The sequence below is a fragment of the Sminthopsis crassicaudata genome, chromosome 4 (genome assembly GCF_048593235.1).
Source record: "Sminthopsis crassicaudata isolate SCR6 chromosome 4, ASM4859323v1, whole genome shotgun sequence".
Classification (NCBI taxonomy): domain Eukaryota; kingdom Metazoa; phylum Chordata; class Mammalia; order Dasyuromorphia; family Dasyuridae; genus Sminthopsis; species Sminthopsis crassicaudata.
In genome coordinates this window covers 387715179-387859357 of record NC_133620.1, presented here as the reverse complement: position 1 = coordinate 387859357, position 144179 = coordinate 387715179, and the positions used below count along the sequence as shown (strand labels likewise).

Sequence of the window (144179 nt, the reverse complement as noted above, 5' to 3'; positions counted from 1 at the left end):
AGATTAGAATTTAAATCTCATCATTCCTTGTCCAATGTCCACTTCATGTTCCCTAGACTAAAACCCAAGTTCTATTTCTTGGCTTTCCCATTGGCCAGCTTTGTGAACTTGGGTAAATTATTTAATTTATTTTTGCTTCAATCTCTTCACATAAAATGAAAATGTTATCAATTCCTTGCTAAATACAGCTTCCCTGTGATGTGGGGTTTTCAATGAGTTCTGTTGTTAGTCTTTTCTCTTCCTTCTTTGTACAATTTCATTCACATCTAAATCCTCCATGAAGATGATTCCCAACACTATTTCTCCAAGCCTGACATCTCTTCTGAGTTCTAGATCCGAATAAAATTTAATAAAAATGTGTTGTTATAAATACATTGTTGAGAAAGTATGACCATATGAGTTGACATGGATTAGTCAAATTTTGTAGGAAAGATACATATTGATGGGGTCACAAAACCAGTAAATTACTGTGCCTTAAACCATTATCTGAGCTGATAAAGGCAAAAAGTTATAATATTTTAGCAGTTTAGTGCTTGTTACCCACCCCTTTGGATTTTTCTTCACTTCTCCTTTAACGACAATGGTTTGCCCAGGCTTCACTGGAGACTTCAACCGTGCAACATAAGGAAGTATCTGAAAAAAAGAACCATCTTCAGCAGATCTGCATGGGCTAGCAATGGCAGGTTACATGGACAAATTGAACAAGTGATGATGCTACTTTTGGGGAGCACCAGAGGTGCTCCCAGATTATCAGCTCCATGACACAGAATTGACACAAACTGTTGCTTATACTAATTGTCTTGATTCAGTATTCTGTAAGCCAGACACAGGGCAGGTCAAAGACCTGATTGCCTCATCCCTCTTCTATGAAAAATGAGAAAGAGAAGGAAAATGGCAAACCACTCCAGTGTCTTTGCCAAGAAAAAGGGGTCATAAAGAGTTGGACAGACAACTGAACAATATTATTTTGCTAAACACTGCAGGCTTCTCAAGGGGGAGTACATAGGAAATATACATGATTTCGTTCAGTGCTAGTACTACCCTATATGTTTTTTAGAACTTGATGTAATGATAGTTTTGAAGTTTGTATGTCACAGATGAACAGGAAATGGTCTTATTCAGCTTTTGCTACAGTAAGAATCTTATATGATTCATTATAAATAATATAGAATTATTTTTGGCCTTTATTCCATTGAATGAGGATTGGGAAACAGCATTTCAGGGGCACAGAGTTAAACAAATGTATGATAGATATGCAAGTATTATAAATTAGCATTTCACCCTAGAATGTTCAGTGAATATGGCTCTTTTTTTCTTCTTTTTTTGTTTCTGTCACTACTATCATCATCCATTACCTCTCTGGGTTTCATGGGAAAAGATTCTGGAGTAAAATAGTTAAATTAATCTGTCTATTTCATTATTGATTTCTAATCCATTTTGTAATTTTTCCTTTCATTTAGAAGTAAAAAAAAATACTTACAAATTGTGACACCTCAGATGTTTGTGCCTGATACAAGAAAAAGAAATAATGTAAATAAGGATAAGAAGGACTATATTTTATAATCTGGGGAAACTGATCTGATAAACCTTTGTCTCTGAAGTCATGTGGTTTGTGCTCAGAATTCTGCAACTAACATGTGATATAAATTCAACATTCATCCACCATATAAAAAGCTAGTCATTTAAAATGATAATTCAGCATGTCAGAGGATGGCTTTTATTGTTCTTTTATATATCATCATGATATAATATTTTTTCAGAATTGTAAGTGAACTTTATACATTTCTGTCCCTGGCTGATAAGCACTTAATTTTTTAAATTACTATTTCTAACTGACCAAGAGAGTGCTCAGAATCATATCTATATTCATGAAGTATAAATATGCTGAAGGCAACAAGATCTTCATCTTGGCCACATAAACAATCCCAAACTGTCTCCAGCTGTTTGAGTTTATTAAACCTCTTCTGGGATGTTACAGATTTTAAATGAGATAACATTTGTGGAAATGCTAACTCTAACTCAACCTATAAATAAATAAATGTCACTTATTATTATTATTATTATTATTATTATTATTATTATTATTGTAACAGTTAATCTAATAACTAATTTCATCTGGCCAGTGTTCTAACTATAAATTGGTGATGTAATATGTTCCCTAATAGCTGTGAATGAATGATTCTTTTTCATATGAATTATGATTCTTTTCCTAAGCTTTTGTCTGAATCTGGAACTTTAGAAATAGATAGGTGACATAGTGGATAGAACATGGCACTTGACACAAGCTGTGTGATCTTGGGCAAGTCACTTAACCCCAATTACCTTATCAATTAAAAGAAGGAAGACAAAGAAAGAATTAAAAGAAATACAAAGTGTTTCTCTTCATTTTCAAATATTCATCTCTAGTGGTCATATGTTTGAAATACAATTAGAAAAATAAACACCTTGCTTCTTATTTACAAAGTGACCTAAAGAATCTTGATTACCACAATGAGTTTTTCCTACTTACATTACTTGAATTCATATTCACTGTTCCCAAAGAAGTTGCTTGGTTTCCTTCTAAAGACTGAAGAACAAATTAAGAATTCAATTATCTGATACTTCAAAACATTCTTAGTTTTATCTGCTTAAGGAATTTCATATTCTTATAACTATAAATGGAATTCATTAATTGATATTAAACAGTGATTTTCCCCCCTCCCTTTCTTGAAAGGGAACAAAAGATTTTCATTTATCTTTTAATTTAACTTCTAATGAATCATTTAAAAATACATTGTGCTTCCTCCATCTATGAAAGTGAGAGGGAAGTGGGAAAAAAAAGGATTTGGGTTTGGGCCTTCTGATGGCATTCTCCCTGGAATTCATTCCTCACCTTTGGGATAAAGAACTTTTTCCAGAAACTATTAATTTCCCCAGCAATGGCAAGTACTACAGTGATGAAGTTAAAGCAGAAGGCCAAATCCATTAGGCTCTAAGTTGGCTGAGCTTAATAAAAATTCATTAACTGCCTCCTCTATGCAAGACACTGTGCTGAGTTCTGAATATACAAAATGAAAAATTTTACAATACTTTCCCTGAAAGAATTTCCAATCTAGTTAGGGTTGTGAGAGAGAACAGGTTTTAGCATATGCCCAAGGAAGTATAACAAAAAGATTGTGATAAAGGCAAAAGAGGTTCAGAAAGAATAATACATGAGAAATCGAAGGAAGAGCAGACCATTTAGCTAATGGGATCAGGGATGGCTAAGTATATATTATTGAGCTCACTTTAAAAAATATAAAAATTCCAGATCCTATATAGAATACATTATTACAATCCAAATAAAGTCAGGTTTATTAAATAATCCTCTGGGAATCTAAAGAATGTAATTAACTTCCCAGGTCATGAGCAATATACTTACAGACATATATCCTGACTAGTACTATCTCTATCTTACTAGATGAAAGGTTTTTCACCTTATTGTGTCATGGTCCCCCTTGACAGTCTGGTGAACACTATGGATCTCTTCTCAGAATAATGCATGAAATAAAATTAAATGGATTACTAAGAGAATCTGAAATGTAATTATCTAGTTTTGCACTTATTTAACTACCTATCTACCTTAAAAAAGAAACAATAACAATAACAAAAACCAACCCCAAAACTTAGGTTCACGAACACTTCATTAAGAACTCTTGCACTATGAGATTCTCATTTCTAAAGAAAGCTTTAGAAAAGCAATTTAAAAACTACATGAAGCTAGAGAAGAGCTAATCCAATTCCAATTGATCAATGATGGACAGAATCAGCTACATCCAGAAAAGGAACACTGGGAAATGAGTGTAAACTGTGAGCATTGTTTTTTTGTTGTTGTTGTTTTGTTTTGTTTTTCTTCCCAGATTATTTTTACCTTCTGAATACAATCCTTCCTTTGCAACAACAACAGCAATATTCGGTTCTGCACATATATGTACCTAGGATATACCATAATAAGATATTTAATATGTATGGGAATGCCTGCCATCTAGGGGAGGGGATGGAGGAAAGGTGGGGAAAAATTCAGAACAGAAGGGAGTACAAGGGATAATGTTGTAAAAAAAAAAAATTACCTATGCATATGTACTGTCAAAGAAAATGTTATAATTATAAAAATTAATAAAAAATTAAAATAAAAAAAAACCTACATGAAGCTACTTACCATATTATTGGGAAATTCAATTTTCTCAATCTGTACTTTGCCATAAATTCCCAGGGTATCTATTTTATCTGGCTTAATTCTATGTTCGTAGAGCAATAGATGCTTTCCATTCACAGCCACCTATGAAGATAGCAGACAACTAGAACATACTGTATTTAAAGGTTTTACCATTTAATTTTATTTAATTAAATTAAAATTTCAGTTCTAGATAACAGCATTATAGATTTAATCTCTAGTATTTGAATTTATTTTATTACCATATTATGTCTAGAGTTAGAATGGATTTTATAGTTCATTTAGTCCATTCTATCGTTTTACAGATGAGGTCCTGAGACGTTAGGTGACATGCCTAAGGTAGTAAATGGCAAAATCAGGATATGAACTCAACTTTAGTCACACCAAGTCCCATGCTCCAAGTTGAATAGTCTTTCCATTGCACCACACTGTCTCCCAATTCTTTCTTCTTTGAGCTCACAATGTTGGAGTATAATATGACCAAAAATCATACTTCTTCTAAACTGTGTCTACACAGCAGTCAATTAGTTCATATTTATTAAGCTTTTACTATGTGGTGGATAATGCTATATCATGTTATTACATTACAGGTGCCACTGAGGGCAACTGTACCTCTCACAGTCTTTTTTTCTCTTATCTGGAGAATAAGGACATTGGAATAAGGACATTGGACTAGATCCTTTAAGGCTGTTTCCAACTTTACAGCCAGGATGCTATAAAGATCCTCTACTAGGGAATAAATAAATTATTTCTCTTTCCCACAAACTGACCTGGAACTTGTCCTTCAATACCATAAACATGATCTTAAAAGGTTTTCCTTTTTCAAATGGCATGTCATAGGTGATCTCTTCCCATCCCCACTTCTCCCTTGTCAGGGTATTGCATACAATGTGGCCTGATCTTTTGAACCGAGGGTTAAAGTGGAAAGCCACATCAGCTCGGGGCTTCATGCTGTTTCCACACTGGAAATCCACCTGGAACCTATTTGAAGAAGAGCATGTGAGAGAACTCTTTTGTCTTTTAGGAAGAAATAAAGAAAGTTTTCAACCTTGCTTCCTTAACTCCTTCCATCCCTGACTAGTACCTATTTCCACCACAAATCAAAAAGCCATCACTCTCCTAGAAACACTTCTGCAGTCTACACTCATGCCCTAGTTGTCTTATACTTACACCAAGATTCTCATAATGTGTGACAAATTCCTAACAAAAAAATCTGTGCATCTTCACTGGCTTCACTGGAATATCTAATTCCACTTATCTACTGTGTTCTAAAATGAAACTTCCAATATTGTTTATTCTTTTATAGCATATTTGGATTACTGATATTGAGACAAATCAAATCAAGTCAAGTCAACTAGCATTAACCAAGTGCCTACTATGTTCCAGGCAAGAATTCCACCTATAAATAAAATAGAGAAACAATCCAAAAACATCGTTTCAGCTATTGCCCCAAATCTTTGGCCTGAGCTACAAAAGTGAAAGTGAAATTGTGAAAAAAAGAGAAAAGCAAAGAGATCCTCAGCAAATAGCACAATTAATCTAACAACAAAAAGAACAAGCAGAAAAGTGAAAACATTTTAAATGTCATCATACCAGATCCATAGTCTCCAAAATATTCAAAATATAGAGCTTCAAAATAGAGGCTTAGCAGAGGAGATCAAAGTTAGGAGGGGATAGGATAAACAGGCATATTATCATGCTACTGTGATTTCTGTTATTGGAATTGTATAAAGAATAGTCAATTTACTAGAAAATTTCAGAGATCATTTTTATATATCCTGGTGATTTTGAGGGCCAAATGTTAAATACTTGATAATACTCTTTGCTTATTCTCAAGGAGATGTTGAGTTCCGTATTCTCAGGATGGGAATTTTTCTTCTGTTGGTTAAGGAATGATAGAACTCTGTTATATGATTCTAACTGCCATGCTGAGTATTTGGTTCATTATCATCATAGGACATGAACTTATGGAGATTGAGCTTATATCCTAAAACTTCTTTTATTTAACTTCAATAAAAGCAGCTATTTTATCCAACTATGCAATAAGTCTGGGCAGTGGGTTGGTTCAGTGGACAGAGTGTCAGACCTGGAAAGTCTGGAAGAATTATTTTTCTGAGTCCAATACTGGCCTCAGATACTTACTAGCTTTATGCCCCTCGACAAGGCACTTCACCCTACTTCCTTTAGTTTCCTCATCTGGAAAATGAGCTGGAGAAGGAAATGGAAAATCACACCAATATCTTTGCCAAGAAAATCCAAAATGAGGTCACTAAGAATGGAACAGGATTGAAACAACCAAACAACAAAAAGTAGAAAGTCCATAGAAGACTGAATAAAAGTGTAATAGCAGAATCACAACTTGTGCCATGAATGCTTACATCTGAACCCTATTGAAAGTTAAAGTAATTAACATATTTAACATGTATTGGTCAATCTGCCATCTGGGGGTGGGGGCGGGGAAGGAGGGGAAAAATTAGAAAGGTTTGGTAATTGTCAATGTTGTAAAATTTCCCATGCATATATCTGGTAAATAAAAACTATTAAATAAAAAAAAAAGAAAGTTAAAGTAAGAGATGATGATGATAACCATAATAATAACCTACTTATCATAGTGGTTAGAATCATACAATAAAAAGTTCTGTCTTTCATTAGCTGACAAAAAAAATGCCCCCCCCCATGAATACAAGAACTCAAAATCTCCTTGAGAATAAGCAAAGAATATAATATTTGGCCAGGAAAATCACCAGGATATATAAAAATGACCTATGAAATTTTCTGGTAAATTGACTAGCAGTTAAGCAAATGCTGATCTGCAAAATTAGAAGGAGGGCATGGAAATAGTAAGATTTTAAAAAAAAATTTATCTATAAGAAATTTGATGAAAATTGTTATGGTGGCTCATTAAAAATGCTAAAATAAGATTAGAAAAATGCTAAATAAAGATAAAAATAATTGTTTTTGAAGAACTCTACTTTCAAAATTATTTTTTTTCTGGATGATAACATAGGATTAGAAGACCTGAACTTAGGTCCCAAGTCCATAGTCTCCTTTTATGTACAACCTTGGGTAAGTCAATCTATCTGAGCTTCAGTTTCTTCATCTATAAAATGGGTATAATCTAATCAATCATAATTTAACCATTGACTTCATCAAGCTATTGTGAGGAACAAAATGAGCAACAAATTTCCATGAACTTATGAAAGATCAGATAACACCATAATACTTTTATTCAATTCTAAAAAAACAATGAATTAAGTAACAGGTTGTACAAAGCCCTTAAAGTTCTTGAAAAAAATGACAAGGAAATAGAACTCATAGTACTTGTTGTACAATTAATAATTCCATACACCTTAGCTTCTATTTTATTTAGTAACAAAGAGAAGAAAGGAACAATTTCAATAACTTCCCTACTTCTCGGGCAGAGAAGGCAAAGTTCTGCAGTAAGTCCTCTTCTTCTTCTAAAGTTATCCCTGATCAACTATAATGGACTTGAGTCTTCTCGGCAATAAATCAATTCAAGGCAATTTCAGTAGACTTGGGATGGAAAATGCCATCTGAATTCAGAGGGAGCACTATGGACATTGAATGTTGACCAAAGCATAGGATTCTTTATTGTTGTTGTTATGTGTTTGCTTGGTTTTTTCCCCCTTTCTTAGGGAAGGAAGAAAAATTTGAAACACTAAGTCTTACAAGAATGAATGTTAATATTTAACTTATATTGGATTGGCGGGGGAATGAGGGAAAAAAATTTGGAACACAAGGTTTTGCAAAGTGTGAATGTTTAAAACTATCTTTGCATATATTTGGAAAAAATAAAAATTAAAAAATTTTGAAAAAAGAATGAATGTTGAAAACTATCTTTACATGTATTTGGAAAAATAAAACACTATTGAGAAAAAAAAAAACAAAAAACTTATATCCCTGGTGATTTCATCTACTCCTACTGTGATAATGTCCTAATTGGTCTGTCTACCTCTGTCTTCCTTTCTTTAGTCTATCTTTTCACCAAGTTTCTAAAATAATATGTGAAAGTATTTTTTTAATTACAAAGTGGCACAAATATAAAATTGTTACTAATCATATTAATTTCACAAGGAGAAACAGCAAGAAATATAATGGTTTTTACTAATATTTTTTCCTTTTGCTCTTACCCACAAAAATTTCTCTTTTCCCTTCTACCAAAAGCAAGTATACATCAGGCGAGAGGGTTACCTGTCTGCATCATTGGGCACATAACCATGGATAACAACCAATTTCCCAGGTCCCAGCTCCTCAGAAAGTGTACCAACATACGGAATCATCTAAAGAAGAACGAAACAGTTTTTTCTCACTTATGCACTTGTGTAAATATTAAAAGACATTATTTTATTAAATGATATCAGTCAAAAACTTGGACGTTGAGTGAGAAAACTAAACTAAGTACAGACAATATTTAAGGTCTATGTCACTTCTAAAAGCTATGCTCATACCACTGAATATTGGTAGCCAAATTTTTCTAAATTGTTTTGGCTTCTCAAAGTGCTAAACTTAGCCAATTAGCTGTTTCCCCATCTTTTTTATCTTTAAAAATCCCTCTTAACTGATCCCAGGTATGTAAGCCCACTCCCATAGGAAGCAGAGAAATTTGAGGGATAGGCTTTAACCAAGATTCTCTAGTGCTCAGGATCATGGCCAAAGGCTGATAGGGACCACTTCCTCCCTGTAAACTTTTTTGATTCTTGCATCTACATGTGTTCTCTTACTCCTTAAATTTTATTTCAACATTTTTCTCCATTACTCCTTATTTTTGCAATATACTTATCTTGTGGGTATCTCCCGTTAGAGAGGTCTTTAAGGGGAGTGCCATGTTTTTTTAATCTTTCTCATAATTCTCAGAATCTAGCACAATGCCTTATAAAAATGTAGGAGCTTAATAAATGACTGTTAAACAAAAGAAATGTTCAGTAGCTGAAAAGGTAGCAGCATCAAATACAGGGAATTTTTGTTTTTATAAGACAAAGGAGATCTGTGTGCTTTTGGAAGCAAAATTAAAATAAAATGAGAATCTGATTGTGTTCTAGTGGAAGGAAATAAGTTTGGAAAAAATAAGCCTCAGAAATTTTTTAAAATTGTGACTACAGGGCAGGGTGTTTATATTTAGAGGGCTTGGGAACTATCTTAGCATATGAACTCTCTGAGATCTGTGGCCGTGTCATTTTCTCAAAGGCTCCCTTTATACATTTTGTAGTAATTCAATGTACCCTAACAGCAATAGGAGATGTTTGCCGAGTCTGAGATGTAAAGTAACAAATTTGTTATTGCCTTCTGCACCCTTTTCACTAACTCTGAATGGAGAGAAAAAATGAGCCCAATTCATTCCCATTGTAGTGCTGGAAATTCTCTTAAGATGCTACCTATAGAAAAAATGTATAATGAATAAGGAAGGAAAAGCCAGATACACAGTTTATCTTTTGCTTTCTATGATTTTATGATGACTACAATCTGCATTGTCCATCTGCTACAAGGATTACAAGAGTAAAACTTTGAAATTCAACACAAAAGTTAAAAGAGTAAAATTATTTTATCCACTACAGCACCTAGCTAAGCACAGTATAAGTATTCATTGTATTCTGTGTGAGTTGTTTATAGTATATGAAATTATACATTTATGAGAATAGGAGCCACAACTTTCCCAAGTCTATATCATAAATCACTCTAATGGATTATCTGACCTATTCATAGCTTTGCTTTGTCCTTCAGACTTCGACAATCATATGCAAACCAGACAGAGGAAGAACTATAGTGAATTACAGGCATTCAGTATTGTATTTATTTAATAATAAATCAGATTCAAGGTTTTTATTTTAGCCATTCATTTCAAATAGCCCAGCTTATACTGTGAAACAGAGAAATCTCCCAAAGGCTAAGGTAAAGAAAGAAGCAAACGATCTAGATAGACTTTGTATCTAATCTAGATGTTGTCTAGCAAGACCCTGAAAAATAAAGTGTTGATTAAAAAACAGAAATATTATCTTGGGAGTAGAAGTGGAAAGGAGTTGTTTTTGTTAAAGATCTTTTTCCATTGACTTCTACACTGGGCTTTTCTTTGATTATACTGAGTGGTTACAGTATAAAACTCATGATACAACAGACACACAAACACCTCTCAGAATGAAAAACATGACAACCAGTTAATTTTTCAATGGTCTTATCATTACATAAATTCAGAGGTTTTGCTGTTAGACATTCTTTCTCTCTTTTTCTCCATCTATTATATCTTTACCTGTCCTATGTTTCTACTTATCCAGGCTGCTGTTTCTCTCTCTACAAATCATTCTACTCCTCTCTCTATATATATAATTTCCACCTACCTATCCTCCATCTTTGTCTCCACCTATCTCTTTCTATCTACCTATTTCCACTTATCTCTATTTCTACCTATGTGTACCTTTTTCTATCTCTCTGTTTCTATCTATCTACTTCTATCTCCAGCTATCTATCTACCTACCTACTTAAGATGTAGCCAATCCCCAGTAATTTAGGGGATAACTAACTCTACTGTGCCTTGGGAAGACCCTTTATTTATATCCTCTCTTTCCTCCCAACTTTCTTTTTCATTGTGGTACAGTAATGAGACTGTTATATTTGGAAGGAGGTCCTGAACTCAAATCTTTTCTCAACTATTTCTCATATGTGTGACTTTGGATTATGTTTCAATGATTCTCAATTCTCTCTTTTGTAAAATGAGACTAGCTAGTTTCTGATGCTCTAGAGCTATGATTCTATGAATAGATTCTTCCCCTCCCCCCACAGCTATTAACTATATATTTCCATAAAGAAAGGATAAGAGGAGCTGATGCAATTGTTAATTTTGCTTTTTACTAAATGTCTAATGAAAATCAGGACGGAAGTTATATCTCTTGGATAAGATGAACTTTTTGGCATTAGATAATTCCTGATTTCATTCACATGCTCATAAATAAACTAAACATAGGCACATTAAGTAGTACTCTCTCCATAAATAAAAACTAACTTCAGTTACCGGATTGTGGACGACATTTTGTAGATTGTTTGAGACCATCATGTTGCCTTTCCAATTGATTGTTGCCTTTTCTCTTCTACCAGTGACCTATGGATTTAAATATGTTTTGTTTGAAATTACATTGGGTAAAAATTTGGGGAATTTTCCCAGTATAAAATGAAATTTTAAAAAACACAAATAGAGATGAAAATATCCAATCAAACAATTAATCACAAGCATTTATCAAGCCCATCTTTATATGCCAAACCCTATGCTCAGCACTGAAGTTACAAATACAAAGAAAGAAACAATCCCTACTCTCACGGAGCTTACATTATAATGAAGGTAATTCACCACTTTCCTCTTTTTTCATGCAAGATTCTTATTACTAATCATATTTAGAGAACACAGTGCCCTAGGCCTCAAAATAATTAAAGAATTGTTCCAAATCTTTACTTGGTTTATTCGCAAATGAAATTCCTCTACTTAAAATACTAGAAACCAATACACACCATACGACATAGTGTTTAATAAACTTAAAAAACACAGAAATGTAATATCAAACAACAATTAAGCCATAGCCCCTAATAATCTGCAGCATTTATCAGAAGCAGTAACTGGGGAGGTGAAAAATAAGAAAGCCAATCAGGTGAAGCTTTGGCTTTTTGCTTGGTTGTTTTTTTCTATCTCTTTACCAATACAGGCAAGTTCATTTGGCAGGGGAAGTCTGTTCTTGTCAGTGGGATGTGGGATCATAGTCCACATTTGGGCACCAATATGTAATGTTCCAATTGCAGAATAATCACCACTAGAATAGCCAGGGATAAAATCCAAAAGTCTTTATTGTCTCCTTCACCTGGTGCTCAGCTAGCTTTCTACCTTCAGAGGGAACTTGGTCTCAATGGAGAAATGAAGGACAGGCCAGCCGCTACCACAATGGTGGGAGATGGAATGTCTCTCTCCCAGTCTTTGTTGGTTCTTATATACTCTATTATAAGTACATCATCATAGGTGTCAATCTTATAGAATAGGTGGAACTATATTAAGTACTAAATACATGTATTGAACTAGAGAATTATTAATCACCATGCTAAACTAAAAAAACATTGTGTTATCAATTCCACTGAGTTAACACATTGTTTAAATTACTCAAACTGAGCCTTAAGTATATTTCTCCAAAGTTCCTACCTTTTACAAGTTAAGACCTACTTGCATATTTCATAATAAGTATTTCAATATAATGCATTCCTAAATGCATATTTCATAAACTTTTCTTTTGGTGAAAGGCTTATTTTAACTGGATTACTTTGGGAGGACCCAAACACAGTCATTATTTCCACTATATTCCTTCAACACAATGAGAGCCATAAACTAGAGTTTCCTGTAAATCAGGAAAGACTTCCTGACTTTCGCTTTTTTTTATTTATTTATTTTATTTATTTCTTAAATTTTAACCACAAGATGACTCACTGACCGAGGTCAAATGCTTTTGAAAAGAAGGATAATTAACAGGAAGTCTAGGAGGCTGCCATGAAACTAGCTGTAAAGGAGTACTGTTATATTCCAGCAAACACTGGCTTTCTTACAGAAGTTAGGGAGCAGTGGGGGAAAGACACTAGCACTAGAGTTGGGTTCGAATATTAGTTCTGGTGTCACTTGCTTTGTGTACAAGCCACCTGACTTAAGTTTTCTATCTGTATAGAGGGTTGGGGGGTGGGATAGATTGGACTAATTGAATTCTGAGATCTGTGGTCCTTCACCACGCAAGGCCTGGGGAAATGAATACTATTCCCATAGGAGAATAGAGAGAGGAAAGATTGAGATGATGGGGAAGCTGGAGAAAATTTGACATTTAATGATATTTCGATGCAAACTGAATTGAGACGGACTAAGATCAGCCTAAGCAAGATCTTTACTCTTCCCCAGTGTCCACCCCATCCATCACCACTACTCTCTGTTAACAGTTTTTCTTTAAAATGTAAAACTTCCTTCCTAAACAAAAACCACTTTCTGATCCGTAAAAGGAGGAATTGTGGGGAATAGTAAGGGCTGGAAATGTTCCCTCCCATCAGAGGCAAGAAGTCTAATTGCATTACAGGTTACCCACCTTCCCTGTTGAGAAGTAATTCGCTATTAGACCCAGAACGGAGAAAATTCTTCAGCAATGGCAGCCAGACCCCAACAAATAAATAGTGAGTTTAGGTAACGGCGTTTTCCGAACGCTTTTCGTTATCTAGATTTACAGAAGGCGCTGTCCACAGATCTAATCCTGTACTAATTCCCCCCCCCCCCCTTTCCCTCCCCCTCCCCCTCCAATGGCTACAGCAGGTCATCATGGCTGTAGAAAGATCCATTTCTCTCCTTACTTACCCTGCGTTACTCAGCCCTCCAGGAGATCCCAGCACAAGCCTGTTCGTCCAGCAAGTTTGTGACCTTCTGGTAGCATAACTTAGTTATGTACGGGTGGCGAAGGAAAACAAAACAAAACAAAACAAAAATCTGCTTTCAGTTCCTGGTTCACACGTCCCTCCACAGTGATGTCATCATCCAGATGCAGAGCTAAGGAAGTCTACAATCCTCTGCCTTGCCTTCCTTCACTCACCGCCCAATGAGCAGCTGTTACCTAAGCTAAACTTCCTAGAAATCTGACCAGATCTAGTTTCAAAATGAGCAAGGGGACATCAACAGAGAAGTAGAAACATGTTGTTAGAAATAATAATAATAAACAAATCTGTGACATATGAAGGTCTGTTCTCTAACTGGAGGCTGGCGGGGTGGAACGGAGATAGATTTAAAAAGAGTATGACAGGTAGGTAGTTTGCCCCTCCTTCTCAAGCATCCTGGCACTAGCTCATTTGCTTCTCCTGAGAATCCCAGGACAGCTGACCGCTGAGGGCCAAAGGCCCTTTAAACAAGGCAACACCAGCCACTAGCCTGAGTGTATTTTAGCTTAGCCATCCCAAATTGACGGTGCCGGTGGTCAGTTGCTTTAGTAGTGAATGATCCGTCTGTCTGCCTCTCTGTATTTATGGTTTGTATTTCTTTACTTTTTATTGAAGTGACTCTTTTGTCACTACAGCAGAAACAAGAAATCATAATTAATACAATTTAGACTGCTATGTTCCTCCATAATTTGACATTGTGTTAACTGCTGTCACATTCAAGTATTAAGATAAAAAGAAACCTGCAAAAGAAAAATATCTAAAATGCAGATCAATAGGCAAGTAGAAACAAATCATTTTCACCTGGATAGTTGGCTAAGGGAAATCTTTCTGGAGAAGATGGAGAATTAAAAGGAACATCTTTAGGGGAGCAGTGGATCTTGCCAGACTTGCTGTCAGAAACTGGATTCAGATTCAGCCCCAGACATTTACTAGCTATGTGACCTTGGGCCAGCTGTCACTTATCTCTCTGAATCTCAGTTCCCTCATTTATGAAATGAATGTCTAAAATCTTCTTTTTTTTCCCCTAGCTCAAGAGTTATGACCTTAAGACATAGGATTGAATCAAATAATCAGGGAAGGGGCAATTAGGTGGTACAGTGGATAGAGCACCAGCCCTGAAGTCAGGAGGACCTGAGTTCAAATGTGACCTCAGACACTTAACACTAACTAGCTGTGTGACCTTGGGCAAGTCACTTAACCCCACCTGCCTCAGGGGGAAAAAAAAAGATCAGGGTATCTGTACTTTTTTCCTTCCAGAGAACAAATGCTACTAAATATTCCCATTAAGATCTGGACCTTGCTTTATTTTCTAATTCCCCTTTCAAAATGCATATATTTATTGATGATCATTTATGTTCTGGGTGCTGTGAGGCTCCAGAGAAAGACAAAACCTTCGTCCCAGTAGCAACTAACCTTTAGATGGAGAAACAAGTCATGGGACTAGTTAAATGATGGTGAAAAGTTTGAATGAGTCAGATAATAGAAGAGATGTTGCAAGGCTGTACATGACTAATTGTGGAATGAATGTCATTAAAAATAACTCACAAGAATTTAGAGTCGGGAGACATCACCAAAAATCAGATTTTTTTTCTTATCCCCCCCCCCCTCCTCTTTTTCTTTTTCTGTTTCTGTTTCTGCCCCTTCCTTCTTTGGTCAAGTTTACTTGCTAAACCATAACTCTTAACATCTTTTTGGTAATTTCATGTGTCTTACCTCCTTCTCCAGATTAATCTTCTCCAATCTGGCTAGGTTGATTCTCTTTCACTCCATCCATCTTTCCTAAATCAGGTTCAACATACCCCATCTTCTCTACAAGTCTGATGCTGCCAGAGAGGAATCCTTAAGAAGAGAAATTTCTTCAAAGTTCTTTTATTCCTCCCTCTTTCCCTCTTGGGCTTTGGGATGTAGAAAATATACCTCATATGTTCTCCTTGAACCCTCTAGTAGCGCTCAAGACACAAGGTTCTAGAACCTTGGGCTGTATGTCATAGAATTAGAGAATCTCAGAGCTAGACAAGATCTTGAGTGCTACTTCCACTGGACAATATCAGAGAAATGGGGATATGTCTTGTTGGAAAGCAAGGTGCAATTAAAAAAAAAAAATGTTGGGCTGAGAGTTAGACCTAAGATTTGGGTTGACTTAGATCAGCTGTATATCCCCAGCACACACTTCATCTTTCTTTCTGTGCCTCAGTTTTCTCATCTTTAAAATGGGTAATATAATATAATATAATATAATATAATATAATATAATATAATATAATATAATATAATATAATATAATATAATATAATATAATATAATAATGAGTAATAACACTTGTACTACCTAACTCACTGGGTTGCTGCATTAAATGATTTTTTCAGCTCATACAACTAACATAGGACCAGAGGTGAGAGTAGGCCAGTCCTTTATCCTCTATCTCAGTGGGTTAAACTCAAATAGAAACAGCTTTCTGTTGTCCAGATGCTGCCTTAGCAAACCTCAGATTTTCACTGTTTTGTGTATGTCAAAGTATTAAATAAATAATAGGAGCATATGTTCAGATTTGAACCTCAGAAAGTATCTCTAGACTGACCTCAAGGTAATGACTTTTTCTATAACAGCCATTCTTAAAGTTCATCAAAAAAGGAAAGCACGGAATCTCACTTTTGTAAGAATCCATCAAATCTAGACCAAATGAGAAGAGTAATCTCCTCAGTCTATAGCATGCCCACGGATTCATCTAAATACCTCCCCAGCTATCCCATTCTCATTTTTGAAGAACACTGATTGTTAGGAAGTTTTAATTTACATAAAACCTAAATCTAACCCATGCAACTCTCATAGCTACAAAGGCTGAAGTTTACATAAAAGTATTAAAGCATGGAATATTAAAGCATGCATTACTATTAAAGCACAAGTTTCATGAGATAGGGTCTGTCCCCAATGCTGAACACAATCTTCTGAGGCACAACAGACATTTAGTAAATACTTAATTCAATAAATATTTAAATACCTATTATGTAAGACAGTGTGGACAAAGGAAAAAGATAAACTCTCTTTTTTCAAAGAATTTAAGCATTTGTCCTGGGAAAGTATATTGTACCAGATAGGACATAGGGATTATATTTGTGATTTCGTTGGGGTGGAGAACTTACTTGACCCATGCAAATATATACCTTTTCTTCAAATTATAGTTTTAGAGAGTTGTCTAAAGTACTAGGATATTAAATGACTATTTTAGGTCACACAACTAGTATAGGGTCAAAGATGAGAACTGGGCAGTCTTCTATCCCCTAAACCAGTAAACCAAATTAAAAAAAAAAAAAAAAGATTCCTGCTGGCCACATGTTGCCTTAATAAAACTCAAATTAACATTATTTAATGTATTATATATGTACATTATATTACATATATAATAAGCATTACCTTGTGTTTTTGTTTGCATATACATATATAAAAACAATATCTTTGTTGTTATATATCATAAATATTTATGTTGTATTTTTATTTATTTTATTAAATATTTTCTAATTACATTTTAATTTGGTTCAGTCATACAAATATGGGTTTGACATCCCTGCCATTCCTATGTTGGAATAAATACAAGATAAACAAAAGTAATTTTGAAGAGAAAAAAGCTTGGGGAGATGAGGACTGTAATGGGCCAGAACTCTGGAGAATATACTTAAGGCTCAGTATGATTGATTTAATTCCAAGACCTCAAACAAAAAACAGGTGGATGGCAGCTGAGTTTATACCCATAGAGTCTTTTTAGAAGTTCAATATTCTGATATGATCAATCAGCGGAGAAGCAATTAGATGGGAGAAAGGGATTACAATTGGGGAGAATACAGGTTTTATAACCAGACAGAAGGGCAATGTCCAGTGCCAGCAGCTCCAATATAATCACCAGGTGATGAGGAGAGATCCAGAAAGTGGTGAGTGGAAGGGACCAGACAGGTTAACTGCTTGAGGGAGAGGGTTTGCTTGTCTCTCTACAGATGGAGAAGGAATCAGATGAGTGCCAATGAGCCGTATTCACCTTATCCATTGGATAGAGACAGAAAATGTTGGCTCTTATAAACTCTACTATAATTACATCATTGTAGGTGTCAGTCTTGTAGAATAGGTGTCAATCTTGTACAACTATATTAAGTACTAAGTACATGTAACCATTTAACTAATTAATCCTTTAATTAAGGCTCAATTTTGAACTTTGTAGCCTTTTGTATAGTAAGTCCATGTAAAAAGTGGAGGAGAAGAAGGACAATGTTACAGCTTATTCAAGGACACAGAAGGATTTAGTATATTGTGTATGGATGGGAAGAAACCAGTAGGGAAGTTTGGCTGGAATGTATAATTGGTAAGGGAGAGTAGTAATGTGAAATTACTATGGAAAGATGGACTGCAATTACTAGTAATAAGCTTTAAAATTTTATATTGGAAAAAGCCTTCAATGCCAAAGATGAGTTTGCATTTTAACAACAACTGACAATGACAATAATGATAATTAGCATTTATAGAACCCTTTAAGGTTATTGAATCACTTAATGATCATTCTTTTGATCCTACAGTCAATAGGGGGAAAAAATCAAAGTTTCTGATCAGGAAAGTGTTATAGTCATTGTTGGATTGATATGTGCCCATTTAGAAGTACTTGGGTACCACCTGGAAGTCTACTTTTTTCTTTCCCCAAGTTACTCATGGGACAATAAGAAAAGAAAAACAATTATTATTTCAATGAAGTCCACTAGTGTTTCCAGGTTTCCTCAACAGTTGAAGAGACTTTGCAAAGCCTCAGGCTGTGCTGCCTATGACTTTAATTCTTATATTAAATCAGAAGGTGGGGAAGGGAGGGAGAACAGGAAGAAGGGATGAGTTCAGCACTCTTTTCAGTATTCCAGTATCTCCTGTCATCGCTGGCTGACTGTCAGTCAACATCACACTTGTCTATTAAAATCATCTCAGGTTCATTCAGTGCTGACTGTTAATTTGTTGAGCCAATGACATTAGTGGCAACAAGGATATGGAGGGGTCTTCTCTCGAATAAATTCTATTTTGCTCCAGTTTTTATATATTCCATAACTTCCTTCCTCCCTCCCTCCATCCCTCCCTCCCTCTCCCTCCCTCCCTCCCTCCCTCCCTCCCTCTCTCTCTCTCTCTCTCTCTCTCTCTCTCTCTCTCTCTCTCTCTCTCTCTCTCTCTCTCTCTCTTTCTCTCTCTCTCTCTCTCTCTCTCATCTCTCTCTCTCTCTCTCTCTCTCTCTTTCTCTCTCTCTCTCTCTCTCTCTCTCTCTCTCTCTCTCTCTCTCTCTCTCTCTCTCTCTCTCTTCCTTCCTTCCTTCCTTCCTTCCTCTTTCTTTCTTTCTCTTCATAATGTCTCCAATATAAACTTACTACACACAACCCCAGTGAAAACCAACAAATTCTTCAATAATGACAATATGGTAAACCAACATATAGGAATGAATGTAATAACAATTGTTTTACAGGGAATAATAGTAAATAAAGGGTATCCCAAAAGTCTTAGTTTAATTTTAAGACTTAATAGCTTAGAATTGTACTAAGACTTATGGGAAATTCTATACACATTTGTGTTCATAAAAGTCAATTGTTACAAATTCCTTTAAATGGACCCTGAATTGTGCAAAGAAAAATATTGATGTCAAGTCATATTAATTTTAAAGAGGTATTTTTAAATCTCTTATTAAGCATAATGTTTTGTGTGGATATTTAAAAAAAAAAACTCTTATTAAACATAATGTTTGTATACCATGCTACTCCCAAAATCAGTGTGGCTGTTTGGGAAAAACAGATTAGTGAACACATGCCAAGTCCCCATTCAAGGCAAAGTTTCTCTCCCTTGCTATATCCTAAGACAATACTCACATCCAATAGATAAAGGATAATGAGTCCACCAATATTTATTAAGTATTTTGTTATAGTTAGGTTAGTCAATTTTTAGTGATGTCCAATTCTTTGTGACCTCATTTGGGGTTTTCTTGGCAAAAATACTGGAATGATCTTCCATTTCCTTCTTCAGCTCATTTTGCACATGAAGAACTAAGACAAGCAAGATTTTATTAGGTCCTTAATTAAGATGAAAAAAAAAAAGGCAGAGGGAAAAAGACAAGGAAGGGAAATCAAACAATAAATTATTTTCTGCAATATTCTATGTTTCCAGAAAATTTTCAATCTAATTCTTCAATTCCCTATTCTCTACCAAAATGGGAAGACTATCACTTCATCATCATCACCACCACCACCACCACCATGACGATCATTATCACTAACATTTATGTGGCATATCAAGGTTTGCAAAATGCTTCATATATATATATATATATATATATATATATATGATATCATTTGATCTCATAGCTTCAGTGATAAATGTTCAGAGTACAGTCTCATCAGCCTGAGGCAGCTAGGTTAAACAGAAGGAAGGTAGGGTATCTGGAGTTAGGAAGATCCAATCTCAGACAGTTACTAGTGGTGGGACTTAACCTGTCTGCCTCAGTTTCCTCTACCACCTTCCAGGGTTTTTGTGAAAATCAGATAATATAATCATACAGTGCCTAAGACATAGTAGGTATTGTATAAATGTTTATGCCCATTCCCCCTTTTTCAACCATTTCTTGCAGTAGATTTGAAAATTGACTGAAACTTTTTGCCGCAGCTCTTAAGTATGATGGTGCAGCTATAATTTCTGTTCCCAGGGGCACAATAGTTATACTGCTTCATATGGTCTCTGTTAGTTTGTCTCTCCCTTGGTATATTATCTACATCCAATGGATTCCTTTAAAACCTCCAATCTGGGGGTGCAGTTCCCAGCTCTCTACCTAGTAATGTCATCAGACAAGCACATAAACAGCCCATTGGGAAATATATTCTAGAGAATGCAAACCAATAATTGATATTCTTTTAGCCCCAGGCATTATGGGAAATGAAGTTTCATCATGTTGACATTTCCATTATACAGAAAGATTTAACCTTATTGACTAATGCCTCAAAGTACAATTTAGCCCAATTTTTCCCACTAGGAGTTATTCAGTGATTTTTTCACATGAGGTTACAAAGATGATTGTCTCTTTCTAAACATCAGCAGGTAGAGGAGATGATGAATAACTCTCCATATTTGCAAGAGACTAGTTCTTGTTTTCTCTTGGTGCAGCAAATAATTCTCCTGCCCCTGCTCACAGAATTCCAATTTCAGCATTTTTAGGCAAGGATAGAAAAATGATGCATTGGAGAAAAGGAAAATGGAATGTAACATGCTCTCAGAGTTTTATTCAGTTAGTTTCACTCACAAGCTTGGTCTAGCTCTGCCTAGGACCAGAGAGGTAGTCCAGATGTCACTCCCACTGTTAGTCACTCCAGGGATCTCAGGAAGAAGATACCAGACTAGGTGGAGTGAAAGATGTGATTAGCACCACTCCCTGCTCAATAGGTTCAGCCTATTAAAGGAGAAGAAGGACTTCTGAGCTCTTTTAAAAAAGAAACATAGGAAGAGGTTGGGAGTCAAGAGCCTAAATTTACTTAAAATATATCTTGTAGAGCCGAGAAACAATATACCCATTGTATATTGGGTATTATACTTAACAATATAAATGGAAAGAGCAACAATGTTTAAAAAATCAAAAGTGAATCTGGTGAAATTATAAAGAACAAACATGACTCAAAAGAAGAAATATAACAAAGAGAATATTGTACACAGCAACATCAAGACTATGTGATGATGCTTCCAGTTGATCAATGATGGACAGAAATAACTACACCCAGAGAAGGAACACTGGGAAGTGAATGTAAATTGTTAGCACTACTGTCTATCTACCCAGGTTACTTATACCTTCGGAATCTAATACTTAATGTGCAACAATAAAATGGTATTTACACACATATATTGTATCTAGGTTTTATTGTAACACATGTAAAATGTATGGGATTGCCTGTCATCGAGGGGAGGGAATGGAGGGAGGGGGGGGATAATTTGGAAAAATGAATACAAGGGATAATATTATAAAAAAAAATTACTCATGCATATATATTGTGAAAAAATTCTAAATTAAAAAAAGAAATATTTCTAAATATAAAATGGTTTAGAAACTTCCAAAAAACAAAAAAACAAAAAAAACTATGTGATGATCAACTGTGCTGGACTTGTCTCTTTTCAACAATGAGGTACTTCAAGGCAATTCCTATAGACTTGTAATGGAGAGAGCCATCCACATCCAGAAAGAGAACTGTGGAGACTGAATGTGGATAATAGCATTGTATTTTCACTTTTTTGTTGTCATTTGTTTGCTTTTTTTTTTTCTTTCTCATGTTTTTTTAATTTCTTTTCCTTTTGATCTGATTTTGCTTGTGCAAGTTGAGGAATATGGAAATATGTTTAGAAAAATTACACGTTTAACCAGTATTGGATTGCTTGTTGTCTGGGGGAGGGACGTAGGGGGAAAAGTGGAGGGGGGGAATTGGAACACAAAGTTTTGCAAAAGTGAATGTTGAAGACTATCTTTGCATACATTTGGAAGAATTAAATACTTATAAAGAAATAAAAGAAAGCATATAAGAAGATCTTCCCATCACACATACCTCCTTGAGGATATGGGAAGATCTATAAATGTTATACATTGCACATATTCTCAGAGTGTTTTCAATGCAATGATCAGTTATGCTGATTTTTGTCTTTTTTCTTTTATTTTTCTGTCTTTAGAAATATTATTTTTAAATTTAAAATAGATGTTCAGCCTGGGCATTCCTCAATTTATATTAATCTTGACCTTGAATTTGGATTTCTTTCTTTCTTTTTTAACATTTTAATTTATCTTTAAGGCGGGGGAGGGATCCTAAAAAGGGAGGGTTGTGAAAAGCAAGTGGTGTTCACCAGTTTAATACTGGGTAGGAGGGTAAGAGGGAAGGAAAGGGGAAAAGCATAAGCAGGGGTTAAAAGGATGGCAAGCACTATAGAATAAGTCCTTCTAACCATAAATGTGAATGGGGCATACTGCCTCATAAAGAGGAAGCAGTTAGCAGACTGGATTAAAAGTCAGAATCATACTATATGTTGTTTACAGGAAACACACCTGAAACAGGGTGAGACATTCAAACTAAAAGTAAAAGGGTGGAGCAGAATCTATTATGCTTCAGGCAAAACCAAAAAAGCAGGAGTAGCCATCCTCATCTCAGATCAAGCAAAAACAAAAATTGATCTAATTAAAAGAGATAAGGAAGGATATTATATCCTGCTAAAGGGTAGCATAGATAATGAAGCAGTATCAATATTAAACATATATGCACCAAGTGGTGCAGCATCTAAATTCTTAAAAGAGAAATTAAGAGAGCTGCAAGAAGAAATAGACAGCAAAACTATAATAGTGGGAAATCTCAACCTTGCACTCTCAGAATTAGATAAATCAAACCACAAAATAAATAAGAAAGAAGTCAAAGAGGTAAATAGAATACTAGAAAATTTTGATATGATAGATCTTTGGCGAAAGCTAAATGGAGACAGAAAGGAGTATACTTTCTTCTCAGCAGTTCATGGAACCTATACAAAAATTGATCATATACTAGGGCATAAAAACCTCAAAATCAAATGCAGTAAGGCAGAAATAGTAAATGCATCCTTTTCAGACCATAATGCAATCAAAATTACATTTAATAAAAAGCCAGGGGAAAATAGACCAAAAAATAACTGGAAACTAAATAATCTTATATTAAAGAATGATTGGGTAAAACAGCAAATCGTAGACATAATTAATAACTTCACCCAAGAAAATGACAATAATGAGACATCATACCAAAATATGTGGGATACAGCCAAAGCAGTAATAAGGGGAAATTTTATATCTCTACAGGCCTACTTGCATAAAATAGAGAAAGAGAGGGCCAACGAATTGGGCTTACAACTAAAATTGCTAGAAAAGGAACAAATTAAAAACCCCCAGACAAACACAAAACTTGAAATTCAAAAAATAAAAGGTGAGATTAACAAAATTGAAAGTAAAAAAACTATTGAATTAATTAATAAAACAAAGAGTTGGTTCTATGAAAAAAACCAACAAAATAGACAAACCCTTAGTAAACCTGATTTAAAAAAAGGAAAGAGAAAAAGCAAATTGTTAGTCTTGAAAATGAAAAGGGTGAACTCACCACTAATGAAGAGGAAATTAGAACAATAGTTAGGAGCTACTTTGCTCAACTTTATGCCGATAAATTCGATAACTTAAATGAAATGGAAGAATACCTTCAAAAATATAGCTTGCCCAGATTAACAGAGGAAGAAGTAAGTAGTCTAAATAGTCCCATCTCAGAAAAAGAAATAGAACAAGCTATTAACCAACTTCCTAAGAAAAAGTCCCCAGGACCAGATGGATTTACATGTGAATTCTACCAAACATTTAAAGAACAACTAACTCTAATGCTATGTAAACTATTTGAAAAAATAGGGATTGAAGGAGTCCTACCAAATTCCTTCTATGACACAGACATGGTACTGATACCTAAACCAGGTAGATCGAAAACTGAGAAAGAAAACTAGAGACCAATTTCCTTAATGAATATTGATGCTAAAATCTTAAATAAGATATTAGCAAATAGACTTCAGAAAATCATCCCCAGGATAATACATTATGACCAAGTGGGATTTATACCAGGAATGCAGGGTTGGTTTAATATTAGGAAAACTATTAGTATAATTGACCATATTAATAATCAAATTAATAAAAACCATATGATCATCTCAATAGATGCAGAAAAAGCATTTGATAAAATCCAACATCCATTCCTACTAAAAACGCTTGAGAGTATAGAAATAAATGGACTATTCCTTAAAATAATAAGGAGCATATATTTAAAACCTTCAGTAATCACCATTACTTTTCAATATAGTACTAGAAACTCTAGCCTCGGCAATAAGAGCCAAGAAAGAGATTCAAGGAATTAGAGTAGGAAATGAGGAAATCAAATTATCACTTTTTGCAGATGACATGATGGTATACTTAGAGAACCCCAAAGAATCTGCTAAAAAGCTATTAGAAATAATTCAGAATTTTAGCAAAGTTGCAGGATACAAAATAAATCCACATAAATCATCAGCATTTTTATACATTAACAACACAATCCAACAGCAAGAGATACAAAGAGAAATTCCATTCAAAATAACGGTTGATAGTATAAAATATTTGGGAATATATCTACCAAAGGAGAGTCAGGAATTATATGAGCAAAATTACAAAACACTTGCCACAAAAATAAAGTCAGATTTAAATAATTGGAAAGACATTCAGTGCTCTTGGATAGGCCCAGCGAATATAATTAAGATGACAATACTCCCTAAACTAATCTATTTATTTAGTGCTATACCAATCAGACTTCCAAGAAACTATTTAAATAACCTAGAAAAAAATAACAACAGAATTCATATGGAACAACAAAAGGTCAAGAATTTCAAGGGAAGTAATGAAAAAAAAATTAAGTGAAGGTGGTCTAGCTGTACCTGATCTAGAACTATATTATAAAGCAACAGTCACCAAAACCATTTGGTATTGGCTAAGAAATAGACTAGTTGATCAGTGGCATAGGTTAGGTTCACAGGGCAAGATAGTGAATAAAAATAGCAATCTAGTGTTTGACAAACCCAAAGATCCCAAATTTTGGGATAAGAATTCATTATTTGACAAAAACTGCTGGGAAAACTGGAAATTAGTATGGCAGAAACTAGGCATGGACCCACATTTAACACCACATACTAAGATTAGATCAAAATGGGTCCAAGATTTAGGCATAAAAAAACGAAATCATAAATAAATTGGAGGAACATGGGATGGTTTACCTCTCAGACTTGTGGAGGAGGAAGGAGTTTGTGTCCAAGGGAGAACTAGAGAGCATTATTGATCACAAAATAGAACATTTTGATTACACCAAATTAAAAAGTTTCTGCACAAACAAAACTAATGCAAACAAGATTAGAAGGGAAGTAACAAATTGGGAAAACATTTTTACAGTTAAAGGTTCTGATAAAGGCCTCATCTCCAAAATATACAGAGAATTGACTTTAATTTATAAGAAATCAAGCCATTCTCCAATTGATAAATGGTCAAAAGATATGAACAGACAATTTTCAGATGATGAAATTAAAACTATTTCCACTCATATGAAAGAGTGTTCCAAATCACTATTGATCAGAGAAATGCAAATTAAGACAACTCTGAGATATCATTACACACCTGTCAGATTGGCTAAGATGACAGGAACAAATAACGATGAATGTTGGAGGGGCTGTGGGAAAACTGGGACACTGATGCATTGTTGGTGGAGTTGTGAAAGAATCCAACCATTCTGGAGAGCAATCTGGAATTATGCCCAAAAAGTTATCAAAATGTGCATACCCTTTGACCCAGCCATACTACTACTGGGCTTATATCCCAAGAAAATACTAAAGAATGGAAAGGGACCTGTATGTGCCAAAATGTTTGTGGCAGCCCTTTTCATAGTGGCTAGAAGCTGGAAGATGAATGGATGTCCGTCAATTGGAGAATGGTTGGGTAAATTATGGTATATGAAGGTTATGGAATATTATTGTTCTGTAAGAAATGACCAACAGGAGGAATACAGAGAGGCTTGGAGAGACTTACATCAACTGATGCTAAGTGAAAAGAGCAGAACCAGAAGATCATTATACACTTCAACAATGATACTGTACGAGGATGTATGTTGATGGAAGTGGATATCTTCAACATAGAGAAGAGCTAATCCAATTCCAATTGATTAATGGACAGAATCAACTACATCCAGAAAAGGAACAATGGGAAATGAGTGTAAACTGTTATTTTTATCTTCTGAATCCAATTCTTCCTGTGCAACAAGAAATTCGGTTCTACACACATATATTGTATCTAGAATATACTGTAATATATTTAACATGTACAAGACTGCCTGCCATCTGGGGGAGGGGGTTGGGGGAGGAAGTGAAAAAAATCTGAATAGAAGTAAGTGCAAGGGATAATGTTGTAAAAAATTACCCATGCATATGTACTGTCAAAAAAAAAGTTATAATTATAAAATAAAATAAAAAATTTAATTTAATATTTATTTATTTTTGACAGTCTTCTTTTTAAATTTTGAATTCTAAATTCTCTCCTTTCCTCCCACCTCCTTCAATATTTTTTACTGGTCCCATTAGTCAGATCTGTAATTTGAATGATTCTTTTCTTACTCATGAGCGCCTCCTCGTGCTTAGATTGGTAAAGATATTGATTTCATGAAAAAATAAGATTTGCCTAAATGGAGAGAAAAGAGGAGGGGAAATTAAACAGTTATTTTTAACATCATTCTTATTAACTAGAAAATCTTCAAGTTCAAACAATGGTAATGATTGTAATGTGAGTCATCACATCTTCCTTGGAATTGAGGGTGAAAAAAGGTAGTACAGGGGATATAGAATGATGGACTTGAAATCAGGAAGAACTGAATTTGACTCAGATATTTATTACTGCTGTGAATAATACTTCTCTGAACCTCAACTTCTTCATCTGTAAAATGGGGATAATATTTAGATTATGAATATCCTTCAGAGTTGTTAGAGGCTTAAAGAAAATAATGTATACACAGTACTATACAAAATTTCAAGTGCTATGTTTATGTCAGCTGTCATACCATGCACATTCAAATATAGCAGCAAAGGTATAATTTTGGGGGGCAATCATGTTCTGGAAGGATGGCTATGGGACATAGCAAATGGCAATGAATGGGGCACAAGCAAATGAAGATCTAAAGACCAAAAAAGAATGAATGGTGGAAAACTAACAAAAACAACAATAGCAACAATAGCTGCCTACCTTCTTTCCAGTGGAAACTCTCAAAAGTACAGGATGAGAACAAAATATGTGATGGTTTAACAATTTACTCCCATAACTGTGCCTGTGGCTAAACTCTACCTCAACAATATTGAGGTTTAGGATAAGTTTAAAGGATATATGAATTTCAGCATGGTTAAGGAATGAAGTTGGCAATGGAGAGCTAATCATGAAATAGCTAATAATGCAGCTGTTTTGGTTAAAAAGATATATGTGTTTCCCCTTAGTCTTGTTCCAGGGGCTTCCTTTGAACTACCTAAGGTTGTAATGATAAATAAGTTTAATTGAATGTTTTCTTTGGCTCAAAAGAGATGGCTCAATTGAGATGCACTAAGGCAGAATCATGATAATCCTAATGCTCAGATCTTTCAGATTTATGATTTTAGCTGGGAGATATTTAGGGGATGTCATGTTCAAAAGAGTATTATATTCATCTTTCCCACTTGAGGGGTACTATTCAGATTAATGGGTAGTATATATATGCATATATATATGTATATATATATATAAATACACATATAGAGCAAGTGGCACATTTGATAGAGTATTGGGCCTGGAGTGAGGAAGACTCATCATCCAATGTTCAAATTTGGCCTCAAACAATTACCAGTGCTGGGATCCTAATCAAGTCACTTAATCCTGTTTGCCTTGATTTCCTCACCTATAAAGTGAACTGAAGAAAGAAATAGCAAAACACTCCAGCATCTCTGTCAAGAAAACTCCAAATGAAGTCACAAAGAATTGGACAGGATTAAAAAATTAAAAACAATATATATTTATACACATATAAATAATATTTTATATATGTAATAAATAGATTTTATATACATGCATGTGTATGTATACGTACACATAGAAATGTAGCCCCAGTTAATTACTAGCTCTGTTGCTCTGGGTCAATCACTTAATTCTATTTACAGGTATAGCACTTTGCAAACCTTAACTCTCTAATATAAATACTATGTTTATTTTCATATAACTGATGTCATTTTAATCTCCCAACTGCTCCACTGGGTTGGTGCTAGAGGAGTCCTGATCTCCATGTTATGGATCAGAAGTGGGATGAGAACGAGTAATTGATTTGCTCATGGTCTTATAGTGTGTGAGTATCTCAAGCCTTCCTGATTATAAGTTCAACATTGTACTACCCGATGCCCCATGTGCCTATACACACATATATAAGCATATGTGCCTATATATACACACCTAAGTGTTTCTGTGAAGGTCATTCACTTTTCTCATATGAGACTCCTGGAATAGTTATCCCAAATTTAGGGTTTTCTATGTGTCTAGATTTGGTAAAAAAATTATAGTTCCCAAGTCCCCAGTAATGTTTTTTATTTATTTTCTAGTCACCTAGATCACAAAATTATTTCAAAGCAAAGCTATATATAATAAAAGATGGTTTAATAAAAACCCCACTAGAACATTTTTCCTATAAACCTAAGGCATACTGCTCCATAAACACACATACCGTCTATGGGATGAGTTGGCATCCATAGGGATCACAATAAGGAGCTATACATAAGGAACAAGGAATGTGTATGGAGGAACAGCTCATGCCTCTAGTGTTACAGGACCACTGATGATATGTTTGGGAACATCATCAAAATGCTCTCCCTGAGCCTAATCTCCAGATTGGCATCTCTGTAAAACAGATTATTCCACTGGTCTCTGATGGCTCCATGGTAATTATTAGGGATAGAGTATAAACCAAAAGATGTTCTACTGTCTTCTAGAAAAATACAGGAGGAAACATTGAGCATTGATCTGCTGCTCTTGGATGGATGTTGTTCCCTGTTCCCAGCTTCTAGGTTTATCTCTTTAGGACCACTAGCTGATCAATAGAGCTCCAGTCTGCTGAACTAGAGGTGTCAAAATATTGCCAGCACTGCTAACTCTCCCAAGTGCTTCCCAAATCAGATTAAGATAAAATAAAAAAAAAAATTTTCTAAAAATAAATAAAAATATAATAGAATATAAATAATGTTAATATATGATTTTCTAGATCAATGTCCCCATCAGGATCTTTAGGTGGGGTTTATTATTGTTCTGTCATTTTCATTTGTGTTCAACTCTCTATGTCCCCATTTGGGGTTTTCTTGGCAAAGATAATGGAGGGGTTTACCATTTCATTCTCTAGCTTATTTTAGAGATCAGCATGCGGAGGTAAACCTGGTTAAATGACTTGCCCAGTGCTATGGTCCAGTCTAGCTCCTCTGAAGGGCTCAGAATAAGTCCTTGTCAGGATAAGGAAAAGTCCTGGCCCCACGTGTGGACGCCAATTGTAGCGTGCTGTTGTCTCCAGAAGCTGACAATAGCTCTCTGGGAAGAGATCTGCTGTGTCTATTCAAATCTCTCAGACAGATTCTTCTTCCTGTAGAGAACCGTTGTCTCCAGACAGTTGCCGTTAACTCTTGTCCAGAGAAGTGACTTCCCTTCCTGCAGAGAGCCGCGTCAAGCCTGATGTAGAGCAGAGACTTCTTCTATCTCTGGAGTGCTGTCCTCTTTTATCCTCCCAGAGAATGGGCGTGGGATAATGCAAGGGCTTCTGGGAAGAAGTACTCCAACCAATGAGCTTGCTCCTCTTAGAATTCCTAACGTGTAAACTCCCTTTAAAGGCCCAAACCAAAGGTCTGAGCCAGAGAACTGTCAAGTCAACCTGAGTTCTCACCTAGTAATCCTAACAGCCCAGGGTCTTTCTGACTCTCGTTCTGACACTTTATCTGCTGCTCCACCTAACTATCCCTTAGGTAGGGTTTAATGGTCCCTCTTTCTATTTGAGTATGAGACCACTGGGCTATAATATAATGGCTAGAACTTCTTGTTGAATCCAGGTTAACAGGTTTTTTGTTTTGTTTTGTTTTTATCATAGCCAATATACCTAGTTAAGAAAAGTCAAACAGAATAGTCATAGGCTAAGATGAAATCTTCCCTCCTTCCCCCTTGTCTAGGAGGAGAACAAAGTCATTTGTTACAAATAACTCTCTAATTTAGAGTTAGATATTTCTGAAGTTCTCTCTGGCTTAGCACAGAAATTAATTTAATGTACAACAAAAAGTGAACTAAGAAGATAGGTTATGGCTTTCTACTCAACAAATTCAGATTCCTGACTTTATTATAAATGTCAATAGCAAAGTTTATAAGGATGCTGTATTCTGACTAATGAAAAATCTTATTTCTTCTCAATATCTATATCTATGTACATTTACCTATAAATGAATATACATATGTGCAAAATTGATCTTGCCAGAATTAGAACATGTTTTATATGTACAAGATAGATCAGAGGATGACCTTTTGAAATTAATTAAAATAATAATAAATTCCTATATTTGCATGGGCTTATAATGTGCTTTTAAATGTCTTATGCTATTTGATGAAAATAGGTATACCCTTCTTACTTCTATCAAAGTTACTTTGTTGGATAGTTAGATAAAGAAGAGAGACTGAAATCTAATACACAGTCTATCCTGTAGGCTCAAGTATTCCACTCAACAACTGAACCTTATCATTATGGGTACTTCTGCCTACAATGCAGATAGCAATCTATTTGGCCTTCTCAACCTAGAAGACTCTCTTCTATGTCCTTCCATAGGCCTATCATATAGGGTCCAACCAATATATTTGAGGGCCTTTCTAGCAATGGAGGACAAAAGCTATTCATCATTTGTCTCTTACTTTGGATAGATTATGGTCAATGCAGATAGGAAGATTAGAAGACCTGAATCTTTTGCATTTGTTTTTAAATTCTACTCAATTACAGGAAAGGAAATGTGAATGAGAATACTCTCATGTTCAGAAAAAAATAAATGAATTTAGGGCTTGAGATTAAGTATTCTAACTATAGTGTTTAGGATTGTGCCCAGCATTTAGTAAGTACTTAATATACTCTTACTGCCTGACTGATTACTATAAGATTATTGGAAGGAAAATACATTGTAAAGTTTTAAGTGCTCTAAAAATGTTAATTATTTATTATTGATACCACGTTTGACCACATCTCACATTCACTCTTCAATTCACTCAACCACTCATTCATTCATTCAATGTCTTATTAAGCAATTACTTTGTATCTTAGATAAACTAAGATAAACCTATTACTAATGTTAGAACAATTTATTGGCTTTCTAAAGTATTTGATTTGAGGAGGAAAGGACAAGCTTAAAAGAGACACAGATTGGTTAAACTCTATAGCTGATGAGAACAAGGATAGATGACCAATCATAGAAAAACAACCACTTAAGGAGTAGAGTCATTAACTGGAGAAAGTATAGGTGGAAATCATCATCTATTTCGGGCACTGAAAAAGTGCCAGGATATTTCATTTATAAATGTCAGGTTCATAAAGTGCCCTCCATCTCTTAAAATCGTCGTTTGTTTCTCCTGTGACTTACAGTATTTATCATTGAACTATAAACAGAGACTATCCAAGGAGATAAATTTCCAAGCAGTCCATATCTGTCATTCCAGAAAAAGAGTAGGAGGTAAATGGTTTATTTCTCTACTGAGAAGTCCCTCAAGGGAGATACATTCAGAGAAATAGAAAATAATTGTCAATTGTTACTTGTAGCATCCTCCTCCCCACCACATGCAAAGGACTTCATAGCCCCACAATTCAAAGTTAGTGCTTACTCAGGCCTGAAGTCTACAGTTTTCTCTTGAGGCACAGAAAAAAATATAACTATTTTCAGGTAATTGAGGAAAGAGAAGAGGAAACAACAACAACAATAACTGGAAATCAAATGTTTTGATTTGAACAATATTCCTAAGAGGCAAAAGAAGATAATGGTAAACATCTTAGCAGCTAATTAAAGCCATTCTGAATAGGGTTGTTAGGGCCGAGGCAACTCACTTGCAGATTTTTATTAGCCCTTTTCATAACGAACTATTATTTTAATAACAATATAAGAATAATGTCATTACATTTTGTCAAATAGTAACAATTGACATCTATGTAGTATACTATAACTTACAAAACACTCATTGCATTATAAATGTCAGAGAAAGAGGGTAGGCATTATTTCCTCTCATTTTACAAAGGGAAAACTGAGGCTTACAGAGATTATGCACTTTGCCCCAAGGAGTGTGTAAGCAGAACAATTATGTGAGCTGAGCCCCTGGAAGACCTGAATTGGAACAGCATCTGCCATTCCTAGGTTAAGGGAATATGTTCTTTCTGAAAGAGCAGAGAAGTATCCTAGGGGCAATTTTAGTCTAGTGATATGCAAGCCCAATTAAGCCGTATATTCAGCAGAGGCATCCTGCCCGGTGAGGAGCTGTATTGTTGAACCATCTATTCACCTGATATACTGTTCTGCTTGAAGAACAAGTGGATTGACCTATCCACCATACATGTCATGGCTACTAGTGAATTTTAGGAAGATTCTTTGAAGACAGAAAGTACAATTCTGGACAAGAAACTAAGATAACAGAGCTTCTCCACCAGCCAATACTGCCCCATCCATATGTGGAACCATTGCTTTCATTTGATTTATCTTAATTTGATTGTGAAGATCATCTGATAAGATCAAGAGCCAGCTCCTGAGGTTCTTTCTCTACTTAAACTGCCAAGGACTCAAATTCTACTGCTGAGAGCATCACTCTGATGGACTGGCCATGTTGTCCCAATACCAAATGCACATTTCCCTAAAAGATTATCTTATGGTAATCTTATGGAGAACTCACATGAGCCAAGTACTCACATGAAGGTCAGAAGTGATACAAGGACACTTTCAAGATCTCTCTGAGGAATTTTTTTTAGTATCTATTGTGAGACATGGGAGATGCTGGTACTGAACTTCCCAGCATGCCATCCCCACATAAAAGAAGATGCTGTGTGTTCCATAAGCAACGTAGAATTTCAGTAGCTCAAAAGAAACGTGAGATGTACAAATTTTAGGATATTTTCATCCCCAAACTTCATACGGGCTATTTGTGCTCGACCTGTGGCAGAACCTTCTGACTCAAATTGGTTTGGACACACTGTACATTGACCCCAACATAGTGATGTCATTTTGGTCCTCTTCAAATATAAAGGACAACAATCCACATAACCATTAACTGCTATAATACCCAGACATTTGGCAAGCAAAATTAAGTACACACAGTCATTGATTTATTTATTCAGTCTGGCACTAGAGTGCTATATTTTAAAAAAAAAGGAAGTACATATGTATTTCTTCATTCTGGTGTTCCCATGCTCTGTGAGAATGAGGTAAAACTCAGAGCTTTAGAACTGGAAGAATGCTTAGCAGTCATCTAGAATGAGTTAAAAGTAAGAAATGTCAGAAGGACGAGAGCATATCCAAATATTTAAGATCTTTTGGCTCTTTAGTCCTTTGTATCTTGGCACTGTTAACTGAATACCTTGCCAAAGATACATTGCAAGCTTAGCAAAATGATTGGCTTCCTTCCGGACTGCAATATAGAAATTTGGTTGGCATTCCCCCCTATGCCTCCAAATGAACCATATTTCCTTTCTCTTTCTTCTCAGCTTCCTGTGCCAACCTTAAAATGCCTTGATTTTCCATCAAAAGAAAGAACACGATTTGCTTGGAGTGCCTGAAGATTTTAAGTCTTGCTTTTTGTCTGGAGAATGGACCCTCTTCCCCTTTGATTGGCCCTATGAGCCTTAAATCTCTGCCCATCTCATCTCTTTCTTGAATTTGTATTTTCTTACCTGATTATTTGGTAAGGTTCCACTCATACAGAAATGAGTATATTCTGTTGCAATTGACCACATCATTGGACGTCCAACTTATCATTTTGCCCATGTGGAACAGCCAAGCCTTGGGTAATTTCTCATGTTGGGCTGTAGCTGGAGCATTTTAAGAACAACTTACTTGTTTGTATTTTAAGAAGTCACTTTTTGTATTTATGTGGAAAATGCAGTGTCTAATCTGGGTAATCTAGAAAGATTTTATAAGATCACTGAAGTGTTTTTTAAGCTATGATCTAATTGGTGGATTTGTAAAATGATACAAATATTTTGGAAAGTATTTTGGAATTATGTAGATAAAATAACTAAAACATCCATAATCTTTGAACCAGAGACTCCATTAGTGGGCTTGTACCTCAAGGAATTCATCAATAAGAAGAAAGTATCCAAAACAAAAAATTTATAGCAGCACCCTTTATGATGGCTAAAAATTGAAAACAGACTAAAAAACAGACTTAATTGGGATTGACTAAACAAATTGTGTTATATGAATATAATGGAATAGTATTATGTTCTAAGTATAAGCTGACCACTAAGGCAGAAGGTCAAAAGCATAGCTGGAAAGTACACTCTTCATTCACAATGGAACATTCCCAAGGTCCTCCTTTGATGACTTATCATGGTGTTGAGATGACCCTGTGTACTGAAGATTTATGCCAGCAAAACACAGACCTTGGCAGGTCCTGCCATGTTGTAAAGGTTTCACGTAGAAGCATGCTTGTCTGCATTATATCTGTCATTTGAGCGCTAGTCTACTAAGTTCAGAAGCTCATTATCAAGTTGACTGCAGGATAATGAATTTTTCAGCCATAGTATCTCTGCAAAAAGACTGTCCACTTAACTGTAGAGAAATTGCTGCCTTACTCAATATGGAATCTCAGATCCTTGTCATTTAAAAGTATTTTAGTAAAAACAATCATTTCATTAATCAATCAACAAGTATTTATTAAACATCTATTATTTATCAGACATTGTGACAGCTTCTGGGAATATAAAGACAAAACTGAAGAAGTTCTTGCCCTCATTGGGCTTACTTTCTGTCAGAGAGAATGTATAAATGAATAAGTAAATAATAATTATATTAATAGCTAACATTTGCCTACTCCAAGTCTTTTTGAAAATGTTTTTATGTGTTTCCTGAGTTGATGCAGGCAACAAAAAGTTATCAGCTAGTGGAAATTTTTAAAAATGTTTATTATTTTTTATTACAGCTTTTTATTTTTAAAACATATGCATGGATAATTTTTCAACATTGACCCTTGCAAAACCTTGTGTTGCAAATGTTTCCTTTCCTTCCCTCTACCCCCTCTTCTAGATGGCAAATAGTCCAATATATGTTAAATATGTTTTAAAAAGTTATGTGTCAAATCCAATATATGTATACATATTTATATAGTTATGCTACACAAGAAAAATCATATCAAAATAGGGAAAAAATGAGAAAGAAAACAAAATGCAAGCAGTGAAGGCAAGAATAAAAAATGCTATGCTGTGATCTACACTCAGTTCCCACAGTCCTCTCTCTGGGTGTAGATGGCTCTCTTCACCTTAAGATCATTGGAATTGATCTGAATCATCTCATTGTTGGAAAGAGCCACGCCCATCAGAATTTTTTTATATAATCTTTATATAATCTTCTTGTTATCATGTATAATGATTTCCTGGTTCTGCTCACTTCACTTAGCATCAGTTCATGTAAGTCTTTCCAGGCCTCTCTGAAATCATCCTGCTCATCATTTCTTATAGAACAATAATATTCCGTAACATTCATAGACCATAATTTATTCAGACATTCTCCAATCAATGGGCATCCACTCAGTTTCCAGTTTCTTGCCATTACAAAAAGGGCTGCCACAAACATTTTTGTAGTGGCCAATTTTTTAAAGAACTTTGTTCTGAGGTTTTTGTTGTTGTTCAGTCATTTTTCTGACATGTCAAATTCTTCATGACTCCATTTGGGGTTTTCTTGGCTAAGATATTGGAGTGGTTTACTATTTCTTTCTCTAGGTCACTTTATAGGTAAGGAAAGTGAGACAAGCTAATAAGATGAGTCTTTTTGACTCAAGACCCAGAATTCTATCCACTGGGTCATTTCACAGCTGTTTACACTGAATTAGCTTGCTTATAAGGACATGTACATTTTTTTTTTTTAAAAAGGAGAACAAATTATTGTTACTAACCTCTGTTATAATCTTTGTGATATTACTAGAAGTACCTTATATCAAGTATCAGAGGACATTGGAATTGGAACAAGGAAGGCATAAGATTTTGGTCCTTATATTTACTAGCTGAGTGAGCAAAGACAAAATATTTAACCTTTCTGAGCCTCAGTTTACCCTTTATATTAACAAAAGAATAATATTACTTGAACTATCTGCTTTGGAGATTTATTGTAAGCTAGGAGACCTGGGCTTCAATCCTAAGATTCTTACTGGTTGTGTGACCGTGGGGAAAACTATTTAATTTTTTAGAGACTCAGTTTCCTCATCTGTAAAAAGGGTGGCTAATGCTTATATCACCCACCCCACAGGATGTTATGCAAGATATCCCATAAATCATAAAGTGTTACATATGTTAGTCATGATTAACCTACAGTAGGAGAGAGGTGGACTAGGAAGACTGGAATCAATTTGTATCCCATTCACCCAGCCTAGCAGAAGCTTATACAGCATTCATGGAGAGAATATGATGGGGCTAGAAGACAAAACAAAGAATTGCTGTGGATGACAAGTTGGCGGCTTGTGGTTGGGGGTAGCTGGTAAAAGGAAAAGAATAAGGGAGTTGGTAAGACTGGTCTTCAAGTCTTTGGCAACTTCCCAATGAAACCCCAGTTTGGGGAAACAAATAGAAGTTTAAATGTTAGTTTGGAGTGAAACAGCCTCTATACTTGGTTACCAACTTGCCTAAAGCTTCCTTTATTGTTCTTGCCAACACCACTAAGCCACTGTCCATTATGTAGTTTTCTGTTGGATATTGTGTAAAAGGTTTTTTTGTTTCCACGAAAGGAAGTAAAAATAGATCATTCAAAGATCTGAACAGATCCTTGCTTCTGGCCACAGGTGTTTTGTTTGATTTGGATGAAGTTTGGGAAATGCAGTTAGGCTCTGGTGACAATTACAGACTACAATTTATGACTTGAATGAAAACATGAACTTTACTTCCAAAGCCACCCCCTTTTCCCAGTTTTCCTTTATGTAGAGATTCAGCTCAAGTTTTAGGTTACTAACATGGGCTGGCTCTAAATGGCAACTCATATTTAATCCAAAGAAGAATCTTAAAACAGTAAAATGTATTACAATTCCCTTTAAATATATTAAGACATCTTCTCTTTCCTATCATTTAGAATATATCCCTAAATTCTTTTTTTCTCCTCCAAGAATCTTGTCCCAGGCCTGGAATATAATAATTATTATAATTATCATTGATATAGTACTTAAAGCTTTGCAAAGTGCTTTATATTGATTATCTTGTTTGATGTTCATAACAACCCCAAATACAGTTTCTTTTTTGTTTTGTTTTGTTTTTGCTGAGGCAATTGGGGTTAAATGACTTGCCCAGGGTCACGCAGCTAGGAAGTGTTAAGTATCTGAGACCAGATTTGAATTGAGGTCCTCCTGACTTCAGGGTTGGTGCTCTATCCACTGCCCCACCTAGCTGCCTCTTCTTATCTTTTTGAGAAACAGTGTAGAATTATGATTAGAGACCTGGATTTGGATTTTTGCTCTTGTCTCAGATACTTATGAGCTATGTGACCTAAGATGAATCTTAATTGCTCTGAGCATCAATTTCTTATCTGTAAAATGAGGGGACAAAGATGGTGAAGATCAACCTTGAAAAAAGAGCCTTCAGGACTCTTTAATATCTTACAAATCAGTCAGTCATTAACATCATCACCCACCACAAGTCAATGAGTCATACTGGTCAAGCACCCATGGAAAATATTTAGACTTCCTTTTGTTATCTATGACAGCACTGGGTATTTCCCTTCATCATCCAAATGTTCTAATTTCAGGGGATAAAATCCAAGATTGTACTGGAAGCTGGTTGTTAAATTTTCAGTGACAGCATTTACAGCTTAGAAATCTGCAAATTCCACAAGTCCATATTTGATTTATTACTTAGTTGATTGTTTAGATTTAATAAAAATGTGGAGAAAATGTTAATGATGTAGATTAAACTTTATGACTTTTTTAATATTTTATTTTCCCCAGTTATATTTTTTAAAATTTACATTTATTTTTAAGACTTTAGAGTTCCAATTCTCTCCCTTTCTCCCCATCACCCACCCCCCATTGAGAAGGCACATGTGGAGTTATGTAAAACATTTCCATAAAAATCATATTGTGAAAGAAAACAAATCTCATTCCTCCAAAAAAGACCCTCATGAAAAAAAATTATGCTTCAGTCTATATTCAGACACCCAGATTGAACTTTAAAAAGTATGTTTCATGTATAATTTTTTCAGAAAGTTAGTTGTTAAAAATGTACCAGCATACCCCTGACCTAACTATAGAATAATTGAAGCGTTAAAATTTCTGCTTTGTAGGGTTCATCTAATGCATTCCTAAGCCAATTCCTTTATATTTTGCACTAATTGACTTTCATTGACTTAGAGTATATCACTTAGTTAAACAGAACCTCAGTTGTCTCATCAGTAAAATGATATGATATCAGTACTGCAAATCTCACAGGGTTTTTGTGGAGCTTAATGAGATAATGTACATGAAAGTTATTTGCGAATGGTAAAGACAGACAAGTAAGAGTTACTATTGTTATTTCCATCTCTTCTTGATCTGCATGTTTTACTTTATTTGGTAAAAATTGGAGCATACTTGACATTCTGGCTCAACCTCCTAATCTCCTCCCCCAATCTTTGAATAATTTTCCTCTTCACCTCTACCACATGGAACCCCCAGCTCCCTTCAAGGTTCAGCTCAACTGCCATCTTCAGGAGATTTCTCCTGATTTTCTCTAGTTATTAGTCCCTCCTTTCTCAACTTCCATCACTTTGCATTTATTTTGCATATAGATTATATGCTATAACCATTAAGTATGCCCTCAGTAAAGTGTAAGTTTGTTGAGGGCAAGGACTCCCGGGTTTGCATCCCTAGGACCTAGCATAGTGCCTGATACAATAAATATGAGTTGACTGACTGACTGACTGCCATCTATATGATTGATAAATGTGATTGATAAAATTGGTTGCATGGGCTTGTCTCAATTGTCCTTGGCTTCAGCTTCTTTATGTGTAAAATGAGGAGTATTTGAATGATCGTAAGTTTTCCTTCAGCCATAAGTTCTGTGATCCTTTAAAGCTGCTCCCTCTGCAGAGATAAGAAGAGAAAAGCAAGAGCTCTGACAAGTAGACTACTTTTTTCATTGTTGATCACATTTCACCTCTCTGTGCCCTGGAAGGTATAATGCAAGTTTCCCTGTATGTAGGTGGCAGGAAACTACAGTAAATGTCCTATTGATGATAGTGGTTGACATTTATTTGTTATGATAGCATCTATCACTATGTAGATTGGTTTTTTTAAGTCTTTATTTGTAAGAAAAATACAAAATAACAAAGGATATCCATAATGAAGCCTCATATACAACACAAATAAAAAAGTACAGTACAATAACCACCACAGGAGAGTTCCCCAAAAAGGGACCATGCTTTAGAAACTGGACAAATATTCTCCATGGAGTCTCAGAGGGTGCTTGTCAAGTTAAAAGGAGTAAACTGTGGTTCATGGATTGCAATTTTTTTCCTTTTTAAGATGATGACAAAAAATCTGGCTTAGTTCAGAAAGTTGAAATTAAAAAGCCCTTTTTCAAATTTTTAAAATAGTTGATAAAAACTTTGATCTTTGGTTGTAGGGTATGCATTTCCACATCTAGATTCTGTTCTCTTAGATCCAATTATGGCCACTAGGACAGAAGTCATGACCAATAGCAAAAAGTTCTCTTAGCTTTTGCCCAATACATCCAGGAAGGTAGAAGACAGGATCCTGCTGGGGCTGATTTCATCACCAGGGCCATTCAATTCCAGCCAAGAACACCCACAGCAGCCTAAGGATATCCAACATAAATTCTGGCAACAACATTCAAAACATAGGGATACAGTGGGAATGAGATGCACCCATATCCATTTTGCCGCCAGTGGTATGTAGTTTAAAAAGTAGAGTTACAGACAGAATTAATTTCATTGTTGGAATAGAATTGAAGGGTGGTTTTTAGGATTTTGATGCAGGTAGGTACTGATTACAAAAATGGGGGGGAAGTTATGATATTAACAAATCACATGTCCAAAATGACTTTTAATTAAATGAAAAATAGTTCAACAAATACCATCTGTATTCATAAGCTAGCCAAACAGACAATAAAACACCAGCAAGGAAGAAGGTTGTAGTGCATATATAAAATATATTGATGCTTGAAACCAGAGGAAAATTTCAAATGCATATCACCAAGATCAATGAGATGGGGAACTAAGGAGAGGGCAAATAGAAGAAGAATGTAGTCTAAGAAATGTGAAATACTCTTTTCAGCAGAGATGGTAACTTTTAGTAAAAACTGAATAAAGATATGCCTTACGCCTCTAGAAGGAAAAGTGAACAGAAGAATCGGCTATGTATTAGCTATTTATAGCATATATAAATGTAAAAAAAAAATCACATTTTTGTGTAACATCCTAAAGACAGGTCAGAGAGGTTAGTATTACTAACCCACACATTACTTTTGATAGGAAAAGTTACCCTTGTCCTCTGCACCATTTATTATGTGATTTGTGTCAAAGTTTCATTTATCTAAAAGGAGAAACATCGAATAGGGTAAATCCAGGATCTACATAGGAAAAACTAAAGAAATAAAACCCAGAATGAGGGTCCTATTATCAGGGGTCTTTGGGCACTTCCTCCAGGTCAACCACTAGTAGAGCAGATTAGAACCACATGTTGATACTAAGAAAGGTAGGTGACCTGGTCCATGCTCCTTAGATTAGGGGGAACCAAAATTTAGCCGCTGACTCATTTTGAGATGTTCCACAATGCAATTAGGTTCTCTGTGCAACATTTATAAAATTTGGATAGTTAGCATTTTTCTTTTTTATGGGAGTATTACAGAGGTATTCTAGGAGTTAATTTGGTCATATCTGCAAGAATTATAGAAAGCTTTCAAATACATAAATAAAACGTGGCTGGTTGTAGTAACCTCATAGGCAAGTTACTGAACCTGTATGGGTAAACTCCCTTTTCTGTAAAAGAAGGGAATTGGACCTCTAAGACCCCCTTCTGACTCCAAATCTATTGTTACTGTAGAGTTTAAGTAGCAGCAAGTCAAAAATAATGCTTCTAATTCCATAGCTTTTAGATTCCAGCAGAGGGCAGTATCACATTATAATTCATTATTTTACCATTAAAACAGTTTAACACCATCAGCTGTTACTCTATATTGCTACCTTCAACTCACCATTTCTATTTGTTCACTTGAGATATACCAGTTTGATGATCTTTTATAAAACTAATCGGGAAGGGGGATTTGTATATTATAAAATGTACAGTCTTAAAGTGGACTTCAGCAAAATCTCCCTACTTTTTAGGGAGAGAAGGGGAACAATAATCAGACAGATTTCCTCTTTCCTTTTTCCTATGTATTAAATTTATCTAAATGACAACTGACTTTTTGAAATCCTTAAATTAACCAAGAAACAATATATTCCAGTCAAGCAGAAGGCATGTTGCTTACTTACGTATATTTACAAAATGTGCCATGTATTACTGATATTGGAATCTTATAGTACCCGACAAATGAAAATTTAGTGTAAAAGTATCTGTTATGGGTCATATCTAAGGAGTTTAGTTTATTAAGAACCAAAAGGATTTAAAACCAAGACAAGTAAGCCTTCATGGACTGAGAATAGCATTAGAATAAAGCTATGGGGCTTGTACTAGACTATTAAAATTAGAAATACTTTGATTAATATACTATGAAATTATTTCTACTTTCCCAATCTCTTTTTCACTGCACTTTCTCTTTGTCTGAATTTCTCCTAGTTCATAGAACTATATGAATTTCCATAAGCCTATATACTTACAAGGTCTATAATGAATACTGTAAGAAGAATATGAAAAAGCCACACTTAGGCATATTTCTAATATTGTTGTAATTAATGTGAAATGACTATTATTAAGAAGTTTTGGATTAACATACATATTTGACTTGCCTACATCTATTTGAGGTTCAAACTACTTTTTAATCTCATGAATCTATGTGTCCAAAACTCACCCTATATTTAACCGCCCGGTGGCAGTAAACATTTGATAAGCATATTATTTAATGGGTACAATTTCTGTCTTTAGCGAATTATAAACAACACTGCCTCAAAAGTATCAGGGTATGCCAGATTTTAGAATAAATGGTCAGACAAAGATTAATATGGCGATAAATAGATGTCAACTTCTATATATTATACTTAAAACATTTCATAACCATGCTGGTAAAATAAGCAAGTGGAAGATGTAATAGTGAAGTTGTTAGTAGGAAGTTATCTGCCTACTTTGGAAAAAGTGATGCAAATGAGTAGGTTGTGTGCTGTGGTCCATATCTTTTTTAGATTTCAGTGGAAGTCCCCTTAATTACTAATTGAAAAGATAGGGACAACTTTTAGTCTATATCCTGTTCAACTCTCAGCTAAGGTTTCTGGATTTACAAGAAAGGGAAGGTAATCTAAATAAATAAAAATTGGGTCATTTCATGATATGCCTATAAAATGACTTAAAACAGGACATTAATGGGCTGTGTATATTACAAAAGTTCATTTGTAAGTAGATTGTTCAGGACTAAAAACACATTTTCCCATGGAAATGATGTCCCATATGGTAGATTCCCATGTTAGTTTAAAATTACCTATAAATTATCTAAAGAAGAGTATTATATTAATAGTACTATACGATTTGTTATCATACCTAACAATATACCACAGAGTTCCCTTCTGAAGCCCTGACAAGAAAGCAGAGATTCAACCTTTTTCCATCCAGGGTTTAGGGCTCTCCCAGCTCCCAGCAAGGTTGGATTTAGGGAAAGCTGAGGGATGGCAATGAGGGCTTGGGGGAAGTCATTAGCTGAGGATCTACTATACTGATCTATCACAGATCTGGCCAATAGGACAAATTGAGAACCTGTTAATGAGGTTGGTTAAATGGAAGTCTAAGGCAGCATGGAGTCTACAGTAGTAAGGTTAAAAGGAAGAAGGAAATCTCCTGAGATGGTGGAGATGGAAGGGGAATTCCTATATCCATGTATCAAGATTGGCATTTTACAAAAAGAACTGAAGTATGTTGAAGATAGTCTATATTCTGAAAATCCAGTTTTTTTAAAAAGGTAAAAGAGATGATGAGGCAATAAGAATGTGGCTTATGAGTGTTGGTACCTTGATCTATGTTACTATTTATGCACCACTAAATAACCACTGCCTTTTTAGTTTCATATACTTACAAAGTTTATAATGAATACTGTAGGAAGAAGTATGAAAAAGCCACATTTAGGCTAACCAGGCACCCAGAGGAGAACCTTCACTTAAAAGTTCAGCATAGTGCCAACTCCATTGTCAACATTCAATAAAAATTCAATGAATAGTTTATCAGTTCTCTTTAACAACTTATTAAGGCATCCTTTTTTTTTTTAAATAACATTTCATCATAAATTGTTTCAATTACATCTTACAATAATTCTAATAATAAAAAAAGCAAATTGGGAATAATTAAGAATAGATCAGAAATTTTAGCAAACATTTATTGTTTCTTTTATTTTAAAGTTCATCTTGTCCAGGTGAAGTTGATTAAATTAGCAATATTAGGCTCTAAGTGAAAACTGTTAAAAGAATTGCTAGAAAAAGAGTGTGGGTGGCTTAGCAAACAGTCTTATTCTAAGTCACCTTTAAAGTTTACTGATGTTGAAGGACATTGCACTCTAAGAAAAGGAAAAAAAAAAAAAAAAAACAACTGCCAGCCTCAGGGCTTTGGGTATCTAATTCTCACTTGTGACATTTATTTTTACTTAAGTAAACCAGGAATTTGGACTGAATTGAATGCCAGATATCAAGTTGAAATGCCCTAAAATGAATTAAATACAAAACTAATCCAATTATCTACATTTTTAAGAATGAACTAGTTTTTGTACCTCCCTTCAAAAACCCCCCAAACAACCACATTATTACTGCCTAATTAATCAGTTCTGATCAGATGATAATTTAGTATATTGGAAAAAAAGCAATGGATTGAGAAAACCTTTAGGGTTTAATGTCTGCCTTTACTATTTACTATCACTTTACTATCACTTTGTGATCCTGGACAAATGATCCAAGCTTTTGGAGTCATTTTCTCCATTTGTAAAATGAAGGAGTAGGAAGCTAAATAGCACAATGGAATCAGAGGAAATGGGTTTGACCCCCTATTTATTGTGCTTGTGTTCCCCATGTGCAACACAGCCAGTTAACTAAACTCTTTGTCTAAAAAGAGGAGGTTGGACTAGGCAACTTCTCAGGTTCCTTTTAGTTCTGAGACTAGGACTCCATCACTAGATGATTTCTTGGCTTTTTCTGGCTCTAATGTTCTATGATTCTGTGAGAGATAATGCTATCTCTCCCACTAAAGAATAAAGAAAAGATGATAGCCTGGGAAACTGAACAATCTTGCTATGACTTCCATATAGACCCAATGAAGCTTCTATATTTTTAAATAAACCATTAAGACAGAACATTGAAAAATCTCTGAGCTAAGCTGTTAATTTTCTTGGTTGGATTCCTGGATTTTCACTTGTGGAGGTTTTATTTCTTAACTAAGTGCTTTTTGTAGAACTGCCGGGACCTGTCTTAGCTGATAAAAGAGATATAGAGATAGCTATGTTTTAATGAGATATCAAGTCGATCCATGTAGACCTTTTAATGGATCCTTAAAACCCTTCACTAGCAAGACACTCAGTATTAGTTCACATGGAAGATGCAAAAACGAATGTTATATTATTTAAAAATAATTCACAACTAGTATGAAAGATTTTGAAGGCTATCTAGGTTCTTGATCTAAGACTTTATTCTAATCTCTACAATATTTACTTACATTTTTAAAAAAAATTCTTTCTTTGAAAAAGTGAGCAAATAACATCTATCTTCAGATCCCTGAAAGATCACAATGATATTCAATGATATTAGATGGGTATATTAACTGAAGGCAACCTCAAGCTAATACTAATATCCCAATAAGTAGCCTTCTAGCACCTTACAATGGATGAATAATAATGTTATTATAACAAAATGATATAATCATTTAACAGTGTGTGGCCTCCAAGTAATGGAAATCAAATCTATTGATCTGGCAGACATTTCATGTGATTCCTTTGGAATCATCAACAGTTTGGGGGCACTGGGAATTGTTCTTACTGTCTATATCATTAAAGTCAATGGATAATCTGATTTTATGAAGGAACAAAAGCATTTTTACTGATAGGGGTTGGCTATTGTATAAGCCTACCTGCCACTTTGTTTTATCCTCCTAAAGTTCTAGATTCAAACATTAAATCAAAATACAGATGTGCAAACACACACACATACTTGTACAACAACAATAAAAAAACAAAAACAAAAAAACTGCTTTGCGGACATAAATGTCATCTTTTCTGAAGTAAATACTTTAAAAAAAGAGAGAGAAAGATCAATGTCCTGCCCTCCCCTTCAATCCAAACTACAGTAGTTTTTAATGTCCAAAGAACCAATGGAATACAGGAAGAAAGTTTTTAAAAGTGATTGTGGTAGTCTCCATGTCCCCTCTTTGGCCATTCCTCTTCCACCCACCTCCGCAAGACTTTTTCCACATCAACTCTATGATAGAGCCTACAGAGCTCAATCAGTTGATCCACAGTTTTATGACTGTTCCGGAGCAGGAACTCCAAGGTAGGACTCTGTTGTTTCTGTTCCAGAAAACACAATTCATCATAGTGCATTCCCCATTTGCTTGCAAAATTTCTCCAGTTTTTAACTGTTGGGTGACATGGATCCAGCTTTATTCTGATCACATCTAACAAGTCCTCATCGTTGAGCAAGTCACTGATGTTGGGGGCTTGGAGTGAGCATAAGGAACATGTACAATTTTCTTGGCAAGAGTTGTTCTTTATATCTGTAGGGGAGAAACAATAAGTTCTAGTAAGTCAACATGAAAACCACAGATAGGTGGGGTTTTTGCTTCCTTTTTTTGATACTGGTTTTCCCATCTCAGGCTGGAATGGCAGCAGGAGTTATTGATAGTCCCACGTGGATCAACCAGAGTACTTAAATATGCTCAGATTCCAATCTATAATGCTTTCCTCTCCTTAGTAGCCTGGTGACCTGCTCCTAGGAGTTCACTATACTGGCAGTGGACTTAGTACAGATACTCAGGCTTAGCTCACTGCAGCTAAGAATTCCAGAGCTCAAGAGCTCCATCAACCTTAGTGTCTCTCTGATAGCAGGAATTATAGGTGTGCCTCAACACGCCTGGCAGTCTCATCTAGCTTTAATCCCATTATCCTCTGAGTTGTCAGTTGCATTTGATTATATATGATATGAGATGGCCAAGGAAAGTAAATATTTCTATCATTTTTTTAAACTAGATCTATTTTTATATTTTATATTTCCTCAATATGAGGGAACTCCAGAGAGGAACTTTTTCTAGAGCTAGAAGAGAGCATTCTCTAGTTCAGCTCTCTCATTTTACAGAGAAGGAAACTGAGACCTGGAGAAATTAAAGGTCATACTAAAAATATGTGAATATTCAAGTGAAACTTGAATCCAGGTCTTCTTTATTCCAAGTCCAGCTCTCTATTCACCACACCATGCTGCCACTGTTTCTGTGAATGTATGTAAAAGAGATATATATTATAGATAATGGACACATAATGGAGATAGGTATATATACCCCAATGGACATTATGGATATATATATATATATATATGTGTGTGTGTGTGTGTGTGTGTGTATACACACACACACACACACACACACACACACACACACACACACATAAACACATACATATTCCCTCTTATGTACAGAATTTGCATTCCTCTACAACGAAGTTGCCAAGCTCAGAGCTAAGAACAGTTTTTACTTGAAATAATATTGTGGCATATTTAAAAATGTAAAAACTGTTCTTAGCTCTCAGGCAGTACAAAAGCAGGCTAGTTTCTAAGCAGAGCTGACTTCTATTCTACGTGAGGATTAGCTACTATTTCAGTAATGAGGAAGGGCTTGCCCTCAATTAACTACAATACCCTTCTTAAGAACTTCAAGATCTTACTCCTTTCCTTGACAGAGATGGCCAATCTTCTATGACTCAACAGGTCACTGGGAGTTGCCATGGCCAAAAACTTACATCCCTTTGTGGCCACCCTGGCAATGGTTTTCTTTGAACTTAGCTAGGTTGGTCCCCAGATGTCAGAAGTATGGTGGATGTGCTGCTGGGTCTGTATGTAAAGCTTTTTTTTTTTTTTTCCCCTTGGTAGGACCTGCCTGTCAGATCTTGTATGTTGCTGGCACAGCTTTCCAGGTTCAGGAATAACTTCCATGGCACAATTAGGCATCAGAGAAGGACTCTGGCAAAAGAATCCTTTTCCTAGTCCTTTTATAACTTTTTCAAAATAACTAATAACATGCATTTGTGAGATAGTTGGACTGAGTTAGGAATTCCCAAAAGGGTTTTTCTCTGAACAAAGATAAATTGCCCATCTGCGTATCAAAGTTACCCTCATTAGCACCATGCTCTACCCCATCTGAACTAACCAGCCCAGGCATGTATATAGCCTCACTCCTACCTGCCCCATCCCCCTTCCAATTTTAAAGTCAAGCCTGACAGCTTTTAAATGCCAAACACAGTACTTTAGGGTGTAAATGACTGAAAAACTCTTAAACATTTCTTTAAAAACATACACACAAACTTGAAAATCCACCCTGTACACATATTTGAAAATGAGTGATAATTGACAATGTCAAAATACTGATTTAAAAAAAATTATGGCCAATTTATCATCCTTCTGTGTTTTCTTCACCCATGGGGCTCTCTTTGAAGCCGAGCCAAAACCTTAGCTATGTATATGGGATGAGAATCAAGCTGAAAAAAAAAAAAAGAGAGAGAGAGAGAAATCCAACAGCTGTAGATTCTTCTTCCAAGTTTTCATTATATTAAAAAAAAAAAAAGCACAATTCTTCTGCAACATGAATTTTTTGAACCAGTGCAAGATAGTGTTCATATCTGAGGGGTTTTTTTCCAATGTTTAAGGTGAATTTAAGTATCTTACTGAGAGGATAAAGGAAAATGCAGCTGGTTGGTAACAGGGTTAGCAAGCAATTCTTACCAGCTAACTTTAGGTGTCTCCACATAACCAGAGCCAAAAAACTAATTCCCAAATGTTCCCAAATATCTACAAGACTCCACTTTGGTCAGTTTAAAATTGTGACTGACTACAAAGAAATTCACTCTTGTTGATTTGAGTAGGGTCACAAGAGCCTTTAGTAGAATATCACAACTCATTCTAGCCTCTCTATCTAAAAGAAATGGGCATCTCATACTAACATGTTTTATAATTTCTCCCTTAAGCCTTACTAGATCCTTCCTTTGCCATCTATCTCTTGGTTTATTTATGCAGTGGCAACCATAGGATCTGGACTTGTGATTACATTGGAATCGGAAATTCCTAGAGGAGGAAATTCCCTCTACCATAATGAAGGGCTGGACCTCGTTGCCTGGGAGGTATTGAGAAATTAGGTGATTTGCCCCTAATAATTTGCATGAGTTGGTCTTTTGGCTTCTCAGGCCACCTTGCCCACTCAACCCCATACTCTCTCTCATATCATGTGTTACTCTACATTACGGGTACCTGATAATATGTACTTTGTATATAATATTTCTCTCCCTTGATTAGAATACAAGTTTCCTAGGAACAGGGACTGTGTTTAAGATTTGTACCTCCTCCTAGCAGTGTGACCTTGGGCAAGTCACTTCACCCCAATTGCCTCAGGGGGGAAAAAAGATTTGTACCACTTTATGAAGATGACCACTTTCATAACCGCCAATGTTCTAAGAAGACTGGATATTTGTAAAAGTAACTCGATTTTGAAGAGTCCTTGAGTAACTAGAGAAAGACTTGTTAAGAGAGAATTGGTAAAGGGTACTAAAGCACTTGATACACATTTTGTTCGTTAGAATGTACCGAAAAACAGGAATGCTGAGAAAAACCAACATCCAAAGATTAAGTAGCTTAAGAAGAGATTTCTTTATATTAGTCTCCAAGTAAATGAACTACACAGAAAATCACTTTTATCTTCATGAAGGGTAGAGAAAGGAGACACAGACTTCAGTTATAATGTGAGAGATTTAGGTTAGATATAAGGTAGAACTTCCCAACAATTAGAATTACTTAAGATCAGAATTAACTAGCAAGGGACAATACCAAATTTATCCTAGCACCCTTTAAAATAGTATTGATGCAAAATTATATTTAATGTTATGTAAAGATTGGGGTAAGGAATTTTAAATAATCTCTTCTGACCACATGCCTAAATAATTCTATGCTATCTTTGTTTTTATATTGAAGAAAAAGAAAATCAAGAAAAAGTCAAGAAAAAGAATAATCCAGCTACTAATGTGTTAGGAGAACTACTTTAAATCTTCAGTTTGTAAAATAATTTCATTTCTTTAAATCACTAGTAAGAGCATGCATTAGTTTTGGTTTGAAAAGGCATGATGTGCCAAAAGAATGATTGCCTTTGTGGGTTTTGTTTTGTTCTTTGTACTTCAATCACTAAATTGACAAACCAGTTAGTATATTGGAATTCATCTGAGCTTGGCAACATGAGTGAATTTAAAGCAGCTCGTGAGAGTCATGGACTATAATTAGCCCTTTTGAGGGGTGTGGGAGGTGGAACATGTTTTATCTACCAGATACATTTTGTCCTGCCATATTTTAAAAACCTACCATGTAAAGTAATACATGAAAGGATTAAATGGGTAATGCCAAAATGAAAAAAAAAATAATAATGGAGGGAGAGGTGATCTGGAAATTACAAAATCCAAATTAATTGACAATTTTAATAAATGTCAATATTATTGCATAATTGTCTAAAAGCCACATAAAACTGAGCATGTAGAAAAAGCAATAATTATGACTATGATTTCTGTTTTCCTTAAATGATAGGATACATTCATTATTATTTTTTAGATGTTAGAGATGTTAGAACCTAAAGGAAAAATGATGGTGAGAGAAAAGTGTTAGTGCTTAATAAGTACATAAGCTGAGATATTTTTGTAAAACATAAGAGAATTCATTGAAGGGATAAATTTAGATTCAAAACTGTACGTGCCCTTTGATTTTTTTTAACTTGGTGTTAAAGGGATAAGTGTTCAAAACTCACCTAGATTCTATAATAACCACCACCTAAATATGGTCACCTCTCCCCATTAATCTAGCTTTGCTATTGCCTGATGCCTTCCATTTTGAACTTTGAAGCTGAAAGCAATGAGTCCCACCATTCATACTTTGGACAGGCAGTTCATTACTTTGATTCTTTTTAAGTACTTGAATTAAGTATCTTATTAAATACAGAAGAATGGACATTTCGTATAACAAGCCAAAGCTCTGGAAAGATTTCATACCTGTGACTCTAATTTGAATACTACCTAGAAATATAAAGAAGGACCAGAAAGAGAATATTGAGAATAGTATTATGGTAATCTATAATAGGGAAGCTAGGTGCCACAGTGACCGCAGTTCTGTATCTAGAGTCTGGAAGATTCATCTTCTTGAGTTCAAATCTGACCTTAGACACTAGTTGTATGGCAAGTCATTTAACTCTGTTTGCCTTAGTTTCCTCATCTGTAAAATGAGCTGAAGGAGGAAATGACCAATTGCTCCAGTACCTTTGCCAAAAAAACCCAAATGGATTCCCAAAGAGCTGGATATGACTGAAAAACAAATGAATAACAACAACAAACCTATATATATATATATATATATATATATATATATATATATATATATATATATATATATATATATATATAAAGAGAGAGATTTACAGAAAGTCTCTAAGCTGTGGCTGAGTGGCTTGCCACTGGACAGTTGGGTGGGTATAAACCATGAGGCTATTTCATGCTTATTACTTTGATGAGAGAGAAATTTCTTGCATTTTTCTATATTTGGAAACTCTGCCTGTGCCATCTGTCTATCAAAATCAAGTTCAAGTGAAGTCATTTGAATGTTATAAGACTTTACATAAAGATCAAATTGCCCCCTAAGGTTATACACACCCAAGCATGGTAGAAATCTTCATGAAAACTGGAAATATCATGCATGTACCTTAAGGAACAGGGTGGAGTAAGGTATTAAGCATTGGACTTAAAAGTCATTTTGATCCCATTTTAGATGCTTACTAACTGTATGGTCCTGAGAAAGTTAAATAACTTTCTCATTTTCTTCATATTTGAAATGAGAGGGGGTAGCATGATGAACATTTAAGATTCCCAACTTCCACACTTTAGCTTTTTTGGAAACCAGATAAACTATAGAATAATTAAACTACCTTGAAATGGAATTAAGACTTTTGGGACACCCTGCATTATAGGGGTAGAAAGAGAAGACTGACAAATTTTAAATTTCATTGTAACTGCCACAGATGACAAACTTTTGTTATATCTTTTCTGCCCTCTTTACCCATTATATTGGTGTGTATCAATGCTTAACCTAGTGCCTGACACATAATAAATACTTAACAATTCCTTTCTATAATATGTATATAAAGAAAGGAACAGGACCTATGACTTCACTTGTACAAAAAACTCCCAAATGGGAAAATTCTCTTTACAAAGCAAATAGACTGAAAGTCTAGAGAATTACCTAGATTCTTGAGGGACACAGTTTGGATCCTTGATCCCAAGTCATTTTGACTCTGAAGTCCATGCTCTATCTCACTTCCTATCATTGTACTTTAGCAACACAGAGTATACAACATATTAAAGTCAATTTCTTCAGAAAAGATACAGGAAGGGGCAGCTAAGTGGTGCAGTGGACAGAACACCAGTCCTGAAGAGAGGCGGACCTGAGTTCAAATCTGACCTCAGGCACTTAATACTTCCTAGCTGTGTGACCCTAAGCAAGTCACTTAACCCCAATTGCCTCAGCTAAAAGAGAGAGAGAGAGAGAGAGAGAGAGAGAAAGAGAGAGAGAGAGAGAGAGAGAGAGAGAGAGAGAGAGAGAGAGAGAGAGAGAGAGAGAGAGAGAGAGAGAGAGAGAGAGAAAGAAGAGGAGAGAAGAGAAGAGAAGAGAAGAGAAGAGAAGAAGAGGAGAGGAGAGGAGAGGAGAGGAGAGGAGAGGAGAAGAGAAGAATAAAAAGGAAGAAATAATAAAGTTGTAAGTCTCTGGTCACTAACAAAAAGTTCTCTCAAGCAAAGTTTGACTAGTATTGAAAAGTGTTGACTAGAAACACGAGCCTATTTACATTATTTCTACCCTCACTTAATTCAATTATTAATGAGAACTCTTAGGCAATAGGCACTTTCCTAGGTAGAAGAGAGCATGTATCACATAGTTACTTGCTTCAAAAAAGATGAGTCATCTTTTATTATTAAGAATATTACTTTTAAATGACATTTTAGAATTATAGTGCTTGTACGTTTCAAATGAAAAAAAATCTGAACTATCTATGAGAATGGAAGTGCTCACATAATTCAGAAAATTAATGAAAGTATTTTTTTAGGTTCTACATTGCTGGAAATTTATATCTTTATGAGAAATTCAGGCACCAAATATTCAAACAATTAGAAACAACCAGTAAGATATAATGTAAAACTAGGCTGCCATCTAACTTTTTTTTGGCTTGCATACTAAAATACTGGTCAATTAACAGTTAATTGGGCATCTGAACATGACTAAGAAATCACAAAGGTCATTATTAATTGTGCCTGGAAAATGGCTGCAATCAGGATGTTGGCAGTGGATCACAGATTAAGTTAATAGATCTACTTGCAGGTGAGATGTTCTTTTATCTGGCATGTTCTGGCTGTTAGAGGACTATTACCACGTGGGTGTTTCCCAGAACTTTATGGAGAAATGGAAGCACAATTGTTAGATCTCAAATCACTCCTAGTGAAACTCCCCAGGTTAACTGAGGCTGGAGTGGAGACATCTGATAACTTAAAAAAAAAATGCTGTTAGCATTTAGAGTTTTTATATTGGGGCTTATGGAGACAGTCAAATGTTTATAATACATAAGGGACTAATTCTAAAGGATTTGTAAAATTAAATATATCTTGTATCAAAGTTCAGCTATTTTTAATTATGGATGTGCAAGCACATAGCTTTTCTCTGTAAGGTTTCCCACATGGTTGAGAGCAAAATTATTTAAATTCCACTTTATAGTTTTGACAAACTATCCAGTCATGTGTGCACATACAACAGATGTAGTCACTATATTGAGAGATGGAAGGTGATAAAGAATCATTCTTATCACAGTCTCAAACTAGAGGGCAGTTGGTGCACTTATGGAAGGACTTGGAAAGAGAGACAAAGAATGAGCAAACAAGGACAGGCAGTAACTTGCATCATTTGAGGGACCGCCCATTTTGGTGAGATAAGAGATCATTTTTTTTTCATCTCTTTCCTAAAAAATTCTTATGAGATGACAATTTGGAGGCTGTGGGTCCTGATAATGCTGCTAATGAGTTGTCTTGAATTTTGACCAACTTATTTGATTGTTGTATGTCTTGTTTTACTTCCTGGAAGAGTGCTGTCTATTTTTATCCATCTCAGGAATGAGGAATGTTTGAAAAGAGACATGGAATTATGTAAATCGAGTAAATTGAGCTCTACTGGAAGAAAGCTAATAAATATAAACATAAAGCATTATTAGCTTAACAATACCCATGATTTCCATAAGGATTTGCATTTAATAAGATTCTTTTTTATTCACACAATAATTTTTCCTCTCACTATGGCACTATCTCACTTTTTTGGCCATTATCAGGATAGCCCCAAATATCACAATTAATTAAAATATATAATTACTGAACCTTATCCCTTTAAATGACAAAATTAAAAATAATTATCTTAAATGGAAATATTTTGGAAGTGCACCAAAAGTTTTAATACTTTTCAAAACACAACATACTAAGCATATATAAAAATTTGTATAATTTTTGTATATTTTTACTAATCCTCAAAATGTTGTGGAGACTAGATGATAGCTAAGATCCAAAACCTCAGGATGATATGAGAATTCGACTTTTTCTTAATAGCTTAGGGTCAGCATTGTGAATATCAGTTTTTATAATGGTACTATTGGCTGCTACAACAACACAATCCCAAGTGACTAACTTTTCTAGATTTATGTCAGTATTTCAATTCTTATCTGTTCTCCATCTCAGTCAATCAGGCTTTTATTTCCAACTGTCATCATTGCTTCTGTATCAATTTTTACCCTCCCCCATTCTCAATTCCAATATGCTGCTTATAATCTATTAAGGACTGTGAAAAATGGTACCCATTTGCAGATCATCAAAAAATACATAAGGAAAATTTACAAGCTTTAGAGGTAAGAAGGATCTGAAAGACCACCTAGTGCTAATTAACCTATTTTTATATTTGAAGAAAAAGCTCAGAGAAGTTATTTACACTCTCTCCCTTCTCAAATTATCTTTACTCATCTATGTATTTGTCATCTCCCCCAGCAGAATATCAGATGCTTGCATGCAATGTCTGCTAGGTGGTCCAATGGACAGATCACTGAACTGAGTTTAATCTTGCCTTAGATCCTTACTGTGTGACTGTGAGCAAGTTACTTAAAAAATTTGTATTGGGGGCAGCAGGTTGGTATAGTGGATAGAGCACCAGCTCTGAAGTCAGGAGGACCTGAGTTCAAATCTAATCTCTAATATTTAACACTTTCTGGCTGTGTGACTCTGGGTAAGTCACTTAACCCCAATTGCCTCAACAAAATAATAATAATAATAATAATAATAAAAAATCATACTTGACTCTGTTTCTTCATCTGTAAAATAAGGATAGTAATAATACTTACTTTTCAGGGTTGCTGTGAGGATGAAATAAGATATCATATAAAAAAGGCTATTGTAATTATGCCTAGCACTTTGCAAGTACCTTGCACATTAGTAGGTTCTTAGTAAATATTTGTTGAGTTAAACTGAATTACTCAAGGCCATACAGATAGTAACTGGGGGTAGATGTGCAACCACAATTTAAATTCAGGTCTTCTGATTCCAAGATTCAATACTCTTTCCACTAACATCATGCTGAATTTTAGAAGGCAATTTAAGATTAAGATTATCTCTTAAAATTTATATGATAAATCCCCAAGGCTTCCTGCACTGTTTTCTTTTTTACATTTTTGTTGTGATTTAGTTTAGTAACTTTAAACTTAAAATGTAATTTTAAATAAAGTTTGGACTTGTCTGAAAGGAGAAAAGAAAGAAGGAGGGAAGGAAGGGAGCAGAGAAAGGGAGGAAGGAAAAAAGAAAGATTAAGTCTTGAGATTAAGTCTTGCTTTCATATGTAGAAGAATGTCAACCAAACTATTTCAAGAATCTTGGAGATTACTGATTTATTATAGAAAACCTAAAGGGAGTTTAAAAACTTAATTTTATACATATGTACACATAATGAGTCAAGTTGACACTGCCAAATAATTTTAAGATTATTCAATTTTAAAAACTTGCTGTGTCCAAACACATCAATGTCATTTAGCCATGGAGACATGCTGCATCTCTAGATGGTGCAATGGAAAGAGTGTCCAGTTTGGAGTCAGAAAGGTGTATTTTCCTGAGTTATAGTCTAGCCTCAGATACTTACTAGGCTGAGTAACCCAGGGATGTCATTTAATCCTGTTAGCCTCAGTTTCCTCAGCCATCAAAGGAGCTAGAGAAGGGAATAGTAAACTACTCCAGTATCTTCGCCAAGGAAACCCCCAAATGGGGTAAAAAAGAGTTGTTTAGAAGCAAAAAAATGACTAAACTACCACAACATATGCTGCATCTAGAATCTGACCACAAAACCAAAGGAATTAATAATTTATACAAAGTTCTCAATTTCATAAGATTCTGAGTAAGAACATCTGGTCTAATCCCCTCATTTTACAAAGGAAGGGAGGTTAACTGATTTGCACACAATCACAGAGTAAATAGAAGAACTGGGATTTGAATTTAGGTCCTTGGATCCTAGGTAGTGCAGTGGATAGAGCACTGGGTTTGGAATCAGAAAGACTCATGTTTATGAGTTTAAATCTGGTCTCAAATATTTACTAGCTGGGTGACCCTGGGAAAGTAACTTAACCCTGTTTTCCTCAGTTTTCTCAAGTGTCAAAGAAGCTAGAGAAGAAAATGCCTAACTTCACATCAGTATAAACCAAGTCTTAACAAATGGTAGTTTGGCAATTTCTCAAAATGTCTCTGTGTTTTATAGATTTGTTTTCAATTGGAAAATACTTTGTCAAATCCTTTTTTTTTTCTTCTCAAATCTAGAACCTGGTTGTCATTGTAGACATCATTAAGAGGTTACCTGAAAGTGTATCCCCAGTGCTGTCAGGATAGCCATCTTCTTGCTACAAACAAAAAAAGAGCAAACTTCATTAAACTTACATTAACCAAAGCTGATGATAATCCAAACTAATCATCTAGAAAACTATAAAAATGTAGAATTTTGTCACAATTTAGTATTTGCCACATGAGAAAAAATATAGATAATTCTTTAATGATGGAAATATATCTTAAATTTAAAGGATATATACTTTTTTTCAAAAAATATTTAAACATGAAAGAATTGTTTTGTTTTATTTTTTACATTATAGACAAGAGTATGCTGGTAAATATTTTAAAACTAGCTCTCAAAAAACCCCATAAGACACACTTTTAAGTTTAATCTTATTTCTTAAGTCGAGGCAATCATCCAAACAATAAATCGTACCTTGATTTGTAGAATTTGCTATTTTTCAAGGTGTAAATACCCATACTGAAAAATTAAACAATCAGCTAGAGTTGTCTCCATAATAGACCACACTGCTTATTTAATTATTTGTAGATGTTCTATCCCATTGCCTTTTGCATTAATCTAATCCAAAGCTTTTTAGGGTGGTTGGGGGGAGTCTGGCCCGGGATTTTATCATGTAAGGCATCAATACCTAGTGAGGAAGTTCCTTCTACCAATGTAGACAGGTAGTTCTTGTGTAATTTATAATCTTAGAGAATGATGTGGGGGCACTGGGAACTTAGCCAACTTGGTCAGTCACACAGCTGGAAGAAGGAGTAAAGCCTGAATCTTCTCAACCACCATATCTTCAGCTCATCAAAATACACAACCAGAAAACAAAGTTGTGGTAGTGATCAGTCTATGATTAGTGATGTTGCTTTCATGAGGATAATGGAGAACCTAATGGCTGCTTGGCAAGTAGAGTGGAAAGTACACTGAAATTGGAGACAGAGAACCTGGCTTAGTTTGTTTTTTGTCTGCATTTTTTTGCTCCTTTCAATAGTATTTTACTTTTCCAAATACATGCAAAGGTAGTTTTCAACTTTCATTTTTGCAAAATCTTGTGTTCCAAAATTTTCTTCTGCTACTCTCTCCTCCCCTTCCCCAAGACAGCTAGCAATCTGATATAGATTAAGTATGTGCAATTCTTCTAAACATATTTCCATATCCATCGTGCCACGCAAGAAAATAATATCAAAAGGGGGAAAACACAAGAAAAAAAGCAAATATATAACAGCAACAGCAAAAAAGGTGAAAATATTATGCTTTGATCTATATTCAGTCTCCGTAGTCCTCTCTCTGGATGAAGATGGCACTTTCCATCACAAGTCTATTGGAATTGCCATAAATCACCTCATTGTTAGAGAATTTATCTTTGAATCCCACCTTACTAATCTTGAGCAAGTCACTTCAACTCCTTGAATTTTAGTTTCTCCAACTCTAAAATGAGAAGAGTAAATGATACTTGTACTACCTACCTCAAAAGGCTTAAACTAAAAATACTTTGTGAAATGTATATCTATATACAAACACACACATATATAGATATATATTTACATATATATCTAAATATCTATTATATATGTATGTGTAGATATATGCACATAAATATACATATATAACATATAAATAGGTAAAAGACATATTAATACATTTAAATGCATCAAGTGTAAAAGTATATATTGTATGTTAAATATATATAACAATATATTCTATAATGTATAATAAATATATCACATTTAAATATATAAATGTGTAAAGTAAATAAATATAAATACATGTGTGTATATATTATATATGCATGTATATATAAGCTATACACACATTAATATATATTTATATATTTAAAAATATTTGTAGACTTTAATTTTATATGTTTATAATATATATGTAGGCATTTGTGTATATATATTATATATATATCTACAGATACATGTGTATACACACATAATAATCTGGACTATATTATGGACTATAACTTAGATTATTTTTATTTTAATTGCTTTAAATATGTTTTTAATTTTAGTGTATCCCAATCTGGGTGTTACTCAAAAGCATTACATTTATGTTAAGTTCACCTCAGTAGAATAAGCTTCCCTCTCTGTAGCACCTGTTCCTTTTCTACCTGTGGTAAACAGAAGAACCCAAAACAAAACAGAATAGAACAAAAAACTACCTCTCTGATTATTAGACATGAGATTATATTTGCCAAATAATTTGGAGGAAGAAAAGGGGACTGGTCTTTTTTTGAGACTATCAAAAAAAAAATCATAGATTTAAAACTAGAAGGGACCTTGAGGTCAAGTCCAATGCTCTCAATATGTAGAGAAGGAAAGCCTGCTCTTTAGAGTAACTTTAACCCAAGGTCAGAAAGAAAAGGGATAGAATCAAACTTGGAGTCCCAATCTTCTTCCAAATGAATCTTTCCATTAACAAAATTTGGGTGGAAGATGGGTTCAATATAGTTCTTTCCGGAGACAAGGTTTGTCTATAATTTAATGCCCTTTGCTTTTCTATCCAACATGGCAGACTATCTTTAAGACCAAGAAGGGGAAGAAGAATGTATAAGGTGCCTGTTATGTATCAAGCATTGCACTTTACTATTATTATTCCATTTGATTATTAAATTTTCAGTTGTATTAAATCCATGTTTCAATTTCTGTATTAACATCGAGGGCTTTATTTTTATTATTTAGGATTACAGCATCCTGGGAAAAGCTGGGAAAGGGAACTGAAGAAATTATAAAGTCCAATGTCTGTTCTCTAGAAGGAACTACATCAAAGACATTTCACAAAAGAGATTTGTTAATGAAAAGATCCCTGAATTTGACAGAAAAGGAACTGGACTCCAAGTCTGGTTCAATTTCTTTTCCTTTTGACCTTGGGTTAAAGTCACTGTAATCTCCCTGCATCTCATTTTCCTTTCTCTAAAAAATGAGAGAGTTAGATTTTATCTTTAAGGTCCTTTCTAGCTCTAAGTATAAGATAGATATTTTCCCCTTGTTTCCTTCAAAGAAGAAGTTCCCTTTTCTTCCTCTAAATTCTTTGATAAATGCATTCCCATGTCTAACAACTGGAGAGGTGTTTTTGTATAGGGGTTGTTTTTGTTTAAACGACTCATTAGCTTCAACTAAATCTCCTTCCCTCAAAACTGTCTTTAGTGGACCAAAGAAAAATTACTCACTGTCACTCATGCAGTATCTTTTCATAAACTTGAAGGCTGTAATTTCCTAGGCCCTCCAGCCTAGTAGCATTTTTTGGTAATGTGCTGAAGGACATTGAGACAATTGTTGAAGGAACAGAATAGATCCTTTTCCACCTGACCTTTTAGTTTCGCAAAACTAAACACCTAACTTTAAAAATTTTAAGGACCTCATTTACCAGGTCATGAAGAGGCCTGCCTTTTCACATCTTGCATTGTTTCAGAAATTCAGGATCACGCTACATTGATTTTTTTTTTCCATTTTGGTTATGGTTTCCTTACCACCACTGAATTGGAAACTTGGGCTGAAGGAATGAAAACAGGAACTTTCTGTGGTAATGCTAAGAGACATGAATGTTGGTACTTGGACACACTTGCAGTAGCATTTTTTTAGTGTGTGTTTGTATGTGTGTGTATGTGTTTTTTAAGGTTCACAAAGCACCTTAGAAATATCACCTCATTTGACCCTCAAAACAAACTTAGGAGGAAGATCCCTTCTTTTTAAAAGATGAGTTAACTGAGGGATATAACAATTAAGTCACTTATCTAGCTAGTAAGTGTCTGGAGTCACATTTGAACTCAGTTTTTCCTAATGCCATGTTCAGTGCTCTTCTCATTTTTATCCCCTAACTGCTTCTTATCAAGAAGAGGTGGTTAAAAATATACATTGAGCTACTAATAACTAAGATATTTTATGGAGTATTTAATTAGAGAAATGAAAAATATTTCAGCAATTTTTACTGGAATTAAAACCACTGTACATTAAAATCTTTAAAATTGTTTTAAAACTGTAGGAAGAATTAGTGGTCTTTCGGATAGATAGTCCTTGGAATGAACTTGGATTGGATCATCTCTAAGAGAGGTTCAGAGGAGATTATAAAAAAGAGCTGAACACTATGAGAAAGTATAGATGATTTGAGAGTTATGATGTCAAGAGGGATGCCTGCATTGATGAACAATGATGTGATCACATCTCCAATAAATTCTTACTTTTATCTTGAAAATACTTTATTGAGTTGTATGACAGGGCAGTGTCATCCCCAAGGTACAGATGGGGAGTATGACCAAAAGAATCATTAAATAAACTGCTTAAAATATCTAAATTTTTTTAACTGAACCTACAATTTCATTAGTTTAGGGAACTCCTAGGGAGGTAACTCCTTCTTTCAATGTAGGTCAGTAATTTCTCTTAAAAATTATAGTTTTTAGGGAGTTGCCTTGAAGAATGACAGGATGAGTGATTTGTTTAAGGTCATGGAACCAACATGTATTAGAAGGGTTTTTTTTCCCTAAGAGGTTGAATATCCATTACTACTTATGATCTTTTGTTTTAGGTTCTGCATTTGTTCAATTTTATTTGATTCTTAATGACCCCATTTGGGGTTTTCTTGTCCAAGATAATGGAGTGGTTAGCCATTTCTTTCTCCAGCTCTTTTTATAGATAACAGAATTTAGTGACAGGGCATAGCTAGAAATGGTATAAGGCCAGATTTGAACTCAGGAAAATGAATCTTCTTGACTCTAGGTCTGATACCCTATCCAATCAATATGCCATCTAGCTACCCAATCTGATCTAGGAATCTAGAATTATAATCTGCTCTGACATTGTCTTAGACTGTTTCCAGTTAACTTCTGAATTATAAAATGAAGTAGTCTTGTGGGATTTTTTTGTTCTCATTTGTATTATATGCTCTTACTTCATAAAGTGCTTTAATGATATCACTTACTGATTTTTGAGAAAATTCCCTTATCTTAAGCATTTCTCTTAGAAAGGGAGATGGTGTTCACAATTTATGATTTCAGACTAAGAATTTAAAAATAATCTAGGCTCTTGAAATTGTATCACAATATCAGGGTTCTACAGCTACAATGAATCCCAGAAGTTATGTAGTCCAATTGCCTAATATTACAGATGAGGAAATTGAGACCCAAGGAAGTTTTAGTGATTTATTATGGTCACATGTTAGGTAATGGGAGAGGACCTTTTTAAAAAAATAATATTTTATTTTTCCAAATACATGCAAAGATAGTCTTCAATATTCACTTTTGCAAAATCTTGTATTCCAATTTTTTCTCCCTCTTCTCCTTCCTTCCCACCTCCCCAAGACAGCAAGCAATCCAATATAGGTTAAACATGCAGTTCTTCTAGACATATTTCCATATTCGTCATGCTGTGCAAAAATATCAGATCAAAAGAGGGGAAAACATAAGAAAGGGAAAAGAAAAACAAGCAAACAAACAACAACAAAAGGTGAAAATATGATGTGATCTACGTTCAATCTTCATAGTTCTCTCTTTGGATGTGAATGGCATTTTCTATCACAAATCAATTAAAATTTCCTTGAATCATCTCATTGTTAAGCCAAGTCCATCACAGTTGATCATCACATAATCCTGTTGTTACTATGTATAATGTTCTCTTGGTTCTGCTCACTTCATTCAGCATCAATTCATGTAAATCTTTCCAGGAAGAAAGGACTTGAAACAATGCTCTCTTACTCCAGATACAGTACTTTAAAAGTAACTTTAAGTAACTTACTTTAAGTAACTTTAAGTAACTTACTTTAAGTAAGGCCAGAAAATATTGGTATGTTTTTTTTTAAACAAGCTTTCTTAAAAAAATTCCTGTCATGAAACCATAATTCATTTTATTAAAAAAAAAAAAACTTCACTAAGTTTTATTTAAATGTCTTCTAAATATCCTGGCTCTTAGATAACTTTTGATATATGCTTGGACCTCTATCTAGAAAATCAAAGAATTGCTTTATTTAAAAAAAAATTCTCCTGAATTTAACAAATGCTCTACACAAAAAAGAATAGAGAAATAAGATTATTGCAAGACTATGAATCTCTATTACAAACATCTTGTTTTACAAAATAATAATAATAAATTCAACATTTCTTTCAAAACTGTCCTACTTCTCTCTGTTACTTTCTGAACTTCTGTCCATTAGAAAGTGCTTAATGAACTCTCTTTTATTACTTTTCTGGAATTGCTAGGGCTCCTTTTCGTCTACTGAAACCTTGCCCTAATCTCCTCAAGGGAAACTTTAGAAGAAGACAATCTTTATCAGAAAGTGGATTGTAAAAGTGCTACTTGTTAAGGGAAAAAACAAATCAAATTTTAGTTCAGGGGCAGCCTAGTTAAGGTCAAAAACTGTTAATGAGACTAGAACTTGGAGGAATTGTCACAAAACACAAAAGAAATCTATTTGAGAAAATAGAATCACAGGTATCTTTCTCTCTCTGAATTCTGTCCCACTGAGATACCAAGGACTGAGAGGTCATGCAACCAGTGAGTGGTGGGAATTCTTAGAGCAGATGAAACATTAGCAAAATCAAACAATTCCCTATTATTAATTTATAAGCATGAAATTGGGGCTCATTCATACTATGGAAGTTAAGGCCATTAGGCCATTGGTCAGAAAAAAAGAAATGGAGTTTTGAGACTAGTGATCTGACACTTAATGAAGAATAGTTTTTCATGTTGAGATAAATATGGTGGGTGAGCTGAAGCCTACTTATCAAGTTTTTAGTATAAGGTTATTTCAGCTAAAATAAATTTTAAAAATTCATATGCTGAATTTATATTTTCTTTGAAAAATTCAAGGCATCTTTTCTTCAAGATAGCCCTTGTTCAGATGAATTTTTACTAGAGAGAGAACCACATTCATTTTATGTGTACTTTCATCTTTCTTAAGTTCATTTTTCCTACTATATATATACAGACATACATTCCAAATTTAAGTGAGGGTATGAACTGAACATTAAATCCAACTTAAAAGTCAGATTCACATTCAGATAATCAGCTGGAATTCCTTTTAAAGTATATAAGCCTCATTAATTGTGACTCCACTAATTAGGAATCTGTGATCATTTAGACAGGACTGGGCTAAGCTGTTTGTTTAACAAACTCTTCATGGTGCAAATTACATTGAAATAAGATTATAGAGGAATACTTAAAAAGCTAAGAGAACTGAATGTTTCAAGTATCCTTGAACATTCTAAGAGAGTTTTTTTCTGTATAAAAAATTTAATAGTCACACTTATTCAATTGGAAATACAAAGATCAAATAAGGCACAATCCCTTTTTCTAATGAAGCTTACAGTTTAGTAGGGGGCACTATACAAAGGCAGATTGCAGTGTGTGTGTGTGTGTGTGTGTGTGTGTGTGTGTGTGTGTGTGTGTGTGTGTGTGCGCGCACGAGCACGCACACTATATATAAGATAGAGAGGGAATTAGCAGGTGATAGGGATGAGGAGAAAGGCTTCAAGGAAAAGTAGGTATCTGAGCTCTCTTTTAAAGGAAAAAGTTAACTCTATGAGATAAGTAGAAGACAAAACAGAAAATAAGAAAAGTTACTGGCTGGATCAGCTATCATCTGAATTCTCTTGAACAGAAAAAATTTTCTTAGAGTCTGTGCTTCATCCTGAGAAAGTAGATCCATAATGACCTTATCGATGTGATTGGTCCCTGCAATGATGCAAATTACAGCACATCCATGCCTGCCCATCCTATGCGATTTTTGACCATGTCCTTCTATATATTCACCACAGCGCAGCCAAATAAGATGTTCCAGGCCTTCTTTGTTGAGAAAGTACTAAGGAAAAAATGCAAATGACTAGAGATGGATTTGGATCAAGCTATATTTTAATGATAAACCATACTGGGCATCTCAGATCACGATATTCTCTAGTTTATGCCAGACACAGTTGGGCAAAGGGTGTGTGTGTGTACAAGCATTGCAGATGTTTTGGGACTTGAATTTGGGAAATTGCATAGAGTTTTCAATTACTGACTCCAAATTGCTCACTGCCACAAAAACCCATCTTTTTACCAGCTGTTTTCTCTCAGTGATACCAAATGGCTATGTCTGTGAATCACTGAATGCCATGATCTCCAGAGAGTGACAATAGAAAGATACATAGTAGATAAAGGCAGGCTGCAGCCTATTATCAGTGATTTGCCCATAAAAGAGGCAATCAAAGACATGTGTGGTTAAAAAAGGGAGAGAGGTCATTTGGTAAATGCAAGGTATAATATACAGACAGTTCTAGTGTTGCATTTATAACTACACAATATTAAAGGCCCAGAGAGGGCTTTCAGTATATTGGGTAGATAACATTAAGCAGAATTTGTGTGAAGACAAAAATATTACATCTTATGAGAAGGCATGAAGGGATAGTGGAGAGATCTCCACATTAAGATATATAAGACATCAAAACTAAATAAATACATGGAGATATATAGGTATATGTGTGTGTGTGTTTCACATATCTTTAATAGGTTTATATCATGGTTAAAAATTTAATAACATTTTCTGGCATTATTTATTTGATAAATGTAGATAAAGTAAAAAGGATAAAGTGTGGATAAAATTCTATAGGTATAAGGAACTTCAGATCATTTACTATAATCCCTTCATTTAAGAGATGGCCCGAGGGTAAGGTGACTTTTTGAAAGCCACACAGGTTCTAAGTGGCAGAGCAAAGATCCAAAGTCAAGTAATCTGACTCCAATGGTAGTATTCAATCCACAGTCAATCAATCAGCACATATTTATTAATCACCTACTCTGTGCCAGATACTTTGCTAGGTACTAGGGATAAAAGTACAAAGAATGAAACAATACCTCCCTCCAATGAGCTTACATTCTAATGAAAGAAACGTGTGTGTATGTGTGTATAGTTAACAAATATACATATATACATACATATACTTATAGTATATTTAGAGTAGTTTGGGAAGGTATTAGCAGGAGGACAAGGAAAGGCTTCAGGTAAAAGAAGGTTTCTAAGCTGCCTCTTAAAGAAAAAGGTAAATTCTATAAGGCAGGAAGGAGGGAGAGAGAGGGAGTACATTCAAAGCATAAGGAATGGCTATAGCAATGGCATAGAGGTGGGAGGAGTGATAATATTGAGGAACAAAGAAAATGCCGTTTTGACTGGATTGCTTAGTATGGAAGAAGTGATATTTAATGCGGCCAGAAAAAGATATTTGGGGCAGGGTAGAAAGAGCTTTAAAAGCTAAAAGAGTTTATATTTTTACCTCTAAAAGCAATACAGAACTTGGTTGAGTGGAAAAGTCAGATGGTCATGTCTGTGTTTAAGAAAAATGATTTTGGTGGCAGTGTGTAGGATTGATTAGAGTTGGTAAAGACTTTAGGATAGGAGACCAATGAGGAGATTGTTGCAATAATTTACATGAGAAAGTGATGTGGGCCTGAACTAAGGTGGTTAGTTACATAAGAAAGGACCAGATTTGAGAGGGGTTGTGAAGTATATTTGGCCACTGAATGGATGAATGGAGAGTGAGGAAGAATGATTTGATGGAGATGTTGAGATTACAGACCTTAAACACTTGAAAGATGATGGTGCCTTTGGCAAAAATAATGAAGTTTGGATGAGGAGAAGATTTAAGATGGAAAGACAATGAATTCAATTTTAGAATGTAGAATTTAAGATGATTCTCAGTCATACAATTTGAGATGTCCAATAGGCAAGTAGTGATACAGGGACTGTGAGCTGGATATATACATCTGGAAGTCATCTGTTTAGAGATAATAGTTAAATTTATGTATGCTGATGAGATTACTGAGAGAGAATAGAGGAAGAACAAAAGAGGTCCCAGGACAGAATCTTGGGGAACACCCATACTTAAGGTGCATGATATAGATGACAAGCCATCAAAATATACTGAAAAGGAATGATTTGACAGGTAGGAGTTTAACCAGGAAAGTCATGTCACAAAAATTCATAGAAGAAAGCTCAACAGTGTTAGATGCAGCAAATAGATCGAGAGGGTTAGGAAAGAAAAATGATTAAGATTTGTCAGTTAAGAAATCTCTGATAACTTTGAAGGCCTTGTCCAATTTCTGCAATGAAGAAAACTTCCATAAACTATTTTAAGAAAGCAGTCTGATTTTACTTGCAGATGATGGGAGACAAGCTGAGTTGAAATTTCTTTTTCCCAGAGTCCAGAATTAATCACAATTAAGAGGAGACAAAAAAGATAAATTCTCCCTGTTTTCTCCCCCCCTAAAATTAAGGGCTATTTTGGGGAACTATCCTCCAAAATGACAAATGTGATAGCTTTATTCTTAGAGTCAGAACCCAGAAGATATAACATTCTATTAAGATCTTGCTGAAACTTGAAAAGATTTTAGTATATAAAAAAGAGCAGGTCAGAACATGCTATGTTGACTCACATAAGGGGATCACCTGTATCAAGTGCCAACTTCACTGCATTCCCTGTTATTATAATTCTCTTTATTACTTTGGGTTTGCAGAAAGTCTGGGCAAATCATTCTATTTCCAAGACAAAGAAGTTGTTTTGTGGACAGTTTTCCCATAACCATTCTCTATAATTTAAAAGATCACCTCCATTTACTGATGAATCCTATGAGATAGTGATATGAGATAGAGCTCTGGGCTTGGACTCATAAGACTTCAGTTTAAACCTTGCCTCAGATACTTACTAGCTGTACAAACTTAGGCAACCTCTAAGTGCCTGAGACCCTTCATCTGTAAAATGGTAGTGATAGTAGTAATAATACCTGTTCTACTTCCTTTACAGAGTTAGTTATGAAGAAAGTATTTTGTAAACCTTTAAGTGCCATGTAAAAGATGAGCTATTATTTATTAGTATTGTTGAAGTACAAATAAACAAATCTGCCAGAATAAAAAAATTTCTAATTATAGAAAAGTTTCAAATCACTGAATATAAACAAGCAGGATCTAGAAGGGAGTTCATCTGACTTAGAGGTATCCTATCTATTCAAGGACCAGCAGATTCCAATTATTATGTAATTGGGAAATGTTTAAGAAGATAAATAAAAACACTAGAATACAGATAATATTACATTATTTTCTAAGTCAAAATGTGGCTAGTAGGGGTCCTTAGGCATACGCTAGTCTCCCCCCCTTTCCTTTTTGAGTTTAACATCACTGATCTAGCTCAATCCCCTCCTTGTAAAAATGATGAAACTCAGGGCCAAGGAACTGAAGTGATTTATCCACAATCTCACAGGTGGTGTCAAAGGCAGAAGCAGATCCTAGGGTTTTGGTCCCCAGAGATGCTACTCTTTCTGGGGTGTTGATTTGGACTAGAAACATTAATTCTGGCCTTATTTCTATGTCTAGCTAATTATAATACCCAAGACAAATCACTTAATTTTTTTATTTATATGTATGTGAATTACTATTTTTATTCCCTAATAATAAAGTTAGCATATATACAGCATTGGAAGGCTTGCAAAGCATTTTGCAAATATTAAGTTATTTGGGAGGAAGGGATGTCATTATTATCAACATTTTGCAGATGAGGAAACTGAGGTTATAACTTATTCACAACTACTGTCTGAGACTGGATTTGAAATTAGATTTTTTTCATTCTAGGGAAATGTTCTTATTTCCTTTTTTCTTCTTTTCCACTCTTAATAGTATTTTATTTTTTCCAAATACATGTAAAGATAGTTTTCAACATTCATTTTTATAAGATTTTGAGTTCTAAATTTTTTTCTCTCTTCTTTCTTTCCCTCTCCCCCCCCCAAAAAAAAGGCAGCAAGCAATCGAATATAGGTTATATTATGTTAGTAAAGTGCGCTTATTCACCACAGCACCTAGTTTGAATTAGTTAATTAGTTAATTCCTGAGATCTCATTCAACTATAAAAATACTTAGTAAATTCTGGGAGAGTCATTTAACCTGAGTTTCTTCATTTGTAATATGTAGATAATTAATAGCACCTGCCTCCTAGGATATTGTGAGGATCAAATGAAATCATATTTGTAAAGTACTTTGCAAATCTTAAAGTACTATAAAATTCTAGTTATTATGTAACCAAAAACCTCATTATTATCAAACCTAATGGCTCTTTTCAGTTCCTATTTTTCCTTAAATTCTCTGCAGCACTGGACACTTTGAACCATGCATTCCCTTCTCTAAAAATTTCCTCCCTTTGTTTCTTTCTTTTTCCTCTTTTCTCTTTAATGTTGGGTTGAGGTCTTAGATGATCCTTTTCTCTCTTCTCCCTTGGAATATTCATTCACTCCCATAACTTCAACTGTTTGGATAGCCTTCCAGACACAAGAACACAAGGTGGGCTTCAGTACACACCACTTCCTGCCTCATGGCTGTGCTTCCCAACAGGGTTGTGCCTCCTCCTAGATCCTCAATAAGGTTCCAGTAGCACTGGGGCCTTAATACTACTAGGACCTGCATATGCTTGCCTTGAGGAGGCACCTAGGACATACAACTTTGGTTCTTGCCTGTGTGAAGTAAGGCCAAATGTAAGGGCAACTTCTCTCCTTTCTCAATGAACTCAGTTTCTGTTTTTCTTCCCTCCTGCCCCCCAACTCCTGACTTTATACAGGGGACTTCAGTATATATGTAACCCTTCCCTCAAATACCCTAAGTTTGGCAGTTTTACTCAGCAACCATGATCTATTCTTCAATTTTATCCCAGCTATCCAATGGATAGTCTTATTTCCTTGAACCTGCCATCAATCACAAGTATTCCCCTTTCATGTTAAAGAACTCAAATTTTTTTCTAATAATTATCTTTTATCATTCCATCTTCCCTATGCCCCTGAGGGGTTGGGGGATGGTTTTCTAATACTAATATCTAGCTCATGAATCCTCACTGGTGTGTTTCCTGCTATGATTATTAATTGAAAATCATTTAGTCAGCAAGACTTTTGTAGTTTTTAGAAAAGGGTATTTCCTAAAGTGACAAAGTGAGAGTAATTGGTACAAAACATCTCTCTTTCCCCCCAAAGTCTATAACATACTTTCCTACAAGCCTACGCAGAATCCAGTGAAAAATGAGCTGAAGCTTAGTAAGCACTTATGATCAAGTACTAACTCACAACTCTTTGTTACTTTGAAGTTTTTTCCTTCACTTCATGAGGTGCTCAAGAAGATTCCCACCTGGACATAGTGTAGATTTGTGCTGGGCTATTTATAAAACTATGGATGAATCTAATATGTTCTTGACTCTTACCTCCCATTTGTGTGCCTTTTTACACAAATTGTGCAAACTAAATTTCATTCCCTCCTCAACTTCACCTATTAGAATCCTTAGGTTCTAAGTGAACTCAATCAACAAGCTTTTCTTAATATTATTGTATTATGTGCCACACACATACAAAAAGAGGCAAAAGTAAAAAAAAATCAGTTCCTAACCTCAAAAACCTTGCCTACTATTGGAGACACAATATGGAAATAAGAAAGCTATAGATACAAAGGAAAAGGAAGTAACTCCTTGGAGAGACTGACTTGGGGGAGACTGGAAAGACTTCCTGGAGAAGGGTAACATTTGAAATGCATCTTGAAAGAATTCAAGGACATCAAGAAGTAGAGTTGAGGAAGGAGACTATTCCCTGGATAGGGAGTACACAGCCAAAACAAGTGTGGAGAAGGATATGGAACATTGTGCATAAAGTAGAGCAAGCATGCTAATAGACTTGGGTTTGTGGAGGAATTTATCAAGCGAGGGAATGACATGGTGAGACCCAAGCTTTAAGAAAATCACTTTGGCAGATGTGTGAAGAGATAGGAACAGGGAAAGAATTGAGGCAAAGAAGCCAATTAAAAAGCTGCTGCAATCATCTAGGTAAGGAGAGCTTAAATCAGAATGGTGGCTATGGGAGAAGAAGTTTGGTAGTGCAGTGGATGGTATGCTGTCTGGAGTTGGGAAGACTCATCTTTCTGAGTTCAAATATGGCTTTGGATTGTATAAGTTGGGCAAGTCACTTAGTCCTGTTTGCCTCAGTTTCCTCATTGGGAAAATGAGTTGGAGAAGGAAATGGTAAACCACATTAGTATCTTGCCAAGGAAACTCCAAATGAAGTCATGAAGAGTTGGACATGATTAAAACAAATGAAGAGATAAGAGTAGAAAGAAGAGGAAATATTCAAAAGATCTTGTGAAGATAGAACAGATATGATGGAATAACTAATTAGGTATGTGTACTTTGTAAGTATGGGGAGTACAAGATGAATGGATGATAAGATTACAAACTTGGGTGACTGGGAGAATGGTTTGACCTTGATGAAAATAGGAAAATATGGAAGAGGAATGTGTTTTAAGGGAAAGATAATGAGTTCTGTTTTGGCTGTGTTGATTTTGAGATGACTACATAATATCTGGCTTAAAATATTCAATATGCAATTGGAGGTATGGGGGTAAAGCTCAGAAAAGAAACTATGGCTGAATAAAATAGATACAGTGATCATTTGCATAAATTTGATAATTGCTTATAGGAGTTAATGAGATTACTAATGGAGATATATAGAAAGAATAAGAAAAGAGCCCAGGACAGAGACTTACTACACCCACAGTTACTAGAGTGACAAGGATTATAACAATGCAACAATGAAACAAGAGATAACAATGTCTTAAAATGCAGAGAGGAGAGTAAATACCACATTCTAGTGGTTCCCCTAAAAAAATTACTTTGCATTTTTTCTGTTTTTGTAAAAGAGGGAATTTCCTTCTCTACTTCAATTGATGTGGTCAGAGAGGCCCTAAAAGTCATCACTAAGTACTAAGTAGTTATTAACAATTTTCCCACACAATTCAGGAATGAGTGTTTAATCAATTTGTAAGAATTATAGGACCTTGGCCATTGGATTAAGATAACCAATATTACACAGGAAATATCTTATGAAGTGGTTGAAAAAACCAGTTATGCTTCCTAGGCCTATATATAAAAGCAAAAATGTATTTAGTAGTGGTAGAGTCCACTTCAACTACTGAACATTTTCAATTGCTGGAATATTCTCCTTCCTTATCTCTACTTCTTGACATCCCTGTTCGTTTTCCAGTTGCAGTTCAAATGTTGCCTTTCTGCAGGAGGCATTCTCAGTTTCCTTCCCTTCCTCCTGCCCCCAATTCAGTCCTCCTATCAAATTTATCTTTTTTTCTACTCTCTATCTAAAATATGTCCTACTTATTTACATGTTGTCTCCCCAATATGTAAATTTGAAGAGTACTTTGTAGAGATGGACTTCTTCAAATGTACACACACAGGTGCCACAAGTTCCATAAGGCAGCAAAGAGGAGCAAAAGGGATTCTCTCTAGTTTCCTCTCTGATCCCTCTCCTCAATTGTCCACATTATCAGGACTATTGGTTCAGTAGGAAACAATGCATTCAGTTGGGAGCCAAGAAAAGAAGGAGAAGGAAAAGGAGAAGAAGGAGGAGGAAAAGGAAGAAGAGGAGCTGAAGGAGAAAATGAGGAAAAACAAGAAGAAACAAAATTTATATAGTGCTTACTATGTGTCAGGAACTGTGCTAAGTAAATGTAAGTTTGTGTCATAGACATATTGTGTACATGTTATATTCTCTCAGTAAAATTTATCCCCTTTGCTTAGCACAGGGCTTGGCATATAAGATATGCTTAATAAATGCTCTGTTGATTGATTGATTGATCTCACTTATCCTTCATTTCCCAAATCAAATGCCATCTCTTCCTTGGAGAATTCCGAGCTCCCTCAGAAAGTGATTTCTTCTACCTCAAAACTTCCTTAACATTTTATTTTATTTTTTCTCTTACATACTTCATCATGATCAAGTCTATATCTTATTTATCTGGCTTCATGTCTTTGAAGAAGCCTAATATTTCCTCTATACCATCTTTTTTATGTCTCTTTCTATTCTAAGAGGCTATCTCAAGTGCCTTCCCATTCCAGTCCATCCTCCATACAACTGCCAAAGTGATTTTTCTAAAGTACCAGGTTGACTTTCCCTCTCCTACTGTTATTTACTATTATCTGCAATTTTTTTTATCATTTTTTTCTTTTCTTCCAGTACAGATGACTAAGCCAATCTTTTTTGAATGACCATATATTTTACTGGAGAGGCTTTTTAGTGTTTCTATGTTTGATACAATCAATACAACATCATTCCCAAAGTATAGTAGTTCAGTTGTGTCCAACTTGTAGTGACCCCACGGAGGTTTTCTTAGCAAAGATTCTGGAATGATTGCCTTTTCCTTCTGCAGCTTATCTTAAAGATGAGGAAACTGAGGCGAATAATATTCACTGATTTGCTCAGGGTCACACAGATAATAAAGTATCTGAGGTGGGATTTGAATGTGATCTTTCTGCCTCAATATCTAGCTCTCTATCCACTGTACCACCTCCAGCTATGATATTTAAGGTCTCTTCTAGGTCCAAATTTGGGATCTTAAGATATTATTTGAATTGAAATATCTTGAACATATGCACAAGATTGGCACACTAAATGAAGGGCTAGCCTAGGAGGCTGAAAAACGTGGGTTCAAATTCTCCCTCTGACACAAAGCTAGGCAAAGCACTCTAAAGCAACTTTGAAAGACTTGAAAATTCTCATCAATGAGCAGCCAGATGGTACAGTAGATAGAACATTGGTCCTGGAGTCAGGCGGACCTGAGTTCAAATTTAGCTCAGAAACTTAACTAGCTGTGTGATTCCGGTTAAGTCACTTAACCCGAATTGCCTCTAAAAAAAACCCCAAAACAAACCCCAAACAAACAAACAAAAAAAGAAAATTCTTATCAGTTCAATGACCAGCCATGATTCCAGAGAATCTGTGAAGAAACAAAGGGAGTGCATCCAACATGCAGAACAAGACATACATTTTTTGGATATGTTTTGCTTAATTATGTATATTTGTAAAAATAAAATACTCTGAATATATATCACAACAATTTTCTTTTTTTCTTTTTTTTTTAATGGGGGGTGTAGTAGAGAGAGAAAAATATTTTTTGATTGGGGAAAAAACCCTATATGTTATGCATGAGTCACTGATTTTCATCAGTGGAAATTCCACCCAAGATTTTACCATCCATGTACGACTGAAAATAAACCCATCTTAAACACATAAGGATTTCTACTATATCTAAGAATAATGTTGATCCAATGTAAAGTAAGACAGCAAAAATTAGAACCATATGTTAAGTTATAAAAATCACAGAATCTTTGAACTGGAAGGTACCATTTCATTGAGAGGTATCAAACTTATTGCTGTAATTGAGAAATGTTCAATAAAATAATTAAAAATAAATACAACATATATAATAATAATAATGTCAATAGCAGCATGAGGGGTCCATTTCTATTTAGTTTCATATTGATTCTAGTCCTGCTTTTTTTTTGGTAGTGGTGGGGTGTAACTTGTCCAGGGTCATATAGCTAGTAGTGTCTGAGGCCATATTTGAACTCAGGTCCTCTTGATTTCTGCCCTTCTAGTCCAACTTTCAGCAGAAGTACACTGGTCCTCAACAATATTACTTATGCTCCAAGGCTTTGTACAAATTATGTCTCATGCTTGTAATGCTCTTCCTCCCTCAAGCTTGGCTCTCAGAACTCTTTGCTTTCTTCAAGGTTTGCTTCAAGTCCCATCTACACTATCTTGATCTTCTCAGTTACTAGAACCCACCTCAAATCTAAATTACATTGTATAAATTTTATATTTTCTTATCAATAAATAGGCATTTATTAAGCACCTAGGTTTGAGAAATGGTGTAGGTACCATTTATAAAGACAAAAATGAGATCCAGTTCTTGCCTTTCAAGGAATTTATATCCTTTGGGGAAATTTTTTTTAGTATTATCTTCTGTTTTATTAGTATTTAGGAAACAAAAGGTAGAGAATTCCATTTATGGGTAGAACAGTTAGTGAAACTGCCCAGAATTGGGAAATGTAATATCTTGTACAAAGAAGAGCAAGGAGATAATGTTACTGGATCACAGAGTACATGGATATGAGAATAAGGTATAAGAAGACCAGAAAGATGATGAAAGGATAGGTTATGAAGAGCTCTGAAGGCTAAACAGAGGATTTTGTATTTGATCTTGGAAATGACAGGCAGCAGTCATTCGAATTTATTCAGTGGCACTGTGTATGTGTATCTGTGGGTGAGAGACAGACAGACAGACAGAGACAGAGACACAGAGGCAGAGGCAGAGACAGAGACAGATAGGTCTGACCTTTAGGAAGATCATTTTGAGAACTGAATGGAGAAAGAAACGAAATAGGGAAAGAGAGACCAACCAGCAGGCTATTGCAGGTGATGGTGCAGGGTGGAGAAAAGCAATTAACTATATAAGAGACTCATTTTGGGGGGGGTCCAATTTTCTTGTCTATTTAAAATCACATTTAGTAATTGTCTTTTCTATGCAGAATGGGATCATTCTTAAGTGCTAGAAGTAGCATTTAGTTGAACTTTTTAAAGGAAGCTGAGCATTCTAGGAAGAAATTGAGGGAGTGCATTCCAGGCATGTAGGTCAGCCTGAATATGGAGGACTATAGAGGAAAAAATTGGAATGTTATGGAGGAGGATCAGCAAGAAGGCTAATTTGGATAGAACTTAAAGTAAGAGGAGAAATAATCTATGAGAAACCTAGAAAGGTAGGAGGCTCAAAGACATTTCGAAGGTCAAACAGATGTCTCCAAAGGCAGAAGCCACTGAAGATTTTTAGGAAGGGAGGGAAGAAGGAAGGGATGGAATTATCTGCATAGGAATTCCTTCAACCAATTAAAATTGCATCCCATCTATGACTTAGGAGTTGTCTTTCTAAATTGCCTGTGGCTGTTTGTTCCCATATTCCCAAATGTAGTAAATGTTACAGGCAGGATTTGGATTCAAAACTTCCTTAATGCAAAACCTGTATTATATTCACTATTCCAGGTTGTATGTGTGTGTGTATATATATATGTATATAATATCAGTGGAAGAATAAACAGTATGAGAGTCTTTTGCAGGAATAAGAAATTGAAAGACTTGCATAGTTTTCCAAATTAAATCTGGCTTACACTCTAATTTAATTCTGAGCCCAGTTTGGTATAATGTAATCCTGTCAATGCACATTTTTCATTTTCTTTGTGTTTCCAAGGTTTCTGTGGACAAAGAATTCATCATATAGGAGCAAACTAGGGATGAATTTCTTGTTCTTCTCTAAACTGATCCTTTAATAGCTGGCTCCACTTATTGCTAAGATTCATGTTCAAATCTTCCCAACTTAAAAGAGCCTTCAAGAATCCAGGAGTTACCTCCAAATAGCAATGAGTCATTAGAAAAGGGCTTTGTGAAGACACTACCCCTCCCATGTCATATTAAAAAAAAAACACACCAGAAATCCAGAATCTTTTGAGAAATCTATGAGTCAGAAATAAAAGAAGAATCTGTAAAAGGTTAATGTGACATTAGGTTGAAATGTAGTGTGGAGAATAAAGGAAATGGCAATTTTGTATTCTGACATAATCAAACCATGCCTAGAAGGCATGAATATAATAAGATGAATAATATCCAAAGTTGGAGATTAGAATGGAGGACAGGACTTAAAACTTTGTCATTTAAGTGCTGGCTGATGGAACTAGGGATATTTAGCTTGCAAAAAGAAGCCTTTTTGGGATGGGAGTATAGCAAATTTCAAATGACTGAAGACCTGTAATATTAAAAATGGATTAAACTCTTTTTCCTTGACTCTGAAGGAACTATAACTAATGGGTGAAAGATACAGGGAAGCTGGTTTTGTTTAAATCTAAGGAAAGACTTATAGCTACTCCCAAAATAGAATATATTGAGGTTTGGGGGGGTAATGATCTATATATAATGAGTTCCTCATCATTGAATATGTTCAAAAATGAACCCTAAATGACAACTTGCCAATTAGTTGGGGTCAAGACCCCTCTAGATGGCATTTAAGGTTTCTTCTAAATCTTAAATTTCTATGCTGAGATGCTGGGGTTTTAATTTATACCCTGAAAATGGGCAAAGATGATAAAAATAGGCAATTGTTAATGTTGGAATAGTTGTAAGATGACAGGCACACTAATACATTGTTGATAGAACCATGAAATGATACTACCTTTTAAAAAGCAATTTGTAATCATTTTTAGCTTCTTTTAACCAGAGACTCCATTAATAAGCCTTTCTATTTATAATATTAGTATATAATATTATAACAGTACTTTTATGAGAGAAAGAGTTGGAAACAAAGTAGATACCCATTGACTGGAAAATGGCTAAACACATTGTGGTACATGACTGTAATGGAATATTACTGTGCTGTAAGAAATGATATTATATTGATGAGATGCAAATGATGAAGTTAGTGACATTGAAGAGGTATGAGAATTGGGGTGGGGAATCTCCTCTGCTCAGGTCCAATTCAAAAGAGTTCGCAAACCTGAAAACTCTGTGGCAAGAAAAGGGAATTTTCAGACTTCTCAGTGGCAAGAATTTCTCCTGTCAGGAAGATAAAAAAGGTTAACACTGAGAAGAGAATATCTTCACAGTGGGCAAAAAGTCCTGGCATGTAGCCTTGCCAAGAAGAGAGCTTCCTTGGCAAAGCAAATTCCTGTTTGGACTTCTGCAAAGATTTGGAATTCAGAGTTGTCTTTTATTAGTAGTCTGAAGCTTGGGCTCTCATTCAAGATTTGAAAGAGATTCCTTCAATGTTGTCAATGCCCCAGGCCTAAATTTCCAGTTGAAAAGAGATTATTTATCTTGGAGTTTGAAGCCACTTAATCAGACTGAGATCTCCAATTGAATGAGACCACTTAACTTGGGAAGGACATTGTCTAGGAAAGGAATGTTTTTCCCAGGGGAGAGCCTGAGACCTTCTTTCAAAGGGGCTGTAAGAGTTGGCTCTCTGGAAGGGGAAGAGAAAGGGATACTAAGGAAAACAATGAAACTGTTAAAACAAAGACAAAAAAACAAAAACTCACTTAAAATAACTCTTAAAAAAAAAAACCAATTCTGTTAGATCGTCAGTGCTACTTGTCAATTCTTTTTACGCTCTATGTGTTGACTCACAATTTCATTCTATTTATATTCCCATTCTTAACTTTCTTCACCCTAATAGCATTTTGATCTCCATTTAAATAGTTTTCTTTCTCACTTGAAAGAGTGAGAAAGTAGCTCTCTTTATCACCTCATTCCCAGCTGACCTCTATTTATTTAAAACATGAAGTTATTTTAGTTAGCTTTCTTAACTTCTCTTTCTTCCTTATTAATTCATCTATTTTTTCAATTTAAACAAATGAAATAGCTACTTACATTACAATTTAAACATTTTTTTTTTCAAAGTTGAACTTTTCCCCATCCCATCTCTCTCCTACTATGTCTAGTAAATATATTATTACCATTCAGGGAAGTATTTTTCAATATAATTCATTCTAAACTATGAAAGCACATAAGTTAAATGGTGAACATTATATACCTAATCATACATCAGTTATGAAGTGGTACAGGTCTAACCTTAAACAGACAGACAACATGGTGGGTGGTGCTATATCTAACATATACTAGCTGAGAGAAGCTCAGTAAGTCACTTAACCTCCCATTGTCTGCAGGCAATTCTAACTGCAGAGAAGTGACATTCTTTAGTTCCTCTTCAGAGCTGCCCACACCTATGTAAGCACAGGTCCATTAAAAAAAGGAAAACCTTCAAGAACTTTGGAAAATTGCTCACACCTAGCTAAACAAACAATATAGCCTTTAAAGGTGTAAGAGAATGTCGTTTGCTGCAAGAAATTGGAATAATTTATTATTATCATTTTTATATTCATATTTAGATTTAATATGCCAGTTCAAACTCATTTGAGTTTTGAGAATAAAAAGAAAACATTTGAAGTTGTTATAATGGAAGAAAAGTAAAGATTTATCTATCTTCCTAGACTCAGAATAAGACTATGTAAAAAACCTTTTAAAAGGGGGCTATCTGGATAGAGCACGGGCCTTGAATTCAGGAGCACCCGAGTTCAAATCTGATCTCAGACACTTAAGAGTTCCTAGCTGTGTGACCTTGGGCAAGTCACTTAACCACAGCCTCAGGGGGAAAAAGGGGGGCTATCCTCCCCCCAAAAAATTGTTTTTTCCATCTGATTTGACCCAGACAAATAAAGAAGCTTGAAGGAATAGACTTTCCTTTATGGTCAAAATGGTTCATTCCTATAAATGGATTAAACCACTGTCAGAACATGACCATTAGCATCCGTCAAACTTGTTTCCATCCTATCTCCTGCCTGATGAGAAGTCCTTATTCTTGTTATCCCTACTGTTCTTGTCACATCTCATCTAAATAATAAATTATTGAAGACTCCCTCCTTTGTTGAACTAGGATCACAGATTTAGAGCAAAAAGGGACCTTAGATATTGTCTAATCCAACCTCCTCTTTTACCAATGTGGACCATGAGGATAGGAGAAATTTAATGGGTAGCCCATTTATAGAGCTAACCTTGAAGCCAAGGCTCTATTAATTTTTAGGGGAAAGACTTGATTTCTCTGGCATATTTTCCTATACCAATGACTGAGAACACTATCCAACTGCCATTTGTCTAAGCTATTTGCAAAACTAGAGGAAGAGAAATGAAAGAATATCTGGGCAGGAAAGAATGAGAGACCAATTGTCTCTGTAATTATTGAAAGAATGAGCCAAAAGAATGAAATGATAACAGACAGTAGTAATAATGACTTTTATTTTATCATCTAATTACATCTATTGGATACACCAAAAACGGAGCTGTCATGCAGGTAATTTTAGTTATATAATTAACCAAGATCTTAAAAACCACTTCACTATGTCATAATACAATGAAATGTCTCTTTTATAGTTGAATCAGTTATTTTGTACTATATTTACTATAATGAATTTTATTTATAGGATTTAAGGCTAAGAAGATACCCTACAGATCATGTTATTTGATTTACAGATCAAGAAACTAAGGCAACAAGAGTTAAAGTCATATAGCCACTAAGCAGTCATTAGGATTCAAACCTGATTTCAATTTTAGTGCTTTCTCCACTGTAGTATCTATTTCCACTGTAGTTATCTTTTATTTAAAAACAAACAAACAAAAAAAAACCAGACTACAGAAAAAGAATGAAAGAACAGGCCTGTAAATTAAGATATAGTTATGTACATCATAAAAGTTCTGCTTTGATACTTCACTCTCTTCTCAGAAGGTAATAGGGTATAATGAATAGAATGCTAAACCCAGAGACGGGAAGACTAAGATTAAAATTGTATCTCAGACATTGACAATAGGTAGGTGCCATTGTGCAAAGATTGCTTTGCTTGGAATTAGGAATACATCCTCCTGAGTTCAAATCTGGCATCAGACCCTTACTAGCTGTGTGATCCTGAGCAAACCTTTTTTGCTTAAGTTTTCTCATCTGTAAAATGAACTGGAGATGAAAATGGCAAACACAAAAAAATCCTAAATAGGGTCATGAGGTATCAGACATGAATGAAATGACTCAACAATAAGAACAATAATAAAGCTTTGTGCCCATGAGCGATTGCTTAGACTGTATGGGTCTCAGTTTCCTCATCTGTAAAACATAAGATAATAGTAATAATGTGTCTAATCCCTATTTACACACTATTTACTATTTATAGTTTTTGTGAAGCTCAAATGAAATAACATGTAAAATACTATATAAGTTATTATTATTATTACTGAAAGTTATGTTAGTGGAGTATAAATCTATTAAGTTGTATTCTATCAAGTTAAAAAAAGCTTCCTACATGGTCCTAATGACAGGCAGTCTATTATTCTAGGACCAGCCTAGATAAGTATAGAAAAGCTCAGCCCAGTAAATTAACTACTAGATGATGAATGTTTTTGGTATAGCAATATATGAAACAAAGAAAAACACTAAATATTTTTCAGTTCTGTGTATTTCTTCTTCTATTTCCATAGTGATAGTGGCAAAGAAATGAGACAAAGAAAGCAAAACATTGCATAGTTTTAAGAGCATTTATAAATGTTCTTAATAATATAATACCAAACTGTTGGTATTATAAGTGCAAGATATTTTTCCAAAAAGAGGAAATGGATTACATAAAAATTGAAATTTCTTCCTAAAAATAAAACCTTAAATCATAAAAAAGTATGGAAATTCTATGACAAATTTGACAAGATAATGCTGCAGTAGAATGAACCAAAGATTTGGAATCAAGATCTGGGTTCAAGTTGAACCTGTGCTTATCGCTAACTGCTTGACTTTAATAGTCAACTAACCTTGCTAATTCTAAATTTCCTCAAATGTAGAATTAAAGGTGTTTTACTACTTTAAATCCTATGAATCTAAGATCCAATAATCTACACCGTAATACTGAATAATCTGAATTATAAGGAAAAATGTTCAAAATATAAGTTGGTTTTGAGAAATGAAAGAGCTTGAAGACTTCTAAATGACTCAAAAGTCTTATTTATAATAATACTTTTTGTCAAGAAAGTACTGAAAAGGTTCTGATCATAAATATAAAATAGTATTTAAAGAAAGGCATTTACTATTTACTGTATCTTTAAAAACAGAAAGCTATTAATGATGTGAAAATAATTTTTGAATCAGCAGTCTATGTAGTCACATTATTTTTTTTAAAAAAGAAAATATAAAAATCAACTCTAATGGAACAGAAAGGAAAATATGAGAATACACTATATGCAGTTATAACAGCTCTCATATGATCTACTTAGACAAGCAATGACTGAAAATTGAGCAACAAATAAAGGTAAAGATATTGACCCTGACTATCACCTTGTCATATACAAGTTTCATCCACTAAAAACAAGTGCTACATGAACATGACAAAGGAACCTAGAAATTGTCACTTTCCTTGCAGGTAATTAGGATTGCAGAAGAGATTCACCATCTTAAAGTACTAACTTGTCTGCAAAACATTACAGAAGAATATACTTAAAAATAATTTATAGTATCATCTCAGAAAACAACAAGAAACAGTGAAAGAGAAAAGATATATGCAAAAAGTTTGGAATGAGACCCAACTAAACCAGATCACTTGAGACTATGGGAAGATGAAATGAAAGAGGATACTAAACAAACAGACAGGAAATGGAACAAATTTGCCATCATGTTTAAGACAATTGATTCTTATCATTTATAATAATGTGTTATATGAGGAAGTGAATATGGCTTTTTAAGAAGATATAGTGTACAACTAGTGTTTCTGATAAAGACCTCATTTCTAAATATTTAGAAAACTAAGTCAAATTTATAAGAATACAAGTCATTCTCCCATCTCTAAATGGCCAAAGGATGTGAACAGGCAGTTTTCAGATGAAGAAATTAAAGTTATCTACAGTCTTATGAAAGAAATTACTATTGATTAGAGAAATACATATCAAAACAACTCTGAGGTACTACCTCATGCCTATAAGATTGGCTAATGTGGCAGAAAAAGAAAATGATGAATGTTAGAAAAGATATGGGAAAATTGGAACACGAATGCATTGTTGGTACAGTTGTGAACTAATCCAATCATCAATTTGGAACTATGCCCAAAGGGCTATAAAACTGCTCGTATCCTTTGATCCAACAGCATAACTACTGGATTTGTATCCCAAAGAAATAAAAAAGGGAAAAGGATGTATAAAAATATTTATTTGTAGTGGCAAAGAAGTGGAAATTAAGGGGATGCTGATGGAAATAGCTGAATAGGCTGGTATAAGAATTGAATGGAATACTGTTATACTATAGAAATAATGAGCAGGTGAATTTCAGAAAAGTTTGGAAAGACTTACATGAATTGATGCTATGTAAAGTGTGAGTAGAACCAGAAGAACATTCTATATAGTAACAACAACATTGTGCGATGATCAGCTTTGGTAGACAGACTTAGCTCCTCTCAGGAGTACGATTCAAGACAATTCCAAAAGATCCATGATAGAAAATACTATCCACACCCAAAGAAAGATCCATAGAATCTGAATAAAGATTGAAGGATATAGTATTTTCACTTTTTTTGTGCTTTTTCTTTCTCATAGTTTTTCACTTTTGCTCTGATTCTTCTTTTACAACATGACTAATATGGAAATATGTTTAACATGATTGTACATGTATTATCTATATCAGATTGTTTGCTGCCTTGGGGAAGGGGGAAAGGAGGGAAAGAGAAAAATTTGGAACTTAAAATCTTATAAAAATTAATTTGGAAGCTATCTTTACATGTAATTGGAAAAATAAAATATGGGAGGGGCGCAAAATGTAATTAGGAGGATAGGCTGGATCAGGCTAAAAATAGAAGAATTCTATTCTGGAGACAAAACAATTTTGGGAGACATGAATAATCAGTTTTCAATGACTCAAAAAGAAAAAAGAACATATATTATAAAAGAATTGGGGAGAGGGGAAATCAGGAACAGTATTTTTTCAAAAAATATGACTAAGAAGAAATTCATAACTAGCACTCTGTGTTCACTTTTTCCCTTCCTTTTTTATTATTATAACTTTTTATTGACATTACATATGCATGGGTAATTTTTTACAACATTATCCCTTGCATTCACTTCTGTTCTGACTTTTCCCTTCCCTCCCTCCCCTCTCTCCTAGATGGCAAGCATTCTTATACATGTTAAATATGTTATAGTATATCCTAGGTATACTATATTCAGAAGGTAAAAATAACCTGAGAAGAAAAACAAAAATGTAAACCATTCACACACATTTCCCAGTGTTCCTTCTCTGGGTGTAGCTGATTCTGTCCATCATTAATCAATTGGAACTGAATTAGATCTTTTCTTTGTTGAAGATATCCATTTCCATCAGAATACATCCTCTTATAATATTGTTGTTGAAGTGTATAATGATCTCCTAGTTCTGCTCATTTCACTCAGCATCAGTTCATGTAAGTCTCTCCAGGCCTCTGTGTGTTCATCCTGCTGGTCATTTCTTACAGAAAAAATAATATTCCATAACATTCATCTATCACAATTTACCCAACCAGTAATTAATTGGAGAATTGATGGGCATCCATTCATTTTCCAGTTTCTAGACACTATAAAAAGGGCTGCCACAAACATTTTGGCACATACAGGTCCCTTTTCCTTCTTTAAGATCTCTTTGGTATATAAGCCCAGTAGTAACACTGCTGGATCAAAGGATATGCACAGTTTGATATCTTTTTGGGCATAATTCCAGATTGGTCTCCAGAATGGTTGGATTCATTCACAACTCCACCAAAAATGCATCAGTGTCCCAGGTTTCCCACATCCCCTCCAACATTCATCATTATTTTTTCCTGTCATTTTAGCCAAGCTAACAGGTGTGTAGTGGTATCTCAAAGTTGTTTTAATTTGCATTTCTCTCATCAATAGTGATTTGGAACACTTTTACATGAGTGTAAATAATTTCAATTTCATCATCTGAAAATTGTCTGTTCATATCCTTTGACCATTTATCAATTGGAAAATGGCTTGATTTCTTATAAATTAGAGTTAATTCTCTATATATTTTGGAAATGAGGCCTTTATCAGAATCTTTAACTCTAAAAATGTTTTCCCAGTTTGTTGCTTCCCTTCTAATTTTGCATTAGTTTTGTTTGTACAAAGGCTTTTTAATTTGATATAATCAAAATTTTCTATTTTGTGATCAAAAATGATCTCTAGTTCTTCTTTGGTCACAAATTCCTTCCTCCTCCACAAGTCTGAGAGGTAAATTACCCTATGTTACTCTAATTTATTTATAATCTCGTTCTTTTTGCCTAAATCATGGATCCATTTTGATCTTATCTTTGTATATGGTGTTAAGTGTGGGTCCATGCCAAACTTCTGCCATACTAATTTCCAGTTTTCCCAACAGTTTTTGTTAAATAATTAATTCTTATCCCAAAAGTTGGGATCTTTGGGTTTGTCAAACACTAGATTTGCTATAGTTATTGACTATTTTGTCCTATGAACCTAATCTATTCCACTGATCAACTATTTCTTAGCCAATACCAAATGGTTCTGGTGACTGCTGCTTTATAATATAGTTTTAGATCTGGTACAGCTAGGCCACCTTCATTTGATTTTTTTTTCATTAATTCCCTTGAAATTCTTGACTTTTTGTTCTTTCATATGAATTTTGTTGTTATTTTTTCTAGGTCATTAAAATAGTTTCTTGGGAGTCTGATTGGTATAGCTTCATGTACTTTTTTGAAACTCCCTAGTGACTTTTAAATAAATAGAAAATTTGCATTTAATATCACATTGAATTTTAGTACCTTTCAATCCAAGAAAAAAGAAAACTGAGATAGAGTCATGAATATAAGGGTGAATGTCTCAAAAGTCTTGAGTACAATTTTTAGCTATTTTTAGGCTAAAAATTTATATTTAAAACTTTTTAAACTTTAGTAGTTAAAACTATACTCAGATTTTTGAGACATCTTGTATTATACTTTGCTTGTTATACATATTTATGGTTCTATGACAAAAATAATTTGAATATATATTTAATTCATCAAATGATTACCTTTCACAAGAAAAAAAAAGATGTTAGAGTTATCAAGTATATTTGTTTAATTTCAAAATCTCAAACATTAGACCCTCACCTCATTAAAATAAGTTTAAATACTAAGCTAGCTAAATAATTATCTTGAAAGGTTTAAACATAAGTGTTATAGAAAGTACTTCCCCTGTAAATTCAATCTGACATACATAAAAGAGGAGAAGGAGAGATGGAGAGATGAAGGGAGAGGGCGGGAGAAAGAGAGAGAGAGAGAGAGAGAGAGAGAGAGAGAGAGAGAGAGAGAGAGAGAGAGAGAGAGGAGAGAGAGAGAGAGAGAGAGAGAGAGAAGAGAGAGAGAGAGAGAGAGAGAGAGAGAGAGAGAGAGAGAGAGAGAGAAGAAGAAGAAGAAGAAGAAGAAGAAGAAGAAGAAGAAGAAGAAGAAGAAGAAGAAGAAGAAGAAGAAGAAGAAGAAGAAGAAGAAGAAGAAGAAGAAGAAGAAGAAGAAGAAGAAGAAGAAGAAGAAGAAGAAGAAGAAGAAGAAGAAGAAGAAGGAGGAGGAGGAGGAGGAGGAAGAGGAGGAGGAGGAGGAGGAGGAGGAAGAGGATGATGATGAGGAGGAGGATGTCTCAAAAATCTGAGTATAGTTTTAACTACTAAAGTTTAAAAAGTTTTAAATATAAAGTTTTAGCCTCAAAATAACTAAAAATTGTACTCAAGACTTTTGAGACATTCAGTATCTATAGCCTTATATTCATGACTCTGTCTCAATTTTCTTTTTTCTTGGATTGAAATGTACTAAAATTCAATGTGATATTAAATGCAAATTTTCTATTTATTTAAAAATCACTAGGGAGTTTTTAAAAAGTGCACGAAGCTATACCAATCAGACTCTCAAGAAACTATTTTAATGACCTAGAAAAAATAACAACAAGGAAGAGGATGAGGAGGAGGAGGAGGTGGCAGGGATGGAAGTAATAAGAGGAAGAGAGAGAGAATTTTTGAGCAACCTATACAATTAAATCCATCAACTAATGTAAACTAGAAATGGCTATTAAAGACCCAATTAAAAAGAACCTAATGAATTTCAAAAATGTTATGCACTCCATAAAAGACATGAATATTGGGTTAATGAAAGTAATGATGGCTCATACACTTTAATTTTTTTCTTAATTAAAAACTTAAGAATTCACCTCCTTTCAATTTAAGAAATGACCCTTTCAACCAATGTGATTTAGCATCTTCTCGGAACAAAAGTAAACAGAAATGAGAAGCAAAAACTGATTAACTAAACTTCATGCTCTAACTAAATTTTTGTTGTCCAGTCATTTCAGTCATGTCCAACTCTCGAGGATCCTATTTGGGTTTTTCTTGACAAAGATAATGGAGTGGTTTGCTATTTCCTTCTCTAGTTCATTTTATAGATAGGAACTGAAACAAACACAGTTTAAATGACTTTACCCTGGGCCACATAGTTAGAAAGAGATAATTTGAGGCTATATTTGAACTCAGGAATTTTTTATTTTTGTACCTTATCACTGTGTCCTGCAGCTGCCCATCTGTTATTAATACCTGTTCTTTAAAATATTTAATTTCCCCTGTAGTAAAATGGTCCACATTAAATAGCACAAATTCATGACCTACTACTTCCCTGAAATTATCATTAGTAAGCTGTAACCAAACATTCCAAATACTTCATTAAATTCTCTGGGTTGGAGAATGAATGATGATTTTTGCTGCTATATTCACCTTCTTCTCATCTGCCAAACTTCTCCTCTAGATCTTACATCTTTCTTTTGGTGAGTGGTAACAGCAGCAGATACTTGATTTCCTTCTTCCCATATGGTCCCATGAACTTATGCCTACTTTTAAAAGCAGGTTAAAATCATAATTTATAAACATATATGAAATGAAAAAGCAAGTTTTAGCAAATGATATTATATAAAAGAAAAATCTTCATAGTCACATACTGACTAAATAAAGTAGAGAATATTTGATTAACCAAAAAAAATTTTAATGATTAAAGCTATTCTTTGAAAATGATTCATTTCTTTAACCACTAATATTTTCTTTATGATGCTATATGTCTATAGATCATGGAACACTACAATTTCTAAAAAATGAAAATTGTGGGTGAGCCCAAGGCTAAGTGGAATGAAAATTGTTGGGTAAGTAAGCTGCAGCATATTACCAATAATGATTTGTGTGTAAGAAGGGGTATATAAGATATAGTTCAGGAAATGTATAATCAGAAGTGGATTTGTCCAATGGGACCCTAAAGCTAGAATGATCAATGAATACTAATTAAGACAAAAAGGGTTTATTTGTCTAGAATGGGTATAAGAAGTACATGTCAAAAGGTATCAGAACACTAGTTAGTGTGAACAGGACAAATTTAATAAATCGTAAAGAAAAGTCAGAACAACTGATTTGTTGTTTATCTCTGTTATTTCTTTTAATAATAACAATCTCAAGGCTGGAAAGTTTAGAACACGGGTATTTAATGGAAATGAACCCAAGATAACTGAGGAGATGGTTTTCCCAGCACCTATTTACCCTTAATGAGATCAAGGTGCTATTTCTGGATGAGCTGCATCCAATGACAGTGAAAGAACTTATAGATATGCTTTTTTAGAGAATGTTTTTAAATCATGGAGAAAGCTGACACATATAGTGTTTTAAAGTTTTCAAAATGTTTAACACATGCATTATCTCATTTGATCCTCATTAATGGCTCTTTAAGGCAGTTGCTATTATTATTATAATACCCATTTTATAGGTAGGAAAATTGAGGCTCAGAAAAGTCAATTTCCCTTTTTTTTCCCTTAAAGCTTTTTATTTTCAAAACATATGCACAGATAATTTGACAACATTGACTCTTGCATAGCCTTGTATTTCAGATTTTCTCCTCCTTCTCCCTATCCCCTCCCCTAGATGGCAAGCAATTCAATATATGTTAAATATGTTAAAATATATATTAAATCCAATATGTATAAACATATTTATATAATTCTCTTGCTGTACAAAAGAAATCAGATTAAAAAAAGGAAGTACATGAGTAAGAAAACAAAATGCAAGCAAACCACAACAAAAACAGTGAGAATATTATATTATGATCCACATGGGTATAGATGGTCTCTTCATAACAAGATCATTGGAACTGGCATCAATCATCTCATTGTTGGAAAGAGTCATTCGAATTGATTCTTATATAATATTGCTGTTACCATGTATAATGATCTCCTGGTTCTGTTTATTTTGATCATCCTCCTAATCATATCTTATAGAACAATAAAATTCCATAACATTCATAGGCGATAATTTTTTCAGATATTCTCTAATTGATGGGCATCTACTCAGTTTTCAGTTTCTTGCCACTACAAGAAAGGCTGCCACACACATTTTTGCACACGTGGGTTCCTTACCTTCCTTTAAGAGGTCTTTGGGATATAATCCCAGTAGAAACATTGCTGGATCAGAAACATTGATGGATCAAAGCGTATGCAGTTTGGTAACTTTTTGAACATAGTTCCCAATTGCTCTCCAGAATGGCTGGATCAGTTCACAACTCCACTAACAATGTATCCCCTCCAACATTCATCCTTGTCTTTTCCTGTCATTTTAGCCAATCTAAGATGTAGTGGTATTTCAGAGTTGTCTTAATTAGTCAATTCCTTTTTCAAGAAGTGCAATATCAACTCAAAATTTTATAAAAAATGAATGTTAAAAATTGTCTTTACATGTATTTGGAAAAAATAAGAAACTATTAAAAGAAAAAAAAAGAAGTCCAGTATTTGGTTTAGAATTTTCTCTACCCTAACTCCTGTTCTTATTTGAAGGAACTTGCATATATATGTTATATATTATAGACTAATCTTCCTAATGAATATTGATGCTAAAATCTTAAATAAAATATTAGCAAAAAGATTACAGAAAATCATCCCCAGGATAATACACCATGACCAAGTAGAATTTATACCAGAAATGCAGGGATGGTTCAATATTAGGAAAACTATTAGCATAGTTGACTATATCAATAACCAAATTAACAAAACCATATGATCACTTCAATAGATGCAGAAAAAGCATCTGATAAAATCCAACATCCATTCCTATTAAAAAAACTTGAGAGTATAGAAATAAATGGACTTTTCCTTAAAATAGTCAGCAGCATCTATTTAAAATCATCAGTAAGCATCATATGTAATGGAGATAAACTGGAACCATTCCCAATAAGATCAGGAGTGAAACAAGGTTGCCCACTCTTACTGTTACTATTCAATATTGTAGTAGAAATGCTAGCTTCAGCAATAAGAATTGAAGAAGAGACTAAAGGAATTAGAGTAGGTAATGAGAAAACCAAATTATCACTTTTTGCAGATTATATGATGATATACTTAGAGAGCACTAGAGATTCTACCAAAAAGCTATTAGAAATAATCCACAACTTTAGCAAAGTTGCAGGATACACAATAAACCCACATAAATCATTAGCATTCTTATATATCACTAACAAAATCCAACAGTTAGAGATACAAAGAGAAATTCCATTTAAAGTAACTGCTGATAGTATAAAATATTTGGGAATCTATCTGCCAGGAGAAAAGTCAGGAACTAGATGAGTAAAACTATAAAACATTTTCCACACAAATAAAGTCGCATCTAACCAATTGGAAAAATATTAAGTGCTCTTGGATATGTCGAGTGAATGTAATAAAGATGACAATACTACCTAAACTAATCTATTTATTTAGTGCTATAGCAGTCAGACTCCCAAAAAAACTATTTTAATGACCTAGAAAAAAATAACAACAAAATTCATCTGGAAGACCAAAAGGTCAAGGCTTTCAAGGGAACTAATGAAAGAAAAATCAAATGAAGGTGGCTTAGCTGTACCAGATCTAATACTATATTATAAAGCAACAATCAACAAAACCATTTGGTATTGGCTAAAAAAAGATAATGCTAAATGTTGAAGGGGATATGGGAAAACTGGGACACTGATACATTATTGGTGGAATTGTGAATACATCCAGCCATTCTGGAAAGCGATTTGGAACTATGCTCAAAAAGTTATGAAGCTGTGCATACCCTTTGATCCAGCAGTGTTACTACTGGGCTTATATTCTAAAGAGATCTTAAAGAAGGAAAAAGGACCTGTATGTGAAAAAATGTTTGTGGCAGCCCTTTTAATAGTGGCTAGAAACTGGAAAATGAAAGGATGCCCATCAATGGGAGAATGGCTGAATAAATTGTGGTATATGAATGTTATGGAATATTATTTTTCTGTAAGAAATGATCAGCAGGAAGATTTCAGAAAGGCTTGGAGAGACTTACATGAACTGATGCTGAGTGAAATGAGCAGGACCAGGAGATCATTATATACTTCAACAACAATACTATATGATGATCAATTCTGATGGATGTGGCTCTCTTCAACCATGAGATGAACCAAATCAGTTCCATTTGTTCAATAATGAAGAGAACCAGCTATACCCAGTGAAAGAACTCTGGGAAATGAGTGTGAATCACTACATAGCATTTCCAATCCCTCTGTTTTTGTCTGCTTGCATTTTTTATTTCCTTCTTAAGTTAATTTTACTTTATTTCAAAGTTCTGATTCTTCTTGTGCAGCAAAATAATTGTATGGATATGTATACATATATTGTATTTAACATATACTTTAACATATTTGACATGTATTGGTCTACTTGCCATTTGGGGGAGGAGGTGGGGGGAAGGAGGGGAAAAGTTGGAACAGAAGGTTTTGCAAGGGTTAGTGCTAAAAATTTCCCATACTATATCTTGTAAATAAAAAGTTATGAGGGGAAAAAAAAGAAAGGAAATATTGTTATCTGGAAATCCATGTTCAGGCACAGGTTGAACTAAATAACTCATGAAATTCCTTCTACTTCTGAGTGTCAATGAATTTTCATTTTTCAACTTAAGTATAATACCAACCCTTTCACTAAAGTCATAATCATATGCCTTTTTTTGCATAGAAATATCCTGGATTCCCAAATATGACAGTAGAGCACTGAGCTAAGACTCCTGCCACTAAGATGGAAAAGTTTCATATATGGTCCTCATGATAAATTACATATCTATACTTTCTCTCTCTCATCTAGCCTAACTTCAAAGTCCCTGAAGGCTGAGCATCAAGTCAAAATTTATTTTACCAAAAGAAACTTATAAATACTCTTTCTTCAACATTTTAAGAGGCTCCTATCTGTACAATGAAGGCAGCAGCTCTGAGATAAAAAGACTTTTGAAGAGCTTAAGTATTATATTTTTAGTTCCTAAATAAGCACACTAATTCTAGGCCAAATATAGTCTGATGGAGTAGAGCATGAGAATCAGAATTCTTCATGTAAAGGACAAGATAGATATATTCATTCCTAATTTTGCCATTTAGTGATTTTTATAGTTAGAAGCAAAAACATTTTGAAAAATTACATTTTGGGGGGACATATATTAAAAGAATTTATAGTTTAGGAATTTTTACTTCATTAATAATAATGATTATGATATGGGTTGTTGAATTTTATCCAAATAGGGAACTTGTAGATTGGAAATTATTTCTGGTGTTGCAGATCAACAACTGGCCTGTAACTTAACAGTATTAAGAAATTTGCTTGGGAAATGACTATATATATATATCTGAAAACACAGTTCTTTCTGATTTCAAGGACTAACCAATATCCACAAAGTCATAGTCTCTCAATTTGGCTGGGAAAGTTATTCTTGGCTGCATACCAAGTTCTTTTGCCTTTCAGAATATCAGATTCCAGGCCCTTCGATTCTTTAATGTGGATGCTGCTAGATCCTGAGTGATCCTTATTGTGGCTCCTCAATATTTTAATTGTTTTTTCTGGCTGCTTATAGTATTTTTTCCTTGGTCTGATAGTTCTGGAATTTAGCCCCAAAATTTCTTGGAGTTTTGATTTTGGGATCTCTTTCAGTAGGTGATTGATGAATTCTTTCAATGTCTATTTTACCTTCTGTTTTTATAACATCTGGGCAGCTCTCTTTGATGATTTCCTGAAAAATAGTGCCTAAGCTCTTAGATTATCTCTCCTAGATCTGTTTTCCAGGTCTGTTGTTTCCCCATTTAACATTTTTTTTTCCTATTTTTTCTTTTTTAATTTTTTTGGTTTTGCTTGACTGATTCTTAGTGTCTCCTCAAGTCATTCATTTCCATTTGTTCAAATCTGATTTTTAATGAATGATTCTTTTCATTTACTTTTTTTGTTTCTTTTTGTAATTGTCCAATTGAGTTTTTAAATGGACTGTTTTATTTTATGGAATTTTTTTCCATTTCATCAATCTTTTTTTTTAAAGAATTATTTTCTTTTTCCAAATCACAAATTCTGTTTTCCTTGGAATTGTTTACCTTTTCCAATTCACTAATTCTGTTTTTCAGGGAGTTGATTTCTTTTTCCACTCTATCTTTTAATAAGTTACATGTCTTATCCTGACCCTGTTGCAAAACTTTCTTTTCCTTTCCTCATTTTTCTTCCAGCTCTCTTTTAAGATCCTTTTAAATTTCTTCTATGAGAACCTTATGTGGTGGGGACCAGATTATATCCATCTTTGGATCTAAAGACAAACTGTTTTTAGTTTCCTCAGAGTTTGAAGTCTGCTCTCTCTCCATATAGACACTATCTATAGGTAAAGCCTGCTTAGCTTTTTTGCTCATTTTAAGAAAAGAAAAAAAAAAGAAAAGAAAAGAAAAGAAAAGCTATGGTCTGCTTATGGGGGCAGTAGGGTATTTCCAAGATGCTTCTGCAGACAACATGAAGTGGCAATGGGACAGCACCCAGAGGCTGCATTGGGATTACCAGTTGTGCTGAAATCAGTGGCAGGGGAAGGCAGTATCTGCACTGGGAGCAGTGACTGTGGCTGCGCTCTGAGATCCTGCTGAGTCACTAGGTTGTTGGGTGGGTGTGGCCAGGTCCTGAGAGACTCTAGCTTTTGGGGTTATAGTTTTTACCCTTTGTGTTTATAGCTTTTCTGCTGATCTACTGGCTTGCTGCCAGGGCAGAGTAGCTCACACTGTGGTAAAGTTCTCCCTGCAATTTTCTACCAGCAGAGACCACACCCCAATCTCCTCTGGTCTGCTCAACATGCCTCTCACTGCCTGCCTGAGTCTGCCCCTGGCCTACTCCCTGTTCCATCCCATGTGTGAGCAAAACCAGACCTTTTCTGGAGAATTTCAAGATTATCTTTGGTTGGTAATGTGTTGTACTCCCAAGATTCATGGGTTCTGACAATCAAGCACTAATTCCGAGACTGAATTTCGTTAAAATTGATTGAGAGCCTAGGAATTCACATGTGTTCTCTCCACCAACTTGGCTCTCAGTCATAGAATCTCAATAATAATCACATTATTCAATATACATTACTTCATTGTAGCCTTATAATAAACTCTGATGAGATAGGTTTCCCATTTTATAGATAAGGAAACTAAAGCTCAGAGTTGTGGTCTGCCTACATTGGAAATATTGGAGTTGAGAGTGAACTCAATTTCCTTTAGCTATGAACAGAATTCCCCACCTATCAGTTTGATATTTCCTGTCAGAATTAATCTGAATTAATAATATTTATTAATCAACAACTTAAATCCATCACTGCTCAATTCAAACAAGGTATGGTACTAATTTTTTTTGGGGGGGTACTATCTTTCATTTAGGAGACATCTAGGTGGCTCACTGGATAAACTATTGGTCCTAAAGTCAGAAAAACCTGAGTTCAAATTCTGCCTCACATATCTACTACCTGTAAGAAATAGGTAAGCCACTTAATCTGTGCTTACTTTAATCAACCAGAGAAAGAAATGACAAATTACTCCAGTATTTTTGTCAAGAAAACCTCATGGACAGGATGGTACACAGGTCACAAAAAAATCAGATATGAGTGAATATCTCAACAACAAATCTAAAATTTAAAGTTTTTCAGTTATCAAAATTACCCTTTGGCTTCAGGCTAAACTTCCCTGTATAAGGTGAGATTCCTTAGTAGTTTACATTTTCAAAATAACAATTAACTCCACATTTTTATAATGTGTTAAAGTTTACAAAACATCTTGCTCTTAAGAACAGAGACCCTTAAATTTTTGTTTTTTTCTTTCTAGTATTTATTATAAGCCTGGCTCTTGGGGATTGAAAACATGATTAAAACAAAAGACAATAAATGTGATTCGATTGATTGAAGTTTTAAAAAATAGTTTATGTTTCCTTAACGCCAGTTAATGTTGTTTAACAGGGAAAATTTAAGAAAGAAGAGACCACAAAGATAGGGAGGAGTCTGAAGATTATAGAGGATAGGTAGCCATTAACTGCAAGAAGTTTTAGGATACAATGTCCCTATTACACTATTAATGTACAATTTCATTTTATTACCAAGGTGGTTTATGTGCCCAAGAATATCATAATTTAATAATAAAAGATTTATTACAGACTAATTTTTAAAAACAAGACTAAACAAACCTACAAATTTGTCTTGTTAAAAATTAACTTCATGTTTATGGAATGTGCAGGACAGAACCAGCATACCTTGAGGCAAGACATGCTTTTGGAAATATTTAATACTCTAAATATAATTTTAACACATGCTAGTCATTGCACAATTTTGCTAATGAGTTTTAAGTTACTAAAATGGACAACACCAAAAATATGATGAGAAGCTAAGAGATCAACATGAATATCCCTAAACCAATTCTTTTATTTCACATAGTATAAAAGAACTGTTTCTTTTCATAAATCATCTCCTTCATCAAACTGAAATTCTAAGACCTTTTAAGAATTTTTGAAAATAAAAAGCATTTGCTGACCAATAGAAAGCAACTAAGTGGTACACTGGATCAAGCACCAGATCTGAAGTCAGCAAGAACCTTTGTGAGTTCAAATATTACCTCAAACACTTATTAGTCTATGTGACCCTGGATAAGTCACTTTACCCTGTTTGCCTTAGTTTCCTCATTTTAAAATGAGAAAAAATGGCAAACTCCTCAAGGATTTTTGCCAAGAAAAATCCCAAATGGGGTCACAGAGTCAATTATAACTGAAAAACAAGTGAACAACAGAATAACAAAAGTGGTTTATGGTCAAAAGTTATGTGAGTCATGTGCAACCAATGCAAAAAGAACCAAAATCAGCCACAAAAACCAAAACCTCACCCTGAGATTTTGCTTCCTTGTTTGATAACAAATGTAGATGTTTCTTTGAAAAACAAACTACACTAAAAGGACAGAATCTATCCTTAAGATCTGATTCTGCAAAGAATGATATAACAAGTAAGAAAAGAACTTTAAAATCTCACTCTCTGGTTCCCCAAAATGAGCGTTTTGAAATGTGTGCCCCATTGGTATTTTGATTCACAAAAGGAATAAATTGTTACCATTAAATATATCTCATTTGAGCTTCCTTTAAACCTAAACTAATAACACTTTTTTTTTTCCTCCATGATTAGACCCATAATTTCAACTGTTGGGGAAACTCCTAGCTAAGAAGAATCTCCTTCTACCAATTCACACAAGCACTAATTCTACAAGCAATAATCTTAGAGAGATCCCTGCAGATACAGAAAATAGAATGATTTGCTCAGAATCATGCAGTCAGTCTGTGCCCAAGGTGTCCACCTGATTCTGAAGCTAGCATACTACCCAGTATTCTAGCCTCTCCAATTAAAAAAAAAATCCTTAATCTTTAATTTTTTCTATTGCTGTCCTTGGTTTTTAATTATTCATGTACCAACTGGTTATTTTATTAATCATAGTGAAACTCTGATTCCTAGAATATAGTACTGTAAATAATCATAATGATTTTTAATAGACTGAAAACAAAAACTAAACATCACCACACTTTTCCTTTTTATTATACCAAGTAGAAAATGAATGAAAGCAACTATCATTTTTAACATAGACAGAATAAATCATTTATACTCATCAGTAGACATACATGCATTTCAAAGTCAAGATTATGAATTTTTTTTAAATGCCACAATGAATAGAAGAAAGGCAAATCATAGAGATGGCTGGTTTTAGTGGGAAGAAATATAATTACTCCTTCCAAAATCACAATTCTAATATATTTTACATAATTATATGTGTATATATATGTATATATATATATATACATATATATACATATATATATACATATATATAAAACCTATGCTAGACTATTATCATTTTAGGGAGGAGGGAGAAAAGGGAAGAAGAGAAGAGAAAGAGGGAGAAAATTAGGAATTCAAAATTTTAAACAAATGAATGTTTAAAATTGAACATGTAATTGGAAAAAATTAAGAAACCCAAAAAAATCAAAATTATTATTCCACTAATTTTTATTTAGAAAATCAATTGTTCTTACTGTCTATTCTTTGCTTCTGGCGAAAACTGCCATAAAAATTCTGGTGAAATATATATTTTTCTAATATAATTGAGCTTATTTTATTGCAGGAATTTTTACTCTTTAATTACTTCATTGATTTTCCAAGTGTTTATTTCTATTTTCTTTTATATTTGAACTGATTTTACCATTTCTGCATTTAGTTCAAAATTATTTCTAAAGGAAGCCAAAGGAGAGAGAAAAAACCCCAAACCTCCTTAGTTGAAATAAAAACTTGAAGCATCAAAAGAATAGAAAATGTTTCCAAAAATATAGTTTAAAATATTTTCCTTACCTGATGTATTATGTCAGAACTTGGTGGAACTTTCAGTGTGATTGAATTATATTCCTCAGCTAAGAAAAATAAGACACAAAACTTGATATAAAGGAATACCAAAATAATTGACACACATCCATCCCTCCTACAAATGGCACTCTCAGTGAGCTTGGTCATTTTGTTGCCAAAAATTCTGTTTGAGCAAGTGGTACTAGGTATCTTCTCAGCATTTTGCTATTCCTATTACAAACTAGAGAGTGCATTCTGATTTGGCTCTTTGGGGATTCACCCCTAAAGTATTAAAACAATATCATTTCTGATTTGTTGTGGTTTCCTTCTAAACACTTAAAAGACAGAAGGGAATTGTGGGTGGGATTAGAGGGTCAATTTATAACCTCTTACAAAAATTGCTTCAAGTTGTTATGTTCATTATTGGATTTCTGCCACCCACAACTTCATTTCACATCTTACAACTTGTGATAAACATATCACGTTGTATGTGTTATAACATCAATTAAAAATGTTAAGGTTTAGCCAGCTTTTTAGCTTGAATCATATAACTGAAAGATAGTCTTTTCTTTCCATATCATGCAACTGAGGCTGAGTGTATATTGTCAAACTATTTTTACTTTTTAAAAAAGCTGGGAAATTCAAAGCAGATCTATACTAATTATATACATGTATAATTTTTGAAGAAAAAGTAAAGGCATTTGACAATGAGACTTTTCATATTTAAGGTTAGACCCCTTATTAATTTAAATAAATAAGCTAGGAATAGGAATTGTGATTTTTGTTATCTTTCTCCACTCCTATTGAGCTTTGAACCATGCCAACAGGAACCATATATTTTAGCATCTCCCTTACACCATCCTTCAATAGGTCCAAGATATGGGACTTAAGTCATGATTCTCTTAAATTGTTGACATTGTGATTATAACAAATCCACAGTATTTTCTTCTCATTTTCCTGAATTCCTAAGTTAATTTTTATAACAATTTGAGTATGGGAACTTTTATTTAAATAAGGCATTTGAAGTACTTCATGTAGATTCCTAGTTATTCTTCTCTCTCTCTTTTTCCCTTCCCCCTCCAAAAACAGCCCCCAAAACTAAAAAGCAAACAAGGAGAGGTGGCTCAAATGTGAGTCCTACCATGTTGTTCTTTTGATGCTATTTCTAATATGGCTAAAGAAGCTAAATCTGTCTGAGAAGGATGTTCATGAAAATAGTATGGGTGAGGGGTCTATGTGAATGCAAAGAGTGCTCATCCTAAAATTAGACCAGTAGCAATGAAGTTGGTAGGTAAGTAATATTATCATATCCAAAAAAAGAGTACAATATACTGATAACAGAGACTTAATTTGGAGGCAGCAAGATAGTAGTGGATAAAGGAGTGTTTATTATGTTTTTTTAGAAGTTAAGGAAAAACCCCAAAATATTAAAATCTCTATAGGTATGATTTTTTAGTATTTTTTAAAAATACTATTAAAATAAACATAGTATTGTGGATAATAGAGATATGGGCTTAGAAACATGAAATCATAAGTTCCGATTCTATCTTTAGATATTTTCTAGCTGTTCAACCCTAAATCAATTAAATTCCCTCAGTCTCAGTTTCTTAATCTATAAAATGGGGATAATAATACTTCCTACCTCCCAGAATTATTGTGAAGTAATTTTAAATACACTATGAAATCATTCAGAGACCTGGCATAAAGACAAATTTTTAGTGAATGCTAAAAAAAATATGGCAAGGGTACTGGCTAGGAAATAATTTGTTAGGGAAAGTGGAAGCCATAAAATGTTTAATAATATGGTGGTGTAAAACTGAAGGAAATACTTATCTATGTACCTCCCTAATTCCTACTGTCATGGGCCTCAGAAAGGAGGCTTCTCAAACCATTATTTCAAAATATGTTTCTATTTAGTAAGCTAATGATTGAAGGTTTTCCATCAGTGGCCATGAAAACTGGAAATATGGAAATTACCCATTCCTTGATATGCCAGTAAAAATTAAAAAAAAAAGTTAAAAAAATTGTTTTTCATAAATTAATCCTCTGACTTTTTGCTCCAAATCCCAGGATTTTGCCTATACAAAGTAGTCACATACTTTATTGAACAGTTTGGATCAAATAAATCTGATTACTTCCACAGGAGAAATCTCAGCATTTATTCAATGGCAAGTGATACAACTGTGAAGAGGGAATAATAAGCCTTCTCATTTCATTAGAGAAAGTCATTGAAAGTCTATTGGATCTATTTTTGATTTACTAATCTGAAGCCTTCTAATTTGGGCTGGGCTACAGATTATCCTTGTATTATATATGGAAACAGGATTTGTTAGATAAATTAGCCAAAATTATGCTGGATATATTTAACCTACCTCTAACAATAAACTTTTAAAGAACTTTATTATTTTAACTATATACAAATATATAGTTACAAATTACTCATCTATTAAATTAGGCAGGCCCAAAGAAATCTCTATTTTGTTAGAACTAAGTGTGTTAGGACTTGCCAGAGCTTGTGACCCACTGACACACTCTTTGAGAACACTGAGTCATCTTCATGCCTCAATGAAGCATAGAAACATGAGGTTGAATTTAGCGAAGGTGAAAGTAATTAACCTTTCACTTAAAACCTACAAATTATTATGTATTTATTTATCCTAATTCAGTTTCTGAATTAGTGAAATCTGATTTTAAATGTGAAATAAAAATAGACTTTTGTTCATTTAATTTATATAAATAAAAGGGACAATTTGAAACTTTTCATCAGATGCAAAATTGAAGCAAGTTTTGTTAACTTACAGAATTTGTTACTTTTGTAAAGTGATATTTAAATGTATCAAATCAAAAATCAAGTAAGTAACGGCAAGTAAAAGCTCCAACATAGTAGTCCTTTTCATAGTAATATTTATCATTCTAATTTTGAATCATTTAAGATTTTACAAAACTCAAATTGTAGGAGATTAAACATAGCATTTACATGCTAAGTATCTTTAGTCTTGAAAACAGGAAATCTTTACATTTGATACAATATCTTTTGAAGAGTGAAACCATGATTTTGCATGATAAGCTCTATACTCAGAGCTTTGACTTTTTCTTGTCTGTTTTCAACTTTTAACACTGAGGCTTGCCTTTTGCCAAAATCTTACTCTCTGTTTTTATGTGTCTGTATCACTCTCTCAATTTTCCTTTTTTAAAACATTCTTCATTTCCTTAAATCTATTAAGCCTCTTGATTTGTGAGGCAAATTCTGATAAACACAACTTGATAATTTCAATTGCTTTGCTGAAATAAGCATGTGGCTATCTAGATCTTCAGGATCAAATTATCTCCCTGAAGGTGGCTGGAAAATAATCATTATACTAGGATTTGACATAGGGTATCTGGGGGTAAGGATGGAGGGAGATAAGGAATGAAAAGGCAATAAATCAGACATGAAAAATGTTTTTATAAGTGAAAATTTAAAAATTTCTTTGAAATGAATGTTGTACACACATATATAATCACATTCTTTTTTTCTCTCTGTATACATGAATATATATATGTTCTTTGAAACAAATCACACACATATAAATAAGATATATGATTTTATATATATATATATATATATATATATATATATATATATATATTTAATGATTCATTTTAAAGTTTTATATATATACATACCTATATGCTACATTTATATTAAGAATGTGAACATATATGTGATTTATTTCAGGTAAGTCTTAAAACCATATAACATAATTATATATGTTTGTGTATGTGTATATGTGTGTGGAAGGAGAAACAGAGAGACAGAAAGACAGACAGAGGGAGGGAGGAGGGTATGAGGGATAGTACACAGGATATTTAGCTCCTAGGCAAATGCTTATGTGTTTGAATAGCTGCTATTTTTATCATGGAAAATTAAAGCTGGAAGGGATCTTAAAAGGTTTTTTGGGGGTTTTGTTTTTGGTTTTTTTGGTCTAACACTCTTATTTTGAGATGTTTTCAATTTTTCTTCAGTAGTACTACAAATTGGAGTTATTCAACAAGGTTAGGGATGTGTGAGAAAGGAATCTCCAAGTAATTTAAAGAATCTGACCCCTCCTGAAAAAATCCTTTTAAATATAGTGGGCAGAGCTTACCTTGGGCACTACTAGACTTCAATTCTGACACTCTTTGTTTTCTCTCTGGTATCTCATCTTTTCACTCCACCCAGATACTCAGTGCTTGCATGTTCTCTCCTTTTTTACTAGTATAAAAACCCTGACTCTTTTTCCTTACCTTAAGTTAATGTCATGTTACTTTTCTCAGGATTGTCAGTAAGGTAGGGGGTGAGGAGGGCAGTGGAGATGGAGAATAGGGATGAATTTCTAATTATGGAAATTCTGACATCAGAGTGTAAAATGTTCAGACATGATATCCCCAAAATTCTTAGTGCTTAAATTGTACTAAGACTTTGGGGGATAATCTGTATAAATTGTGAGTCTAATTTTTATCAGATTAGGGAGGAAAGTGTCTCAAAGTCCCTTGCAGTTTGTTTATGTAGCTGATAACTTTTGCCTTATAGTTAGTTAGCTTATACTTATACTTAGCCCAGAAAGTACCTCCCCATCCTCCAAAGAGGCAGGTTTGAGACCATTTGCCTGTATGAGGAAACTGTTGGGGAAACCCAAGTTTGGTGGGAATTCCCACTGTTTCTATGGTAGTGATGGAATCTAAAATTACCTGCTTGGGTAATATTGAGAGAGGAGAGAGAGGATTTCTAACTCTGCCATTTCTGTAGAAATTTCAGCTATCTCCAGCTATATTTGACTGCAGGGAGTTTACCTGTCTCCTCCTCTCTCCCTTCCCACCCCATTCTACCCCTTAAGGATCGAAAGCAAAACTTCTGACTTGGCAATGGTGTCAGGTTCAAATGTTCCACATACGTGTTCAGGCCTGTGATCTCACAATCGCCTGGCTTGCTTCAATAACAAAATCTAACTTTGTAAGCTGTCCTGTGCTGTAAGCAATTGGAAAACAAGTTACATTATTTCAGTGATCTATGCTATATATTGACAATGGAGGTCGAGAGTTTTTAGGGTCATTAGCTTTAAAAGCACATGTGGAACACTTTATAGTATGGCACCAGCAGGCCCTAAATGGAATGTCATTCAGTTAAGGAATTTACTTAAGTTTTGATGCAGACAAAATGAGAATATTTTAGAGATTTTGATAGAGATAAAATCAAAAATGATTTTAGAGATATTTGTCCAATAAGTTATATGTCAAATTATGTATATAATAACATATATATGTACATAATATACTTATATGTGTGTATGTATCTCTCTGTGTGTATATTGAGTACATACATATGATTGGGACCAGACCTTCAATTTTATTGTAATGGAATTATTGATGAGAAAACTCCTTTACCAAGACAGACCAATACCTTCTCTTCAAAAGCTCTCAAAGCCACTAAAAAGATCAAATGACATGTAGCCAGTTATGTGACAGAGATAAGTTTTGAATTCAGTTCTTCCTGGTTCTGAAGCCATCACTCTATCCACTATACCATTATATTGCTTATCAAATGAGAGTCATAATTGTTTGTGACATATTAAATTCTGGGAAAAGGAGTATGTTTTGGCTGACCTATACTGTTCAAAATAGCTTTACTATTTATCCAATTACACTAAAATTTAAATAACTATTATTGTACATACCTTTAGGGAGACCTGTATCTTGAACAGGATATTTTTCTGACTGTACAGCAACAAAAAGAAAAGCTGAATTAGTATGAAGATATTCAATAATCAGATAAGGTTAAGATAAACTAGAATTATTTGCTAGGAGAGAAAGATATTAAAATTATATTTTAAGCATTTTGCTTAGAGATTTATCAACAGCAGTAGTTTATTTACTACTATCAATTTTATAGATGATGAAATGATTGTACACATATAACCTATATCAAATTGGGAGAAAGAAGGAGGGAGAGATAGAATTTGGAACTCAAAACTAAAAAAATAGTTAAAAATAGTTTTAACATGTAATTGGGAAAAATAAAAGAAATTAGGGCTCAAACAAATCATGTAATCTGTCTAATATAACAAGAAGTTAAAGAGAGTAGAACAAATGTTCCTAAGATCCTAATTTTGGCTCTGACCACTAAACATACTTCCTCTCTTCTATAAAGTATTACTCCATATCTTGCTTCCTATATTTTACAATCTACAACCCATTTAAGAAGCACTTGTTTCATATGAGATTGTTATTACACATTTTCCCATTATATAAATAGAACAGAAGGCAATATGGTGGCAGAAAGGAAAGAGTCCATACAAAATATGGAGTTGAACTTCCTCAATTCAAATCCTGCTTCTTTCGCTTACTATCTATATGCCTTTAGACAATTCCTGGAAGTTTCTTCATCTGCAAAAGGAGGGAATTAGACTATATGGCTTCTGAAGCTTTTTCTAGCTCCATAGCTATAATATTATGATCTTAGTTTGAAGGTTGAAGTGGACTCAATTTGGAGTAAAAGGGTTCTAATCTTGGCTCTATCATTTACTATTTATATAACTAAGGACATCTAAATGATTCTAGAGTAAGAGGAAGCCACCAGAATTTATTGTATTAGAGGTTGCCACAATCAGGAAAATTATTTTGTTAGTTCAGGATAGCTTGGGTTGGAGGTGGGAAAGAATTGAGGCAGGAGATGTGGTGGTGGCTATATGAGTTAGGAAAGGACAGATGGGAGAGAATTGTGAAGGTGGATTTAACAAGATTTGGCAAATAACTGGATATGTGGGATGAGTGAAACAGAAGTCAAGAAAGGAATGGAGGATATAAAAGGAGGTGGCTGGAAGGATTGTGGTAGTCACATAAAAAGGGAAGTTTTGAAGGGGATATGTGGAAATGAGTTCTACTTTGGATACATTGAGTTTAAAATGTTTATAGGACATCTAGTACAAAATATCCATCAGGCTGTTGGTGATGCAAGGCTGGAGCTCAGGAGAGATATTAAGACTGGATATAACCTAGATATCATCTGTGTAAAGATAATAATTAAATTAGTTGAAGCCTGTGAAAGTGAGAGAGGGAAGAGGAATGAAGAGAGTCTTGGGGAATACCCACAGTTGAGGGCATAGTGTAGATGATAAATCAACAAGGGAGTGTTCAGAGAGGCAGGAAGAACGTCAAGAAACAATATTGTTATAAAAACTTAGACTGGGGAGAGAGTACCTAAGAAGAGAGGGTCAAGTGCTGTAGAGGGTTCAAGAAGAATGAAGACCAAAAAAAGAGATCATTATACATGGAAATTCAGACATGTTAAAGAGAGTATTTTTACTTCAGTGATGGAAGACAGAAGCCAGACTGAAGTGAGTTGAGGGGAAGAGAGGGCTTAGACATTAAATAATTTAGCCTCTCTGGAAAGTCTTTCTCATGAGTAAAATGAAAGATTTGGACTGGATAGTTTCTCAGGTCCCTCTCAGATATGATGCTATAACTTCATTTCATAATTTCTATATGCAATTCATTCCATGCTGAACAAACATTTGAGTGCCTACTACATATATGTGTATATAAGTATATATGTGTATGACTACACACATATAAAATATGTTACATATGCATTATGTACATATATATATACATACACATATAAATATATCCATAGCACCACATCAGAGTGACAAAGAAGTTTCTTTAAACATTAGATAAAGATTTATAATCAACACTTAATTATTAGTACCAATGGAGAGGAGTTATAAAAGTAGTTATTTTAATAATTAATTTTAAATTAAATTAAATTAATTCATATTTCCACAACACACCATATTTTAATAGTGCTTTGATAGTTGCAATGTATTTTCCTCACTACCACCTTATAAAGTAGATAATGAAAATATTATGATACTAATTAAAAACACTGAGACTCAGACTGGTTAGGTAGGTGACTTGTTCAAGGACATGCTTCAAGAAAATATAGGAGATAGAAGTCAAACCTAAGTCCTTTGATTCTATTTTCTTCAAAATGACTTATATGTATCAAAATATTCCCAGCAGCTCTCTTCTCAGAGAGGAAGAATTGAAAATCAAGAGGATGTCTATCAATTTAGAAATGGCTCAATAAACTGTGGTGTGCGTTTATGATGGAATATTGTTGTTCTGTGGGAAATAATGAACAGGATGCTCTCAGGAAGAAAAGGAAAATCTGGAAAATCCTCCATTTCAAGCTGAAATGTACTATATATAAAGCAACAGCAAAATTCTGGGATGACAGCTGTGAATGACAGCTATTATTAGCAGTACAATCATGCATGACTACTCTGAAGTACTTATGTTGAAAAATCCTATCCATACCCAGACAGAAGAGCGCTCTCTCTCTCTCTCTCTCTCTCTCTCTCTCTCTCTCTCTCTCTCTCTGTCTCTCTGTCTCTCTCTGAATCTCTCTCTCCATCTCTCTCTCTCTCTCTCTCTCTCTCTCTCTCTCTCTCTCTCTCTCTCTCTCGCTCTCTGTCTCTGTCTCTCTCTGTCTGTCTCTTTCTCTGTCTCTGTCTCTCTTTCTCTCTCTCTCTTTGTCTCTCTCTCTCTGTCTGTCTCTCTCTGTCTCTGTCTCTCTCTCTCTCTGTCTCTTTCTCTGTCTCTCTGTCTCTCTCTGTCTCTCTCTCTGTCTGTCTCTGTCTCTGTCTCTCTCTCTCTCTCTGTCTCTCTCTTTGTCTCTGTCTCTTGTCTCTCTCTTAATTTTTCTTAGGGTTTTAAATTTCATTAGTGTGGGAGATCTATGGTTTTTTGTTTTTTATTTTTACAACTTGACTTTTGTGGAAATGTTTTGCATAACTTCACAAGTAGTATCTTAATTGTGGGTGGGGATAAGGGAGAGAACCTAGAACTCAAAAATTTTAGAAAGAAATGTAAAAAAATTGTTTTGAATGTAACTGGGACAAAATATTAAATAAAAAAAATCTTAAACTTCAAAAAATCTTAAACTAAGAAAAATAAAATTTTAGGCATTGCTAAAATTGCCTTTTCCAGGGGAAAAATACAGATAAATTACTTTCTTGCATTTCCTTTAATAATGAGGAATTCTAGGCAAAGCAAAGTATCTTTTTTTTTTTTTTTTTTTTTTGCTAAAAAGGCATTTTGTTAATGCTTGAAGTTTATTTCTTATTTCTTATTGAAGTTTTATTTCTTATTGATTAAGTAATAAATATAAACTAATCTACTTCTTCCAGATAGTCTAGCATGAAAAATGTTAACACTGGATAACTTTAGAGGGAATTTCAAGGAAGTTTACGAGTACACTGTTAATGGAGCTTTTAAAAAATCTATATAAAAAAGAAAAACAATAATAATTTCCTAAGACAAAGGGAATGGGTAACAGATAAATAACAATATTTATGCTTTGTAAATAAATATAGAATGGAAATTTTTTTAAAAAGAAAGAAAAATTTTCCTCACAATTAAGCCTGGTTAGGAGAAATAGTTATCTCACCTCTCATCCCCACCCACATTGCCTTTTCTTCTAATTCTAGCTGAACTTGAAAATAACATGAGTCAGTTGGTAAAAATGCTAACCCATTAGGGAAAAATAAGGCAATGAAAGTTGTAAGAGCAAAAATCAGTGAGAGAAAAAAATCTATTGGCCTCAAGTATAATTTTTCCCTCTTCCTAACTTCCCGGTTTGGGGCACCACTATTTTTAAAATTCTTGTTGGATCCTCTTTCTTTCACCCCTTAGTCCAATCACTTGATTAGTTTTATTCATTCTACCTCTAAAATAAACCTTGCTTCTCTCCTCTTCTCCCTCACAAAGCCATCTTGTTAAAGTAGGCCCTCAATACTTCCAATGTAGACAAATTTTAATAGCTTTTTAATTAACAGCTTTCTGGTCTTTAGTCTCTCCAATTCATCCTCCATAAAACTTCCAAATTGATCTTCCATAGCTACAAGTTTGAACACATCACTCCCATGCTCAAGGAATCCTAATGACTTCCTTTTGCCCTTAAAATAAAATGCAAATCCTTCCCTCTGTTGGGCTTTTAAACCCTTCCACAATCTGTAGCCAAATTGCTTTTCCAAGGATACTGCATCATCATTTCTGTTATGGATGGTGTGTTCCAACCAAATTGGCCTGCTTACTATTCCATGATGGGATCATAGATCCAGAGTTGGAAGGGCTATCTAGTGTAGAATCTTAGGCTCTGAGACAGACAAGGAAAGTGAAGTTCAGAAGGGTGGGGGAGAAGGATGATAGTATGAACATCTCTGTGTAGTAAATGACAAGCAGGATTTGAACCCAGAACTTCTCCAAAATTTGTGCTTTTTCTATTATGCTATGCTGTCTCTCTATTCACCCAGCACCACACGTGGTATACTTTAAGCACTAAATCTATGTTTGTTGAATTGAATTGAATTTTTCTCAACATCAGTTTCCCTGTCTATAAAATGAAGACAATATAAGCTGTTATATGAAATAATACATGCTGGTTGTAATGAAGCTCTAGTAAGATAAAGAATGAAAAAATTGCTTATAAATCTTAAAACTCTATATAAATGTCAACTCTCATCATCACCATCATCATCATTATTTTAATTTATTTTGTAGTAATCCAGTCTCATGATTTTCTTTACTAATACTCATTAGTCCTGAAATAGAAATGGTTTGTAGAAGTTACCCAGGAATGATGATTTAAAGATTGATAGATGAGGAAAGATCAAAAAAGATACTTCTTAGATAATTATTTGGTAAATTATCAAAGTGGCCAAAGATAGTATTCAGTTGGGTATGAAGGTTAATAAAGGTAGAATGGGTTGGCTAAAGGAAAGACTTGGGATAGGTGGAGGGACACAAAGTTGCAATAAAATCAAAGAGTAGGTACTAAATGAGTAAGACTGGAAGAGAAGAAATATTAAGAAAGGCTTTGTTTGGAAATAGTATTTCAAAGTTATAGGTACCACTGATGCAATTCCATGAGATGACTGAGATCTACTACAGAATAATACCATGGGAATGAAGTGGTATGGAGACAATGGTATAATAAGGATTTTATGGACCTCAAAACACAAAAGGCTATTGAAAGACAGTTATAGAGGAATGGTATGATAGCAGGAGAGAAGCATAAAATAAAGCTCATCCAATTTTTCCTGGCCCTGAGAGTCAGAAATACTAGGAGAATGAATATCTTTCAATGGAGAAGGTACAGAGCATTTAATGTCAATCTAATGAGCCCATGTCAGTTAAAGGAAGGAGATATAAGGAATGTGGTTGAAATATATAAGAATGTAGGAGTGTTTGCAAAAGATTAGTGTTAGAGAAGGTACAGTGAATATAAACAAACTGGTTGTATCAGTCTTTGATAGGGATGAACAGGAGTTCAGGAAAATGCTGCTAATGGCATGCCATTTACCCCTAAGGTGGAATGACTAAATTATGACAATAAGGAATTAGAACAACAGAAGAAATATTGGTGTAATATATTCCACAGGCAGATTGCAGTCATAAGGATTCATGACAACTTAGCATGTACCAGAATTCTAATAAGGTCTTCTAATTTACAAAGTACCATATAAATCAAATCTGATTACCACAAATTCCAAGTCACTTCACAGATTGCCCTACTTGTTGTAATAGGATTTTTGTTTCAAACACTGGCATCAGTTGGAATTTAGGACCTTTTTATTGTAATAAGAATAGGAACCATACCTTTGATTTGATTGTTATATGGAACTCTGGATTAGAGCAAACTCCCTCAACTAATTTAGATCGAAATAATAATAATAATTAGTATTATAGTTAGTATTTATATAGTGCTTTAAGGCTTGTAGAGTGCTTTTATATCTATTTGATCATTTGATCTTTACAACAACCCTATGAGGTAAGTGCTATTATTATGCCCATTTCACAGATGAGAGAACTGAAGTTGAGAAAAAGGTAAGATCTTAATTCAGATATTCCTGATTCCAAGTCCAGCAGTTTATCCACTGTGACACCTTTCTTATTGTTGTTTGGTTGTGTCTGAACCTTTGTGACCCCCATTTAAAAGCCATTTCCTTCTTCAGCTCATTTTACAGATGAGGAAACTGAGGCAAATAGGGTTAAGTTATTTGCCTAGGGTCATAAAACTAGTATCAGACATCAGATTTTAACTTAGATCTTGTTGATTCCTTAACTGTTGCTCCAACCACTGTGCCACTTATTTCCCTTTTGTAACATCTGGCTGCCTCTTATAGTCTTATAGAGTTTTCCAGAGAATGAGAGATTAAGGGATTTCTACGGAATCATTGAGCTAGTAAGTTTCAGAGGCCTTCCAGGCCCAAGACCACTTCTCTATCCACATTTGTTGTAATAGCACTTTTTAAAGACTAGGTTATATCTGAGTAGATTTTAATCTTTTATTTTGTGTTTTTAAATCATTTATTCTAATCAGTTTTCTTGACCTTTAAAAACATATAACAAGTACATTTTTATTTCGAAATGTTACTAGAAGTTCTAAATAACAGATTTAGTAAGGCAGTCTCAATCAAAAATGAATAAGCCCTTATCTCTATATGCTTAGTATTTAAGAATTATGCCAAATACAGAAGATAAATGAGATTTGATAGAATTAAGAATCCACTAATTATCTGTATGTGAATGATTTTAATCTAAAGAAAAGAAAGGCTTATTGGATCAGGGTGTTTGAGGTAGGATAAAAAGTTTTCATGGAGAAGGTGAGATATGAATAGAGTCTAGAATTTTGATAGAGAAAAGGGATGAGGGGAAACCATAAAACATATGTAAGTAAATAGATAAAGAAGAATGAGCAGTGAGTATATTAAAAACAGGGATGAAACTGGTCTGACTTAAGAGCACAGGTAGGCTCTGTGTGTGTGTGTGTGTGTGTGTGTGTGTGTGTGTGTGTGTGTGTGTGTGAAGTGTAATGGGAAATAGATAGGTAAGCAAAGGAAAAATCATAGATAAATTTCAAAAGTTCTCCATAGGAATTTAACTATAGAGCTATTGGAAATTTCTATAGGAAAGACTCATAGAATAGTCAGATTAGTAGAAGTGTGCAGGGTATAATGTATGGATGAGCAACTGATGTAATACTTACTAGGAGACTGTCATGGTAGAAGTAGAACAAGAGGTGATAGCAATGCAAATGAGGAAAAACAGGATCTGGGATACATTTTAAAGCTATAATAGGACCCTGAAAAATTGAATGAAAGTAGGCTCAGAGGTGTCAAACACACAGACTATGGACTGCTCAAGTCCCACCATATTCATAATTTAGCTCAGCTCAGATTAAAACGTAAATGGAAAATATTTAACAAAACATACAAAAATGCAATAAAACACAGGTAATGCTAATATGTATTTTTCCAAGTTATTATCTAGCCCATAGGAGTCTTTATGTATGGTTTAATGGCCTCTGTATCTATTTAAGTTTGACCCCACTGGATAGGAAAATAATAATTCATAAGAGATAAATCTAAGTTTTCTATCTTGATAGACTATAAGAATGGTGATGGCATCAAAATTCTGCAATCTACTTTTTTTTAAAAATAAGCATTCATTCTGCAGTGTATTTTTAATAAAAGACAAGTAACAAACAAAATGCTGTCAGAGATTTGTCTTTAAATACCTCCTATGCTCCCAAATAAAATAAAAATATGTCCTTGGATACATCATATGATCCATATATATTTAACCTCATCTTCTACTCTTCTAAATTTATACTATTAAATAATGATACTTGATGGGCTTTAGAAGTGGTAAGAGTCTTAAAATGCATTTTGAATCATCAAGGAAAGATTAAATCATATTTGAATTAATTAATTATTTAATTGTAATTTTTATTTATTATTTAATTATAATTAATTAATTTAATTATAAATTAAATTATATTAGTTTAGTGCTAAGGGTATTTTATAGTATAATCATTTTTTTTAATTGGCAACCAAAACATAAACAAACAAATAAATAAATAAATAAGAAAATTGGCAACCCATGTGTGGCAAACTTGAATTGACCACATATTTAGTTAAGCATAATACCTTTTTCTTTGTTGCATATTATATTCATAGTTAGAAACAAATTAATTTTTTCTAAGGCATTTGCTATGTTATACTTATTTTCATGCCCACATAATAGAGACACTGTAGTAAATAAAGTCAAAAGAACATCAGATTTGGAGTCAGAAAACATGCAATTTAAGTTTCCCATCAGCCATATCTTAGCTGTGTGACCTTAGGCTAGTTGCTTAATTTTTCCAAGTATTAATTTCCTTCCTCATTTGTAAAATGGAGATAATTATACTAAAACTATTTGCCGCAGAATGTTGTTAGGCTTAAATGAGATACTATGTTAAAACCCAACCAAATCTTATGTTACATTCCAATCAAAAAGCATTCATTAAGTACTTATTAAGTGCACAGTACCAAGTGCTGGGGGATATAATCTGTCCTCAAAGAACTTATATTCTAATAAGAATAAATAAATGTAAGTAATTTTAATATTTCTGCTAACATACCTAAGAAAGGATAGTACCAGTACTATTATCTAAATATTAAAAAATGGATTTATCAATAAAAATTATAATGGGATTAATTATTGTTCAAATAACTTACTATTTAATAAAATACATTAAGCATTTATTAATAATTATTAATATTAATATTAGGATAAGAATATTATCCTAAGAGGTCATAGGCTTTGCAAGACTTCTAAATGGGTCCATGACACCAAAAAAGGTTAAGAATCTCTTGTCTAGAATGTCATTATAGCTATTTCCCCCCTTCTACAATGAAATTAATTTATAACAGGATTTCTAGATACATCTGTTTTATAAGTATGTAATAACATAAACCATAATTAGTTATTTCCTGTATGTGGGCTCAGTTTTAAGTCTTGAAGGGGAAAATATCTCCTATATCACAAAGTATAACCTATTTGATAAGATGTTTATCTCAAGAAAATAACATTTTAAGGTTCTTAATACAGTACTGAATAATGAACCAGTTGAAATCAAATGACATTTTCATTTAAACAAAAACCACAACATACCATTTTAAATGATAAAGTGCTAGGATCAGTATCTTCTACTGGTTCTCTCGTGGCATGATCTGTAAAAATAAACATAATGAAATTTAATTTCTGATAATGATTTTCAAGATGATGTAGGCCCTGAATCATATTTTAAGCCATTTTTCCTTCAGAAAGGATATATGAAAAAAGAAAGAAAGAAAGAAAGAAAGAAAGAAAGAAAGAAAGAAAGAAAGAAAGAAAGAAAGAAAGAAAGAAAGAAAGAAAGAAAGAAAGAAAGAAAGAAAGAAAGAAAGAAAGAAAGAAAGAAAGAAAGAAAGAAAGAAAGAAAGAAAGAAAGGAGGGAGGGAGGGAGGAAAGGAAGGAAGGAAGGAAGGAAGGAAGGAAGGAAGGAAGGAAGGAAGGAAGGAAGGAAGGAAGGAAGGAAGGAAGGAAGGAAGGAAGGAAGGAAGGAAGGAAGGAAGGAAGGAAGGAAGGAAAGAAGGAAGGAAGGAAGGAAGGAAATAGAACACATAGCATAGTATAAGGATAAAACCTGGAAGACTGAGGTTCAAATCTTGCTTCTCACAAGTACACACTCTGTAATCCAAGACAAGACATTTAACTTCTAAGGGTTCTAGACAACTTTGCAAGGTTAATTTCTAATTGGAAAAAAAAAAAAAAAAAAAAGGTGTTGGCTTGTATTGGAAGATGGAAATTCCTCACCCAGGAATTTCCTATACTGATAAATAACAGGTCCCTCTCCCATCTCTCCTGAAACCAAAAGAAGAAATGGGTTTAATATTAATTGGATAACTACATTTTTGAGAATTTTTCATTTCCTTTTATTCAGTTTAATTATGCCATTCCCCCTGGAATATTTGGCTAACTAAAGCCTGTTTCCTATTAATATTAATCTCACCTGGCTAAAACCTGACTTATGGAATTATAGTATTAAGAAATTTTACATTCCTGAGATGAATTCAAAAGGGAGGAAGAAAGAAATATAGCATCTACAAAATTTTTTAAGCTCTTCCAAGGAGACTGAGCTAATTTTGTTTGTGAAAGAATTTCTCTTGCACTCAACTCTTTGCTTATCTTTGTGACATGTACATCTTTTTCCTCTCAATTAGCCCTTTGTGACTTCTTTATTGTTTTTTCTTTTCTTTTTTTTTTTTTTCCCTGAGGCTGGGGTTAAGTGACTTGCCCAGAGTCACACAGCTAGGAAGTGTCTGAGACCAGATTTGAACTGGGGTCCTCCTGAATTCAAGGCTGGTGCTCTATCCACTGCACCACCTAGCTGCCCTTGTGACTTTAAAATGTAGCCTTGCAATTTTCTAACTGTAGGATTTTGCAAACTCACTGTTTAAATCTGTAACTGAGTCTGTTTATTAATTTGTATAACTTAGTTGATCAACCTTAATTGAGAGAAACATAAGATTAATGAATCTGTTTGATTAGCTAGGGTGACTTTTATGCATATAAAATTGTGATATGTTAAAAAATTTATTTCTCTGTCTCTCTGGCATAATTTTCTCCAAAAAGACCTTGTTTGCTCAGGGTTAATTTTCTATCTCCTGAACCTGTTCTTAAGTATATTAAAACTTAGATTTTAATCTCTATAGTTTTTGCATTATTTGGCAACAGTAACCTATAATGCAAACTCAAAGGGAAAAGAGTTTTCACATTAAGTTAGATAAAAGAAATTGCTAAAATAAATAAATAAAACTTTAGGGCAGATTATTGATCAAAAAAAAAGTCCTATAAGTCTCTATATAATCAAATACAGCCATATATTTTGGGGATATATAGATGTGTATTTGTATGTATATGTATATATGTACACACATATACATATATAAAAGAGACAGAGAAGAGAGAGAAACATACATGTTGTTTAAAGATAGATTACACCCCCAACCAAAAATTAAACTCGAAATACAAAAATTAAAAGGAGAAATCAATAAAATTGAAAGTAAAAAAACTATTGAATTAATAAATAAAACCAAGAGTTGGTTTTATGAAAAAGCCAATAAAATAGATAAACCTTTGGTAAATTTGATCAAAAAAAAGAAAGAGGAAAATCAAATTGATAGTCTTACAAATGAAAAGGGGGATCTTTCCACCAATGAAGAGGAAATTAGAGAAATAATAAGGAGTTACTTTGCCCAACTTTATGCCAATAAATTTGATAACTTAAGTGAAATGGATGACTTTCTCCAAAAATATAGGCTCCCTAGATTAACAGAGGAGGAGATAAATTGCTTAAATAGTCCCATTTCAGAAAAAGAAATAGAACAAGCTATTAATCAACTCCCCAGGAAAAAATCCCCAGGGCCAGATGGATTCACATGTGAATTCTACCAAACATTTAAAGAACAATTAGCCCCAATGTTATATAAATTATTTGAAAAAATAGGGGATGAAGGAGTCCTACCAAACTCCTTTTATGACACAGACATGGTACTGATACCTAAACCTGGTAGATCGAAAACTGAGAAAGAAAATTATAGACCAATCTCCTTAATGAATATTGATGCTAAAATCTTAAATAAGATATTAGCAAAAAGACTTCAGAAAATCATCTCCAAGATAATACACTATGATCAAGTAGGATTTATTCCAGGAATGCAGGGCTGGTTTAATATTAGGAAAACTATTAATATAATTGACCATATTAATAATCAAATTAATAAGAACCATATGATCATCTCAATAGATGCAGAAAAAGCATTTGACAAAATCCAACATCCATTCCTACTAAAAACTCTTGAGAGTATAGGAATAAATGGATTATTCCTTAGAATAATCAGGAGTATATATTTAAGACCGTCAGTAAGCATAATATGCAATAGAAATAAACTGCAACCTTTCCCAGTAAGATCAGGAGTGAAACAAGGTTGCCCACTATCACCATTACTATTCAATATAGTACTAGAAACGCTAGCCTCGGCAATAAGAGCCGAGAAAGAGATTCAAGGAATTAGAGTAGGAAATGAGGAAATCAAACTATCACTTTTTGCAGATGACATGATGGTATACTTAGAGAACCCCAAAGACTCTGCTAAAAAACTACTAGAAATAATTCAAAATTTCAGCAAAGTGGCAGGATACAAAATAAATCCACATAAATCCTCGGCATTTTTATATATCACTAACAAAATGCAACAGCAAGAGATACAAAGAGAAATTCCATTCCAAACAAATGTTGAGAGTATAAAATATTTGGGAATCCATCTACCAAAGAAAAGTCAGGAATTATATGAGAAAAATTACAAAACACTTGCCACAAAAATAAAATCAGATTTAAATAATTGGAAAGACATTCAGTGCTCTTGGATAGGCCGAGCGAATATAATAAAGATGACAATACTCCCCAAACTAATCTATTTATTTAGTGCTATATCAATCAGACTCCCAAGAAACTATTTTAATGACCTAGAAAAAATAACAACAAAATTCATATGGAAGAATAAAAGGTCAAGAATTGCAAGGGAACTAATGAAAAAAAACTCAGAGGAAGGTGGTCTAAGTGTACCTGATCTAAAGCTATATTATATAGCAGCAGTCACCAAAACCATTTGGTATTGGCTACGAAATAGACCGGTAGATCAGTGGAACAGATTAGATACAAAGCACAAAAAAGGGTACATCTATAGCAATCTAATCTTTGACAAACCCAAAGATTCCAACATTAGGGATAAAAATTCATTATTCGGAAAAAACTGTTGGGAAAACTGGAAATTAGTATGGCAGAAATTAGATATGGATCCACACTTAACACCATATACCAAGATAAGATCAAAATGGGTCCATGATTTAGGCATAAAGAGGGAGATAATAAATAGATTAGAGGAACAGAGGATAATCTACCTCTCAGACTTGTGGAGGAGGAAGGAATTTATGACCAGAGGAGAACTAGAGATCATTATTGATCACAAAATAGAAGATTTTGATTACATCAAACTAAAAAGTTTCTGTACAAATAATACTAATGCAAACAAGATTAGAAGGGAAGTAACAAATTGGGAAAATATTTTTAAAAACAAAGGTTCTGACAAAGGTCTCATTTCCAAAATATATAGAGAACTGACCCAAATTTATAAGAAACCGAACCATTCTCCAATTGATAAATGGTCAAAGGATATGAACAGACAATTCTCAGAGGAAGAAATTGAAACTATATCCACTCACATGAAAGAGTGTTCCAAATCACTACTGATCAGAGAAATGCAAATTAAGACCACTCTGAGATACCACTACACACCTGTCAGATTGGCTAAGATGACAGGAACAAATAATGACAAATGTTGGAGGGGATGTGGGGAAACTGGGACACTAATACATTGCTGGTGGAGTTGTGAAAGAATCCAGCCATTCTGGAGAGCAATCTGGAATTATGCCCAAAAAGTTATCAAACTGTGCATACCCTTTGACCCAGCAGCGCTACTACTGGGATTATATCCCAAAGAAATACTAAAGAGCGGAAAGAGACATATATGTGCCAAAATGTTTGTGGCAGCTCTTTTTGTTGTAGCTAGAAACTGGAGGATGAATGGATGTCCATCAGTTGGAGAATGGTTGGGTAAATTGTGGTATATGAAGGTTATGGAATATTATTGCTCGGTAAGAAATGACCAGCAGGAGGAATATAGAGAGGCCTGGAGAGACTTAAATCAACTGATGCTGAGTGAAATGAGCAGAACCAGAAGATCACTGTACACTTCAACAACAATGCTGTATGAGGATGTATTCTGATGGAAGTGGAAATCTTCAACATAAAGAAGATCCAACTCACTTCCAGTTGATCAATGATGGACAGAGGTAGCTGCACCCAGAGAAGAAACACTGGGAGGGGAATGAAAATTGTTAGCACTAATATCTGTCTGCCCAGGTTGCATGTACCTTCGGATTCTAATGTTTATTGTGCAACAAGAAAGTGATATTCGCACACATGTATTGTACCTAGACTATATTGTAACACATGTAAAATGTATGGTATTGCCTGTCGTCGGGGGGAGGGAATAGAGGGAGGGGGGGTAAATTGGAAAAATGAATACAAGGGATAATATTATAAAATATATATATATATATATATATATAATAAAAAAAAAAAGATAGATTACAATCTGGATATGGATTTAAACCCTGGTACATGTGAATCTGAACAGCTAAATTGCACAGTGTATAGAATACCAGGCCTGGAGTCAGAAAGATCCAGTCTCAAACACTTACTAGCTCTATGATCATAAGCAAGTCATTTAACCCTGTTTGCCTCAGTTTCCTCATCTGTAAAATGAGTTAGAGAAGGAAATGGCAAACTCCAGAATCTCTGTCAAGAAAACCCCAAATGAGGTGGAAAAGAACTGGACACAACTAAAATGAATGAACAACACAACCAACAAATGTGAGTTTGCTATCAAACCTGTTCCTTCCTATTCTGAACCCATGTTAATTCCCTGTAACAAGTTTTTGACATTCAAAAATACTTATTAAAATGCTAGATGGACAGTATTTTTGTTAGGAATTCTATGCAATTTAAAAGGATACATTATCTGCCCTTAAGTTTTCATTCAATTCACTCAATTTCATATTTATTAAGTCCATCCCAGGTGCTAAAGGCACTATGTTATGGCGATAGAAAGATGAAAAATGCTGTAGTTTTTTCCCTCAAGAAAGTTACAGTCTAATGAGGGTGGGGTGGAAAGAAGATGACTATATATTTGATGGTGGAATGCAATGAGGACAAGGGAAAGAGCTAGAGAAAGTTACATAAGAAATTTGAGGGTAGAGAAGATCACTTTGGGAGGAGAGATTAGGAAAGACTTTAAGGAGGGGTATAGCATCTGAGGTAAATATTGAATGAAGAGAAAGAGGAGAAAGATTTCAACAAGGGGAAATGTGTAAGCAGTGCATTTTGAAGCAATAGAGGGCAAAATGATACTATGGAAGTACTGATAATACAGTTTTTCTGGAATGTAGAGGTTACAAGGGGAATAGACTAAAACAAGATTCTAATTAGAGTCAGGTTGTAGAAAGTCTTAAGTGTCAGGCAAAGTAGCTTGTATTTTACCTTCTTTACTTTCTCAATCCCCTGGCTTCTAAACACAACCACTCAACTGAAATCGCTCTCTCCAAAGTTATTAATGATCTCTAAACTGCTAAGTTTGCCAAGCTTTTCTCATTACTCATCTTTTTTTTAACCTCACTGCAGCTTTTGACACAAGTGACCACATCCTCCTCCTAACATTCTCTTCCTCTGTTGTTCTCTCCTTGTCCTTCTCATACCTTTTTGACCACATGCCCTCTAATATTCTTAGATGGACCATCAACTCACAGGTCTCTTTATCCTAAGTGTTCCCTAAAGATCTACCTTGATCTACCTTTTTTCTTCTCTTGCTCTATTACTCAAACCAAGAACACTCATCCAGAACTCTTAGTCTTTATCAACTGATATTCACAGGCCACCATTCAGTGACTCATCAATTCAGAAAGTTAAAGTTAAATGTCCCAGCAAATGAAGAATATAGAGATTGTTCCAATATTTTGCCATGTGATACCACTGTTGCAGGCATTTAGGATTTAAGTTTAAGTTAAGATGGTTATGTAGAGAATTAAACAATACTCTTAGAGAGTTCAACAACTCCCAGAGATTCAAGTATCATCTCTATGTGAATCACTTACTTTTGAATTGTAGTCTTGAATCACAAACTGAATCTCCCGGTAGTCTAGGAGGCATTCTCAATATGTTCAAAAAATAATTCCTCTTTCAAAATCTACTCTTCTAACAAATGTCTTGATTTCTATTGAGGGCACAACTATCCAATGTAGTTCAATGGGTAAAGTTCTAACTGGAATCAGAGGCCCTTGAAGAACCTGTTTCCTTATCTGTAGAATAAACAGGGTTTGAACTAGGCAACATGGTACAGTGGAAAGAACATTAACTATGTCAGAGGTCTTGGGTTCAAATTCTTCCTCTCACACTTACTACCCATGTGATGGTGGGAAAGTCAATTAACCTTTATGGATCTTAATTTCTTCTGTAAAATGAAGAGTTTAGGAGCAGCTAGTTGGTGTAGTGGATAAAGCACAAGCCCTGAAGTCAGGAGGATCTAAGTTCAAATCTGCCTTCAGACACTTCACTTAGCTGTGAGACCCTGGGTAAGTCCCTTAACCCCAATTGCCTCAACAACAAAAAAGAAAAAGAAAAAAAAATAAAATAAAATAAAGGGTTTGGAATTGATGGCTACTAAGGCTTTTCCTGTTCTACATATATGATTCTTTCTGTTTCCCAGGATTATAACCATAGAGTCATCCTTGATTCGTTTATCTCCTGTGCACTCCACTTCAAGAGTCATCTTCTTGAATCTATCTTTACAATAAATTTCTCTTAAATGTGTTCCCTTTTCTCATTTACTTAGTCACCACTCTTTAAGAAAATCAGTAACTAAATGGATTAGAATGGGGAGTGAGGCAGGGAAACCCATCAGCAAGATATTGCAATAGTCCAGTATGCCCTAGAATGGCGGAAGTGTTAAAAGAGAGAAGGGGGCTTATTTGAGAGATGTTGCAAAGGTGAAATCTCTCTCCCATCCAAACCCATTTCCACATAAATCCCCAAATAATTTTTCTAAAACACAGGCCTGACTGTTATTCTTATGCTTAAAAAACCTTCAGTGAATGGAAATATATTTAACAACACTGTACATGTATAACTTATATTGCTTACTGTTTTAGTGAGGGGAAGGAAAGGAGAAAAGAATTGGAATTCAAATCTTGTAAAAATGAATGTTGAAAACCATCTTGGGACAGCTAGGTGGCGCAGTGTATAGAGCACCAGCCCTGAAGTGAGGAAGACCTGAATTTAAATCTGACCTCAGACACTTAACATTTCCTAGCTGGTGGCCCTGGACAAGTCACTTAAACCCAGTTGCCTCAGGGGGAAAAAAAGCAAACCATCTTTATGTGTAATTGGGAAAAATAAAATACTATTCCTTCTCACCCTCCGATCAAAGTTTATTGCTGGACACTTCATGTCTTTACACTAATGCAGTATTTCAACATAATTTATTTCCTTTGTAATCCTATATAATTTTCTGAGAAGGTCTGTAGCCTTCATCAGACTGCCAAAGAAAGTCATTGACACAAAAAAAGTTTAAGAGCACATGCTCTAAAATATAAATGATGACAAGTTACTATCTCTTTCAGAGTTCTGTTATTTTAAAAAGAAAACAATACCTAAAGTTAAAATAATATAATATAGAAATTCAGGAATTCTTTAAGTTTTTGGAGGGATTTTAGGGACAGTGGGGAATGTGTCTTTTTAATGCATGAAATCATATGGATCAGATATTTTCTCTTCTTAAACATGAAATCAATTCTACATTCCAAGAGAAAATAAGTATTGGTTGTAGAAGTGTGGGACATGAAAAGAAACTACAACAGAAGAGCAATGGGGAAGAAAAAAGAGCAAATTTGGAAAGGGAAAAGGAAAACATAAAAAAATAGTGGTTAGCATTTTTAACTAGGCAAACATATCTAAGAGAATGACAAGTTTTCAGGCCAAAGACTATAATTCTTCATCTTAATGAAGATCTTTTGGCCTCATGATGAAGTTTGGGGAGGCTGGGATATACTGATGGGAACAAAGATTTTAAGAGATTGATATTGAAACTATAATTTTAGTCTTTTGAGGTCTTTGAAGAAGGAAAATTTAAATGGAAGGACATACCCAGAAAAATTCTGTCCTGTTTTCTTGTGCTTAACTCTATGGCTAATGAAACTGGCTCTCAGTTGTTTGAGATAAACTTTTAACTCCATTCCTCATATTTCTAAGAGCTGTATGCCTGTTGTTAGTATGGTATAAAGGGAAGATAATTGCTTCTAAAGAGTTGAACTCTAGTTCCAGCTTTTATGACATTAAAAAGGTCACTTCTCTGGGTTTCAGTTGATTTCTCTATAACATGAATGATTTAGATTAAATAGTCTCTAAGGTCTTTTTCATCCAGGATCATATTCAGTCAAAGATGAAGAAAAGCTCTTCAGTTTTTTGGTTGCTATGACACAAACACTTCTGGTCCTTAAATCACTATTTGACATTTCAAAAATATATCAGAATAGCATGAGATATCAACATATAGTTGAATTCAAGAAATACTTGATAATTTCCATATCTAGGAATTGAGAGAAATACAAAGTATTACATATATACAGATCCTATGCTCAGGAAGCTAATGGTCTAATAAGACACATATATGATAATAATTTTTAAAATTACATAATGCCTGCATTTGAGAGATACAAAACAAAGGCCTCTGTGAGTTACAAGGAGGAAGGCTGCTACCAAAAGGAGTTGGGAAACACTTCATGGAGAAAATGAAATTTGAGCTGGAGTTTAAAGGATAGGAATTCATCATGCAGTGAAGGAGAGGAAAAATATGAGAGACAAAATAACAGCTTAAGAAAAGACAGAGAGTCAGGAAAATTTGAACCACAATCCAAGATGGCTAGGCACAAAGAAATCCTGAAAATCCCCGGGCCTGTCCTTGAGATCCTGGAATAAAAAAATCCTCAATACCAACTACAAACTAATATGATAGATAAATTGAGGAGGGTAATTTCAGAGGGAAGGCACTAAGATTAATGAGGGAAAAGCTTCTTGATGAAGGGGTGACTTTAGCTGAGACTTGAAGAAAGCTAGGGAAGTCAGGACATAAAGATGAGGAGGAAGAGAATTCTAGGAATGGGGGACTGCCAGGGAAAACACTAGAAGTCAAAGACAGTGTGTTTTGTGCAAGTAACAGCAAGAAAGTCACTGTCAAAGAGTATGAGGTGGGCAATAAGCTGCAATAAGACTAGAAAGGTAGGAAAGGGGGAAGATTATGGAGGGCTTTTATGGACTCATAAAAACGTTTCTAAATCCAAGATTTTAGACAAGGGAGATTAAGCGAATCATAGTTCATTAAGGTATTCTCAGTTATCTTTGGAAGATTATAGGGAACTGAAGAGGTGTTGTAAAACTGGCAGGTTATCAATGTGGCAACTGACAGGTTGTCAATGTGGCAAATGTCATGCTGACAAGGGCAGATGGGCAAATGGTGTCCAGATTTTCAAAAAGAAAAAAAGAGTAGAATTTGGTTAATGAGTATTCAGAAAGGAAAGAACAAAGACTTCTAACATCACAACATGGCTCCATAAAAAGCAGGTGATGACAGACTACTTTAATTTCTTTTATGACACATTTATTAGATAAGATCAGTGGAAAGCAGTTCACCCAAGTACACCTGAATTTCTGCAAACTATCTGACAAAGTTTCTTATGCTATCCTTGTGGACAAATGAAGACATGAGTAAATTAAGAGTCAATTTTGGGCAAAGAGCCAAGATAGTATAGTGGAAGGAAGTAATGCATTTGTGCTCTCACCCACAACTACTTCAGACAGATTTATAAAATACACCAGCCTTGATAAAGAAATCCAGAAAAAAAATCACAATGAGTTCTTTGTCCAACCCACGTCAGCAAATATAGATGTAGATGTCTGGAGATATCAGAGACAGGATCATGGCAGGAGCACACAGTTGAAGGACACTCACTATGTCACTCAATGTATGAAGAGAGGCTGTACACTAGCTCCAAAGAAGATCCCTGATCTACACTAGGAGGTCAGTCTCACACCAGGGCACTTAGATGGGGACAGAACAGTTTTCTTGCCCACTACCATGCTGGGTGATCGAGGATGGAGTAAATGGAGATATATGAACAGGAAGGTCTGGGTAGTGTACTAAAAAAGAAGTTCAGAAGCCAACAGCAGCAGCAGTAGTGTGATTCAGACCTCAGATACAAAGCAGGATCTGACTTCTAGCATCTAACCCAGCCTGCAGAGGAATAATCAAGGCAGGAAACCCAAACCAAAGGGGAGCTTTCCAGCTAGGGGAAGAGTCTAGCAGTAGTAAACCCAAACCCAGTTCAAAGACTTGAGGAACTCAAACTAGGGGGTCAATGATTGGACTTTGTGCTGGATCAAATCCTTTTGGGAACACTAAAATCCTGAAAATCCCCCAGCCTGTCCTTAAGATCTTAGAAAAACACAATTCTCAATTCCCCAAGGAAGCAGCAATAGAACCAGCTATCACTCTCCATCCAGAAGTGTTACAGAGACCAGGCCTAATATCAGGTCTGAAAATCAGGAAGCAAAAAAATTGGCAAACAAAAAAAGAACATCACCAATGGTAGCAGATTGGCTCAAGAAACATACACTGAAAAAAGAAAATTATTCCAGCAAAGCCTCAGAAAAAAAAAAAAAGGGAAAAAAATACAGCTGGGGAATAAATTCAAGTAGATTTCCTGAAAGAGATGAAGCAAGAGTTTTTTTCTTGTTGTTTTTTAAAGAACCTAAATTGGTTGGGGTTTTTTTTTTTCTCTGTGTATAATAAATGGAATGACAGTGCTTGAGGAAATAATGAGAAAAGAAATGAGAGCTATGAAAAAAAGAATTAGAAAAGGAATTAATATATTGGCTAAAAGGTAAAATAAATAAATAAGCAAACAAACAAACAAATAAATGAATGAATGAATGAATGAATTCCCAGTTTCTCAAGCAACACACCCCCTGAAAATCTGAATGGACCAAATAGAAGCCAATGGCTCTGTAAGACAACAAGAAATTTTAAAATAATATCAAAAGTCTGAAAAATTGGAAGAAAATATAAAGCAAAAATGACTCATCTGTAAATCATCATTAGAATTCATAGTGTTTAACTAGACAAAACCTGGAAATGGTTCTGTTATGCCTTAATGATCTTTAGAAAAGAATGGAATGAGAGAGGGAAGAGGAATACACTAGGGATGAGGATGAAGATAAAGAAAAAAGGAAAATTATCTCATAATCAAGATGCACAAGTAAATATTTATACAAATAAAATAGGAGAGCAGGAGAATGTCTGACATGTGAACCTTATTCTCACTTAAATTAGTCAAAAAAAGGAAGACTATATACACACGTACTTTCAACAGAAAAAATAGGAAGGAAAAGAGAGGGAGAATTAGAGGAATGATAGATTAATGGAGGGTTTTGTCCTAAGCAAAACAATCTCAAAGATATACAGAAATATTTATAACTCTTTTTGAGATAGTAAAGGATGGAAATCTGAGGGAGTATGTATAACCTAGAGAATGAAAGAACAAGTTATGGCATACAAGTATGATGGAAAATTAGTGTGCTGAGCTCTTATCAGAGTAATGACCAACCAGGATTCCAGAGGGTTAATTAAGTGGGGAAGAGTTGTACAAGGTCACTATCTCACTTTCCTCTATAAAGCCCTCTGGCCCCAGAGGCTAGATATAACTCAAGATAACTGGTGATGACCCTGAATGCAGGCAGGTCATGGCATCATATTCCTGATGGTCAGAGTCCTTTCTGAGAACAAAGGACAAACAACAACTAGAAGGCTAATTCTGAAACATACCATTCACTTCCTGATAGAGGTGAAAGGACACAGAATACAGAATGAGACAAATTTTTTGGACATAATGTAATTAACTATATATTTGTAATGAGTCTGTTTTTCTTGTATTCTCCATTAGGGAAGGGGACAGGGCAGAATTTGAAAAGGGAGGTGAGAAGGTAGGTCTTAGCTGATGAAAATATAATATCTTTTAAAAATAAATAAAATTGGAAGGGGGCAGCAATAAATTAGATGACTACTAAGGGACCCTAACAAAAAAGTATAATTTACAGCTTGGCTTCCTGGCCTGTTTAAATGCCTGTATCCAACAAGTTGAATGTGCTGGTGTCAACTTGGAAGGAAATCTCGAATGGAGTGCCCCCAAGACTCTACTTTCAGCCATGTGCAGTTTAACAAATGACTTAGATGAAAGTATAAAAGGCATACTTAGTAAAAAGTGGCGTTTTATGACATTTTAAAGTTTGCAAAGCACTTTACATCCATCATTCAAACTTTATAGGAACTTTGTGAAATCAGGTTCTACAGATATTATGATTATTTTACAGAGGAGACAACTGAGGCTTAGAGAAATTAAATAATTCCCTTAGGGTCACATAACTGATAAATGCTTAAAGGATGGGTTCAAATTCAGGTCTTCTTGCCTGAATCCATCATTTTGTCTTTACACTGCACTGTCTCCTCTATTTGTGTATGTGACTAGCTGTGTGATTATGGACAAGTCACTTAATCCCAATTACCTCATTCAAAATAAACAAACAAATAAATAAATAGATGATCTCAATCCACTAGAGCCAAATCTAATAAGATACAATTTAATGGGAATAAATGCAAAGGCCTATTCCTGGGTACAAAAACTCATAAGTACAATATGGGGAAAGTAGGACTGTGCAATAAATACTAGAAGTTTTAATAGGCTATAAATTCAATATAAGTGAGCAGTTTAAATGACAGCCAAAAGAGCTGTGATCTTAGGCTTTGAAACTCAAAGAAATAATGTCTATAATGAAGAATTATATCTATTGTATTCTTTTCTGATCAGAATGTATCTAAAGAATTATGTTCAATTCTGGGCACATATTTCAAGTATGGTATTGACAAACTGGAATGGTTCCAGACCACAATAGTGAGGGGACCCAAGACCATGATATACAGTGACTTGCTGAAGGAAGTGAAACTTTTTCTGATCAGAAAAGATTGATTTAGGAGAGTGCTGATAGTTTTCTTCTAGTATTTGAAGGGGATGTGTTAGAAAATTAAACTTCAATGAACATTTAAGATGAATGGGTAGAAGTTGAAGAGAAGATGATTTAGGCTTGATATAAAGAAAAACTTTCTAAGAAGCAAAAACCCCAAAGAAGAATGAATTGCTTCAAAAGGTAGCCTTTAAACAAAGACTGTATATTCACTTGCTGGATGATATTGTCAAATATTGTTTAAACTACATGACTACCATCGTTGCAACAAACCTTGAAATTCTGAGATCTGAATGGTGGTACTACTAAAATAAACAGAAAAATCAGAACCATATTTAGGAGAAAGATAATATGTTTTGGATATGTTGGATTTGAGTTGGATATCTGGATTGGTTTATACTCTATAGGCAGTTGGAGATGCAAGCCTGGAGTATGGCAGTAAAGGTGGTAGTTGAAGATAAAGGCAAATGACAAAGAGGATGGGAAAGAGACAAATAGTAAAGTTAAGGACAGTTTTTTTGGGATTTCCTAGCTTGGGGAGTGGGTGGGGAGGCAATAATAAGAGAAGAAAGCTTCAAAGAAAACAGAGAGAACCAGGACATTAGATTATCCCAAAGCCAAGAGAAGAGAAAATATCCAGCAGAAAGAGACACTCAACTGTGTGAACTATTAAAGAGAGATTATTGAGGATAAAGATGGAAAGAAGCCACTGGATATGGTGATTTAGAAAGTAAGTGGTTGCATTTGAGAGAACAGCTTCAGTAGCAGGATAGAGGCAGAAGCCCGATTACAAGGACCCAAGGAGAGTCAGCGAACAGGAAATAGAAGCATTAGGGATTGATACATTTTTCAAGTTGAATCATTTGTAAGTAGCATATTTTGATGCTTTTCTCCATGTGGAGCTAGAAAATATGAGAGGCTCAGTAGATACATCAAGTCAATGTATAACTGTGTGTTTGTAACAGTAAATGATTGTAAATTATTCAAACTTGGTTCGAAGAATTATTCTTAAATTACATGAGCAAAGGCAGATAAGCAGGACAATGTATTAGATGCTTTCAAGCTTTTAAGCCAAAAGCATGGCTCTTGGTACTTTCTAGAGAAGAATTAAAAATGAATCTTTGAACATGTGATCTATTGTCTGGACATCATGGATTTTCTTTTGATCTACAGCTTTTTCCATTACTGGTTACAAAGTACCCCTGAAGTCAGGAACAGCTAAATGACACAATGGATAGATCACCAGTCCTGAAGTCAGGAGTACCTGAGTTCAAATCTGGTCTCACACACTTAACCCATACTAGCTGTGTGACACTGGGTAAGTCACTTAACCCCAATTGCCTCGGCAGGGGAAGAAAAACAAAAACAAAAACAAACAAACAAAAAAAAACCTCCTGAAGTCTTGAATTACAAAGTAGCAAGGAGATGGGTATAGCAATCCATTCTTTGATTCATCTCATTCTTAAGTGCAAGTGTTTTTTCAGGCTCTTGAAACAGCTCTGCACTGTCATTCTTAGAACTAGCTGCTGAGATGAAAGAAAGAAAGGCATGGAGATAAAGAAATAGGATTCTAACTTTGATTTCTTTGGCAGCTACCCAGCCTGTATTTCATAGATTTAAAGGTATCAGTTAGTATCGAATTCTGAATACCCAAAAGGTTCAAATTAGAGGGAGAAAAAGGGAAGAAAGAGAGAGACGACACATAACAAAGAGACATAAAAGAAAGACTTGGGCAAGAGGAACATAATCAAGTGAGGAAAAGAAAACAGAAAGCAGAGGCAGAATAACATTCTTAGCCAAATCCTTTTAGATGCTCATAGTTCTGCTATCAATAAACGATCATAGTTTAGTGCCTTGGAATTTCAAGTAATATTTATATATTGCTTTAAGGTTTGTAAAGTAGTGCTTTATAAATATTATCTCATTTTTGCTTCATAACAATGCTGAGAAGTAGGTGCTATTTTCTCCATTTTACAGATAAAAGAATTGACACAGAAGTAAAGTAATTTGTCTAGGGTCATATAGTAAGTATCTGAGATTGGATTTGAACTTGGGCCTTCCTGACTTCAGATCCAGTTGAAACCTTGTTGCCTCCAGTCATATATAATTTGAAAGTAATTAGTTTTTTCCAGTTTTTGAGAAAGGGAAGCTTCTTTAAGGAAGGGATAGCAAAGATAGTTCCATAAATATGAGGACTCTAAGGTGCCAACAAAAAGGCCAGGAACAGGGCTTTATGAAATCCCTTAATTCACTTTTTCTAATCTCTATGGCAACAGAATCTTTAAACTCCCCATGTCACCATTTCTAAAAATACAAATAATTATTGTTGTGTCTTAAAGAAAGATAAAAAAGGGAAAGTAAGCATTGGAAGAAAGCACAAAATTGACAGTGTTGTCTCCATCCAGCAGGTCCAGATTAAAGTTCTGGTTGACTAGGGAAGGAGGGCAAAGAGGAAAGGGAGTCTCTGGTTGGGATAAACTTTTTCTCCTCTGATGACTGGTGAAAATAGTGAGTGATGGGATATGGAGCCAAGATGTCAGAAAGAAGTTAGGAAATTGCCTGAGTTCTCTCCAGTTTTCCCTTAAAAAAAACAATGTTAAATCAAGCCTCCAAACAGATTCTGGTGAAACAGAACTCACAAAAAGATGGACTAAGCAATTTTCTAGCCTTAAAAAACTTAGAAGGTCTTAGAAAGGTCTGTCTCACTTGGGTAAAAGGGAAGCCCAACCCAGCACAAGTGGTATCTAGGCAAGCCATCAGGAGGCTCTTAGTCATTACACAAATCAACAACCAAGTCCCCTTAGTTCTGGATCAGCATTCTACTGGGCCAGAAGGCCAACTATGTAGCCTACAGCCCCATTCCAGAAGACAAAATGCCAGGGTTGGACCGCCCCCACAAAAAGTGTAACTAGGTTAAGCCACCCCAACAAAGCAGGCAAGTTCCCAACACCTGAGACCCTACTGGAGACCCTTGATCCCCCACAAAAGAAGCTTGGAGCAGTGTCTCTGTGCACCAGGAACAGAGTTCAACTATAAAAAAGAGCTAAAAACAGAAAAAAAAGAGCCCTGACCATAGAAAGCTACTATGGTGACAAGGAAGATAAAACAAACCCAGAAGTCTAAAACAATGCCAAAATGCCTACATATAAAGCTTCAAAGGTTTCATACAAAGGAATATGGACTGGCTCAAGCCTAAAAAAATCCTCTGAGAAGAACTCAAAAAGCATTTTAAACATCAAGTAGGAAAAGTAAAACGAAAAACTGGGAAAGGAAATAAGAGTTATACAGGAGAATATTAATTGCTTGGAAAAGGTATCACAAAAACTCACTAAAGAAAACAATTCCTTAAAAAATAGAATTGTCCAAATGGAAAAAAAAATCCACTGAAGGAAACAACTCCTTTAAAGATAGAATTGGCAAAATGGAAAAGGAGGTACAAAAGCTAACTGAAGAAAATAATTCCCTAAAAATCAGATTTGGGCAAGGAGAAGCTAATGACTCTGTGAGACATCAAGAATCAGTCAAATAAAATCAAAAGAAAGAAAGAATATAAGAAAATGTAAAATATCTAAGTGTTAAAACAACCGACCTGGAAAATAGATCCAGGAGAGATAATTTAAAAATTATTGGACTACATGAAAGCCATGATCAAAAAAAGATCCTGGATAGCAACTTTCAAGAAATTATCAAGAAAAACTTCTCTGATACTATAGAACCAGAAGAAAATACTCATTGAAAAAAATCTATCAATCACCTCCCAAAAGAGATCACAAAATGAAAACTCAAAATGTACCCAAATGAAAATGAAACCCAAAATGAAAACTGAGTATAATTTGTCAAGGAAAAGATGTATATACAATGAAATAGGGGGCTTTCAAATTTTCTTGGTGAAAATACCAGAGTTGAACAGAAATTTCATTCTTCAAATATAAGACTCAAGAGAAACATAAAAAGTAAATAGAAAAGGTAAAAAACATGTTATTCAATAAGATTAAATTGTTTACATCCCTATGGGGAAGGTGATATTTGTCTTGAGAATTGTACCTCTATAAAGGCAGTTCCAAGGAGTATACACAGATAGAGGGCATGAATATAAGTTAACTTTAATATGATAATGTAAAAAAAATTTTTTTTAAGAAATTAGCAATATCAAAAATGAAAGGGGTCAATTCACGACCAATGAAGAAGAAATTAAAGCAATAATTAGAAGCTATTTTGCCCAACTATATGCCAATAAATCTGACAATCTATGTGTGAAATGGATGAATATTTACAAAATTATAAATTACCCAGATTAACAGAAGATGAAATAAAAATGCTTAAATAATCCCATTTTGAAAAAAATAAATTGAACAAGCCATAAATGAAGTCTCTCAGGAAAAATCTCCAGAGCCAGATGGATTTACAAGTGCAAAATATTTAAAGATATTTAAATGAATTCCAATACTAAATACTAAAGTGTTTGTAAAAATAGATGAAGGAGTCCTTCCGAATTCCTTTTATGATAGAGATATATGTTGATACTGAAAATAAGAAAAGCTAAAACAGATAAAGAAAAATGTAGACCATTTTTCCCAGTGAACAAAAAATTTAAATAAAATATTAGAAAGAGATTACAGCAGTTTATCACAAAAATAGCACACTATGATCAGGTGGGATTTATACTAGGAATGCAAGGATGGTTCAATATTAGGAAATTATCAGCATAATTAACCATATCAATAACAAAACTAAACAGAAATCATAAGATGTTTTTAATAGAAGCAAAAAAAGCTTTTGACAAAATACAGCACCCATCTCTATTAAAAAACCACTAGAGAGCATAGAAATAAATGGAGTTTTCCTTAAAATGATAAGCAATATCTATTTAAAACCAATAATAAACATTATGTATGTAATGGAAATAAGCTAGAAGCATTCCCTATAAGATCAGGGATAAAATAATCCATTATCACTATTATTATCCAATACTAGAAATGTGAAGTTTAGCAATAAGAGAAGAAAAAGAAAATGAAGGAATTAGAATTGGCAATGAGGAAACAAAACTATCATTCACAGATATGATTGTACACTTAGAGAATCCTAGAGAATCAACAAAAAAATCTACTTGAAAAAAATGAACAAAAGTTAGCAAAGTTGCAAGATATAAAATAAACTCATGTAAATCATCATCATTTCTACATATTATCAACAATATATAGATATGATATGTTTCTTTTTTGGACAGCAGCAAGAGATAGAAAGAGGAATCCCATTTAAAATAACTGTGGACAATATAAAGTATTTGGGAGTCTACCTCCAAGACAAACGCAGGAACTATATGAATACAATTATAAAACACTTTTCACAGAAATAAAGTCAGATCTAAAAAATTGTAAAAATAACAATTGCTCATGTATGTTGAGTTAAAGTAATAAAAAGTAACAAAAATGAAAATTCTACCTAACTTAATTTACTTATTTAGTGACATACCAATCAAACTATAAAAAAATTGTTTTACAGAGCTAGAAAAAAATAATAATAAAATTCATCTGGAAGAACAAAATATCAAGAATATCAAGGGAATTAATAAAAAAAATGCAAAGGAAGGTGGCTTAGCCATACTACAAAACTATATTATAAAGCACCAATCATCAGAACTATTTGGTACTGGCTAAGAAACAGTGATGGATCAGTGGAATGGATTAGATTCATAAGACACAGTAGTCAATAGCTATAGTAATTTACTTTTTGATAAATCTAAAGACTCCAGCTTCTGGGATAAGACTCACTATTAGACAAAAACTGCTGGAAAACTGGAAAACAGTATGGCAAAAAGCTAGGCATAGATAACATCTCACATCCTATATCAAGATAAAGTCAAAAAAGTCAATAATTTAGATGATAAGCAATTTAGGAGAATAAGGAATAGTTTTTCTGTCAAAAGAATGAAGAAGGGAAGAATTTATAGCCAAACAACACACAGAGAACATTATGAAATGCAAAAATGAATAATTTTGATTACATCAAATTACAAAGATTTTGTGCAAACAAAACCATTATAACCAAGATTACTAGGAAACAGAAAGCTGGGAAACAATTTTTACAGTGTTTCTGATAAAGGCTTTATTTATCAAATGTATAGGGAATTGAGTCAAATTTATAAAAATTCAAGTCATTCCCCAATTGAAAAGTGGTCAAAAGATATAAATAGGAAGCTTTCAGATGAAGAAGTTTTTTTTTTAAAGCTTTACCACCATTTAATTATGAATAATTTACAAATGACTCTAGCATATTAGTTTTCATACAAAATCCATTTAAGTTACCAGTGTATGTTACAGTACCACATCCCATCAGCCATGGGCACAGGTGATTCCCTGCTCTGCCAGAGATGGGCTAAATTCATTTTCAGGGGAAACCAAAGTTTGCCCAAGCAATACCCAAATTGGAAGAGTGTGAAGACAGGAAGGAAGGCACCATAGGGTTAAAATCCATTCAAGAGAGTTGCAGTTGTCTCAGTATTCTGTTCCTATCAAATACCCCATCCCCCTACCCCAAACTGGCCCTACCAAATAAGTTAGGACCAATCCTTTGACCTCACTGGCAAAAAAGCATTCAGCAAGTAACCTCTCAAGCCAGATATCTTCATATATAGGAGAAAGTATTTCCCTAGAAGAAAACAAACTCCTCAGTCTGAGAATGTCCCTCTGTTGGAAGAAAAACCTGGGAAGACTTGCATGAACTCACTCTTAGAAAAGTGGGACGACCCAGTACAGTCTATAAAATAGTCACAATATTGTAAAGAAAATCAACTGTGAAAGGCAGGAATGCTTGGCACCACAACGACCCACAACAATTCTTGGCACTCATAATGAAACTTGCCATCCACCTCCCGACAGAGAGAGGGTACACTCAGGAGTAGATTGAAGTATATTTTCTTCTCTTTTCTTAGCTTTTTTTTTTGGGGGGGGGAAGAGGAGGGAGCATGGGAGGAGAGCCTGGCTACAGTGGAAAGGTGTTTTGTATGACTAGACCTATTTGTAAGGGTTCTATTTTCCTTGCCTTCTCAATGGGGGAATGGGGCTGTGAGGGGAGAAAGAGAATTTGGAACTGCAAATAAAATTGAATTGCCAACTTTTCCATTTGATGAATTTGCTAATGATTGGGCAATTTGGAGACCCTGACAAAGCCCTCAAAGGGTACCACTGAGCTTGAGTCATCAGGATAGCCATAATGCACCTCTGAGATCTCATCTGGCTGATGGTGGGCAAACATCAGATGAAGAAATTAAAATGATTTATAGTCATGTTGACAGACAAGGAAAATGATAGATGTTGGAGATGTGGGAAAATTAGAACATTAATATCTTGTTGGTGGAATTTTGAATTGACTCAACCATCCTGGAGAGGAATTTGGAACTATGCCGAAAGAGTTATAAAATTGCATACCCTTTGATCTATCAATACCACTACTAGGTCTGTATCCAAAGAAGACCATTAAAAAGGAGAAAAGACCCACATGTACAAAAATATTTATTGCAACTTTTTTTGTGGTAGCAAAGAATTAGAAATTAAGAGAATACTCATCAATTGGGGAATGACTGAACAAGTTTTGGAACATGAATATAATGGGATACTATTGTGCTACAAGAAATTATGAACAGGCGGATTCCAGAAAAACATGGACTTACATAAACTGATGCTGAGTGAATTAAACAGAACCAGGAGGATATTGTGCAGAGTAACAGAAACTTTGTGAGATGATCAGCTATGATAAACTTAGCTCTTCTCAGCATTACAATGATACAAGACAATTCCAAAGGACTAATGACAGAAAATGCAATTCATATAGAGAAAGAATTGTGGAGCACAGATTGAAGAATACTAGTTTCACTTTTTTATTATTGTCTTGTTTTTTTCTTTCTTGTGGTTTTTCCCTTTTGTTCTGATTATTCTTTCACAACATGACTAATAGGGAAATGTGTTTAATATGATTGTACATGTATAGCCTATATCGGATTGCTTGCTGTCTTGAGGAAGGGAGAGGAAAGAGGAGTTAGAACTTGAAATCTTTCAAAATGAATGCTGAAAACTATCTGTACATGTAATTGTGGGGGAAAGTACTATTAAGTGCAAAAAAACAATGGTGAATAGTAAATGCAGGAGATAAAAGGTTCTGCCTTTGTCTTTATGTAGACATACTCTGATATGACTGACAAACATAATTGGTTGAATGGCACATACAACAGTACAGGAAGCTTTTCCTCATGTTTATTACACTGGTAAGTACAGACAACACTAAAAGTGTCAATTTTCTGGGGAAAGATATAGGAAAACTAAAATTTTAGTCTTAAATTTTAACATTGAAATGAAACAAAGAATTAATTTTTCATAGTTTTGAAAATGGATCAGTGATTGTTATCACTGTTATGTAAATCAAGGACCCTTTTTTCCTCTTTAATTTTCAACAGCTAGATAAATCAAAATTACATACCCTCTACCTTCAGGAGAAAAAACTCCAAAAGGTCAGGGTTATGCTGCATATTTCTCTCTCTTCTTCTTCTTCTTTTTTTTATTTATTTTTTATTTATTTGTTTTTTTTTTTTTTTTTTTGCTGAGGCAATTGAGGTTAAGTGAAACTTGTCCAGGGTCACACAGCTAGGAAGTATTAAGTGTCTGAGATTAGATTTGAACTTGGGTCCTTCCTAAATTCAAGACTGGTTCTCTATCTACTGCTCTATCTACCTGCTCCATGCTGCATATTTCTAACAGTTAGTGAGATAAATGTAAAGACAAATTAGCATTATAATGGTTATATATATTTTTTCTTGTTTTGAAAAATCCAAATTGGGTTTTCTTAATGGACACAAGTTGTATTTTTTTATTCTATTGTTCATGTATATGTATAAATGTATCTATATTTATTACACAAAATACATAGAACCATATTTACTTTAAGGGGTGAATCCAGTAAATATTGACCCTGATCATTTAAAAAAAAAAAAAGGATATCAAAACAAGAATATGTTTCTTCTGTCAGCTTGAGAGTTAGTATTTAACTTTTTTATCTTTATTTTTCAGCTTCAAGTTGGAAAATTTCCAACTAAAATTGTATACTGTGGTTTTTATTATAAAAATGGAGAAGTTACCATCCTGAAAAATCACAGAAGTCTTAATGAAATATCAGAAAAAAAGGAATCACTATTAACATTGTTGAGGTAATCAGAATTAAGTAATTTGTCCAGAAACACAAACCTAGTAAGTGTCTCTAGGCCCCATTTGAACTCAAGTTCTCCTGAATTCAGGGTCTGTGCTCCATCTATTACCTAGCTGCCCCTACCATTAACTTTTAATATTTGTGGGGGGAGGGGTGCCAGGCATGGAAGCTAGATCCATTATGAATTGTAGTGGTAGAATTCACAAGAAGCCCACAGGATGGAGGCTTGGCCCCCTAAGAGATGAATGGTTAAATTTCTCCGAAAGTACTCCTAAGATCAAGCACAAAAAAAGGTGAAAAAGAACTGATGAGACTAGAGATAAGAAAAGGAGAAGTCTAGGAAGTACACAAGGACTTTCATAGAATTAATACGAGCAATAGTAGCCTCACAATAGGCCAGGGAATAATTTGCCAGGCAAAAATCACTTAGCCGGGCATAGCACTGTGTCGGAGGAATATGAAATTTTTGGATATCCATTCAAAAGATCAAGTCATCCCTTTAGGAGTTTCTATAATGCTTTATCTCTATTTCCTTCCTCTTTTCATAGGAAAAGGGTGAATTGGAAGTGGGAATATCCTTCGTACAGAGATAGGTACACAAAGTTTATTTGTTTTCTTTTATTTATTACTTCCCATTTCTTAATAATCAGAGACATTTTTAACAGTGCCTGACAAATAGAAGACACAATAAATAATTGTTGACTAGTTTGCTTCTCTAGGAAATTCCTCAAGGCACAGCACATTAACAAAAAATAGTATGTCTCTGATTTAAACTTTTGACCAACTATTTATCATCATTTCTTTCAGTCTTTTCCCTTTGTATACTCACTGCTACAAAGTAAGTACTTAATAATGCTTATTGATTTATTGATAGCCTCAATATTTAAAGAATAAGATCACTTTTCTGTCAAAATTCAAGTAATTAAATATGAAAGATATTTATTTCAAGTAATTGCTTTTGGCCCTCCCTAAAGAGACCAACCCCAGAAATTTCCAGAGAAAGCACATCAATATAGTCTACCTAGGACAAGATTCTAGGAAAGAACAAGAGGATTCCCCTAGCTATGGACTTTAGAGAGGTGGTAAGTTCATGGTGAGTTCAGCTGAAAGTTTTTACCCAATTTCGGTGTCAGAGGCAGTATAAATACACTAGAAAACATTCAGGTTAAGCCCACCATAGATATGCACTAACAGTTGATTGCATTTCTCTTGGTTCTAGGCCTTTCATCTATGTCCAACCCTTAGCACAGTGACTGGCATATAGTAAACGCTTAATAAATGATTGACTGATAGGATCCCGACTTGTAAAACTTTCTAGTAAGTACAGTTTGTAATGGCACAGTAAACTCTTTCTCCACTCTCCACCCAATCCCCACCGTGGGACTGGGGTAAAGAAGGAGATGGAGGGGGCGGAAGAAGAAGGGGGCTACACAGTATGCAAGTGGGGAAGGTGGAAATAAGAGAAGGAATCAAACACTTAAACTGCTTTATGCCAGGGAGATTGGTTGGACGTGTTTCAACCTGGCATCTCCCGGTGAAGAACAAAAGCGATTGGGGCCAAGAAGTAGAAAGAGGGCAAGGAAAAAAGACTGAATGGGGAAAGGAGACAAGAAATGTGGGGGTGGAAGTGAGGGTGCTGGTGGTAGGGGGGTGTAATAGCAACTGCCCTCCCTAGATCTTGTTTTTTTTTTTTTTTTTTTTTTTCTCGGAAAAACAAGTTCCCAAACGACCATGGGGCCCCTTCTTGCACAGCGAGCGCTATTCCAAACGCGGCCCCGGGTGGGGAATGTGGGAGGGGGTGCCACGTTGGGTGCCCATCTCGCGCCTCTCGACGTCCGGACAGCAGCTGGGACTCAGTTCTCCTCCCTCTCCCCGCCCCTCACCTAGACCCAGCGGCCAGCCCTCCGGGCACCGCTACCCGACCAGCAGGTGAGGGTGCGCCCCTCCTGCCTCGATGTCAGCTTACCTGTGAGTAGAGGGTCCTCGGCAGAAGCCATGGAGGTGGGGTAGGGGCGCGCCAGGACCAGCTCGGGGCTAAGGAGCCCGCCGGGAAATGGGGAAGCGTGGGCAAAGGGGCGAAAGGAGAATGGGAGGAAAACCGGGAAGGGCAAGGATGGAAACTCCGACTTTCCCGGGTCGGTGTGATAAAAACACGCCAACTCCTCCTCCTGCTGCTGTCTTCGCTGCCTTCTTCCTTGTACTCACTTCCTGCTTGGGCATGAAGAGGAGCCCCCTCTGTGCGTGTGTCTAGCTCCCTCCCCTCCGTAGGTTCCGAGCTGAGGTGGGGGCTCCCCTCGGCTCTCCCTGCCTGCTGGCGCTCCGGCCCCTCGGCCGCCTGCCCTCTTCGCCCGCTGCAGCCGCGCGCGTCCGCTGCCCGCTCCGGACGCCCCTTATGTCGCAGCCGCTGCCCGAAGCCTCTAGGGCCGATCTCGCAATTGCCTCAAGTCGCTGCCGCTCGGGACCGGGCTTCTCGATTTGTACCATAAACCAGATGATTAACCTTAGCCAACGGTAGCCGTAGTCCCACTATATTCAGGCAGACGGCAGTAAACTTTACTGGATGCTACCCTAGTGAGGACCCCAGAGCTACCTGTGTGCAACAGGAGTGATTTGTGATATATACGGTAGTCTGATATTTAAGCAATTTCCTGATCTTTATGTAGACGGGACTCTGATGCATGATAGTACATGCTAATAATTTCTATTTTGATTTTTTTCTTTTTTGCATTAGTCATTACCTGACCTCCCCCGGGGAAGTACTACAACAAAGAGAATGAAAAGATGATTCTCATTGCAAAACTCATTAGCAGCACCAAGGCCTTTTGCTGAAGTAGTTACTGTGAATTATTGTTTAATTCTTATAAGGAAGTTTAGAATTTAATTTATAATGACCAACAAATATAAAGTTGGAAGCAACCTCAGAGGATCTAATTCAATATCTTCATTTTTTGGATAAAGAAACAGATTGCGATGGGTAACGAGACATACCCAAAGTAACACAGGTAGAAAGGGTCCTAAAGCTAAGACTTTAAAGGGATTCCTTCTTAGGCAGGCAAGTCCTGACCCCTCACCTCACCTCCTGCAATGTTTTTTAGCTTCCTTCAAAGTTCAGCTCCTACATGAAAGCCCATCTTCATCTCCCCAATATAGACCCCAGTTGCTAATACTCTTCTAATGAAAATTATCTTGTATATAGTTTGTATTTAATTTTCTACAAACATGTAAAATAAAATGTAAACTCTTGGAGAGCATAGACTGATTATTGGCTTTTTACCACACAAAGCATTTATAAATATTTGCTGAATTGATTCAAATCAGTATATTTTGGTCTGCACCTATTGGTATAGAATCTCCATGTAGAAATTTCCCATAACTTGCATTTTTAAAGTTGCCTGAGGTATGAGAGGTTAACTAATTTACCCAGGGTCACAAAGCTAGCATCAAAAGTTTACAGACAAAACTTGTACACAGGTCTTCCTAAGTACAAGATTGGCTATATATCTGTTAAAATCTACTACTGAAAGACATAGGTAGATAGAGAGACAGACAGATGGACACATACATATTTGTGAATGTATGTGAATGTAAATGTAAATAATCTATTCTATTATATGTGTTTTTATGTATACATAAATATATTTCCAAGAACTAATAAAACCAATTATTAATCACAAAGCTTCCACACACATGTGGTAACATTGAAATAAGTAGAAGTTTGGAAGAATTGTAAAATTCTCTAAATATTTAGGAAGAAAAGAATGAAATTGACTATAAGTAAGTAATTTCTTGTTCTTTACCACAAGAAATTGTTTACAAAGGATGAACACTGCCTAAAAATTGAACTTGTATCATTTGTAGCAATGTATGGTGTTGTTAATGTCTAACATATTTACTAAGTACATATTTAATATTAATCACAAGCATTTATCAAATACTTGATATGTGCTAGTCATTGACCCAATCGAATAGTCTAACCTACTCAAAAATAATCAGCAAAAGATTGACATACCGTCTTGGTGCCTAGGGGTTAACTTTCTATTTAGCCCAGGCTGCTTTGTAGTACTGAGGCCCATATCACTCTTGAAGATGTCTTCTTAAGTCTCATAAATGTTCCATGAATGAAACAATATATTAATCGAAGAAATGAGGCTTTAAAACTGGAACATATCTTCTGTGTAGGGAAAATAAAACAGCCTAGATGAAATGTCTCTGGGGAAACTGTGGGTAGGAGGACAAATTTCCTTTCCCTCTAACCTATGATGGAAAGGGAAATTTTTAAAATGGGTATTTTCTATTGTTGACCATTTGGGGAGTTTGTGTTGTGGTTCTGCTTTTCTCATAAAGAGGCTAATTTCTGAGATCAATCAGCCAGAACTACTTCTAATCAATTCAGAAGATCTTGCCATCAGTGCAACCTCAGCAGACGCCCAGAAACTTTTTTGTGTTGCCTTGACATACAACTATCAACCTCTAAAAACAAAGATTTTGTAACAGAAACCTCAAACCTTGGACTAGTATTTCACTTATTGCTAACTCTGTTGCCATATTATGTCAAATAGAGATTGGTAAGGGGTGGGGGATGGTTAGTGATTTTTTTTTTTTAAATGAAGATTGGATCAAGGTCAAACCTTACTGTTTCCAATTCCCTCTGATTCCTGTTAATTTCCTCAAGATCTCAGTACCACCATTAAAAAAAAAAATGAAATGCATATAAAATGTGTGATAATTAAACTGCCACGTGGCTTACTATGAAAGAAGAATGAATAACACATATTTACTTGGGGAAAACATATACTAAAATTGAAATAATTTTTAAAATTCACAAAACAGTGAAAGTTCAAGAGGAGACAGCCAAGCAGGATAACTGTGAAATTGATGTTTGAATTTTTTATATATATTTTACAAATAAATATATGACAGAGCAGAAGTTCTCAACTTGAGGTCTGTGGACTTAGGTTTTTTCCTTAGGATATTTTGACAACTGTATTTCAGTATAATTTATTTTCTTTATAATCCTCTGTATTTATTTCATATACCTAAAAGCATCCATAGATTTTACTAGACTACCAAAGAAGTCCATTATATACAAAAAGTTAAGGAGCCTTACACAAATAAAGATTCATAATTTCATATGTACTCTTTCTGTTCTTTGTATATGGAGACGTTCATATTGGTCAAATTTAGACTAAATTAAAAAAAAAAAGAACAAAGTGATAGAAATCATTGCAAAAATAAAATACTGTGTACACATACCTAGTAACTATCTTCACTTTTCCTTGAGAAAACTAAAAATGAACAAAACAATCAATCAATGCAAAGAAATTTCCCTGAATCTAAATCTCTAATCCACTAGGATTTCCTAAGAATTTTTGTTTGTTTGTTTTTTATATAAACCCAAGTTGAAGGCATTCCATTTCTTCTACACTAAACATTTTATTTTCCTTGAATCTTCAGAGCAGAATCTATGTATAATTTCATTTAAAATTTCTTCTGCATGCCTAACAACAACAGACAATAGATTTTGTTGACTCAATGTTGACTTGTTAACAATACTGACTAAAGAACTTCATTGATTTAAGTGAAGCATTCTGATTCTTCTAAAGGGAACTTTCTGTTAGTGGAACTCCAGTGAGCTTAATCTATAAGCTAAGAAACACACCTCACAAATTCTCCAGAGAAGTTCATCATTTCTTCAACACTGCACTTGAGTAGAGCCATAGTACTAGCCATGTGACAATGGGCATAAGGTGATATCTTGACTTGCCCATGAATTGTATTTAAATAAGGTAGAGTTGCACAATATTGTCAGCCTCGATCTCTCTTCTAAGCCTTCAAAGTCCAGTGATAAGAACAAATCAGGACAATTGGCAATGGCCCGAGATGCATTGGATAATTTGTTGTCTCTGATGTCTGACCAAGCTCTAAGGACTCCAGAGCATGTTTCACCTTCCTTTGTGGCTTTTGGAACAAATTGTTCTCATCCACCCAATCCATTGGAGGAAGTCTTCATATGCTTTGGGTAATCACCCCCCCTAATTCATGGATAGATTTGTTACCCTCTGTTACCCTCATCCTGGTTAAGCCCTTCAGTGGTAATGGTTTTACTGGGGTGTGGCTGTTGTGCATTCTACCTCTTTTTGGAGCCACAAGTTGAGAGTTGAGTATTTACTAGCCAGAAAATGCTTAATAAATATTTACTCATTGATTGACTCTCAAAACAATCATGTTAGTTATGGGTTTGTTTGTTCATTTGTTTTTGCTAGAATTGAACCAAATTCATCACAATACTTCTCAACTTGGTGGGAGAGTAAAATCGAATAATCAAAGAGGGAATAACCAAATCAATCACCAAAGAACTTCTTAGGAGGAGACAGAAATACAATGGAAAACAGGAGGGGGACAAAAGAAATACCTTATTCAAAAAATTATGAATGTCTTATTTTTATATCCTCTTCAATTTCCAATCTCTCCCTTCCCCAACTCTATTATATTTTTATAATAAAAAATTAACAAAAAAGAAGGGGAGAAGGCAGTTCAGCAAAACTACCAATACATCAGTCAAGTCCAACAATCAAGTTTGCAGGCCTGAAATGCATTCTCTTGTCTATCCCTTCCTTTAAGAAGCAGCTCAAGCACCATTTTGCATGAAGTCCTTCTTTTCTACAGTTGTTTATACCTTCTATTATATCTATTCTACTTTTAATAACTTTGTATATATTTTCAGTTATTTACTTTATATTTATACTATATTTCTAAATCTACTTGTTGCCTCTCCTGTTACAATGTAAACTTCTTGTTTCATTCTTTGTTCTTGTATTCCTTGTTACCTACTAGCATGGTGCTGGCACATAAATTAGTAATAACTATTGTTTGATTGATTGATTGACCCAACAATGTATACAGTATTCCAAACCCATCGTTTCCCTTTGGAATAAGAACTTAAGAGATGCATTCTTCTCAAAGAAAAAAAAATTAAAAGATAACATTAGGCAAGTTTCAAATAATATTCCTCTGTTAAGACCTGCTGGACTTCTGTGTAGCAAGTAGAGTAATGTGGCATATAATACACACAGAGTAGTTAAATTTAGGTACTTGGAATTTCTAGTGGTAAGTTTGACTAATTTTATATCCCAATAAGTCTAGTACACAAATTAACAGAAACATAAGGGTTGGTGGTAGGTAGAAATATGTGATTTAGAACTGGACAAGGCTGTGAAAATTTCAAATTTTCTTTTTTACAGATAAGGAAACTGAAGAAAACTCACAGGCTAAATAATTTATCAAAGATCAGAAAGGATAGATAGGTTGGGACTAGATTATGGAGAGCTCTAATTACAGCCTAAGGAGTTTGAATTTTATCTTATGAGATAGTTGAAATATTTGTAATGGGAAATGATTTGATGGAACCAATTGGTTAGGAAGATTAGTATGGCAGCAAAGCTTGGGAGTAAATAGCCATATTTATAATACTGAAAATGCTATTTAATTATGAATTCTTAATATCATTAGTTTCTAAAGTATGGGATAATTCATATTCTTGAAAACTTTAAGTACACTTAATGGAATGGTTGGGTTTTTTCTTTACGCATTAAATTGACAAGACAAAAGTTTTAATACTTATTTGATTCTTTTTTGATAAGCTTATAACCTTCCTCTACAGATGCTGAAGTACTTAAAGAGTCTTTCTATCTTTCTAAGTAATGGTAGATTAAATCTCCAATGGTACTCTTAGCATTTTACAATGAATTTTTCAGTGCAGAAGCACAGTCAAGATGGAAACCACAGTGCCAGCTCTGCCTTTCCCACAGAAGGGGAAGGTAACCTGTGGTTGATTCTCAGTACAGCAAACTATTTAAAAAACTTAGAACCACAAAAATGGCTAGTAAGAAAAAAAGAAGAGGAAGGAGATCCTGGAGAGACTATATAAGCCCACAAACATCTATTAAACACTTATGTTTAAATGCTTGTTGACTTAACAGTAAAAAAAAAAAAAAAGTATTTAAAAAGAAACCTCAAAGTTGTCATTCTTCATGTGCTCCTTGGTTTAACTAACTATAAGATATCTCTATTAGTGAATAACAGAAGAAGATATCTAGAAGATATGTCCTGTTCAATATCTTTTTTTATCCATTCCTTGTCCTTATTCTCCTCTGCTTTTATTTCCCATGGTACCTTCTATATAACTCCCATCTTTATTGTTTTTAATGTATTGAGACTCCCCCATGTATCATGGAGGTCTCCTTATGGCATGAAGGCAGCCTGTTCTTTCCCAACTCTTCACCAAGAGAGACTTTAATGCCTTCAAGGAGCAGAAGCATGAGGTTGGGACCATTCTCCTCTTCTTAGAGTGGGAGTGTCAGGCTAGAATTATGTTATTTGCTTCCTTAAATATTAGTCTAAGGGTTATGATTTTCAGGTTCAAGCTAAACTTCTGATTGATGTTTCTTAATGGGGAGGACCCAAATTTTATATCCAAGGTTTGATATTTTTCCCATCAAATAGGTTCATAATGAACCCACATAGTAGGTAGCAAAGCATTCAAATTGATAACAAAACAGAAATCAGAGAAAGTATACATAAGGGAATATAAAAAGTAAAAGACCTCTCTCAAATGGGATTAAGATATCTCAGTTCAACCAAGAGAAAATTTTTTATCTTACTCAAGGGGAAATTCCTTGAACTCTCTAGTATAGATAAATTGGAGATAGGGACATGATAGACATCCCCTTATGTCAGCTTCCTCCCTTTTTCCTCAAAAAATTCAGTACCTATCTTACAGTCTGATCCTACCCAACATTTATCTTTGGTGATTTGTTATTTACATCAATGATGCTATTCTCAGTTTTTCACCTTCCCCATTCCACAATTCCCCATGTCCACACAACTCCCATAATTTCTTTGTAATCTCACTTCAATTATTCACAGAGATTATCACACTTCACCATTAGCCCAAATTGTTTCCCTATCTAAGATCTTGAACTCTTGAAATGCTCATCCTTGATGATAATATGCAGTCTAGCCACTTCTCAGCTTTTTCCATTCTTTTTTACACCTGATATATGATCCCTCAATCTTTCCTCCTTTTGTGAGGCCATTCCCCCTATTCTGCTCTCACTTTTCTCCTAGTCCTGCTTGATAGCTAATATTTCAGCAGAGCCCTGTACTTCATCTATAAATCATTCGTACTTTATCCAACCATTACTCAGGACCATCTGATTCTTTACCCTAGATTATTACCACTATTTTTGTTTCTTAGCTCCTACCTTTAAACATCTATAAACTGATAAGAGTGTTACAAAATAAAAGACTGGATGCACCAAAAATTCATCTTTAGATAATTTAACTGGACCCTGAATTACACACAAATCCTTTTATTCACATCAATCAATCAACAAGCTGATGAAATGTTTCATGCCAATGAGATCTTACAAGTTGATGAGGTTCTGTGACAGCATTCAATCAGAGAAGCTCCAAAGGAGTATAGCCAGGTAAGAAATGAGGAGCACTTTCATT

The 144179-nt window shown here is 34.5% G+C and overlaps 2 protein-coding genes across 8 annotated transcripts in view; both read right to left on the bottom strand.

Annotated features, from left to right (window-relative positions):
• The window catches only part of LOC141539548 (galectin-8-like), a 16653-nt gene extending 2901 nt beyond the window's left edge, over positions 1-13752 (bottom strand). The window contains exons 1-8 of one of the 4 annotated variants that reach the window (XM_074262480.1): positions 13563-13752; positions 11214-11300; positions 8405-8493; positions 4963-5173; positions 4178-4297; positions 2510-2566; positions 1481-1507; positions 545-633 (exon numbers count right to left, since the gene is read on the bottom strand). In XM_074262480.1, the coding sequence (XP_074118581.1) occupies positions 545-633; positions 1481-1507; positions 2510-2566; positions 4178-4297; positions 4963-5173; positions 8405-8493; positions 11214-11255 (635 nt within the window). In that variant the 5' untranslated portion in view covers positions 11256-11300; positions 13563-13752. Of the gene's footprint in view, positions 1-544; positions 634-1480; positions 1508-2509; positions 2567-4177; positions 4298-4962; positions 5174-8404; positions 8494-11204; positions 11301-13299; positions 13476-13562 lie in introns of those variants that run through there. The other 3 variants (XM_074262478.1, XM_074262481.1, XM_074262479.1) reach the window with 3 other exon arrangements.
• Positions 13753-40495: 26743 nt separating this feature from the next.
• On the bottom strand, positions 40496-139007 carry EDARADD (EDAR associated via death domain). 4 transcript variants are annotated; one of them, XM_074262469.1, is made up of 7 exons: positions 138676-139007; positions 111857-111915; positions 109905-110000; positions 102529-102568; positions 96845-96903; positions 56774-56816; positions 40496-46352 (listed from the first exon to the last, which is right to left on the bottom strand). In XM_074262469.1, the coding sequence occupies exons 1-7, from the start codon at positions 138737-138739 to the stop codon at positions 45973-45975; spliced, it is 741 nt and encodes a 246-aa protein (XP_074118570.1). In that variant the 5' UTR covers positions 138740-139007; the 3' UTR covers positions 40496-45972. The 4 variants fall into 4 exon arrangements, with proteins under 4 accessions (XP_074118570.1, XP_074118571.1, XP_074118572.1 ...); XM_074262470.1 differs by lacking the exon at positions 138676-139007 and adding an exon at positions 136633-137704; XM_074262471.1 differs by lacking the exon at positions 109905-110000 and having other exon boundaries at positions 138676-139005.
• Positions 139008-144179: the final 5172 nt, after the last annotated feature.

Excerpts from the sequence above, each read along its gene's own strand:
- EDARADD (XM_074262469.1), bottom strand. The coding sequence starts at position 138,739 with ATGGGCCTCAGTACTACAAAGCAGCCTGGGCTAAATAGAAAGTTAACC. Across the intron at positions 102,569-109,904 it reads TCTACCATGACAGTCTCCTA|TCAGAAAAATATCCTGTTCA; the intron begins GTAAGTATTACA and ends GTTGCTGTACAG. Across the intron at positions 46,353-56,773 it reads CACTGGGGATACACTTTCAG|ATATAAAGAACAACTCTTGC; the intron begins GTAACCTCTTAA and ends TCTCCCCTACAG.